Consider the following 123,155-nt stretch of genomic DNA (forward strand, 5'->3'; position numbering starts at 1 on the left):
TAAATTGTTACGCGAGTTGTTTTGCACGAAAGCGATGAGGTCATGAGCCCTGTCAGCGCTGTCTGTGAAGAGAGGAACATGCACGATCACACTGACTGACAACTTCAGCTCTGTAGATGTTTATAAAGGAGGCAGATGGTCTGTGTGTGCATGTGTTGATAAAAATATTCAATGATTTCTTAGTCTTAGGATTAGGTGATCCAAGAAGAAATAACATCGGAATTCAAAGTCGCCCCAAAAAACAAATGTTGGGCGGTTTTTCATCAGCTGTATCTGAACAGAAAGGTATTTCTAAAAATAACAACCATCTTAACAGGTCTTTAAATAAAACTTTGGAGCAGTTTAATCTCAGCGGTAATAAGCGTGTCAAGCACCTCGCGATTGTACATGGTAAAACTTTAATTAGCTGTGTAATAATGAGAAATGATGATTCCGAGTATTGGGAGTTAAACGTCATATTTCACATTCAATCCGTAATTACTTGACATTTCTGAATAAAACAATGCAAATGAGTGTGTGTTTTTTTGACAAAAGGTCAGAATCTATTATTTCCATTCACAAAAAACGCTGATAGATTGGTTGAAACCTCTTTTCATCAATTTCTATTACAGCTGTCCCCATTTAATTGTCTGCAGAGTTTATACGCCTGAGGTTTTTAGTCTCCCCTCATCGGCATGCACAGCACATCATAGCGGGTCTTGTGTTTTTGATCTACTGGCCTCTAACGTAGGTAACGCGCAGAATAATAACATCTTCATCTAATAACATCGTCATCTTCTGTATGTGTGCTTTATGTCAACATGACATGAACAGCTTTATTGATTAACTAACTACACAACGAGACAATGTGTCTGTCCATCTGTAAAGACAGTCAGTACGTTTACATGGACAGTTTAATCGATTTATTGGCCGTGCATGTCCGACTCCGCTTCCGTAGGTGGTGCCGTATCCCTCTGTAAGCTAGTGCATATTGAATCAGTTTCCTGTTGACCTTCCTGTCACAGAAAAACAAACATAAATCTCATCTCTCCGTAGCTTTCACTCTCGCCAACAACCATGTTGTTGGTTCTTTTCTGGCAACAGTGCTTCAGTTTATACGTCGTCTCCTTCTACTTCCGGGGCAAAGGCCGAGGAGGGAATTTTGGTGCATGCACAGAACGCCAAGTCCGACTCCAATCTGACTAAGCATATACATGCAGCCGTAATCAGACTATGATTCACATTATCCAGGTACGTTAGTCCGACTCAGACTAGCTCGACTAACGTGTTTACATGACATTAGGAAAACCAAATGATTGGTCTTTTAACATGCATGTAAATGCACTGAGTGGATGTGATTATGCCTCTTGTCATCATCACATTAACGGCTGTGAAGATGCCAACAATGTCTGCACTGTGATTGGCACTCTACGCCTCTTCACCACTTCACCTCAGCTCTCCATCACTCCCCGTCTCCCTACATCCCTCTATTAGGCCTGATGCTGTCAGCCTTCTTCTCCCCGCCCTCCTCTCTCTAATAGGTTTGGCATTCTCAGCTCCATCCTCCCCTCTTACCATTCCACCTTTCTGTCTCCATCCTGCTGTTCCTCCCTCTGGTATTGCTGACATTCTTTGCTCTCTCCTACCTCCATCTCTCCTGGCTGACTCAAACTAAAGTGCTGCCTGAGGGCCCTTTCGTGGGCAGCAGAATAATAGCGCTCAGGGCCAAGGCCACGGGTTGAGAGCACTCTGAAGAGAGGGAACAGGGCCAAGAGGGCTGAGTTTTACATATGTACACAACAGAGAGAAGTGCGTTTACATAAGAGTGGATTAGTCAAATACATTGAGTCATGATTTAAGACTAAGTTATTTTTTTTAAAATGTTGGTATCATGAGCATTTTATAAGCCAAACTAATGAGGTTGCACGCAGAGGCAGATGATGGATTCTAACAGGAGGTGAAAGAAAATATAGGAAGACAAATTGATGCACAAAATTTTCTGTTGTAGTAAGATATTCATAGATTCTTAAACCTCATATTTTTCCATATTGTAGCTGGTTAATAGCTGTTGTGTATGCCATGTTTTGGTGCAAAAAAAACGTGGATGAAGTCATGGCTGAGAAGACGGAATCAACTTGACTTGTACGAGTTATGGTTCTAAACAAAAGTACGCAACATCTGTTTCCCGGTCAACTCGCTCTCTCTTATTGCGTGGGTTCTGCTCACGCCCCAATCGTTGTTCAGTCATAAATACTGAACATTTTTAATATTCTGTGTCCGACGACGCTCAAATCTCGTCTGTTAATCCCTCACACTACAGAATGATGTGGCCAGATAATCTGTTCAAATTAGCCTCAAATCGGAAGGCACCTACGATTGTCAGAAGGGCCAGATCTGGACAGAAATCTGGACCTCTAGTATGGGGCGGGCTTTAGTTCACAGGACATGACTTTTCCACACTACAAAACATACTCTTACAAGACTGGGAATTATTATCATTTCACAGCATCCACAGGTGGTCACACACTGCACTTTGTTTTTCCAAGAAGAGCCGCGAGTTTCAGCCTTTAATGTGGGCTCACGTACAATCCAAACATTCAACATGATTGTGTTTGTTTCCCAGAACCTTGTTCTGTTTGATAAAAAAGAAAGAAACTATACAGACTACTACACAATTACAAGGACATCGTGTGGAGGAGGTTCAGTGGGATGGTGTGTGTTTATCAAGCTTTAAAATTACAGTGGTGTCTACGTTTCGCCGTCACATTTTTAGATGTATTTAAATTTTTCCTTTTCCCCCCTCCTCTCTCTGATGAACCACCGTTTTCTGTATTCCTCCTCGGTGTTTCACCCACCATCACCCCTGTCCTGGTCGCTAATTGTCTGGGTTGGCGTGATCTGTTGTCGGCTTGGATCAAATTCCAGCGTGCTGCAAATGAGATTTTGAGTCTGCACCAGAGCGCCGAGTCTCTGTGGGCCTCGTCTTTGGGGGATTTCACGCTCGGCGGCTGCCAGCTCAGGGCTATTAGCCACAATTTCCAAAACCCATCGACGAGAAGAATATCGGACTGAAAATCTTGTCGCGTAAACTAGATTTTCTCCGTGGTGTCAGTGTACTGTCGCTTCAGTGAAAGCAATGTCGGCGTATCAAACAATACCGTTGTCTTAGCAGCGCTGGATGGACTGGTCATGAAATTTGGTTCAGACTATTATTCTCTCATCTACCGTGAAGTGTTTCATAAGCTCTGTTTTACAGGAAATAATGTGGCGAGGCGCAGTTACACACATGCACATTCCCGACTGTACAAAGGAACCCACACTGAACCATAGGTCAAAGCCTGCTGGCTCTGCAACTCTGAAGCTACATGAGCTTAACACCCACAAAGCATCATGGGAGCAGGAGGATGGTGGGTGTATTGATTTCTACGAGGGAGTGGGGCAAGAGAGGTGGAGCCAGAACTGGAAATGCAATAGATGACAAAATACTCAGCGAGTGCAGTCTGAATGGACATTTGAGGGTGGAGTGGATGTAACGGAGCAGAGTGGTTATAGAGAATCGCACAGCTGAACCGAGCAAGTGGATGGAGGTGGGAGGGAGGAAGTGGGAGGGTGGGGTCGGTGTTGTGGCAGCCACACCTCACCACGGAAACAGTTGCTAAGTGATACCACCAGGTGGGCCAACAGGGACGCTGTCCCCTGAATTTTTACAACAGCACCTCTTACCTGGTGGCGTTCAATCATAATGAATATATGATGAAGCACTGATCCTTAAGTGACGATGGTGTGAGCTTCCGTCGCACTACGAGACACTGGGAGTGTGATTCCGGAGCTTGGTCTCATGTTCAATGAGCCATTACCACCTAACTACATATACATCCCGCAGCGCTACTCCTGCCCAGCACGACATGAAAACTAAAGGCCCTGTCACATATTTTGTTAGGCTGTTGTTACACTTGCCAACTTGACTGTCATATCGCAATTAATAGCATACCTTGACACACAAAGCTACCCATTAATAAAAATAAAGGAGAAGCTGTCGCACTCGCACACACACACACAGAAAGAGGAAACCCACCTGGCAGAAGACCGGTTTGTAGGTTTCTGAGAAGAGCTGGGTCAGTTCTTCAGAGTCACAGAGGTCCAGTGGCAGTCGGTCCACACACAGACACCTGGAGTGCAGGTTCTCCTCCTGGCTCAGCTGGTTGACGTCCATCCACTGCACCATCAGCGAGCGATCGCCCTGTGGATTTGTGTGGCGCATGATCAATTCACTCACAATACATGACAAACACTCATTTAACTGTTTTAATATGAGTCCCAGATACACCTTTATTTGCTATAACATAATCTTAAACCCTTCACTTATTTTGATTTTTTTTCTCCCCATTTTATACTTTGACAATAAATTGAAAACAATCTCAACTTGCAGACACAATAACTGTACTGATTTACTACGTATTGTCAGGTTTCAACTGAACTTTTATTGTAGTTAATAACATATTGTGAAGGCATGACTATCACTCCTATCTCTGTACATTTACAGTATGTGCAAATCAAAACTGTGGCTGGTTTTAGTTTTTGGGGGCCAAAATAAATTAAAAAAAATAACAACCTGTGTGTGCAGCAGAACAATTATAGCCAGAAGACAGAAGACCTCATTATGATTTATCAACATATTTGGAGTCTTACTGCAGTTTTATTACAACATGCAATAATCACGTTTCCCGTCACGATTATCCCGACCAAGATAATTGCGATGCACGATATTATTGCAATGACTGATAAAATATGATTTAATATTATTTTTGTTTTGTCAGAATAAATGGACAGAATAAAATAAATTCACCACGATTGACTTATTGTGTTTTTTTTTCATGCGTAGCAATAATATCCTATAGTTTCACATCACTACCCATACATAAGACAGGAAAAACGTGTTCATGTTTGTAGTATAATACATATTATCTATTTTACTGAATTTAAAGAAAGGGAAATAAGGAAAACTACACTCATTGGCCACTATATTAGGGACACCTGCTCAACTACTCCTTAAAACAAATATCTAATCAGCAATTTCTGAATGTAGTAATGGTCAAAATGAGCAGGGGAAGTGCAATCCTAATATCAGTATAGTGAACAAATGTGATTTCAGTGACTTCAGTGAATGTAGCATGGTTGTTGGTCTGAATTTGTGTCCTGTGAAATAAATCAAGTGGCCAGTTGTACAGGGCAATAATTATTGTTATGTTTTTATCTCTCAGTCCTAAACCACGTAAACAACTGCACATTAACGTACCATTGGTCGGCCCAGCAGCTCAGAGCGGGCCCGAGAAGCAGAGTCCTTCTTCATGTACTCAACAAACCCATATCCTTTGGACTGGCCCGTGAGTTCGCTGTACACCAGGAAGGAGCGCTCGATGTTTCCGTAGGCGCGCACCAGCTCCTCAAACTGCTGGGACGTGAAGGTGTGGGGCAGGTTGGTGAGGCAGAGCAGCGAGTCTGTGGGCTGCAGAGTGACGTTGATCAAGCGTCCCCGGACAGTGCTGTGATGGAGGGAGCGGATGGCATCCTGAGCCTGGTCCCCGTTCAGCAAAGTCACAAAGGCTGGAGGAGGGGACATTATGGAGACAGCGACGAGGGGGGGGGGGGAAAGACGGACAAGACAAAGACAAGGACGGACACAAAGAAAGAGACACATGCACAGACATAAATGGACAAGGACGTGTGGACATTTAAAGCAGACATTCAAAAACAGGCAGGAAGCGGTTTGGTGTGGAGACAGTCAAAGGACACACATGGAAACAGCTCACACCAAAGAAAATAAAAATAAAGGAGAGTGGAAAGAAAAAAAGACGACAATTTGAGCACAAACAACCAAAGCCACGGACAGACAGTCATAAAGACAGAGATGGACAGATACACAGAGAGAAATACAACACATTAGCTACAAAAGCCACTAGGGAGCCACTGTGTAGGGGAATCCACTGAGACACACACATACACACCTCAATACATCAAGAAACTGTGCAGGCAGCTTTTCAACTAATGAATTGTGATTGTAGATCTTTTCTTTTTTGGTTTTAAATACAACTCCTTGGTGTCAGAATGGCTCTTCTGCATTCTTTAGAAGAGGATCTACCTCTATCTCGTTGAGGATCTATCACCTTGCCTTATTCAGAGAGCTTAATCTTTATAATTCTATAATTCTTATGGATATAAACACTTTGGCTTGTGTGACCTGGTAAATACAGTTGGAATAAGGATGAGGAGCTAAAAATCCGGTAAGTGTGTGTGTGATAAAGAAAAGCTGGTCTTTCAGCTGATCCACTAGACACTTAAAAAACATTCAGCACTCAATTTCAACAAAAAATACCGCTGCACCCTAACCATATCAGATTTAATTTGAATGTTAAACATACAGTGCAACAAAGTTGTTGACCAAGGGCAAAACAAATACACATATAAATAAAAATGCTACTTGATGCGAAGAAACAACCTCTGCGGTCCAGTGTAACGGCGATTTAAAAAACACATTAGATAAAGTAGCCATGGATTAGATAAAGGGTGGTGAATATTTTCATAATCAATGTGAAACTGTGAAAAAGTTTTTCAGTTTTGGAAATATCCATTCAATTTGCACTCTTGTGAAGGATGACCATCGTCCTCAAGACAACGCAGTTCTGTTGTGAGTCATTCAGCTGAAAATACTTGACTACATGACATACTGTTATGATACTGTTGTTGCCGTCCCTCACACGCCCTCACCAGAGTGAATAATCAACACAGGTATGCAAATTTGCTTTTTCAATGCACAAAGTGGGAGTGTTTTTGCGAGCTGTTCCACACTGAGCTCCAAACAACGGGTCACTTTTACGGCCTACATACTTTTCAGTGTGTACATATACTGAGGTCAGACGTGGAGAAAAATCTACAGAAACGGCAGCACCAAAGAGGAGAAAATAGAATAATAAAGAGATTTGTACACTCTGGATATGGCTCCAAGCCTTAAATCAAACCATGAATATTTCAGAGCTCAATTTAACAACAAAAAGGAAACATCACAAAATGTCCCATGTTTTGATACCAAACAAATAGTCCTGTCCTGCAGGAAATGGAAAGCTGAAAGCTAAAGTTTGGGTACGACGGCCACAGATCGCTGAGTGATTGTTCAATTATTCAGATGAAAACACTGGCAGCTGCTGCCTCTGCCACTCAGACAGAGCAACGCCGTCAAAACACACCTTGGTCTGCCCCAAAAAAACTAAAATTGTAAGCCTTTTGTCAATTTTGCAATTCATTGTAGAATTCCAGAAGGTGTAAGAAAGTAGGGAAAAACAAAAATGACATTTTCATGATCCATGTTTATGTGACTTACAAACAAAACATCCTCATTTAAGATGTTGGGAACAATTTCCCTCTAACTGACGTCAACGACTGATCAAGAACGTTAATGTTAAACACTTTGAAAGACTATAGTAAACTATTAGTCGTATCCTTATACCGACAGCTACAGGGTTTCTCATCCAAATGTTTCCAACTGTAAAAAAAGAAAAAAATGCAAAACAGAAAGAAAATCTAGGCAATTAAAAACATCTGTAATACAGGAGGCCTCAACCTATTCATGAACACCAGCTCCTTTATCTGACATCAAAGCTGCAGAAGGTATTTACACATATTTATACATCAACTTCCCCTCAAAATAAAGACACAGCGTATATAGACACGCGTTGGACTGACTTTGCATTGCCATAATTATGAGACCGTAACGTTTTCTGAAAGCTGAAATCACATTCAACATGGTTATTACGGTAATTTCAATTGCTGCAGGAAGCCCGTGAATCAGCTTCTTTGTCAGCAGAGAGGAGAGATTTGGAAAAACTCCTGTACATAGTTTCCATTTGTTGGCTTGTTTTTGGAAACACATTTTATTTTACAAATGTTTTATTCTGTTCAATCTGGTGTTCGTGTACAACTGCAGTGCTTTTGTGCTCAATAAAAACATGTTTCTTCATTTAAAATTGTTAATACACTATTTTAACATGGCAATAAATTGTAAATAACTGCCAGATATTGAAAGATATTCTGGAAAAATGGGCAAAAGCACTTACATACAGCAAAACAAAAGTCGAAACGGACATTTTGAGCCGTTTCGACTAGCACTGCAGTGCCAGATGGAAAATATTAGTAGAAAAAAAGAAAAGTCAAAACGAGCAACACTTGGTACATCTGCTCGACAGTCTTTGTTTGCTCTGAGGACATCACCGGAGGCAGATTTAGCACAAGGTCACAGAGAGAAACACAGAGAATCCATCTAAACCTCGCTGTATCTTTATCTATCAACATGTCTGTACTTGTCTCTCCCTCCGTCCCCCCCGGTGCTTCTGTATCTCTATTGATCTCTTTGTTTGGTCTCTTTGTGCCTCTTCTATCCACTCTGACTCCTGTGTTTCTTCACATCTTCTGCCCGTCTGTCTGTCTGTCTGTCTGTCGGACCCTCTTGCTGCTTCTCTCCACTTCCACTTCCCCGTATCCGTCTTCAGATGCCTCCTCCTCTGCCCAAATCAATTACCTCAAACCCCATATAACACACACACACACACACACACACACACACACACACACTGTAATTGATCTCTCACAGTAAGCCAAGCCTAATCTGGGTTTGACTCGCTAAGTGCGCCACCAAACATTAGGCGGAGATGACAACAATATGGTTTTGCAGCCCGAGAAGTGGGGGCTGATTTTTCCTCCAGCAGAAAAAGACAGAACTCTAAACGAATGACATACAAAATGATGTTGAAATTCCCAGCCTGGTAACTGCTGCGTGGGCAACTAAGTGAACTTTGTCAAATATGAAAAGAAGAAAACATGTGAGGGAAAAATAAGAAAAGTGGTGGCATTCTAATTACGGTTCTTTGCGCCTGAACATGTCGATTATTCCCCGTGTTCCTATGAGGAGTGTGGAAGCGCAGGAAAAGAAAAGAAATCTTCCATTGAAATCAGCTCCAAGGCTGCAATTCTGCTGCCACGTTCCCCCCTTGAAGGAGTTAATTAAAATCTGGGGACTTTGCAAACGTCAAAGCAGACCCATTTAAACTCGAGGGGCTGGTCCTCATGCTGTGTGGAAAAGGTGGGCCTGCTGTTTCATCTCAGCCCTGAGGCCAGGATGAAAGTCTCAGGTGGTGTGGGGAGGAGTCTCGTGGAAATAAATAACTCAGTGGGCAAAACAGGTGGAAAGATATGCTACAGAATCTACAGCTTTCTGCTTTGCAGACACAGGCTGTTCATGTTGTTTCATGCATGTTCCTTCAACTGAACTTAAACGATAGATTTTACTTGGACTAACTTTAAACATGACAATTACGGAAATTGAATTAAAGTCTTAGTCTGACTAAAATCAGACTTTTAACTTTTTAACACTGATCGCAGACAATACGTTTGCCTATAAGGGCACTTTGCATCACAGTAGTTACGCTACGGTTTGTGCTTCGGAAAAACGGCAACAGTCTCTGAAAGCTGAGAGGTTGTGCAACATGTGGTTATTACGGTAATTTCACTCGCGCCGTTGCAAGAAGCCGGCAAATAAGCGTCTTTGTCACCAGAAAGAGAGTTGGAAAAACTAAACTGCCGTTCAAATGTCAAATTGAACACGCAAAATCTGGTGTTCATGTACATGCTTTCTTTTTTTAAATAAAACGTTTTGTTTTCCCTCATTTCAAATTGTTAATACACTATTTTAATGTTCAGTAAATTGTAAATAACTGGCAGATATTGAACTCTTATTCTGAAAAAAATGGGCAAAAGCACTTACTCACAGGACATTTTCTGCCCTTAAAATAACCAAAACAAAAGTCCAGACGAACATTTGAAGGATTAGTAGAGTTTGTATTTGATCAAATTTACTGATCTTAGGCCTTATCCACACAGAAACAGAACTTTCACTATCTTTTTTGTTCTCAAAAGGTTTTTTTTTCATCATTTAAAGAAATGTCTTCATTCACACAAGAACGACTCTTAACACTATAGTACATTATGCCAGGCCTGCACGTGGCCCTGTAACATGGCCACAAAAAACACACCAAAAATAATGATGTTTTATTCCAAAATAGAAAAAATGTATACAACCACAGAGACGGAAGGACCAGGGGGACAAAGGAAAGGACATAAAAGTTCTAATAAAGTGACCAAACACAAGCAGAAGATAACAACGATGAAGATAAGTGGCAGCAAAGAACATCCCGGAGAGATCATCCTTTACCCAAAGACGTGTATTGGTTGTATACACAAAAACGAATAAAACGAAAAGATTTGGTGCTCCAATAATTGCTGGTTCCGCGTAGCTAAAAAGTCAAAAAGATAGTAAACCACTGCAGATTTTCCAAAACGGGCCCTTAAGCTCTGCTGAAGGTGAAAACATGTTTGAGCAATGATGTAAGAGACTTTCAATTTGCTTAAGAGGGGAAATGCAGATAAAAGGCAAACCACAGACCTGTAGGTGCTGTCTAGAGATTACATCATTATTACAATTTCAACGGGAGCTAAGGATATGTGTGTGTGTGTGAGTGAGTGAGTGAGTGAGTGAGTGAGCCACTAGGATAAAAATCTCTCTGATCACACAGTGTGAAAAACCCTCACATCCCATCCAACATCATCTTCAAGGGGACACCAGCTTTGATCTGAACGGTAACCTAAACCAAAAGAGACTCCCTGAGTAAAAGATGAAAAAAAAAAAAAAAACACAACTAACTGTCTCATTTGACAAAACTGTTACCTTCAACTATCCGACAGTCATCAAGCATTGAAACACACAAAACACAACCACTAAAGCAGCTCCAGCTTCATATCACCAAATAAAACCATCCTCCTCCTTTGCATCACAGAATCTACATGAGTAAACACATGAGAGAGGCTGATTCCTCCTCCATCATCATCATCATCATCATCGTCCACCATCTATCCGGCACTTCCTCTCATGCTCGGAGCCCTTTGTCTTCTGACACAGCGGCCCTCCCACACTCTCCCCTCCTCCATCACCACCAACTCCTCTTCACTCCGTCTTCTAACGGAATCAAGACTACATCAAATAAATCCAGACGTTCTGGTGTATTCACTGTCCACTTTATTAGGTACACCTGTTCAACTGCTTGTTAAGGCAGTTGCCATGTAATCTAATCAGCCAATTACATGACAGCAACCCAATGCATTATGGCGTGTAAGCATGGTGATTTAAACGACTTGGATCATGGCTTGTTTTTTTTTTGTTTTGTTTTTTTTAAATGGTGCCAGACAGGCTGGTCTGAGTATTTTAGGACTCCTGTTCTACAGGGATTTTCACACGCGGGGTTCACTGAGACCATACTTGAGGGGGAAAATCCAGTGAGCAGCAGTTCTCTTGCAAAAAAATTAAATAAAATGGCATGTTGATGTCAGAGATGAGAGGAGAATGACCATACTGGTTCAAAATGAGAGTAACCTATGTCAGACGTAGTAGGTGCCACTGTAGTGATGGGACAATATACGCTATTATTGTTTGTCGGGATTCAAAGCATTTAATGATAAGTTAATCGTGGTGAATTCAATATCAGTATTTCACGTGATAGACTTGAAAATCCTGTTGAACTCGCCAGCATGCAGCGCTTGTGATCTATTTCTTAATGTGCCTATGGGGAGCTGCCGCTTTCCTCATGATCTTCTTCAATGATTTTTCACAAAGAAAAAATGTGTATGCTACCTGTGATATCTCTGACCAGTGCAGACAGGCTGCACCTTTTTAAGGATCTAAAGAAAATTATATTAAAACACACTTTTCCAGTCATATTTTGGTCAGGACGTAAAACTTTTATAATTGCCCACTGTACCTATTAAAGTGGCTGTAAGTAACAACCACAAATACAGATGTTTTTTTTATATTCTTCATGGGATGTTCTCATTTTAGCTCCAAAGCTGCAGTCTTTTCGATTCTAGTCACAGGAGCATCTTAGAATTAGATTTTCTGGACTTGAATTATTAGATAAATTAGGTATGAGATCATATTAAAAATATCTATCGGGGTGTCACGATTCTACAAATCCTTGATTGGATTAGATTTTTCAGTTTGAACGTCATGATTCAATTATGAAACGTTTTTTTTCTTTGGCACTAGTTATTATTATCATTATTATTATTATTATTATTATTATTATTATTATTATTGTTGTTGTTGTTGTTATTATGATTATTACAACAATCATTATGGTATTGGTTGCTCTTGTTTCAGCTGTAGAGGTATCTACACTTTCATAGAGCAGAATATGAGGTTGGTGAGTGGGTGTCTGATTGACAGAGAGATGAAGAAATGGATAGATGGACGAGATGAGTGGATCTAACACTCAGCATCTCTTCAACAGGCCGCCCACTCGAGCCGCCTACAGCTTCATTGTTCCAACAGCCGCTCTGTCGCTCTTTAAACATTTCACAAAAAAATGGATTTGATGCACCGTTTTACATATCTGTAACCACAATTGTAAGCCTCGGCACCATTTCGTACAACACGAGTGGAAGCTTGCGTTTTCCTGGTTTACAAGCACAATAATCTCGTATTTTAATGCATTACTTCACTCCATCGATTCATTACATCCCATCACCTCCCACCTCTCAAAATCACCACCTGCATTATCTTATCTTAACCACGACACTTACGCCTTCTGAAGCTTTCTTTCTTCTGAAGATTCTCCAATTAACCAAAAGATTTGTTCTCATATGGTAAAGAGCAGCATTTGAAAGTCATTATTTGAACAGGAGCTGTAAACATGGTTACATATTAAGTACTGATTAGTTCAGAAGATACATTAACAGGCAACTGATGACCCTCTGAAGTAAAAACCCAAATAAAAGAATGTGCTGCTGCTTCTTATTATAAAAAGGAAAAAGCCTTATCTGATGACAAACTGGTAGTTTTGATACTTAAATTATCTCAAAATATCAAACACACACACACACACATCAGAAGAACCAGTAGTCCTCATGGAGACCAAAACCTGCTCCTTATTGGGCAGAACATAATTTCTGAGGAACTGCTTAAGGTTAGGGCTAAGATTTAATGACAATGATTTAATGATGAGGCAACTAATGACCATTTTTCATTTATGATAAATCCTATTGAGATGCTATTTAGATAACAGCAAAAGAAAATGTTCATGATATCCGAATGATTAATTTTTCTTTCAATCAAGTCATTATTGCAGCACAGTCAATCCTTAAAAACAAAGCAAAGCTCACACTTCAGTATTATAATGGAGGACAAATGAAACCTTTACAAAAAAGGAACCTAACAGAATTCTAAATGAAACTTTAGAAAAAAGCCTTTAACTAAAATTCAGGGTCTGGTATTAGTCTGCAGCCCAGGGACTTCCAATCATTGATCTATGGTTTAATATAATAATAATAATATATAATAATCAGTCACACAAATAATTTAATAATTGTTATGTCTCATGTGGGTGAATTATGGAAACATATTTCAGCAGCTTCGTCATCTCAAGTACTTTCACATTTGAGGAGATGTGTCATCATTTCAGCCCCTTTATTGGCAGTCGCTGTGTTATGAGCAAATACAGGCAAAAATAATGCACTTCAGAAGCAGCAGAGAAAAGAGAAACATCACCACCATCATCATCATCATTATCATCATCCTCCTCTCAGCCACTTTAAACAAGCTGAGGTATGCGTGCATGGACTGTTACTTGTCACTTCATCAGCTACCGAGCACACTCGGCCAAATGAAGCTCTAAATAATCTACACCCTAAATGGAAAGCACACACACATGAAACTCCACATATTCACACATGCAGTCGGTCTGACAGAAAGAGCCAGGAGGTAACAGGGGTCCCCGTGTGTGTGTGTGTGACTGTGGGAGTGATCAAAGATAACAGCCGCATCACATTTGCGTGGCCTGCGCTGATTTGCATTTAGTGATTCACCAGGAGACAGATGGACAGATGATGACAGAGAGCGGAGCAGAAGAAGAAGAAGAAGAAGAAGGAGAGCGGAGGAAGTGAGGGAAGGAAAACTGGGAGGCAGTGAGATGCAGAGAGAGAGAGAGAGAAAGAAAAGAAAAGAGAGCAGTGACAAGCTGCTGTCCAGGGAAGCAATTAGAAGGATTCAGCTGCTGTCACTTGAGACAAGATGGAGGGGAAAAAAGTAACAAACGCTAAAAGAAATGCTGAGTATCTTAATGACTGTTAGGTATTGTTGTGCGTGTCTGTTCTCATCTCACACAAGAACAAACAAAGACGCTGCACTCAAGAGCCAAGTGCTCAACTCTACAGCTAATGGGATCATTTAAATAAATGCCCTTAATGTGCAGTAAAGGATCAAACTCTTCAGTGCAAAATCAACTTAAATGTTGATTTCAGCAGATTCACAATCCAATAATGTGGAGAAGAATCCAGATTTTCAATGCTATTTGTGCTGCATAAAGTGTTCCAAGATTAATCTTGTATTAATCTATAATACAAGTATAATATTTTTCTGTGCATTGATTTTAGAAATGGGCAGAAATGTTGATAAACCCCTCAAGAAAGTTAGGAAATCTCCCTTGATTTGATCTATAGATCAAAATTCTTCCATGGCCCACGGCTATATTACATTCCATTAAAATCAGTTGTTTGAATGCAATCCTGTAAACAGACAGCAGCAAAACATATAAAACTTTTTGACTGCAAAAAAATGCCTGAGAAAAGTGATTCTCAGGCATTCATCGTCAGAAAAGGGAAGTATAAAGCGAACCACAGAGCTGCTGGTAATGAGTGTAATGTTTTCAGACATTTGCAGAAACCCCAGGCGGCGAGCCACAGCCATTTCTCCAACTGTCACTTTCACCATTCTCCGTCTCAACTAAAAACGCAGCCTTCCAGACATCACAAATGACTCGCAAAGCTTGTCACGACAAAACCAACAGCAACCCAAAGACACAACATCAATGTGTATAAGACGGCGAGAGAAAAAGACAGAATTGAAAGAGAACAGGAGTAAACAACCAGTAACAAATAACTTTAATCAGTGTTTTAATCACATTAAAAATATTCTAAAAACGATGCCTGGGTCAAAGCACTGATTCTATACTTGTCTCTCAGTTTGTGTATTTTCCTATTGTGCACACAGACACACACAGACACACACAGTGACAGGTCACTGAACCTTTTTGCCAGCATGTGTTTGTCGTCTTCATTACTGGACAGTGCAGAGACAAACACAAAGGCCTCCATTGAAAAGCAGGGATTCCCACGATAACCCCTCGCTATTGTATTTCAGATCCCTGGTTCCGCAACACTGCCGAATGAGCACACACACGCACATGCACACACACAGACACACACACACACACACACACACACACACAGACTGGTGGTCCGTCATGTGGAAGCAGCTCGAGCTCAGTGTGGCTGGTTGTTGGATGGATGGACTGATGCCTGCAGATTCTTAACAGGCAGGCAGACAGTGTCACATGCCTGTCTGTCTGCGCCTGTATGTAAATATGTGCGTCGCTGTGCCTGTCGACTCGCGTGTCTGCCACCAGCAGAGGTTCCACTTCAGATTCAGACCCGAGTTCAGTCACAGCCGAAGAGTCCTGATGCCAGCCACTCAAACCGGTCTCAAACTTTTCAGATAATTCAGGCTCTAAAAAGTAAAGTCTGCCCAAAGGGGCAACTTTCCTTGTGTTGTTCAATTCAATTCCATTTTATTTGTATGGTGCCAAATCACAACACTTTTACAACATTACAGAGAGCAAGCAGTGGAGAGAGAAACAACTCCCTTTAAACCTACAAGCATTTGAATCTCATGCTTGTGAATAACAACTTAAAGACACAGTATGTAATGTTTGGAGTTATTTTGATTTTGAGCGAGTGATTCTTTCTGCCCCTTTTTCCAAGATAACTTTCACTTTCGATATCTAGCAGTTATTCAACCGTTTAGGAATTAGGGAACTGAGAAGCTGACGTCACAAACAAAAGCTAGTGAATCTTGTCTGAGATTGGACTGAGGTTAAAAATCGCATCTTTAAGAACACGTATTGGTAACAAGTAGGGATAACCACATATATCCCTCACTCACTCACTATATCCTGCACATGAGGGTCGCAGGGACCACACATATATCGTTGAACAATTTTCCCATTACAACATATTGATTTTTTTGGCTCGTAGGTTTTCTGTTTTTCCAACATTCCTGCAGCAGCTAAACTCAGTCTTTATCTCTCTGACGTGTTATTACAAGAATGAAGCTTTTTAATTGTGATCATTTTTTGGCCATGTCGCCCAGCGCTATATGAACAAGCTATTTTAATCACAAACAATCTTCATTACTCAAAAGCCTCTTGGGCAAAAGGTGATGTTAATCCAAAACAAGAGATCTGCAATCTGATTATATCTGTTTATAATCTGTATTGATCATGATATTTTATCCAAGGCTGGTAATCCCACCAGAAAGTAGTAATATGAGCAAGAAGACTAATAATAAAGGATGCTGAGCTTCTTGAACACAGACCATTGGACATTGTGTGTTTGCTACTGGTGAGGGAAGGAAACGAGGAAGGGAATAAATAAGGAGGGGGTGGGGGGCCTAAGAAGCCGAAGGCAGTAAGACGTGGAAAGAAGGCAAAGAAAAAAAGGAAGGAACAAAGGCAGTGGATATTCTGCATCTGTGTGTCATAGGGTCGGTGTTTGGGAGGATGAAAAAAAAAGAAGGCATCATTAGCCAAGGAGCTGAAGCAACAGCCACAAATGGAGACACAGAGATCCGTCCACACAAACAACAGCGACACACGCCGACAGACACACAGACATAAACACTCCCCATCATCATGACCGAATAAGTCCAATGGCGGAGGCTGGCTGAGTGAACCCATATGGTCATGAAGTGCTGCTGTATGACAACGCTGCACTGATTAGAGCAGAGCTCTGAGGAGGATCAGTGAGAGACACACCAGAGGACAACAGTTGACCCATGTCATCTCCAAAGACACACCCACTACATTCAAATAAACACAAGTGTAAAAACTGCCATATAATTACACTCTGAAGTGAGATTATGAACACCTTATGAGTCTAAAACCATGACTCTCAAACTGTGGTGCGTGTACCACCAGTGGTACGCAAGATTCCTCTATTGGTACTGGTTGGGCCAGTGTGTTTAGCTGATTTTATTTCCTCTCCATCTGAACAAATCTAACAATTTAACAGAACAAATGATACACACATTTGCTTGTGTCTCACGGTCCGTATCTAAATCTTCATATTATCTCACTTGTATACTGAAAAAAAAGTATTAACTCAATAATAAGTACAGGAAAACATAAACTATCAAATACACATTTGGATTAGCATTTATAGTTTCTGACATATGTAACGTGCAATAGCCAGTGTAGCAATGTAACAGTACAAAAGTACAAATACTTCATATTTATATTTAACTTTTACTCCACTATATTTCCTCTAACTATCTTTGTTACCTGTTACTACCAAATCAAATCAGAAGAAGAGTTAGTAATTGGTCTGTATTTATATGGAGCTTTTCTACTCTTGATGAGTTGCTATCAGTTTTGACAGTCAAACGCTTCAACATGGAGTTAAGTGTCTTACTCAAGGACACATATAGACTTGCAGGGCCAGACATTGAACCCACAACCTTCCAGTTGAAAGACAACTCGCCCTACCACTGAGCCACCATGTGTCAATCCTAACGACCTAACTTTTTTTTTTTTAAATACTTTTACTTCTAAAACTTTAGTACATTTTATATCAGGAAATCACTTTTACGTAACTACAATAAATGTCATATACTTTAAGACTTTTACTTAAGTAATACTTAAGTAATACTATAAAAACAACTTCTACCAATACTCTTATGTGCTTTATACGAGACCTTTATACAGCCTCTGACAATTCTTTAATTATTAATAAATTGCACTGTTTTGCCACAATTTTAACCTATGAAGGATGTAATGGTTAAAGCAAACAACAAACTGCAGCACAGAAATAAAAAGTGCATTAAAAATCGAGACGCTCCACTTTAATGTGTTGGCTCAATATTGGCCCAGACCCTAATAACCTTGATTTATTTGTTCCAATAATTTCCACACAATAAAATGGCTGTAGTTAGAAATAGATTTTACATTTAAAGAAAAAAAACAAAAAGGAAATTCTATTAAAGTGGCACCCTGTATGAGTAGATACATCTGGGTTAAGTTATGAGGGAAAGAAGGGTCAGGTAATCACCGTCAGCTGTCAGACAGAAAGCATGACTATCTTTCAGCTGTTAAATCATAGTGATAATGTTTGGTTTCTTGGTTTCCTAAATACCATATTTACAAATCATAAAAAAAAAGACTGTGTATTAAAATGAAAGAAATGTTCATGAAAAGCAGGATCACACTCTCTGTATACACACAGACACACATCGCACGCATTTCTAACGTGAAAATGAAACGCGTGTAAAAACAAGCGCCCTGTCTGTCCTCTCTGATGTACAATGAACTCACTGATAAAAGGACTTCAAACACACACACACACACACACACACACACACACCAACAAAAGACTCCTCCCAAGAGAGCGACAGAGCAGTGAAACACTGGTTCATGCTCGGCTGTGTTTGTTTGTCTGCATATGTGATACTCTCTCAACTCTGGGAATACGTCTGCATTTCACACCAATTACAGTAATCTCTTAGCACACATATTAAAAATGGTGCAGCCATTTTCTCCTCCCCGGGGGAATGATGCCACTGCTCATCCTCGTCAGCAGAGCCTCACCCACACGGGTGTCTTAAACGCCAGAATTCATGCTTGGAGGCAACGACGAAAATGACTCCAATGTCGATGACCCTGATGAACATGCATATCTAGGTACAACCGTCACTTTAAGTTAAAAGTCTGGCTGTAGCTTAAAACAGATTCTTTGGCCAAACCTATCATTTATGTGTAAAGAAGCAAATGACAAAGTTGACCTCCTTTATGAGAAATGAGTCCAAAATAACTGATATTGTTCATATTGCATTATACGTGTATTAGAGAGCCTGGGGGGGTTGATCTGTAAGATGTAGGAACAGTGTGAAGCCTTCAACTGTACAGGTTGAATTTGTTGGGAGATCGTCAACCACGCTGAATGATTTATGGACAAATGAGTTTCACGTCATCAGAAAATGTCAAACTTTTCCACAATTCAATGTTGTGTAACAAGTGTGGGTAAAACTTGTTGATGGCCTCCGTCGTTAAAGCTGAACAAACGACAATCATAGACAGCCACATTCACCAAGACGGATGAACACATCTCCGCCACGAGCTCGGCAACAAAGTTAACTGAGATGGATTACACTCATTCCGTGTGTCCCCGTCTCTGTTCTCAGCACCTGCTGATACAATGAGCCAAACCTCACCTCACTCTCAGGTAAGTGACGGTTGTTAAGAGTCCGGAATCTTTCTTCATATTAAGGCCACAACTGGACGCTTGTGGATAAGCTGCAGCTATGTTTTACGTATTCAATTACCCTTGAAACTACGCTTTTACACTATACTTTTCTAGCGTGGCGCGGCTCGACTCTACTCTGTTTGGTACGAGGCGCGTCGTTTCCAGGACTGTAGTACCTTCTCAATGTGGGCAACGTGTTATATGAGCAAAGCAGTTGTTCTTGATGTACTGAATCATTAGAATCGGTTAAAGATAAGTTCAGTAGTTCCAGCACAGACTCCATTAGAAATGTACCACGAGTTGTCCGCGATAGAGAGTGAGCTGATTGAAAGATTTTGTTTTTAACTGATCTACAGTTCGGCATTGTTCACTTTAGAGCTGCAACTAACGATTATTTTCATAATCGATTAATCTATGGATTATTTTCTCGATTAATCGATTAATCGTTTGGTGTTCAGAATATCAGAAAACCTTAAAAATGTTGATCGGTGTTCGTCAAACCTGGACATGATGATGTTCTCAAACGTCTTGTTTTGTCCACAAACCAAAATGATTGACTTTTAATGATTTCTTTGTTTTCCAGAGCAAATAAATGAAGAAAATATTCATATTTAAGAAGCTTAAACAATCGGAAATCTTGATTTAATCATGAAAAAAGCTTCAAACCGATTATTCGATTATCAAAATAGTTGTTGATTAATTTAGTAATCGATTAATAATCTATTAATCGTTTCAGCTCTAGTTCACTTTGATTCTTTGTCGGACGTTGATGTGCTCATGACTCTCTGACCAATCAGTGGCTGACAGTCTGTTGACGTCCCATTTCAGCCTCGGCTCAGCTCGCTTTAAACCTCGTCAGAGAAGGGAATTAAAAAAGCAGCAGGCGCTATCCCAGTGAGTTGAGTTGTGCTAGAACTTTATAATGGAAAAGAGCAATAAATAACAAAAACTTCTTTTGGCAGGGGCTTGTTTTTCCTCTGTGAAATATGTTTCAGGGATATTTTCCAGAATCATTTTAATTTTCACTGCCAGGGTTCTCATCAAATCTAATTTTATCATCTTTTTATTACCAACGAGAATGGAATTTAATGACAACCGCACCACCATAACATTTTACATGATATAGTGGAGGGAAATACATGAAAATGTGTCCAGTATTGTCAGATGTTCCGATCTTCCAACCACGAATAATAACATCTTTGACAGCTTTTGTTCAGATGCTGAGGGAGGGCCAGAGCCTGCGACGGGTCCAGTAACATCATCTATTTTGGGGCCTGTTTCTACCTCATTTTGTTTGACTCGAGGTATTTAACATAACAAACCACTCCATGTTGTGTGAGCAGAGCAGCCAGTCACCGCAGCCCTCGGCTTGCTGCCCTGGCAAACATGGAGCAGGAAGGAGAAGAAGTTGTGTGTGTGCTACAGGTGATTAGGTGACACTTTCTGACTCTGGCTTTGCAAACGTTTATTACAGGGGGAAATAAAAGCCACAGTTATTTATATTTCAAGAGCTATTTCAGATATTTCATGGGCATTTATCCCCGAGCCCCTGCTCATTTTCTGATCCCAGTATTAACCTAGTCATTTGTGACTTGTGCACTTCCCAATAAATCTTTGTTGAAAAAGAAACACAGGATGTGCCGTGTCCGAGACAGGTCCAGCAGACTGCACAGATCGTAGCCGTTGAGACTGATTTGAAAGATCTTTTTCCCCCCCGTCTATTCCCAAATTGACGTGGCTCATTCACGTGGGAAGCATCAGAGACAAGTCTTGCACTGGCAAGTGTGGCTGCTCTAATCAATTAATCGTGTGCTCAAATGAGAAGCAAGATGTTCTTCTGTGATGCGGAAGCTCTGCTCGGGAATCCAATGTGGCCCTGGTGTTTGATTTAGGGGATTACAGATGTCAACAGCTGTGGCGCAGAAGAAGAAGAAGAAGAACAAAAAGAAGAAGAAGAAGAAGAAGAAGTAGAAGAAGAAGAAGACACTTATAGAATACAGGCAAGAGCAAAGAATAATTAATAAGTAAAGGATGAATGAATCTGGGAGAAAGCAGTAACAGTACTGTGCACAACATTTCTACATCAAGGTTAATTCAGAACTTCACGTTCACTTAAAATCCGAGTCAAGGAGAGCCACACTTGAAATTTTTGTGTTGCATGGTGGCAGCGACAGGAGTAAACAGAAACCTGTGTTTATTTTCTAAGCCATGAGAGTGAAGAGACAGTGGGAGAGAAGATGCGAGGGTGAGTCACACTGTAAACACTTGGTCGGGGTGATGTTATCCAGCTGCCATGAAAACTGATCCAGTGGCTGGTGAGTTCAAGCTGATTGTCATGTCACACACACACACACACAATGATCAGCGACACCCTTCCTGTAAGAACACACAGGAAACACAGCTGTGCATTTTATATGTGACATGTTTTTAAAACGCGCACAATAAGCATGAATACCTAAGCACAAACAAATGAAATGTAATGGCTTCACATGGTCATGATTTTAAAGTAAAAAATAGAAATACAATGAATTTAAAAATGTTCTCTAGAGTGAAGACAAACAGTGTGACTCTGGCGTCTACAGTTTGGTCAGGTTCTTGTCTTGGCTCCAATGAACATGTTTTTCAGGCTTGATACTGCCACTCTGAAGTCATGCTTGGTTCTGCGCTCAGATCTTAGATCAATACATTAGGATGTAATGAAGGGAAAGGAGATGCTCTCAACCCTCTGTCCTGCGACTGGATGCTCCATCTCCTCAGCAGCAAGAACTCAGACCTGTTCAAACACTGAAATTAATTGCAGTGTGTGATTGGGAAATTGTGCGTAACATCTGGTTGTGAATAACTCACTACCTTGAAAATTCAGCCACGTGTTGGTGCATATTACAACTGAACATCCCTCATCTCACACTTCCCTTAAAAGTAAGTAAGTAAAATGTATTTATATAGCAACTTTCACAGATGTGTAATCACAAAGTGCTTCGCAGGGCAATACAAGTTAAATAACAAAATTAAATAAAACTTTTAATCTTTTGTTTTCCTTCATTAAAAAATGTTAACACACTATTTTAACATACAGTAAATTGTATATAACTGGACGGATATTTTAAGGCTTAGGTGTTAAAGGGTTAACTGCTTTTTAAAAAACCGGAAACAGTGGCTATGCAGTGAAGGGAACAAGGGAGAGCGTTCCACATTCAGTGGGTCATTGGAAAGTAACATCTGACCATGCAACGCTCTAAAAGTAAATGGGTCAAGATTTTTAAATGGATTCAGTGAGACTAAAACAGGCATGACCTGTGACCTTCTGTGAGCTCCACTTAAAAGCTTTGCAGCAGAGTTCTGGAAGACCTGAATGCGGTCAAGTGCCTTCTTATTTAAACAGGTAAAAAGACTGTTCCAAGAGACCACACGTGAGGCCGAAGTGGAGAAGGGTTCCATGTAAACAGCCGTTGAACATGGGTCAGTCGGTCCTAAGTTCAAATGTGTTATTTGGAACAATTCTGGGTTTTAAGTCCTTCATTCTGATTTATTTCAGTGCAGTCCAAAGCTTGAGTGGTCAGTTTGTCCATCGTGGGCTACAAAATGGCAGCCTCTGCAGAGCCAAGCCAGCTCCCATAAAACCCATAACCCAAACAAATCAGGTGGTTTAAAACGGATTAACTGACTTTATCTTCAATTTCTGACAAATGAAAATAATTTTACTTGGACCTTTAATAATAGCACTGACGCAGTTTCCTTGCACCCAACCCCCCTCACGTCTCTGTAGCTCACAACTCAGAATCACTGCTCTAGACTAAAGTGGATTCCTATGCCAGCGGTGGTCTTTTGCTGCACAGATTAAGATGATATAGCACAGGAAATGAAAGGTTCTTTTGAGTTTTTTTACTCAAACATCTCGTCTCTTTCAATGTGATGTAAATTAGGTCGTGGGGACTTTGGTGAGAATGACTGTTTGGCTTTCTAAGCACACTGTCTGATCAACTTATCATTCATCACACAGTCACTATAACATAATACAGCAGACAAAAAGAAAATCTAATTTCCAAAATCCCAATTCTTGGAAAATACTCATCTTCTGCTCATGGAAAGAAAGCAAAAAAGCTTTTTTCCACAAATGCCAAACTATATTCATTCATTTATTTACGATTGTTTGACTGCATATCCACTTCCACTTCACACTCTGTGGATGCACAGCTGAGGACCCAGTAAAGTGCGGTGTCAAGTCTAGAAAAACTGACAGGTAGCGTGTTTCCTCCACTCTGCTAATAAACGGAAGAATGTCTGTCAATGTTTGACAACTGCTCCTCCTATTGACTTCAAACTGGCCGTGGTGTGTAACTGAGGACCCGACGAAGTGCGACACTGAGGCGAGGACTTTTGGGTGAGGAAGTGTTGGAGAAAAACTCCACGGTGAAATTTGATGACGTCTTTGACGACACCATCACCACCACTGTTGTGGTCACTGTCAATATCTCCCTCTCACCTCTCTTTCCGTCTCTCGTTTTCCGGTTTCAATGAATAAAGTTTTTATGAAATAAAACGACTTCAAGGAGTCTCAACATTATTTCTTTGAATTAAGACGGAAAAGGACTTGAATACACAATTGTAAAAGAGTTCCGTCAACGGCCTTGGCTGAAAGCAAGAAATGAAGAGAATTTAGTTAAGGTTATGAGTTTTATTTAAAAAAAAAAAAAGAAAAAAAAGACTGATCACTCCAATACAGATGTGTTTTTGATGTACTTTGTCTGCTTCAAGGTAAGAGCACGAGCTATCAAAGCTTCCCAGCTTTACATTTGAGCTTGAAACTGATGAGTGACCAAAATGTGATGAAACTGACCAGATAGCACAGAGAGAACGAGCAACATTCTCAATTTATATTCTGTCCACCCTCACTGAAGATGAAATGTATGTGCGACCTAGTATGAACAAGTGCAGGCGAGAAGTCCTAACCAGTGAATGAGCCAGCTAACCGGGCCTAATAGAGACAGATGATTCTGATTGGATAACATGTTTCAGGACAGCAACCCTTTCATTGCTGATGGGAACTTGACAGTAAACTTAACTTTAGAACATAGATGAGAGAAAATGTATTAAATGTATTGTATTAAATTAAAGACGTACATTTTTTTAATTTATATATATATATATATATATATATATCCTGGTAGTGTATGTGACCTATACAGGATGGTGTATAGGTCACATATTCAAGCTTTAAAAGAATGTGTGTTTTTTTCATCCTCTTGTGTGTTGCTGAGTCAAAGTCATGATTAATTTTATATCGATATACTGTAAAGTAGCAATAATTGTGCAGAAGTCACGAAACAGACTGTTTTTCTTTTCTTTTTGTGAATAAAAACGAGCAAAAAAGTGAACTTTGAAATGTGACATATTTCCAAATTTTACAAATTTAATCCGATTTTAAACATTGCGAGTACTTTTTGCTCAGGTGTGTTTATAAAGTTGGTGTAAATGAAAAGAAAAACCTTTCATCAGATTGCTTAGGTTGTGCTTACAGAGGCTATAAGACACTCTATAGCCTCTGTATATACTCGCACAGTAATGTGTTCTAAGGGTTAAACGCCAGTGATGTCGAAGACCCTGGATTCTCATCCCACTCCACTAAGTTCACCAGAGCTTAACACCGTCACTACCACAGTGGCCTAATTGGTCGAGTTACATGGCTACTGGTCCGACAGGGGCCCCATGTTTCATCAGGCTCTTATTTGCTCTTAAAACAGCATTAACCTTTTGGACAGGCTGGCGCTTTGATTTCTCCGCTGTTTCCAGCCTCCCCTCGACTTTCTGCGAGTGTTACGTTTCAGGGAGCTCAGCTGACTGCACCGACTAAATATAGGCACTGTGAGATTTCCCTGGAAAGAGAGACACTCGAGGGGCAGGTGGCCTTCTCATTGTGAGTGTTTGTGTTGTTCTGCGTGGAAACAAGGTACTGGACGATATGTTGGGTTTAAAACCGCAATTAAAAAATCATTCAGCATTCAGCATCAGCATCGGTAATTATCAAAATCATCACTAACTAAAATATAATTATTATTGTCCGCCATGAATTTTATAATTTAGTTTTAGTGGTTGAATGTTGTTGCTTGATTCATTTTTCTGACTTCTCATAAAAAGTTGGGGATAAAAAGGTGAATTCAGCTTGTTTGCCAAATAAATAACAATATTTTTTTTAGTTTGAAACAATTTTTTGAAAGATGTCTAAAATGTTTGTGCTTTCCTATTTTTATTACAGTTGAAATTAAAGGTTTAGTAAGCAAAGGGTTGCCGGTTGGAGCCCCTGCCGGGTCTAGGGCTGGGGTAAACTCGATCAAGGTGACAAATCCCATTGCTCATTGTTAACAAGACACTCTAAATTAACGCTAAATTATCTCGGTCCCAAGCCCGGGATAAATGGGAGGGTTGTGTCACGAAGGGCATCCGGTGTAAAAAAAAAATATGCGGATCATCCGCTGTGGCCCCCGGAGAGGGAGAAGCCGAAAGAACACGAATGAGGGTCTGCAAAAACAAACCATCCTTGTTTATCTTTGCTCATTAAAATGATTTGTGCCAAGACTCAAAAAAACATGTCAACAAATATTCATTAGATTCAAATGCTGTGAAGTTTGAGTTCACACAGTGTTGAATAATCCGATTAAATCAAGAAAGTGATTTGCTTTTGAAGACAATGAAGAAAAGTGAAGGACCCCTCAAAAAACCCTTTCAACAGTTTTTTACTGCACTGCTGCTGTATACACACAACCACTCCCTCATTCAGGTCAGCAGTACTGCTTGATAGAGCTTGGGAAAAGGGTCCAAGGAGGAGACAGAAGAAGAAAAATAAAGCTACATTTAACAGACAATATCAGGATTCCTACTTACGTTTTTTTTTTCCTGCTTTCTCTCAACCACAAGGAAAAGTCACTTCAGCACTACTTTCTATGGAACTATGATCACATAAATACTTGTTGTGTTGATAGTTACACTGGGGTTGTGGATTTCAGGATTTACTTGAGAAAACCTGCGTCGGTGTGTATGCGCGTGCTCTTATATGCTCATCGTTATGACGACCAAGGCCACAGAACATCATCTTTACATCCATTCTTCTTCTTTAAGGTAAGGTCTTATGATTAGGATTATGTTGAAGTCAGGAGTGACATAATTCATTTGTTTCATTGTGAGAATGAGGGCGCTCACAAATATACAGAGAGTACAGATTACGTCTGCCAAGTCTTACCTGTTCCTTTATTGCGGTCCACAAAGCAGTACTTCAGCTCATATTCTTTCAGAATTTCGTGGACTTCCTATAATGAGACAGAGCGAGAGAGTCGTCACAAATGTGTTCAACATATTTATTCCATTTATCAAGCAGTCCAACTTTGATTTAAAGTGTTGCCACAGCATATATTTAACAAAATAAGCAAAGTTACCAAAGTGATACTGTATGCCGAAGTGGTCCACTCTCCTGAAGAATTGTTTTTTGTCTTTTCACAGACGGGATATAATGAAGTGCGACAGAAAAAGAGCGAGCAAACACAGATGCAATAGCACTGCAAGAGATCGCTCTTCCTCCCCGCTGTCTGACTGCATTATGAACTCCTCACTGCTCACCACTAACTCCGTTAGCCGCCGATGGATTTCCACCGTTACGTCGGCACTCAAGTCTCACCTGCACGGAAGTCAACTACGGCACAAACAGGCATCAAGGGGATTTTTATTTTCTTAGATATGCTTCTGTGATACGAGGGACCTTGTAGGAGCCAGTCACTGTCAAACCTGTCCAAGAACACAACGGCTCCAGATTGAACGAGAAAACAGCGTAGGTGGAAGGACTGAAGAGTGAGCGCGCACAAAAAAAGAAAGCGAAAAAGAGAAAAATACACCCACAGTGCAAAAACAACCTGTGAGTCTCAGTCGAAACTCTCTGTGACAGTGGAAAGATCACTTCGGCAGAGAGCAATTATTGCTAAGTGCCGCCAGAGACTCAGTGGAACGGCAAGTGTACAGTTCATGATGTACATTTGGAGGGGACTCTTTTTATCCTCCGACGCAAACAATGAATTCACCGCGATCAGAGTGTGCGGCTGCGAGATTCTCCCGTTACTTATTAACACCATGTCTGATCCAACGAACCACAGACAGTGGTCACTGGATCCTATATAGAGTATATACTGCATGCTACACTATGCACAGACTGTAAAAATGGAAATGAAAAATCAGCAAAAGCCAATTAGCCGAGTCATGTTTGGGCTGTTTATTTTCTTCTTCTTAGTAGAACGATATCTGAGACACAGTTGGAGAACTTTGTCTTTGAAATGACTCGTTTCACAGCTTCACACGTTCATAATTGGACACAAAAACGTGGCGTCGTCCCATCCCTAAGAAGTAGACATTCACTTGCACTCGCCACTTTATTAGGTACAGAGAACATTTCATAAAGTGTCAGGAGCGGCCCATCTGCCTTAAGGTTCAGAGATCGACTTCTGCAAACCTTGATGATTTGAGTTAGTGTTGGCTTTGTATCATCTCAAACCTGTCTGCTCATTCTTCTCTGCCCTTTTGGCCCAGAGAACTGACACCCACTGTAAACCCTCTCAGACGGTTGTGCATGGAAAATCCCTGCAGATCAGCAGTTTGAGAAAAATACTCAGCCCAGTACGCGTGGCACCAACAACCGCGCCACAGTCTATGTCACAGAAATCACCGCTCTTCCCCATTGTGATGCTCCGTCACAACTTGATCGGGTGTTTTTGATCATGATCATGCCTATATGCGTAAATGCTGTAAGCTGCTGTAATGTGACTGGCTGATTAGATGTTTGTGTTGAACAGGTGCACCCTGATAAAGTGGCTGGGTTACAAACAAAAGATGTGCTGTTCGAACCATTCTGTTCTTTTTAAAACGGGACAAAACACACACTCATTTGAGTGTCACGCAATGTGTCATCACAATTTCGCTCCATTGTTCACCACAACAATCGCCACAGCCCCGCCAGTTCACTCCGTAGAGTTTTAGATGTCGACTTTATTGCTTTACTTTTGGCTTATAACTTACTTTACACATTCCATTACAATACAGTTTCTCATTCCAGCAGCTGCCTCGGGGTCTTTATGCATTTTTTTTTACCTAGTGTAGACCATAATATTATCTTGTCCAATATCTCAGAGAAAAAGACAAACTGTCACAGCCCCCGGAAAAACCCAGGTGTTAGTCAGGAATCGCTCATAACCAGCCTGACATGGATCATTTGCATGATGGGGGAGAAAAGTTAACAAGCTTTCCTGCAACTGTATTCAGATATTAGAAAACAAACAGTGAATGTAGGAGCAAATAAACTTGTTGGAAAAGTCGTTATCGAGTGCGATCTATTCAGTGATGACAACAAAGACATCATCTTTGCTTCTTTTTTTTAACCCTTTAACACCTAACCCTCAAAATGTCCCTCTCGACGTTTTTTTTTTTTTTTCCTTATTTTAACCATAAAAGCACCAGAATGTAAGTGTTTTTCTACATTTTTCCAGAATAACTTGAAATATCTGGCAGTTATTGACAAAGTTTTTACATTATTATTGACACTATTTTACTGCAGGTTAAAATAGTGCATATACTATTTAATATGAAGGAAAAAAACAAAAAGGTTTACTTTGAAAAACACTGCAGTTGTACATGAACAACAGATTTTGCGTGTTAAATATGGAATTGGAACAGTATAAAACATGACCTGTGGGCCACTGACTGTCTCGTCTGGTCAGTCAGGGGCCAGTCAAGTAAAAAAAAAAGCCTAACTTTTTTGGGAAAGCAACAGTTGCGGTGGACGTTAGGAGCTCAAAATGACATATCAATATGCCGTATTAATTCCTTTTTTTATATGTACCCTTGCCTCGTGTGAGCTGGTCCACTGTGTTTGTTTTGTGCTTTACAAATAAAGTTGGATTGGATCATTTCAAAATATAAGTGCTTGTTTTAATATGCAACAATGATTTACAAATTTATGATGCAAAATGAATCTATTAATTTAAAAATAAAAACATATAGAAATAACTCGTTACAACTTGATATTGTTTGGAGGCCCACATGAAATCGATTGGAGGGCCACATGTGGCCCCCGGGCCGCCAGTTTGAGACCCCTGGTATAAAACATATTTGAGTCTTAATGTCTCAATATCCAAAAACAGGCCCAAAAATGTGAACTGTGTACAGGTGTCCTTCCCACTCTCTCCTCTCTGGTGACAAAGACGCTGATTGGTTGGCTTTCTGAAACAGTAAAATTACCGTAAAAAACAAGTTTTTTTGACGTGCACCTTGTCAGCTGTCAGAAACCGTTGGAATGTTTCTGACAGCACAAACCGCAGCGTAACTACGGCGATGCAAATTGCGCTCGTGCCAACGCGCCGTCTGCGATACACTCGGTGTTAAAGGGTTAACTGCATCACCAAACCAGAAACACGTGGACACATGAAAACCATTATTTCTATTATCAAAAATGCTGCTTCAACATTTGAGGTATTCTACTACATAAACACGTTTTTGTTTTTTTTTCCTCTCTCTTTCACTGGGCCTCAAACCACTCTCCGGCCCACTCACAGACATGTTCTCCATCAGTGAGAGCCACACGACGCAGCCCACACAGGAGGTCAACGTGCTCACCCTTTAAAACAAGTGCAGAGCGAGCCATAGTGGCTGAGATAGACATGGAGAGAAAGAGGAGGAAAAAAAAAAAGGAGAACACATTAGTTTGGGATCTGAGCTACATATTCATCTATTCATGAGTCATCTGTCCTGCTACAGAAAGGGATGACAAGTATGACTAGATGCGGAGGGGTGTTTTTGTACTGAGACAATACACAGTATACTGCATGACGGATTCAAAAGAAATATAAAATCCACTGAGATATTAATGAGAACGGACAAAAAAAAAAAAAGTGAAATCCTTATTTAAAACAAATGTGATTGAAGAGGTAAAATAACGCAAACCAGTGCCTCTGCCGATTTAACCCCTTTTTAACACAGACGACACGTTTGCGCAAGCGCACTTTGCATCACCGCAATTACACAACGCTCTGTGCTATCGGAAAAATACCAACTGTTTCTGAAAGCGGAGAAGTTGCACGTCAAACTCAACACGTGGTTATTACGGTAATTCCGCTCGCACTTTTGCAGGAAGCCGGCGAATCAGCGTCTTTGTCACCAAAGATGAAAAAGTTGGAAAAGAGTTGTTCATGTACAACTACAGTGTTTTGTCTAAATAAAACCTTTGGTAACTTTAAGATACACATATTCACCATTAACTAGATGCTTACTAACATGCATAGCATACTAGCCCTTTATTAGGAATTATTAAGCACGTATTAACACCTTATTCTACCTCTATTACGATGTTAATTAGGATCTTTCCTGCAATTAACTCCTAATTATCACTTATTGACTGTAAATTAATGCATTGTCGCAATAGAGGTAGAATAAGGTTATGTAGAATAAGGTGTCAATACATGCTTAATAATTACTAACAAAGGGCTAGTGTGCTACTTGCATGCATGTACCTTAATATAAAGTGTTACCAAAAATTTTTTCTTCATTTTAAATTGTTAATACACTATTTTAATATGCAGTAAATTGTAAATAACTGCCAGATATTGAAAGTTATTCACACAGTTCTCTCACTAGATTATTCTGTGAAATATTCCCACTACACTATCTCTTTGCTATGTAATTAAGACTGTTGTAAAAGCTAAGTGATGCTTAATCATGTTTCAGCAGCCACTGGCCTCCCTAAAGAGACAGAAAGGCAAATTGTTTGTGTTAACAAAACATCCGTCTTCTTGTACTCAGCACACGAACGGCTGCCAATTTGTTCTTATTTTACAGGCGTCACTGATTGCAGAGCTCAAATACTACTACTATAACTATTACTATATATGATATAGCTACTCATTACTGCGAACGTCGATATTATCCTCATCGCTCGTTTCTGAGTGTCACATGACGAGCAAGAACCAATCCCAGATGGCGTTGGGTCAAGAGGAATGACGTCACACCCTGGACGAGAATGATGAAGATGAGAGTGATGATGCTCATTGTTATTAACCCTTGGAACACAGAGCATTTCAGCTGCTTTTTTCCCATTACTATGTTTAAACATATAGTATATACAGAGGGTATAGGAATGTGCAATATAGAGTGTCTTCTCCCCTTTATTTATAAACACACCAGAGCAAAAAGTACTCAAAATGTTTAAAATTGGGTTGAATTTGTGAAATTTGGAAATACGACACGGTTCAAAGTTCACTTTCGCTCGTTTTTATGAACAAAAAGAAAAGAAAAACAGTCTATTTTGTGACTCTGCACAATTATTTGCTACTTTATACCACGATACAGTATAAAATGAATGATGACTTACACTCAACAACATATGAGAAGACGAATATGTGACACATATATAAACACACCCCCCCAGGATGTCTATATAAGGAGTTGTGTATTATTCCCACTGCAATTTACCATGGATGCACCTGCGGCACACATCTGTGAGCACTAAGGGTTAATGTTATTAATTTTTTTGTTTTTAATGCTCTTGGTCTCCATCTTCTTCTCTTTCCTCTCTTTGTAAATCTGATGTTTTGCTTATTTTTTGCAATTAAAGGTTAAAGGCTATATATCATAGCTTGTAAAAAATAGGAACAACACTACTCTGTTTTAAAGAAAGCCATCTTGTAAAATGCTTTCAGAGACAGCTTCAAACACATGACCTTCACTGAATATACAACGTGCTTTAGTGTTGTTTAAAAGGACATCCTGGATCTTCCAAGGACAATATATTCACATAAACAAGGGATTATTTAGCTGTTAAGTGTTTAGATTATTATTATTATTATTATTATTATTATTATAATAATAATAACTTCTGTACAATGACAAGTCTCTTCAGCAACTGTTCTTTTAATCCTGCAAATGACCTTCTATGTGGTACAGGTTTTCTTTAGACCCTTACACTCTGACAGCAAACGGCTTCCTTTTTTTATTAAATTACTCAAAATCCTTTTACAGGGAATAATAGGTAACATAGAAGGAAATGTACATAGATGTAAGGTGGAAAGGCAAGTGAATATTTTCTCTCTCTCCAGATAAAAAGAGAGTGTTGTGTATTTACCCTGACACTTGTTCATGCATAACCCCACACACACACACACACACACACACACACACACACACACACACACACACACACACACACACACACACACACACACACACACACAGAACCACTGAAAGGAAAAGTATAATAGTGTTCTATCGTTTGGACTTGTGTGCCTGAATGCATGTGTGCACACGTTTATGTGCATGTGGCCACTTCACGGTGTAGAAGTGTAGAAGTGGGGGGGGATTCTCTTTGACACTCTGCATGGCCTCCTTACTGGCAGCAACTGTGTCCTTGACCTACTGATAGAGTGATATATGCTAGAACAAGAGAGGGAGGGAGGGAGGGAGAAAAGAAAGGATAACACTGACATCTGCCAGAAAAACAGACCGCACTGCCCACACTCCACACTGCAATGCTTTGAAATCATCATATAATTACACTAACCACATATATTATCCAGGAGTGGATGAAAATACCATTTTGGTGATATATCGTCGTCCTTCCTCATCCAATAAGATAGTCCATACGACAGGGAAAATATCGACATTTTAATTCATAACTTAAGGCGCTCTAATGTAAACAGTCCCTCATGTCTCCTCGTGGTGGCGCTGCTCCCTGAATGAGAAAAAAAGTTACCTGGCCGGAGAAGATGGAGTTTACAGCGGGATAATAGTGGAGAAAGCTACGTTAAGAGATGTTAACCCTTTACAGGGCTCTCAATAAAATACTTGGAAATTAAACATTTCAACCCTAGAGTGTTATTGGAGAATAGAACATGTAGAAAATCAAGTTCCCTGGTTATCTGTGATAAAAAAAAAAATTTCAAAATCCAAAAGGTGCATATACATTAAATGTAAGCCTCTTTTATCCAAAGCGACTTACAAAATAGGAATAAGCTAAGGTACATAGAAGCAGTCTTGAAAAGAACTCCACTAGATAGGAACAGTGGATCCAAGTGCAGAAGGAGATAGTATAAGAATATACAAGAAAAACATAAATAAAGTGAAAGGAACATTATACTGAAGAACATTTGAGAACAGTGTTTCCCAATCCTGGTCCTCAGAGACTCCTGTCCTGCATTCTTTTAGATGTTTCCCTGCTCCAACACACCTGAGTGATTTCATCTACTTGAGATATTCTATGACTCCATGACCGTACTTTTTGCCTTCCCAGAACTGCACTGACATTCGAGCACTGTAGGCCTCCACTGATGGCTCGTATTTCACGATGACACTTTTCTGTGACGTAGATGGATCTGGATCGTGGCTGATTGGGAATCCACGTGTTTCTAAGATCTCACGGTAACAAGACAGTAACACGGTTTGGGATGTCTGCGGAAGTTACTATAGTTCTTTGCCCGGTAAAGGGCCCCATCCATGTTCAATACATAGACTTTATGCACTTATGGTTCTCGATGTTGTGAATAAATAGAGAAATCCTGCACTTTTAACTTTTCCCAGATGTTTTGTTTTTTGCTTCATTTGCACAGATAGCATGATGTACTGTATCTTGCAATATACTGATTATCAAAGAATCGTTGTTGGACCATGTATCGTATCGTCTGTGATTCCCACCCCTATCATTACCACTCATATTTATTACATTTAGAAAGCTGCAACTTTCATACCAGTGAGGCTTTTGAGCCATGTAACCTACTGCAGTGTTTTAACAAAGTTTCACAATATATGATATATATTAATATGATAATGATACATACAAACAGAACATCTACCGGTGTCAAGAAATCAACACCTCATTATCATTGCCATGCACCCATTTCCAAGTTGAAACCCTTATTTCACTCATATACAACATAAACGCATCAATCCGTGGAACTTTTTGTTTACTCTTGCTTACAAACAAACGTCTATTAACAGCTGCAATTCATTTAGCAGGACAGGTGGCTTTAACTATACATAGCGATACCGATCATTGGTGTATCAAATGCCTGCCAGGGACGCTTCTTAGAAAACACACACACACACACACACAGACACACACACACACACACGCACATATTATTGTAAACAGACAAGCATGAATAAACACAAGAGTCTATTTCCTTTCACTTCTCTTTCACAGCCTGTTCAAGGCAGGAGCGTAGTATCTTCACTCCATCTGGACATTTTATTTTCAAACGCACATGGTGTTGTTATTTCACCTTGACGGCAGCAGCAGCAGAACGATTTTGAATAGATATCTAACTGCGATTATTTTTGACAGGAACCGCGATGGCGATATGATTGATACGATATGCGATATCAGAGAGAAGGGTAACAATTTTTACATTTTTCATTATTTTCATGTTTATTCGAAAAACACATTGAAAATATATTGAGTTTTGCAGTAGGTGTTGTTCGAAACTAGCTACGTCTTCATAAAAGACAGCAGGAATGGTGGGTTACATGCCAACGCTGCAACACATCATGTCTTAGAATCAATTCACACACTGAGATGATGACAGTCTTCATTCATACATCATTTAATGGAGAAATGTTACGTTTTACACCTTTCTATGTAGGACAGCCTGCAAAATCCTCACCAAGTCATTCATTAGAGTAAATTAAAAGAAGATTCTTTGTGTCGGTATGCATGTACATGTGTATATATGTTTTTTAGACGTTTTCATTTTTCTTATTTATTATGTCTGTTTTTTTGTTTCTTGTTCTCAAAAAAATATAAACTCAATAAACACATTGTTCAAAAAAAAAAATAATAATAACTTAAATGAAGATAAAGTACTGGCTTTGAATGTCATGTGGAAATATATGGAGTTAATGCTCTCCTGATTGCAAACTAAATTATTTAACCTGAGTGCTAAACACGGCTGAAAGCCTTCTGTCTAAGACCATCTATTCTAAATTTGCTACAGCACTTTATTGACAGGTTGGATGTGCACAGAAAAGCATCAGCAATAGGAGCAGAAAAAATCACAGCAGTGCAACCGTAGTAATCTGTTCTTTCACACCAACCAGTGTCAGTGAAAGCACCATGCATCTTACACACACACACACACACACACACACCATCAGGCTATCAGGATATGGGCATGTTAATGTCCTCTGTGCATGACTTACGTCAAAACAATCAAAAGCTTCATGTTTCTGGAACTCAAACTCAAACAAAAAATGTCTGATTTGTGAAAATTGTGATGCAACACAATAATAATTTCCTCCTCTAATCCAAACCAGCCAAGGCAGATGGCTGCTCACTGTGAGTCAGGTTGTGTTGAGGTCAAAAAGCATCACACTGAGTTTTAATCTGCGATGCAACTAAATGGACACCGAGGATGTAAAACTGTAGTAAACAAGCTCCAGCAAAAAGCCCCGATCTACAGATCTGTCTCACACCAGGACAGGGGGGAGTCGGGGGCGTCAGCTGGTTTCGAGGGTCACCGCTTCATCGTGCACATGAGCGTCACAGTGGGAGATGGAGCCAATCCCAGCTGACATAGCCCAAAAGGCTGGGTACACTCTGGACAGGGTCACCAGTCCGCCGCAGAACCAACATACAGAGAGTCCAATTATCCTTATCCCTCAATCTGAAACACACACTCTCCCTTACAGGAAGGCCAATGGTAGTGATGTCCAAAGTCTTATCCTACTGTGCGCACAATGCCACTTCCTGTACACCATCATTAAAGACCTCAGCAAGTGCGCTGGTCAATTTTATTATTTTACCAATAAAGTCACGGCTAAACTACACAAAACAGTATTAACCTGTTGATTAGTAATGAACAGTAGTCAGTCTGACAGGTGCATCATTACAAAACCCGTGAGAGAAAACCGCAACAAACACATTTGCATAACTCTGAGGTGAATCACACACACACACACACACACACACACACACAGGCAAATAAATGACGAAGGTGATGAAGGCTGCCCACTGTCAGGAAGGGGCAGCCGTCATGAACATCTGCTAGTGACACGCGCGCACATCACAGCATGTAAAGTGAGATGGAGGAGGCGGGTGGAGAGAGAAAGGCTCTGGCAACCCTGCATTCATGTTTACCTGTACATATGCAAACCCATCTGCACACTCACACACGGCCAAGTGTAGAAGAAGAAAAAACACAGTCACACACAAGTTTGATCTGTTTCTATGAAACTGAATAATTCAAGCACTGAGCAGGAGTCCTCGGAGGACGATCTCGTCCTCACGCACTCTAAACATTTACACTACGTGCTTGGATTCATTTAAACATTTTCATCTTTTTTTTCCAGTATTTGTCATTTCTGAAATTCCAAATGGAGTCTGGTGTGAACAGTTGGGTCAAAATCCTTGCATTTGCAATGTTTTGGGATCTAACTCTGTGTCACTTTATCACTGACAGTTCAAAATCAGAACTCTGAACTTTTTGAATTTCACATAATTTAGGGATCTTATGGTCATTTAAATGTTGTCGTTTGAGCCTAAAACAAAAAGTGATCGAGTTTTATTTATTTATGATTTATGTCAAGGGCCATAGCCTTATTTCATTGTTTCATTTTATTTATTTATGGTGATTCAAACGGATTTAGACCCAAAAGAAGTGTATTTTGAATGAATGAAATGCATCCAACAGCATATTTGTCAATCCGACTCATGTTATATGGCATAAAATGGCACTGATATTTAAGCGGGGTCGGCATAAACATCAGAGAAATAGAAAAATGACTCTGCCTGTTCCACAAACCACCTCTCAAACCCTCTCTCTCTCAAACCCTCTCTCTCTGCTCTTTCCTTTACGTTGTACTTTTGCCAGTCCTTCATTTCCTCTCCTCTCACCCAGCTCCTCTGTTTTCTCTTCCGTGCTCTCCCCTGTTTCTCTCTCTCTCTCTCTCTGAGAAACGAGGACTGTCAACAGAGCCGTATATCTGACAAAGTGCACCACACACACACACACACACAGGTTTGCACAGCTATCCTTTTAAGGACTCCCTCTGACTTCCATTCATTTGGACAGAACTAAACAAAGCCTCGTCCCTACACTGAACCATAACCACAAGTCAAATCTCAGCCCTAACTGGACCAGTTCCTCAAAAGTGTGCCTCTGCCTCATTAGGACCAAGATTTTGGTCTCCAAGACACACAGACACACACAAACACACTCAGTCTATTTAGAGTCCATCAGACAGGTTCAATAACAGTTTAAGTTCTTTCAACACTCCGATTGAAGTCCATCTGTGTTGTGTGTAAAGGTCTCCTGGGCGAGGGTTCATATCAGAGCGAAAAACCCTGTGAGGTCAAAAAAGAAACGGCCTGCAGAGCTCAAAGACATGATTGTGTCCCGCCACAACAACAAACAAAACAAAACCCTTATAGACTTTTCAAAGGATTTTCACACATTCATGTCAGTGGGATATTTCAGATTTCCCTCCCCGCTTGATTCCGTTTGCAAAGATTCCTAACGAACCGAAAAACTGCCACTTTGTGCTGTTGTGTTATGGATGGATGATGGCGTCGCGGAACTATAAATCATTTAAATGATTTTTTTTTATCAGTATCATAACACTCTGAATGTACTGTGAGGCAGTTAGGAGGATCATGATTCACCGTGTACATTTGTATATAGAGAGTGCTATAAGTATAAAAACTGACGGAAATAAATCTTTAACAGAATGAATATGTTTCCAGACTCCTGTGCTGGAGGAAGCAACAATGGCTGTTGGGTTTGAGCTCTTTAGGCACAAAAGAGAAGTTTTATCAGATGCTATGAATAATGGCACTGATTACAGTTAAAACCCTTTAACACCGACACAAGCACACTTTGCATTACTGTAGTTACTTGACGTGTTGTGCTATCGGACAAATTCCAGCGGTTTCTGGAAGCCGAGTTGCACGTCAAAGCCAACGTGTGGTTATTACGGTAATTTCCCTCGCGCCGTTGCAGGAAGCCGAAGAATCGTATTTGTCTCCAGAGAGGAGAGAGTGGGAAGAACACCTGTACATAGTTGTTGCATATTTAGACAAAAACTCAATGTTGTTTTTCTTCATTTTAAATTGTTAAAACAGCATTTTAACATGCAGTAAACTGTAAATAACTGCCAGATATGAGTTATTCTGGAAAATGGGCAAAAGCAGTTAGTGACAGGACATTCTCTGGTCCTTTTATGGTTAAAATAAGCCAAATAAAAGCCCAGAGCCAGATTTTCAGTGGATTTTCATCCAACTTAAAATTAAAAATACAAATCTCTACATCTGTGAAGCTTTATTCTGCAAGAAGAAGAAGAAGCTTTGAAATCCTCTTTAAAACGATATTATCTTCCTATACACACACACACAGGAAACAGGGGCAGACGACCAGCACTTACACCAGAGAGCGTGTAACCATATAACACAGCGTTATTGTGTTATTGAATTCTCTGAGAGTGCAGGGTGGTTTTAAACGTTAACGCCTCATCTCTGTCTGCAAAGCTGCAAGATTGCGGGGTTTATTATCCTACAGTGTGATATGAAGTCACTTTAACAGCATCACTCCAGTCTATACAGTGACTCCTTTAGATGGACACAGACATTGTCTCTAAACTCATCACGCTCGATTGGACACGTGAATAATGTGGAAAAACACGGAGAGAAATTCCACTTGTGTTGCTTCACGCTATCCAACTTACTTGTCCTCGCTCTCTCTCTCTGTTTCATCTCTCACACACACTCTCTTCTTCTCTTCCACATTCCCTCGCTCCTCCCCCTAAACTAAACACACTAATACCAGATGGAGAGCTTCTTCTCCTCCTCCTCCTCCTCCTTCTTCTTCTCCTTTGACAGCCCGTCTCTTTCTAAGAACGCTTAGTGCATCAGCTCTGAGACGCTGCCTCGTGAAGAGTTGCATGCTGACACCAGTGTCAGTGGGAGAAATCTAAAAAGGTCACGGGGTCATGAAACAGCGGAGTCACTCGCTTTCGCCTCTGACAAGAAACATGCTCTTGAATTTTTCCTGCCCGTACAACACACAAACAAAGAAGCCTCCAGTGAAGGAATCTGATTATTATGTTACCGTTCATTCGTTGCTACAAGAATTCATAGACAGAACTTTGGTAAATGAGCGGATTTTGTTGATTATTTTGGCAGGAAACGAAAATGTGGATGAATTATAAGTCTACGTATTTTTTGATGCACATTTCCAGGCATCTATGAATCCACAGTGGGTTTTATCCTCCTGATAGGAATGACTCACAAAAGCATTGAAACGTTTCTGATGTTTTTCTTCATGGTGACGATGGAAGAACAGTCACAGTTGATCTAATTGGAAACAAGTGAATCTACAGACTCAGTCAGAGAGTGACTGTTTCAGAGGGAAGAACAACATGAGCAGCAGGTCACCGGGTTTAAATGTTTGGTGCTGTGGAGTGCGAGCATCAGGTGACTTACTTGTCATTTATATTCCGAGATGAATTGAAATTGAAATGATGAAGCACGTTATATGAAGAACATGAGCACGAGGGCGTGTGAAACACTTTGGAAACTAAGTTCAAAGTCACAGATTAAAGGGTGCAACAAAGTGCGACAGTCGCCGCAAACTAACACCACACGCGCGTCATGTGCGCGAAACCTTCAAACCAACGAACACAAAACACTTTTCTTTCACTTTCCCCTCTTTTCCCTGTAGCTTTCCTGCCCCGTACCTGGTTCGTGGTGTCCGGCGGCAGGTTCTTGATGAGGATTTTCCTCCTGTTGCTCAGCTCCTGCCGAGTTTTGGCCAAACGCTTCTCGATCTCCTCCGGCTCCAAGTCCGGCAGCTCGCGGAGGCAGACGCCCGGCTCAGGAGGCTGCACCGTAGCCGCCGCCGCCGCCACTACCGCCGCCGCCTCCTCCTCCTCCTCCGGCTGCCGGCTCCCCGGACTGTCCATCTCCGGGGAAAGTGCGCTCTCCTCCCGCACTAAAGAAGAGTGGACGCTCGGCGGCTGGATGGATGACGCTGCCGCCATCTTGGGTGTCTGAGGGAAAAGTGTGAGGAGAGAGAGAGAGAGAGAGAGAGAGAGTCAGAGAGTGAGAGAGAGAGTCAGAGAGTGAGAGAGAGAGAGAGCAGGTGGGAGGTGTGTGTCAGTGAGAGAGAGAGAGGGGAGAATCATTTGTAAGTTTAAATAAATGCATTCCCTCTTAAAGTTATTTATTTATGAATAATATTCATGATACATTCTGTTATTTTTAGGATACTTTACTTAATGAAAAACATGATTTACTTTTTTTGTGCAATCATCATTTCCTTGTTTCCTTGTTTAGACGAATAACACATGTTCTCAGATGCAGCATCTCGTGCTTTAAATGTAGGGCTCAGTTCACTTTATGGTTCATAAACAGTAGATCGTTGCACCTCGGACTCCTGGCGACCCCAACTGTCAGCTGAATGAACAGGAGGAGCCATGGTTAGAGCCAATGCCAATGACAGGCTCCTCAGTGATCGGAAATTAATCAATTTAAATGAATTTATCTTTAATAGGACAGTGAATAAATGACCATCAGTAAAGAATTACATTTACTCGTGTTACTGTAATTGAGTAGGTTTTTTTGTGTGTCATTTTTAAACTTTGTAATTTTACTTTTACTTAAGTGTGTTTTTTTTTGGAAGTACTGTACTTTACTGTACTTTTAAATCACATTAAATCACCATTACTGAGTAAAAAAATTAATAAAAATGTATTCATGCACCGGAAACTTTCACTTTCACAAAAAGAAAGGAAAAACGGTCTAATTGTGTGACTTCTGCACAATTGTACTACTTTATATCACTACTTCCAATGCAATTTAAATTGAATCATAACTTTGACTCATAACAACACATAAGAAAACATAAGAAAAAAATCATTTTTTTAAAGCCTGAATGTGTAACCTATAAACACACACCCCCAGGATGTCCATATAAGGAGTTGTGTATTATTCCCACGGCAATTTACCATCTGTGCCCCAGGTGCACTAAGGGTTAATCACATAACTGTCCAACAGGTTGTTTGACAGGTTTCAGAACATGGCAGGTGACTAACTCGGGGCACCAGTGTGTGCAGGGCCAACATTGACGTTGTCTGGATAAGAAATGCAAAAAAAAAGTCCATCCATCCATTTTTATACCACTTTATCCTCCACATGAGGGTTGCAGGGTGGAGCTGGAGTCAATCCCAGCTGAGGTTGGGTACACACTGGACAGATCATCCACACCCACATGTGGGAGGAAGCTGGAATACCTGGAGAGAACATGCAAACTCCACACGGAAAGGCCCACTGCATCTTCTACCGCTTTATCCTCCACATGAGGCTTGCAGACCCTGGACACTTTGCCAGTCCATCACAGGGACACATAAAGACAAACAACCATTCCCTCTCACACTCACACCTATGGTCAATTTAGAGTGTCCAATTTACCTAATCCCCATATTGCATGTTTTTGCACTGTGGGAGGAAACAGAGAGTGCAGAACATGCAAACCAAATGCAGAAAGGCCCTTGTTCAGACTGGGTCACGAACCCAGATCTTCTTGCTGCAATGGCAAGAGCGCTAACCGCTACACCAACCGTGTGCCCACAGTGCCAGCCACTGCAAAAAAAATATCAGGAGAAATCATTTAAATCTGTCCAATCTCACACAGTGCCCTGAAAACTCCGCCCACAAAGCTTTCAACACAATATTGTACATTTGGGTAAAAAGAGAAATTCAGTTCTTATGCTCGTTCTAAAGCCCAATTAACACATTTCTTCTTTGGTCAAAGGAAGAAAGAGAGAGAGAGAGAGAGAGAGAGAGAGAGAGAGAGAACAAAAAGACATTTACTGGAGAGTATCTTTAAACCACCAGAGCTTTTCTGTTCCTCATGTGTATAGTGTGACCATGGCTGTGTGCCTTCCCCTCCTTTCTACCCAAGTCTTTCTGTGAATGCCAGCCTAGCAGCCAGCCGAGCCTGCCTGCCTGCCTGCCTCTCTGCCTGCCTGCCCACCGTGGGTGGAAAGCTGCTCCTGGCAAACACAAGGGGAACCGAGCTCCCCACCGAGTCCTCACAATGCTTCTGTAGCTTCCGCAGGCTGCATTAGACACCGACAGACTGCACACTGTAGACTCACACCTCGGCAATGCATTCACACTCACAGAGGCATGAGCGCGTCGACGGGCTCGCATCAAGCCTTTTCGGAAAAATATTTAGAGCAGCGAGCATGCCGAGGCCTTGTGTAAGAGTCGGTGAAAGCAAACCTCCATGTCTTCTCTCTCTCTGTTGCGCGCACACGCACCATCTGCGTGAAAGCGTTTCTTGGCAGATTGGAGTCCAGACAATCACAGTTGTCAGTGGGTGAAAACGATACTGCCTTGCCAAGCGGCTGAAACAGTCTTGCCGTATACGGACCATTTATACGAATATACAAACGCAGCTCACGCTCAGTCCATTGTTGAATACAAAGGCCAAAGAAAAGAGCAATTTGATTCAACTATGATTAGTCAACAATTGCATGATGATATCAGTTGTTTCTCCAACAAAAGTGTGAAGCGTGATCACATATAGGGACTTTACTGTGTGGTGAGACAAAATATCACATCAGAAAATGTCATTGCATGCTCTGGATCAAAAACTATTCAAGGAATACTTTGCATTTAGCTTTGCATTACTAGAATAGGGGCAATAGGGCAATCAGCGGCAGCTCTAATTGACATTTTGAGCCTCATCTTGATATTTCAGGTGTTCCTGACCAACATTGACTCTCACGTGTCCATCAAATACCGTGTCCAACTGCAACAAAGGCATATTTTAAACGTGAAAATCACTGAGGAGGAGTCACACTGCAGCCGGTGCCTGCTGACAGATTGGGAACATGAATCATTGAGTGGTGCTGGTGGTTCTCTGAAAAAGGCAGAAAGATCTGGCCTGTCACTCGCACGGGCTGATTTTTGGAGACTTGATTCTTGAATCGCACCACTAAGTGCTAAACATCATTTTTCCATGAGAGAGAACAATTCATTTGTTCCCGCCAGCTCCCCTGGTACACGAGCACGTATCACACTGAAGGATTCCTTAACTATATCTTTATCTTCCACACCATTTTTCACCAACATGCAAATCAAACCGCATAATAATAACCTATGCTTCACAAACCGTGGTGGGGGGGGGAGCTGCTCGTCTCTCTCTATTGAAAACACTAGAGCCCTGCTGGTGCTTCAGCATGTCAGCCACTGATTCACAGCCCTCTTTGGAGTGGGTGGGTCTAGAAAAGAGGAGAAGAAAGCAAGGGAATATGTTCACCACTGCTCGCCAGGAATAAATGTGTGAGGGCGTAGGTGGGCTGAGTGGCTGAGTGGGCAAAGCCGGCACCTGGGATGAGCTCAGTGGGCGTGCGGACGGGAGAGGAGGGATGAGAGACGGAGAAAGGGTGAACCCTATACACGGCGAAGAGGTTCACACTGCACGGGAGTGGATAGTGAGAACTTGTGCGCGTCTCACTCTGCAATCCTGTCAGAAACGCAGCAGTGGGTATAAAATATGGACTGTGGGCGCCCTCCTTCTCGCTCTCCATTAATGTGCATGATGTTATGCTCTCATACACTACATGATTACAGTGCAGTGGCGTGACTCATTTTCTCCGATAGCGTACAAGAAATGAAGGGACATGTGACCTACTAAAAAAAACGGCTGACCTGAAACCAGGGGGACAAGAGTTCCCTGCCCAATTCATGTCCTAATTACAGTGGTCATCAGCACACCTCTCCACCGGTGCATCAGGGAAGTGAGTCACAATGAGCATCTTAATACCCAACCCAAGCAGGTTTTTTATTTTTATTTTTATTTTTTTAAACAACTAATAAAGCAATGCTGTGCTTTTCAGCACAACACACACACACACAGGACACACACCACACTTTTCTGTCAGGAGCGATTTTAGAGTTGTGAAAATTCAAGATGACTTAGCTGTGTTTGGGAAAGTGGGACTGTGGACTGCACAAAAATATGCTGCTGGTGCATGTCTGGTGCCGTACTAGTTGGCAAAAGCAAAGAGAGTGACTGACATGACCCGAGGGGGCTTCGACACCCAGCTCAGCGCCCTAATTCACAGAGAGCATTTCTGGCAGGAAGCAGCAGACAGCTTGAGAGAGCGCAGAGGAGGACGAGGTGCAGCGGCAGTGGGAAACGAGACAAAGATGGGGGTCATGTAGGGGAGGTGTGAATGAATGAATGAATGAATGAATGAACAAAATGATGAGGTTTATGGGACACGTACGATGTAAGGCGAACAGACAGAGATTCTCTCTCCACGGTGATGAACTACATCCCTGCTGATGTTCAGTACACTGAGAGCCCAGTGTGCCCCTCTCTATTTTAACTATTCACCTCAAGGAGAGAGAGAGAGAGAGTGAAAAAAACAAAACGGTGTACTCTATGACCTTCACTTAATATAGACCGTATCTGCTTAGAGCATAGATGCTGTTTCCACATGAGAGATGACACTTAAATCTCAGCAAAAACAAAAATGCATCATTCCAATTAAATCCCAGCGATGCATTTGACAGCATGTTCATGTACAAGTTGTTTTGGTTGTATTTCAAAGAAAACTGCCGACTGGTTCCTTTTTTATTTTATGTATATGTCATTAAATTGTAAAGATATGACTGTAATTTCAGTAAAAAACTATTTGCTACATAAGTAATGGGCATTTGTCTTGCGGCACTTAAGTGAATCAACAGACTCGTCCAGTCGTCAGGAGGCAAATGTGTAAAATGAATGTAAATCTGTCTTTTAACGGAAAACGGCATAAGATTTTTCTCTTTATTGGGGCTGCAACCCCTATTAAGCATTGTTTACGGCACGAAATTAAGACATTTTACCATACGTGGACTATATTATCATCCAATCTTTGCTCATTTCCGTAATTTGACAGCATTTTTTCTTATGATGCATAACAAGGTGAAAGTAGCGGTGATGAGGTAGATTGGGAAATGTCAAGCAACAAACTGGAGCTGAAGCCGTTCAGCACCTTAACCCGTAGGTGACGTGATGTTTTCTTCCATTTAAAGAAAAAAAAAAACAGTGAAAAGACATACTTCACTTTGCACTTTCTGCCTCAAACCAAAGCAGCCTTTTTGCTATAAGACATCAGAACCATGTTGCGACCCCCTGGCAGGGAAGTCTGCGTGTACAGAAAGACTCATAAATAACTGATAATTCTTCCAGGCGGCCAGCGTGTACCACTATTCTTCCTTCACCTATGACCAAGAACACACAACATCCTGGTGGAGCCAGGTGCAGATTGTGTCTGCTGAAAAACACCGTTTCACACCATTTCAATGCCCATTTTCTCAAAGTGCGGAGTGAAGAGGTTAAAAATGGATTTATAACGCTCATCCTCCAGAACACAAAGGACAACACATACATCTCCCGAGGCTTTTACTTGATTAATAAACAAACATGACATTTTCATGTTTGTTTGTTTTTTTCTCCATACAAATAAAGCATAATGTGGATGGATTGATCACAGGCAACAATAGTAGCAGCTCTATATATCATTAAAAACACTCCCAACCAAACAAGGCCAGCTCCATCTAAAAAGAGAGTGTTCTGAATGTCCGTGAGAGAACCAGAGGGAATTAAAACAGAGGCTGAAGAGGAATCAGGTAATATGACTCAGTTCAGTGAAGGTACTGAAACAACAAACACTAAAATCCCCGGCAGATAATCCAGCCATGTCTCTCTGTGCAGGGGTTTCTATGTGTGCTCTCTTCCGTGACCTCTTTTCTGAAGTGCGAACCAACGACCCAGCCGACAATAGAGAAACACAATTTGTTTCTCCATAAAGCGAGAGAAAATTGGCAAAAGTGCATTTTGTACTGCAGCTGTTAGTAATTACTCTTTAATCATGCACACACACACACACACACACACACACACACACGTGCTCTCACATCTTTGACCACACTGAGAGGTACAGAAAGCAGGTTTTGAAAGTTGAAATGAAAGTACAGAATAAAACAGAGTATTAATTCTCATCCATGTTATAAAATGTCTTTTCTGTTGACTGTTGTTTAAAAAAAATAAATGAAGCAGTTCTAACTCAACCCGACGTGCGAAAACAAATATTTTAGAAAATACTAAAAAAAAACTAAAAATATGACTGTTATTTACTGGGCAAATCATAAACTGAATTCTCTGGGCTTCTATGATAAGAAAAAAATAAATGAATCAAGCATAACATTCAACCACTGAAACTCATTTTTCTGTTCAGGATCGCAAGTAAATAACTTGAATTTGACATCTTAATCAAGAGCTAATAATGTGCTTTACAACCTTTTTCTGTTTCATAACAATAATAATGATATTTCAGCATTAGAAAATATAATTGTGCGGGTTAAAGAGCTTCTACATACTTCTACAAAGATAAAAAATTATTCGGATAATTACCAATGCTGTTCATTCAGTGTAGTGGTTTTGCAGCAAGAAACACGGTGTGCATGGTCTCTCTCTGGGTTCTCTGGTTTCCTCCCACAGTCCAGATTTGGGGATTAGGTTAATTGGACACTCTAAATTGACTGTAGGTGTGAGAGTGAATGGCTGTTTGTTTCTAGATGTCCAGGGTGTGACCCCGCCTACCCTCATGTGGAGGATAAAGCGGCAGAAGACGGATGGATGGTTGAGCACTTTATACTTCACTGAATATTTAAAAATGTCAACAAACAATAACACACGACACACTATTATTAAGTGTAAAATCAACTTTATCACATTCACATTGCAATAAATCTCAGTTCGATAACTTTATATGATACATGAGGGGGGGTGATGTACACATTCCTTCAGTACATTAATGCAATACAGAGTGTTCTCTACACACACACACACACACACATACACACACAATCACGCACGCACACACGCACACATACTTGTTTACAATGGCTGGTAAATACTGTTCAAGAGCGCTCCAGAAAAATAAAATGCCTTTTTAGACGACAAAAGGGAAATTTGAGAAGATGCAGAGACTGTGCATTGAGATGCTACCAGACGCCACGATTATGTACCATAAAAAGCGATGAGAGCAGGATAATCTTAATCACAAATTAGTGGCGACACTGGAATATCTGACCATGTCGTCGTACTCGCATGGTGTGTTTTAATCTCTCTGCTCCATTAGTAGCGTCGAGTGATGTCGCACTTGTTCAGATAAACCTTTTAACGAGCTCACAATAACAGAAATGAAACCACACTAAAGGAGTTGTGAAAGCGTTTGACAGTGTTGTGTAGCAACAGAACAACGGCACAGCTTACAGCAGTTCACCACCACAGAGCCAGTGTTGTTGTTGTTGTTGGAAAGATGTACGGTGAAAAAGAAGACGTAATAAAACTACCGTATAAGCCTCTCAAACATAAAAAGTGTGTATTTATTTCTTTTTTTTCTCCAAGTACTGACTTCCATCCAATATGGACCTAAATAAATCCAAGAAAAAAAACAAAAAAACAAACAACCCCGCGCGTACAGAGGACGTTAATATCAATTTGTGATTCTGTATTTACACTTCATCGCGAAACACTGAAGAACAATAGACAATTCCTTGAAAAATGTTCCAACGCCATAGCGACGTGTGATGTGTTGAACAATCAAACCCAATCAAACCCATGCCCGCGTGTAGATTGGGTCAAATGACTTCATCAGAATAAAAAATAAGTGATATTTCATTCATAATAATTTCCTATAATTTCTCTAATACTATCTTGAGGAAAAAAAATACACAATACCGCATGACAGAAAGACACACTCACACACTCACACACTCACTCACTCACTCACTCACCATCACACACACACACAAACGCACACTAAACCAGAGACGTATAGAAAAGACATTTTTGAGTGGTTAACCACAGAGGAGTCAACAGATGGATGTGACCTCTGTACAATAACAGCAGCAATTTCTCCCTCTCTTTCAATCTCCTCGACAAGAAGGCGACTCCATCTTGGACATCGATGGGAACTGAACACACACACACACACACACACACACACACGTACGAGATACATACATCAGCTTGGCCACAGAGGCAAAAACAAAACAATTTGTGGTAAAAGCTGCTGTTCCCCCCCCTGACAGTGAAACTCGGAATCTCCCGTCCCCCCAATTATCCTCACACACCAAATCCCCAGCGCTGACTAAAGCCAGGAATGTTAGTTTCTATCTTCCCTTCCTTCTCTTGTCTCGAGGAGGCTTAAAAAGGCCCGGTGAGCATCTGAAGTTCTGTCTCCTGACACAGACGACATGTCCACAGTGAATGCTGTCAGTTTCTGTTAAAAAAAAAAAACCCCAACTAAATGTGCATGTCTACATGTCAAAGACTACATCACTCCAAAGCTCTGGATGAGGTAAAGGCTAAAACTAAGACACTGAGATGTGCTTTTAACTCGTATCAGCTTTACTGCACAGTTAGACATTATGGGTACAGAAGGTGGAAAGAAAAAGGGAAGCAAAAACATTAGCTACTCGTTATTCATCATCAATATCCAGTTCTTCCATGTCTGTCGTTTTATAGCTTCTCAAAGTGTCTAAATTAACAATGAACATTCAGCTTCTTAAGGGAGTTAAAAACAGAGACTAACCCGCCCCAACTGTGATGCACTGATTGGCAGGAAGTCTATATCTCGTGACACTGACTTGCTTGTGTCTGCGGCAGCTGCTTGCTTATCTGTCTACCCCTTTAATAAATAGTAGAAAAATAACATTTTCCTCTTTTTTTAAGTGTTTCTTCCTGTGTTTATGTGAAGCGTTCGCCTACTACGAGTTCACAGAGATTTTGTGAAAATGTTCAAAAATCTTCCCACTTCACCTAAGAGCAGCAGCTACTCCTTTAGGTCAAGGCAACAAAATAAAAATAAAAATGGCATGTTTATCTGGAGAGTAAAGCTACTGTAGAATCCATGATATAATCCCATATTAGATCCAGGGTTAAGTGTTGGAAAGTTAATAATTTCACTCTTCAGGGAGCAATTTTCACAGATGCATGGAGTTTGGATCCATGTTGGCCTTCCATTTTACAGGCGTTCAGGCTTCCAGTTCCTCTTTGAAGGTTGAGATGTTGGCACAAAGCGACCGCGAGCGAAAAATACGCACACAATCTGACACGGAGGTCCCAGTGTCTCAGCTGCAAGTGTGGGTTTAAGTCCAGCTGTGGAATCTCTCTTCCTCCCTTCCATCCTTAACAGTACCCACTGTGTAAACAAGCCCAACGTTCTTTTCTTTTTTAAAAATAGTCTTTTTTTTCTCGTAAAAAAATAAAAGTTCCGCCATTGCCCGGGGGGGGGATCAGCACTCTGCGTCCACACTGTGCACGGTGACTGCCGCCTGTAGGTGGTGCGTGTGCAGTGGGTGGTGGTGCGAGTGTCGGTACGGGTGGAACTTGTGGCTGAGCAACGCAGCCGTTTGGGGGGGCGTGTCCAGGTCCAGGTCGTCATCGTGGTTGCCGACGTCCACGCCGGCCGACAGCGGGTCGTTGTTTCCCGGTGGATTCTCGCTGTCTTCCTGCGGACTCATGGTGCTGTAACCTGGACACACACACAAAAAATATGAATTATTTCTCAGTTCAACTCTGACTCATCAAAGATCACATTGGATGGTTCACATTCTTAACTGCAAGTGTCTGGCATCTGAAAATGACAAGTACCACATTTATATCACAAATATCACATTTACGAAGCCACTTGTTATTAAAGTGGGACATTTATAAGAAGAAGAACGAGATCTAGCTCCAGAGAAAGCAAACTCTCTTCCCCTATAGGGTCAAGTACAACAACGCTCATACATCATCTCTGATCTTGATGCAAATACTGAAGTGACACAGATCTGATTTGAAAATGCAGAAGTGGCGACGGCTCTGAAAGAAAATGAAATCTGAGAACTGAAAACATGGGATATAAGTCACTTCAGCTTTGTAATTGAAACATGACCATGAGATGTTTGACTTACCATCACACAGATAAGACTCATTTGACTCATCATCAACCTTAAATTTTAATATTTATCATTAGGTCATGATATTTTTGAAGCATGAAAGTTAGGACATAAATCTGAGATAGGTTGAGAATTTGTTATATTTATAAATTATTTTAGAAGAGGGACACTGCATATTCAATCAATGAGTCATCATGCCAGGTTGTAAATATAACTATTTTGATAATTGCGTGTTTTTTCAATACTTGAAACAAGTTGATTTCTGATTTTTCAGCGTATTAAATGTGAATATTTTTTGGTTTCTTTGCTCCATTTGACACAGAAATCATTAAAAGTGAAAGACATTTTGAGAAAATTTTCTGACATTTCACGGGACCAAACAAAGAAAAATAATCGACAGATTAATCAATTATGAAAATAATTGTTCGTCGCAGCTCTAATTATCATTTGATCTTGATCATTTGTGACTCTTCTATGGCAAATAAAGCTTCCTAATCCTTGCATTAAACTGTAGCAGTTTTGATGCCGTTTTGTAATCCACTTCCACTTCCTTGTTTTAAAAATATAACACAGTAAATGTCAAACTGAAACATATCACAAATCATATCGCAGTTTCAATATCTGTCAGAAAAATCACAATGAGTTGCTTTCCCTAAATGGGCCTGCACTAGTTAATGGACAACATGACAGAAAAACAAACAGAAGCAACGTAACTTCTATTCCTAGATGGTACATCAGAACAGTTAAGGGATGTAAACCAACAACACCGCGTACCGTAGTAGCTACAAATGTGCCAGTTTGCCCTCAGTGCCAAGAAATGAGAAGCCGCTATGAAAAGGATCTACAACCCTGGAGCCGTAGACGCTCAACACAGAAGCATCTGAATTCAAAGCTCACACAAAGGTACTACAGGAACACTGACAACTAAATATCCCCATTGGGATTATCTTCTCCGTGTTTTCAGCTTCCACGGGACAAATTTGAAAAAAAGAAAGGACGCATACATATTCATGGCACTTCCCAACACATACGTTGAGCCTGGAGGAGGCAGCGCCAGGAGCCAACATGGCTGTTAGTGTCGCCTACATCGGTTTAAGTAGAGCAAAAGCTGCTGTCACACAAAATGACTGGGTCAAAGAATAATTAAATGACAGCTTGAACATAAGGACACTGATATATCATGATTCTGCAGGCTAATTGATACCCTCCGAACTTTTTTTAATGACTGAGGTTACCAACGCTCTCATGCTAACTGCATTCATTAACGAAGTGAGCTAGCTTTCAACAGCCCTGGTAGTTCACATAATGGAGTATTAGAAACGGAGAAATGTGTGGTTAGAAGCTCAGTGGTGAGTGCATTAATGTTTCAGTTCATGACTGAGGCCACAGACGACTTCACTGTCAGTATCACCTAATTGTTACCCAATTAGCCACAAAGCTAATAAGCTAACGCCAGCTGACGACAGGTCACCAGTCGACGCGCTCACATTAAGCTAATGGCTTCAGTTTTCTTCTTCAGCAGAGTCATTTATTGAGTCGGATTCATTACCGTGACACTCAGGACCATGACATCCACATAAGACAGCCTGATTATGAATGATAAGGAGGAGAACTGATTATCATTATTATATATAATAATGATTTGAGTGTGTGTACTTAAACATATTAGTCATAGGAAATGAAGACATTGTTACTGGACCACACAACTTTAAAAGTCCTTTTCAGGGTTAAGACTTGGTTTTGGGGTTCAGGGAAGCACTGGACATTGATTTGTGATTTGCATTATGTCTTTGAATGTTCACACTAAAAATGTGTGTGTGGGGGATAATGAGTGATGGTGAAATGTGCAAATTTGCCCAAACAACAGCGTCTTTTTATCCTCCAGACATTTAAAGCAGGGAGACATATCTGATCCCTCGTTAATCTTTACATTGACATTTTAAAGTCAAAAACGTGGCTTTTTATTGACGGTCCCCAGGCAAATGTTCAGTAATTCCTAACATATAATAATGCTGTTGTTAAAATGTTCTTTTGGCAGATTCTCCAAAGACTAGCCTGGGTTCAAAACAAAAAAAAAGGTGAAACAGAAAAATTTAGAGAAGGGAAACGAGAGGATGTGAGGACGAGGGAGGGATAGAGAAAGGGGGAGTGGAGGATTAAAAGAAAGACAGGGAGACATACTTCAAAGACGTTTCAGACTTGGTAGATGCCAACTTTGGCTAAATGTATCTTTCTTTTTTGTCCCAGAAGCGAGAGCCAAGAGTTCAGGCAGGTCTACGGCTTATTTTTGTCCTGTTGACAACTTTCAGCAGCAGCTAAGACAAGCAAATCCCTCTTAAAGTCAAGAGATAAAGAGACAGACATACAGACCAACGGACAGACTCCAAATGTCTTATTAGGGACTGGACCTTTGAGATTTATGAGCACTAGAAGACTTTTAACTGCTGGAGACAGATATAAGGTCAAAGGTTTCACTGACAACTGAGAGTTATTAGGTGAGTGAAATTTGAAGTTAGTGAAACGCACTTATTTATCTTCTTGCTGAGCTTTAGAAGGGGTAATTTAAAAACACTCCCCTATGTATTTCTATGTTGAGCATGACACCAGCAGCTGGTTGGTTTAGCTTTAACGAAATAACCTAACAATAACAGCTGTCCTGGCTCTGTTGAAATCCACTTCCTAGCTTCTGTAGTTCTCTCGCAGGGTTACAGATACATGCACTCATCTCCTGTTATGTCATTAGGTTTTTGTGTTATCTGACTCCAGATGTGAAAGAAAGGCAGAATTGTGTTCACTCCTTGCGTGGCTTAGATTAGCCATTTTAAAATAAATAGATAGATAATTGTGATAATTGCTATAAAACGGTGCATTTGTATGGCCCCCCCCCTGGGAATCTTCACATGATCAAATTTTAATGTCGAGATTATCTTTGCTTAGAAGTACCAGACCTTTTTTCTACATGATACAAATGATACGTTTGAAATAACATATGTGGCATATGCAGCATGTGACGTGTTCACTGTGAACTGGGCCATCGTCTCCTGGAGGCTGAGGCTGCAGAGCAAACTGAGCACTGTTTTCATGCTCTGATCCTTGAGCTGACTTGTATAATGTATACACCATCGTGCTGTAGGAATGTGTTGATATTGAGTGTGTGGACCTTTGGCTGAGCAGAGAAAAGATTCAACTCGGTTGCATCAAGGTATGAATTGAATTCCTCTCCACCCTTGTCCTCTTGCCCTTCCATTTCTACACGTTTACACTAGTTTTCAAAGTTTTTTGACAAAGTTTATTAGCCTTTGTCACTGATAGAATAAGAGAAACATGAAGAATAATCCAGATACCACACTTTTATTTCACCGACTTCATGCAATAGTTCTTCGATATTTAGGATTAAATTAAATTACTCATTTGCAGGAGAATCTTCAATGAAGCACAGAGAAAATAACACTAACCTCACAAATCAATGTTAAACTATTTTTCCCTCTTTCCTCTTTTTTTTTTTTATCCTCGCCGGTTGAGTCGACGCGCCTTGTGTTCCTCTGTAGCCCACACTCTCCTCTCTTCATATTCATCCTCTCTTGTCATGTGCAGTTACACAACAAGTAACAGAGACACTCGCTGCCAGGAGGTGCAGTGATGCCGTCCACATGTAGGTGGTAAGAGCCCGTGTGGGTGAAAACTACCCGCCCACACTCGCCGAGTGTCAGACCTGCAAGTTCTACACATGAATGTTCTCCAAAAATCATGTCCTGGGCTGTGATGAACGGAACACGCCAGGAGCAGAAACCTGGCAATAATATCCATTTTATACAAGGTGCAAATTTTGTTTTTTTGACAGTGTTTGGTGAGGGATTTATGCCATGATTATTAGTGTATTAAAACCCTGGTTTTATTCATATTGGATAGTGGATGTGGTGTCAAATACAACCTGGTCATTTATACTCTTTTATACAATAATTTCAGCAACCAGGTATCTGAATATACTCACATGTGTCCAACTAACAGAGGATATTCAGAAACCTCAGTCACTCCAGGGAGCATATCAAGGTTTCAAGAAATACAACAATCTGTAATTTTGAAACCAGGAAAAGAACCGTTTACATAAAAAGTGTTTATTGTGATGTCTCTTTCCTGAAATAAATTAAGGTAAAACAGATAAATCCTCTTTATCTCATGACATCCAGCTCTCCTGCAATGAGTCCAGAGGTAACAGGGATCTCCTTTTCCTCCTATTTAGCGTGTTCTTTAAACTTCCTAGTTATATACTGAAATCTTATCTTGCTTCTTTCAACATAAAGGAGCCTCATCCAGGAATTTAATTGCTGCATGCGGAGTGTGCTGCTGATCCCACATTTTAATGTTGTTGTTTTTTTTTTTTTAAATCAGTATTGTAAATTCTAAGCTGCAGGGCTGTTTGTGACATCTCTGGCTTAAGGGAGTGTTTCATGTTTATTTTGTGGCTTTGTGACACAAGAGAAAATAATAATCTGCAAGAATGGAGAGATAATCTTGAATCATGGGTGATTACGTGTAATTGTAATTATGTTCAACCTTCACAGGGTGGAACACTAGTTTCAGGAAAACCTGTAAAAGTAGCTGTCCGTGAATCTCAAGCTCCACAACAACAGCAACTTGGTGAGTGGATATTTTGGTATGCTTCGTCCAGTTGGAGACAAATAGTCCAGAAAGAGACAATTTCACTGACTACCACGTTGCCATGGTTATTGTGGAGAACCGTGGAACTATTGAAGAGGAAAATAGACTCTACAAACAGTTTCTTCTGCCGTGACAGAGCATAACAAAGCATTAGGTGCAAACTACTCATTTCCTGTTTCTATTAAAGACGATGTACAGGTCAGAATGCAGAACCCAACTACAGATTTGGATTGCTGTTTTTTATTCTATTGTTGTTAATCAATAAATGCATGTGGCACAGAAGAAATAAACGTCTTACCATGGTCACTCTCCGTCCCAGATCGTCCCCAGTACCGCCGTCTCCGTTCAGGAGTGTGTGTGTGTCTCTCAATCACCGCAGCTATAAATCTAGTGTTACTGACTGGAAGAGAAAAGAGCACACAGGTCAGAACAGAGTTAAGTGGCACTCAAATATGAAAAAGTCGAGACCTGGCCGACTTGAGAAACACTACTCACTTCAAAAATAACAACAACAATAATAAAACAAAAGCTTTCAAAGCCTCTAAAGCACAACTCACTGATCCCTCTGTCCTCGTGGCTGTCTTCATCCCGCTCGTCTCTTTCGTTATCCAGATTCGACATTCTCACCGACATTTCTGGAGCAATGTGAAGGTTAAGAGAGCATGAGGAGAGAAGCACAGGAGGCTGAGGTGAGATACAGTCGCTGCTACTATTCTGAAAAACTGTGAAGTATTTCACGCATGGTGAGTAGGCAGGACATGTGGACAGGCTTTCTATATCCAAACAAAGCCCAAAAAACAATTGAGAGTTGAATTACAGACACACTGTGAGGCAACATGTTAGCACCTTTGCTCCAGATAATAAACGGTGTATTAAAGGATTAGCCTTAGATTAGAGGAAAGGCTAACTGGTGTATGAATCTGTTATCAGCACTTGCCAGACTCTTTGTTATTCATGCTGCTTTGAAACATCATTTGGTGTAATTGTAATGGTAATAATAATAATAATAATAATAATAATAATGATGATGATAATAATAATTATAATAACAATAACAATAACAATAACAATAACAATAATAATAATAATGATAATATCATCAGGAAGGAAATTTCAGAGTCCTTTTGTTGTTGTTTTTGGGCCAAACAAAAAGAAAAGTGAAGGACAATCCACTACAAACACTTCACGCAGCAGAAATGTGCATTTCACTTAATACATGTTAACAATTTTACATTCATTTCAATGTCACTGACCGATAAACTGCATGGTTCAACATAAATATCTGTATAAATCTGTATATAGCCCCTTTTCCACCACAGGAAGTTTTCTCATTTAGACAGGATCCAAAATGACCCAAACTTTCACCGAAAGAAGAACCTACTCGCGATGTGGGACTTAGATTAACAGATTAACAGGAAATCTAGAGGGGCGAGGCTGTGTGCTGAAGAACGCGGATTGGTGGAACAGCAGCTGTTTTCAGCCAGCGCAGCTGAAACCCACTTTCAAACAAGACCTTTAAAAGACAACGAAGAAAGAAGAATTTGTGGCCGTTTGAGTGTATTCCGGGAACTTTGGGGTGCTGAGGAAACGCAAACCACACAGATTACCATGAATTATTTCCCCCAGGTAAATAAATTCCTGGAAATGTTGGTGAAAAAGGGGGCTAACGTGAGTCCGACTCACTTGCCCTTAGTTATTCTATACGTACCCTGAGCCGCCAGTGGCGACATGTGCTGATGCGACCGCCTGTGGATTTGGTGTCTGTATGCATACACAGCCAGCACCAACACCATGATACATCCCATAATGCCCCCAGCAACTGGACCCACGGGCGCGCTCTTGATCATGTTCAGAGAAGCAACCTCCTCATCTGCAGAAAGGAGACAATGAAAGGGTGAACAAACAAAATATAGAGGGATGGATAAGCAGAGGGTTGTTAAAAAAATTAAACACTATAACGGAAATATTATTCAAGGGCTTAATCTCCGGAAATGAGATTGGATGAGTCAGTCACTTAAAACAAATTCACACAGTTACAAACCTGCATGTTGTGTAATGTTACCCAGGACAAATAACTCAGTGTTTGCTTTTTAAAAGAGTCCCATTTTCACAATAATTGGCCTGCAGATTACTATTTATCAACGTTCACGTGAACTATTCGTTCACGTCTTTTACGAGAGAAAAAAAAAGTATATTCTTATATATGTAGTAGGATAAAAAAATTATAATAAAAGACTCTCACCGACGAGCCCTAGGCCGTCCGCGTATGGACTCTTTGCACCAACGATGCCTCCGAAACACTCTTTCTGCAGGGCACAGTATGGCTTGTCCAGGTGAGTCTTTCCATCGCTGTCCACCATGCACCACTCGCAGTCCAACACACCGAAACAGTCACTGAAACGAGGCGCAGAATACAAAGATCAGAACATTTCTATACAAGCCACCTTGAAGCAGGCAAACGCTCAATGTGTTGTCCTTTTGTTTATTTTGTTGAGTTTAGACAGAAATTAACATAGTATCTGTGATTTTATAGTGGGAAAAAAAGGTGCTTTAGTTTCTTTTTGCCAATCATTCTAAATGTAACAAACATATAAAGCTGTCACACAAATGACAGAAATGTTATATTATGCACAAATCTGCTCTTGTCAGAATTTATACTATAAATTGGATTCAATGAGCAACACTGCCTGGGTTATACACCCAAAGGCAACCCATACACTTCCAATGAATTACCACTGGGTGGCACTCATCTATACCAGTAAGTCATTTTTATATACAGTCAGTGCTCATGGCAGATTTATGCACCACTGGTGTGTGTGTATACGTCTCTGTAGGCATAGACTTCATGCTGACTGTGCACATGTGTAGTATAGTGTGTACCTGCTGGTGTATCTCTGGCTACAGCGCGTGTTGATGCACTGAGGCAGGGTATCATGCAGACTGGGATCAATCACATTCAGACTGACCGGCTCCTGATGCACTTCACAACTGGGATTCCTTTACAACACACACACACAGACAATCGTAAAACAAACAAGAAGCTACTGACTGGCAGAGAGGCAGTGCATATTGATCAAAAATCCTTATATGAAACATGATTAGGTTCAAGAACAAAATAAAAAAATAAATAAAAAGTAAAGGCAATCTTAAAAAAACATCCACTACAGCCTTTGACAGCTCGTCAGCGTATGCAAATCAGCTCGGAGAAAAGGACAAACCTCGGCACTGCCTGACACAAAACATAGAAAAACCTGACAGCCAAACATGATAATTGCACGTTTCCCCTGAAATAAAAACAGGAATTGGCATTTTAAACATTGACATGCTGTCAAAGAAGCTGCTGATGAAGTGGTGAGTGATGGGCAGAACGGCAGGAACAAGCAAACGAGAGAAAACAGCGAATGGAGACGGAAAATGCGAAGAAAATCCCACAAACACTTACAAAGCACTCCCATTCTCGCATTGTTTGACCCCAATTACATGTGACAAGGACACAGACTTACTGTACATTTAAAACATAAAGCTAAATACTGCTTCTAGTAACTTACATAATTCTATATGAGGGTTTATTACACACGGGAAAACAGTTTGTTGATATTTAATGAGACATAACTAAAACGAGCATATTATCCAATAACTACAAATAATCTATCAACATTACTGGTGATATTAAATGAAGCATTCAATTAAAACAGAATGAATATAAGACACTGTAATGTAAAATAGGGCCGAACGATTTTGAAATATTATGTAATTGTGATTATTTTGACATTTTGAAATTGTGATTTCGGTAGGATTCGTAATATTAGAGGTAATAACTCATTTTTATTGTGTAAATGACATCTAAAATGACTCTGTGTGTAACTCTGTGTGAAATACAGCCGCAAACTATCGATTATTTTTGTAATCGGTTCATCTGTCGATCATTTTCTTGATTAATTGAGTGATCGTTTGGCCCATAAAATGTCAGAAACTTGGAAATGATGATGTTCTCGAATGTCTTGTTTTGTCCACAAACCAAAATTATTCAGTTTTAATGATTTCTTTGTTATATGAAGCAAAGTAATAAAGAAAATATTCACATTTTAGAAGCTAAAACAATCAGAAATCTTTTGTTAATAATGACAAAAAACTTCAAACCGATTAATCGATTATCAAAATAGTTGACGATTCATTTAGCAATCGAGTAATAAACGGTTCATCAAGTAATATTATTTCAACACGCATTTTGGTGCAAAAAATTGGATTGACAGATTGGAAAATTGCAGTAGTCTGTGATGTGATTTTATCTAAATAGAATGAATAATCTTTATCTTCCGTTATTATGTAAACTGCTTTTAAATTTTTTTTTTTTTAAAAACAACCACTGAATATTTCCGAACACTTAAGAGACAATGAATAAATAAACTACACCTCACGCAGCCAGTTATGTTACTGCTACGTGATACATTTCCTACTAAAAGGATCAAAATCATCTAAAAACTAAGAGCTCTCTGTATCGACTTGTATGAAATTAGTTTTCCCTTTTGTCTCTATACTGTGTCATCAAATAGAATTAGAATGTGTGGACATAAATGTAGCAGCGTGTGTTCGTGAGGCTCAGACAAAAATGTCCACTGACCTGTTTTCAGCGTTGGTGAGGTTGCCTGTGCACTCGTTGACCTCTAGAGGGCACTCACAGGGACACTCGCACTCATTCTGCTCCATTCTGAAAACCCCCCACAAACAATGACATGTTCAGGGAGAAACACTCATGCGATGGGCTTCATTAAATATGTCCCTGGTTTTATTTTTACTAAACCCTCTAAGTTTTGAAGAGTTGCACGGGTGAAGCATTTACCTGTGGCAGTTGAGGCAGAGTCGGTCCACAGTGCTGCAGGCGCAGAACGCCAGAGAGTCACATGTCTCGTTGACGATGCCAGCGAAAGCGTTGGTGCCGGGGATTCGGATCAGGCGATACTTGGAACAATGGCTACCATGGACCAGGTTAGTGAGATCGCCCTGAAAATAAAACCGTGAGATTTCAGCCCAGTGGGAATCTGGGAGTTTTTAAAATATATTTATATATTCATTAAGGCAAAAACAACCAGTGACACCTTTGAAGCTACAGACTTTAAATAGGAGACACTGAATTCTCAGGGTAAGTAAATATTGTATATACAGAACGGCAACACCAATGATTACCACTAGATGGCAGCTTTGTACTGACAAATATGAATTAGGTGCAGTCTTCAGTAGCAGTGCCTTGTCAGAGAGAAACTTGTTTTCCTGTGCTGCCACTCAAACATCCAGACGGCCTCAGCTCTGTCTCTGAGGTATGCTTACCATGATGCTGGTGTTGAACTTGTAGAAGCGCTGCACAGTGCGGTCACTGAAGCTGTTGCACAGGTTTTTCTTGACAAAATTAGGATGATTCAGGATGTCGTTGGCCACCAGCGGCTCCTGTTGGAAAAAAACAATTATGGAATGAAACACAAAAAGATCAGTTCATGGATGAAAATTAGTGCATTTTGAGTGTTTTCTCTCTGTTGAACACAACAACGAAACACTGTTTGTACCTTGTGTGTGATGTGCTGTTGCTCAGCAGGGGCATGACCCTTTGGGTCAATGAGAGTGGGATGTGCTACCAAGTATCCTCTGTCCTCCATAATGAAACACCTGGAATGTGCAGACACAAATGAAAAGAGGGTTAATAACAAAACGGTTAATAACAGCGAGCTCAATAACATGATTAAACGTCTATTAAAGGAAATTTCAATGTCAGAAGGAGGGTTGATCACAGCCGCTGTGACTGAGCGCGCAGCAAACCGGAGAGCCCGGGGAAAACCCACGCAGACATGGGGAGAACACAGAAAGTGTGGAGTTTGCATGTTCTCCGTCCCAGAACAGGAATCGAACACAGCAACAGCTATTGCTTGATTATGTCCCTCTTTTCACCCCCAGCGCTATGTTCGGCTTCATTCATGTGCATAATAGTGTTCCATTCTGCTTCCCTTAGTTCCTCCACCATTCCTCTGCACCCCACGTCCCCCCCTTTGAGCTAATCCTATATGACCTCCAAAACACCAACAGAGAGATCACGAAGGAAGTGGAGTGATAGAGGACTGGTAGTGGAGCGAGGTGGAAAAGAAAGGGGGTGAAATAAAAGCCGAAGGAAGTACGTAGGACTGAGGCAGCAGCAACGCTACATCTCTAACAGGAATGCTGTGATAATCAGCTTATCTCTTTTCCCTCATTTTTTTCCCCTTCTTGATCTATCTGCATGTTTAATTCCCGCTCAGTACAACAGATAATTAGCTGCAGCAAGGGAAATTCAGGGGAAGAGGGAACAGAATGAAAAAGAGGAAGAAAAAGCAAAAGTGATTTGCATAACGGAAACGGGAAACAAATCACTCTTCACGTCTACTGTTGTCCTGCACTTACCTGAGCTTGTTGCCTTTGTCCTGGTTGCAGACGGGCAACAGGTCGAGCAGGACTTTGTAGAAGTAGCGGAGGGTGAAGTCGATGCCCATCACTGCTACGGCGTAACCAGGCGCCGACAGTGAGCTGCAGAACAGCGAGGACACAGCAGAAGATTAAGAGAGAAAAAAACAAAACAAACCTTCCTGTTTAACAGTTGTTTTTGTGAGTGTGTGTGGTGAGCTTCACGTGTGCACCTACACACACACACACACACACAAATACATCTGTTTACACAACACAGACTGTCTGATGATATGCTCACTGAGCCAGTGTAACACAGCTCACAGGCTCACAGTGAATGTTTGTGTGTACACTGAACGTTTGCATGGACCAAAGTAAACACTTCTTATCACGCTGATTAAACACCGATGCTGTCCCTGTTGCAGTGAGACTCGCATTTGCAGCTCGTTCAACTACATGTCAATCTCACTAACAGTACCAGGCCTTTACTGTTCTCCAACTCTCGCAGGCTGTGACAAAAACATTATGTAATTAAGTGCTATAACAGACCGAGGGCTTTTTATTCCACTCCACTCAGACCATGTGGATTATTATGTCACTCACTACACAGCCCACAACACAGAGCCAAAGCAAAACTGGTCAACGGGTTTTCTTTAGTTTCCCTCAAACTATTTCCTGAAGTGACTCCCAGGCTGAACAGACCACAGTAACGTCTGGGCTTGTAACATAAAGTGAGATTCTTGATGAACGATGGCGGCTAAATGTGAATGATCTGCACGTAATTGACAATCCTGACTCGTCTACTTCTATGGGGCAGAAACTGTACATCTGGAACTTGGGACCTCTGGTAATGTAAGAGCCAGAGTTTGATTATTCAATTTAAATTCAGGCGCTGCAGCCTTGTAGTGTGGTGGACCTTGTTTCTTAATAAACACACATATTTTTATTACGGAAGAGTGTCCACGCATTCTTTTCTTTTTTTTAAGCAAACATGAGCGTCTTTTTTTTTTTTTATCTCAGTCATCCCAAGAGTGACTCACACGACTGGACTAAAACTACACTACACGTGGATTCCAAAAGGTGACTGCAGAGGCTTTACCGAGGTAGAAATATGCATTCTTGTTCTCACCTAGACGCATGGATGGTGTGACTAATTGTGACGACATATCCTGCCCCGCCCACATCCAGGTATGGCCCCGTGAAGGTGATGAGGCCAGGGTTAGCCACGGCGTGCTGGTACCTGCACATCACAACACCGGAAGAGGGTTTTTCTCACAGTTAGGGTCATTTTGAAACAGCAGGACGTGATCTATGTTGAATGAAGGTTAGGGTCACTCACACACACACACACACAGAACTTTCTCTGATGATCAAACCCCAACCTACAGTTTACTGTACTTTGAATAAAGTAATGCACTGTTGGCCAAACTTTTAGTGCACACAATGATGGATCACTTCACAGGGAAACCACGAAGCACATACTCCTTCCCTTTAACAACTACTTCCACTACTGCTGCTGCACACACACACACACACACACACACACACACCTTCCCCTCCCCTCCCCCCCTTTCACTAAGCCTCACCATTGTCTGCGGGTCGGGTCGAAGGCTTTGTCCATCAGTGATCCTGGGTAAATCCTGAGCACCCCACTGGGGGTTGCTATGTAACGGCGCACAATGTAGCAGTTGAGGCTACTCATTTCCATTAGTGTCATCCACTCATCCGTGACATGACTGGTCGCCATAACCTCGTTCCTGACAGAGGACTGCAGAGGAGAGATGGAGGAGAACAGAAGAGACATGTATGATGATGATGAGGTAAAGATGGAGGAAGGAATTGAGAGAATGTTTGGCAAATTTGGCTGAAGGCAAATTTAGAAAAAAAAAACATATCCCTGTGTTCAAGCAGACGGAACCTCAGTACAACTTAATCTGAACCAACTCTGATTGGACTCGATGAGTCCTAAAACCCTGAGAAACATCCTGACAAGCTTCTAAGTTTGAAAGAGGTGATGAAGTGACTAGAGAGGGGGGGCCTTTAAGACGAGCCTGGGAATCAGAGCTGGGACTGAGGCTTAGAGTTCAAATTCTAACCCCATACTCCCCCTAGGACAGTCATGTGCACACAGGCTGCCAACACCATGTGAGGGTTTCTTAAAGATGCAGAACTTGTTTTTTCTTTTTATGTTAGACATGCTTATCAGACCTTGTAAGAAACTGATTTTTTAGGATACCAGATAATTGGACACACTTATTTACTCAGGTAAACAACATTAACAAGTTTTTTTTTCCATAAGTTGCAGGGTTTGTGTGCTTGTGTACCTTGAGGCCTGGGTTGGCTATGAGCCTGGTGTTGTCACTCAGGTAGGCGGTGTAGTGCTCCACCATACGCTTTGTTTCAGGCTGACTGAGGTGCTCATACGGAGAGGAGAAACTACCAGCTGCCAACATCACAGTGGGGGACTCTGGGAAAGACAGAGACGGAGAGAGAAAGAGAGATGGAGACATCAAATATGCTCAGTTGTCAACAAATTAATTCATGTCATTTATTGTACATTAGTGTGCGGATTTGTTGCTTTTCTTACCGACGGTGGCGAGCTGCTTGAAGTGCAGGCAGTTACTGGGCTGACCCAGCAGGTCCAGGCGGTGGTAGAGCAGCTTGGAGCTGGGAGCCGTGTTCAGGTTCTTCAGCTGCTTCACTGGGATCTCAGGCTGCACGTACACGATGCACAGGATGAACGATGTGTCCTGAACCTACATGATGAAACAGGAGCAGAAGAGGAGGCTTCTTTTATATATATATATATATTTATATATATATATATATATAAAAGAATATATATATATACATACATATGTATATGTAGCAGGCAGTGTTGCAATAAATGTGTGGAGTGAAAAGATAAAGGAGAGAAGGAAACTGATGTGTAAATGTTTAAATATATACATTTACATCCCGCTCATAATTACTTATTGAACTTTAAAGACCAGCGTGAGCTCGCAAACACAAACTACAGGGCGTTAATATAATTTACAGACTCCACTCCAAAGTAGACGCCAGGGAGGCATTACGCTCACTCGCTATCCTCATCTGTCTTTTTTTTTTTTTTCTTCACCGTTTAGCGTCAGACATCTCAGTCAGTGTTTTACAAGCTGCGGGCGTCTTCCAGAGAAGATAAATGTCTGGTCCTACATTGGGAGACTCTGTGATTAAATCACAGAAACTGTCTAACAGTAAATGTCTTTAGAGAGCCAGGTGCGTTTGATAAATGAATAGGAAACAGGAGACCTTTATTGCATCGCATGTTTTGTATACAGCCGAAAAACTAAATCAGAAAAGTTAAAGTAAAAGTAAAGCCGCCTGCAGAGCCACGCTTTCACTATTCACCATTCACCAATAAGAAAGCAGTAAACATTATGCATTTAATTATGGTCAAAAATGCACAAATGGGAACAATGTGAAACACTCAGAACAGAATACCGTGATGTAAGTGGCCGATAAAATGACACAACTCTTTTGAATGAATGCTTTTAAGGTCACTCTGCCACTTATTTGGCTTTGGAAAATTCATTTAACAAGAAAAAAACCCAGAATGCTGCAAAACTCATGGCAGAAGTAATGTGTTTTGGTTTGTGTGAAATAAAAGCAACAAAAAACCCAAAAATGTCAAAATCTTAAATGCCCAAAGTGTTATATTTATTTCTCCTGCCAAAGGTTTAATGGTCAGAAATGAAAAAGACTCCATATGGCACGATGTTATTGCTGTTCTAATGCCATCTTTTCTTCCTAAACACATGACACTAGAGGAGGGCCTGTGAGGAAAAGTAGATTGGTGGGATAGACAGACAGAGTTTCTGGGTGTGGGATCACTTGGTTTTTTATTACACTAACTAATGTAAGGTGGGGCAGCCTTGGTGGAGACACAAAGGCAGGGAACATAAATCTCAATATTGCTTTTTGAAAGTAGGTACTGCAATGTTTAAGAGCAATAAGGCAGAAATGAAAGAGTAGGGAGATAGAGTTGTATCGTCATCACTTCTTAATATTGTCATTCAGCCCTCGAGCCAAAAATGTGGTTCTGCAATATGTGTGTGCAAATGTTTGTTCTGCTTAGAGGCTGCATTAACGCTCTGCTCAAATTGACTTAGAAACTACAAATATACTGACTATATCGTTCTTGTTTGTTTTCGTTCGTCACCTACCAGTTTCCAGGCGTAGCTGACATTATACGCGTCTTTGCTGTTGTCTCTGAGTCGGTTGGTGTGCCAGGACAGAGACGAGTTCACTGGAACAGCAATGACCTGACTGCCCAGAGGGAGGCTGCGAGAAACACACACACACAGATTTATAAATCATTACATTATGCACAAGATGCATGCAGCTGCATGTCATTCTGCTGTAGAGGTTTTTAATTTCCCCCTTTCATTCGCACCTGAGGATGTTCTGTCGGACAACAGGGAATCTTGGGATATTCTCGTAGTGGATGATGTCTGTGTGAAGGGGAGGTTCTGTCATCAGGTAGGGTCGAGTCAGCGACGGGTGCATCAGGGTGTAACCTGGGAATCAAAAAAGTGATTCTATGATCACTGGTGCTTATACAGTACATGTTGAGACAGAAACATCAACAACACCAAACCATTTCAAAGACAAACTGGATCTGCAACAACAAATTATTGGGAACCTGCATGAAAATTACAGATGACTGGCTATCAAAAATACAAATCATAGTCTTTTACATAAACCGTCTGTGGAGGAACAGAACTTAAGCCTCTTTTATACTATACATGTCTGAAGCTGAAGGTAAAACTGGTAAAAATTCATGGAAAATGTGTGAATATTCTCACACGAAAGGGAAATGGAGGAAAAAACCCATTACAACTTCCGTATCTTATTTAACTGCCTTACAGATAAGGAACCACACCTAAACTTAACCCCTGATAACCATACTTGCTGTAGTCAAAAAAAAATATATGCATGACAGAATATAGGATCTCTATTTAACTTTTATTGCTCCAGAGGTTTCTTTCTTTCACCGTCGTGCCTTCATTTCCTCTAAGCTAATTCTGTGTTTGTGTAAATAAATGCACATACACAGAATTCTTACGGTTCACATCTTCTCTGTCAATAAAACACTTAATTGGGTCTACTTTTTAATATAAAGCTATTGATGCTACAAGACCACGGCACCACTACTGCTCATTATTTAATGTTGCTCTACTCTTAAAATCTAAAAATCCCCCCAAACTAAACAGCAATATTTGAGGTTCTGCTCGAGAGCGTGTCGTTTTGTGACACAGCAGCGGCAGTAATCGTTTTTGGGAGCCTACAAGAAACTCAAGAAAGAGCCCATCTGTACTGAACGGGGTAAACAAGCAAAGAATTTACACAGTTCTAATACAGAGCATAATATTTAGTTGGGGGGGAGAAAAGGTGCGACTCCCAGCAGGTGTGGTGTGTCACATTCTTTAAGGGAAAGTCTCTCTGTTCCTTTTAAATATACCAAACTACAGCACACACCATACACATACCTTAGTGTGGTTCAGATGCAGATAATGAAATTAAAGTGAAAATACAAATAATAAAACGCCTTGATACTATTTTTATCTTCAGGTCAGCGGCTTATTTACCTAAATATATTTAGCTAAACTCTCATTGGACAATTTAAATACCAGCTAATAACTGCAATGAGTCATTTGTCAATGTTTACCAAGTTGCTGTGCTAATAAGTATGGCGCAGTAATAAGCTATAATTTGATGGCATAATGATTCTAATAACAAACATTTGAGAGGGAGAGAGAGAGAGAGAGGGGGGGGAGGAAAAAAGAGACTCATTGAGCAGAGCAGCAGCCAAACTCACACAGCTGCAAAAATTCACTCGCAATCATAACAAATAATAATTGTGAACAATTCCATTGCTGAACACTTGTTCCCACAATCGGGTGAAGTACGTCACTTATTCTGCTTGTTTTATGACTTTCCTGCACCATACTTTCACCACCATTCCACTCAAATCCTTCCCCTCCAACTTTAAATGTTTCCCACCTGCTCTCCACTCTCCTCTCCTTAAGCTACTTAAAAGTAAGCTTTCATTTAGCCTTCTTCCTACCTTCCTTAGCCTTCCTTTATCCTATTTAATTAGCATATCGCAGACTTTAAACCATATACAAGTGAACCTATAAGGCATGATATCTCACCCTAATTCCCTAGGGTGAGAAAATAAAAGACAACAACAAAGATAAGCGACAGCTAACGCAAGCGCAAGAGAGGGGTGGGCATTATGACATCATTGTTTTCCCAAAGTGGCGTATTAGTTAATTATTCTACATGTTTTTACACTTGTATTTTAGTTGGGAAAAGTGGGAAAGTCAACTTTCATGGTTGACACAAGTGTTCCTCCTCCTCAACCGTTAGCTGTAGGCTACCTGTGTACGATTTAATACTTAATTATGTAAAGATGCTGTTTTTTTTAAATATAGTAACAGTGTGTGATAAACATTTGACTGGGGTACGTACTGTGTGTAATAACGCTAGGTTAGTAAGTGTAGTGGTCGATGCTAGCAACATGACAAGACGTTAGCATTATTAGTCATGACTTGCTAACACTAGCTAAAGGGCTTGAGAACTGCATTTTATTGTGTGACACACGTCCATGTTAAGGGCGCCGAACACATGGGTGCTGTTTTTCTAGATTTTCTCTTTACACATCTGAACACATTACAGTTTTCGAAACCATTTTATTTTAAGGGGCTTCACCTACACTCATTTTGGTTTCCTAAGTTATTTCCACTTTTGTGAAAACAGGCATCAAATAAAAGCTAATTTGAAGAAATTAGTTATGCAGCAACGGTGTGAAAATGAGAAAATATGTCTCTCTACAACATTTATCCTCATATTCCTGACATTCCAACACTGTCCACTTCCTTCTATGTGTTGGCAGCATGAGAGAAAAACACTGCAGCTGAAATATGGGTTACGTTCTGAGAAAATCACAAATTAGCTTGAGGATGCTGTGGTTCTGCTTCTGGCTATTCATCTGTTTATGTTTTAATTAAAAAAAGGTGACATTTGTGTTGCCAGTAAATGCATTAAAACAAGTTTTTCAAGGTTCAAAGTTTATTTCCTCCACTTTTCATCCCTCCTGTCCACCTAACTGGAAGACAGTGGCACCAAAGCGGTGTCATTTTCTTTGCTTTTTTTCATTTTGCAGCTAATGTAACTATCTGTCCATTAATAACACGTGTCCACAGGCCTACAGAGCACACAACTTGATTGTTGTTTGGCACCAGTAGTTTGGTCAAGCCCCCTCTGCTGGAGCCAAGACAAACCAAGCCCGGACATGAGCTCTACCGCCCTGCGCTGGAGCAACGCGCTCACACACAGCCATGGCTCAGCCGAGAATGAAATGCCAAAGAAGTGCCAGCACTACGGAGAAGACATCAATTAAGTCTAATTTGAGATTAATGGCTGTGGAGGAAGACAAAATAAAGAGTAATTCCACTAATTCCAAACAAGAACACGAAAATACACTCTCTTCAAAACATTGAGCGTGTTTCTCTTAGACTTTGACGTATAAAGATTGATGATACTGGAGTAGCACCAGTAGCCTGGAGGAGTTTACTTTAAATTGTTTTGTCGCTGGATTAGCAATCTGTGCTGTAAGGCTGTAGGAATTTATTTCATAATACGCCAAAAAAACATTTGATGCTGCTGAAAACACATTGGTGAAAGGGCACCAGCAGATGGACCAGCTAGTTCTTCTGTGGGAGAACAAGGTACCCAACAAAATCTGTTCTTTCCAGTACTCATGAGACTGACCTTTGTTGTCAATGAGGAAGGTGTATGAAGCCAACGAGTCCTGGTAGTAAGTGACATCCTCTAAGATGTAGGCCAGGTTCACATCCACCCCGACGACGCCCAGCAGCATGTTACCGAAGTAGCACGGCCGACTTACAGTCATAATAAACCCTGAAAAAAAGAAGAGTGGAGAGTTGATACAACAGTATAACAAAAACCAAAACTTTGGTGAGTTTGGTGAGTGAGTAAAAACCCTGCAAAAAGTGCGGAATTCAATCACAGTCAGCTTCTCAAATTGCCTGAATTAGGCCCTGAATAGTCACAAATATTGACTTAGGAGTTGTTCACATGCAAATACTTGAAAAACGTGTGGAAGCCAAAAGCCAGAGCCGTTTCTAACCGAAGCAGTAATGGGAGTGCACTTCTGTTGTAATAATAAAAGACAGCAGATATAACAGAAGCTGCAGCAGCTTCACTCAGCACGTTTACATGCACAGTTAAATCGCACTAAGGCTGTAGTCTGACTAAGAAGTGTCCGGGTTTACATGTGGAGGAGTGAATCGATTTATCGGCCGCCTATGTCTGACTCCGCCTCTGTAGGTGACACTGTATCTCTCCATAAGCTAGTGTGTCACAGAAAAACAAACCACAAGTAGTAATCGAACCATGAATCACATTATCCAGGTCTGTTAGTACGATTCAGACTAGCTCGATTTTAGTCTGACTAACATGTTTACATGACATTTAGGAAACCAAATTATTGTCTTAGCACAACTTAAATTGGACTTTTAACATGCATGCAAACACAATGAATGAATTAGTATCAATAGTGTGTAAAACCTCTGCTTCAACAGCTGATTCAAGAGCTTCATCTGGACGACAGAGGTTAAAAACTTCAGATTCAGATTCAACAAAGACCAGTTTGACTTTGACTTTGCCCCAAGCATCAAAAGACAAGCTGAAAACACTCCCTGCATTCGCAAAATGTCGAGATGCTTTCATGTCGGTGCGTTACGGATATGCTCAGAAAAACAGGCGTCATAGCAGATGCACGTCACAACCATGTTGCTCTCATTTGTGTTTGTTTGTGCCCGCAAAATACAGTCCATGTGATCGGCCCGTTAGAAGTCAAACATCTGCTCTGATTTCGGCATGTTCGGTACAGCCACTGCATGTTCACCACAAGTTATATTGTGTTGCCAACTTCAAAATTAAAACAACTGAGCTGACCTCAATTCTGAACATACACACAGAGTCATGGAGAAGTGGGTCCAGACTACTCACCGTCTCCCATCGGATCAGAGTAGGGCAGACTGAAGCGGGCCAGGTCGATCATGCGGTTGGGAAGGTTGATATAGAAGCGACCAACTGTCGTCTCCAAGTTGCTCAGTTGGTTCAGAACCATCATGCTTCCCTTCACCACGGGAATCGCTGAAGCTCCTGAACCGGACGATGAAGTCATAGAGGAGCGGTCGCGATCTGCTGCTCTGTCGACGCCATACTTGACAGAATTCTGCTCGGCCAGGTCCCTGAGGAACGCCAACTCCTTCAGGCCAGTTACTCCCTCTGAGGTAGGCGAGAAGGAGAGTAGAGAATGAGATTATAACAAAAAGGGGAGAGTTGATAGCAAATGTGTGTAAAAACGAGTAAAAGGCTATTCAGTAGAGAGAACATTACTCAAATTCCTTGTATAGAAGGCAACCAATAGTTTTCTTTCCTCTAAAGGTGTAAAAAAAAAAAAAAAAAACTCTTTAAAGGAGCTGGCGAAGAACAAATCACATTCCTGCTGCCGAATGGGATGAATTCATCGGCGTTGTATTTCAAGGAACAATTGACCTCATACAGTTCACATGCTCAAGCAGCCAGAGGCCTGTAACAACGCACATGGTCACATGTCGCTATGTGGATTCCTCACGTTGATTTGGCATCGGCGGCAGAGATATTTCTTATGAGCAGGCCGTAACCTGTGAGCCTGTGTCATTATTTGTACAATCTCCCTGCATCTGTGGCTCAGAAATCACAACTTAATCCTCCGTGTAGTTGAGGAGTTAATGCACACACCTCAGACTCTATCTTTTCCGAGCCCCATAAGGTCATTTGAGGGAGAGCGGATGGCTATGGTTGGACCTTGCAGCTGTCACCTGGAACATTTGGCATCGTACAACCTATTAGGAAGGATAGGGACACAGAATGTCTGCCAGTATCCAATCATTCACTGGATTAAAGCAGAATCCCCTTTTAATGCCAAGGCTCTTCTTTGCTGATCATCACGCTGGGCGGGTGACGGCCCGTGTCGTCTTGGGTGGCAATGTCAAACAAACACAGAGGAGTGATTCGCTGACAGCACAAGGTTTGGTTCACTATTGATTGCCTAGCAAGTGGCCTTTCCCACTTTCTTTCAATGTGATGGTCCTGACATTCTGAATGTTGAGTCAGTGTAAAGTTATGTGGGCGTCATTGAGCATCATGTGTCATTATCCATCCATCTTCTACCGCTTTATCATCCATAGGATGGTCACGGGGGGTGCCAACCTCAGCTGACATAGGGGGCGATAGACGGTGTACACCCTGGACAGTTCGCCAGTCCATTGCAGGGCCACATATAGAGACCTACGGTCAATTTAGAGTGTCCAATTTGACCTAATCCCCATATTGCATGTGTGTGGACTGTGGGAGGAAGCCGGAGAGACCCGGAGAAAGCCCACACACACACACACACACACACACACACACACAAGGAAAGAACATGCAAACCCCATGCAGAAAGGCCCTTGCTCCAACTGGGGCTCGAAACCAGGTCTTCTTGCTGCAAAAGCAAAGGAGAGCAACCGTGTGGCCCTCATGTGTCATTAAAATATTCATAATATATGAAATATGTGCTGAGAAATTTCTGGAGAGAAATTAATTCCACTGAAACTCACCTCTTTTGAATATTCAAGACAAGTTCTTTAGTTAATCCCAAATCGTGGTGAAACATTTTGATGTGGAGTTATTTAATCCAGATAAATATGTCAAGAGATCATTGCAGTTTTTAATCATAAGCCTTTGATGCTGTTTGAAATTTAGTGACCATATTACATGAACAGAATCTAGTGGAAAACTCACTACAGGTGACAGGGCAGAATTGTAGTTTTTTGGAGAATAAGCGAGTATTTTATTAATATACACAAACATACTCGTGTGCATAAACACATGCACTTCACATTTGGCAGGGGATGCAGGGAATAAGACACACAGTGTGGGCCTTTCAGCTGTGTGAGCAGCATCAGCAGCGACCAAACAAATGTTTTTTTGGATATGCAATTCTAATAAACTCAGAGGATGAGAGATTTCAGCAGCCTTTTCATCACAGAGCTCTTTAAACAGCCACGGCCTCTGTCAGTCGCACACAGTGAGAGGTATGCCCTTTGAAGTCTCACTCTCTCCTCTCTTAGATGTCCCTCATTTCCATTCTCCCATGCAAAAATTATTTGTATTGATGGTGGACTAATGCATGCACAGCAGAGGTGTGTGTGTGTGCGTGTGTTGCAAGGTGGGGAATCAGAGAAAGCAGATGCACGGACAAGGACACAATAAAAAGGAGGGAGAGGAAGCATGTGCACCACACACCGAACGAACAAACACACACACAGATGATGACAACAAAAAGCCTTTGAGGTTTCTGAGCACCTCTCTAAGCTTCAGTTTTCTCTTAAGCAGATTGTACACAAGAGAAAGGATGTCGAGTAAATAGAAGCAGCTCCCAGGAGAACCAGAAAGGAGACATTTGCAGAGCAAGAAATGAATTTGGCAATAACTGTTCAGTATGGGTGAGAGATATGAGCTTTAAATGATAGAACAATAATGTGCCATCATGAAATTGCAATAACATCATTTATTTTATTCTTTTTTATATGTATTTTCTTTTCCACGTGTGAGCTTTTATTTATTATGTGTTTTATTTATGACTCTGTACAGCACTTTGGTTTACTGTGGTTGTTTTGAAATTGCTCTTAAATAGTCTATTAATTAAAGAAAAACACAGGAATGACTCATAATTTTATCTTGGCTGCATGAAATCGAAGGCTGCAAGTTTGAGACCGCTGCATTAAACATTATTTAATGTCGTGCATTTCACTGTGTAAAATCACCCTGATTGTGATGGCAAATGTGAACCGTTTTGTATAAAGTAATGTGATTTGAACAGGAAGCACGCACCGTTCATGAGAGCGTAGGTGAGGATCATGACGGAGTTGTTAAGGTGTCGGTTCTCCTCTCTGACCACGCTGAGCGTCGCCCTCTTCTCCTGCTCCGATGAATCTCGGGACGTGATGCCAGATGACAGGTAGACGATCACCATGTCTGTTGCTGATAAAGAAACAGGAAGCACATATACATATTAGTTACTGCCAGAAAATACGACGATGCCGTTCAAAGGAATGCTTTCCCCACAGGTTCTTACTGGTGCTGTGTTTGCTGAGGCTCGTGGTGTTTCGGAGCAGCTGGAAGGCCTTCTGGAAACCCGCTGCGTGGTGCGTGGCTCCATCGGAAGCCTTGATGTTGGAGACGAAGGTGCTCATCTTCCTCTTGGTCTCACTGGTGGCTGGTGACAGCAGACTCTTATAGCACTGGTCCAGGGAACAGGACCGAACCGTCTCTGCCACCGACAGGATGGAGATCTGGCGAGGAGGGATAACAGCGGTTAACAGTGACGCCAGTTAAGGTCAGTGGCAAACTACCGAGAGTTTAATCCCCCTCGCAGTTACCTTGTCGTGCTCGTCTACGGAGTTAAGGATGACAAGGGCAGAGTCCCTGGCGATCTGAAGCTGCGTGTCAGTTATGGACGCTCCATGGTCGACCATCACCACGATGTGTTTAGACTGGGGTCGCACTGCAGACACATACACGGGCCTGCAGGGAACACACGCCCACACACACACACACACGGCAGATAAATACACAGACTTTTTAAGACTTTTTAAATGTCACTCGGAGTGAAATTTAAGACCAATTTTACTGCCCAAAACACATTTAATAAATTATTTTCTTTAAATAACTGTTACCAATTATTTTGATATTTTCACTTCACAAAATCATCATAAAAGTCTACTTCCTATGTGTCAACATTTTCAAGACTTTTGAAAGAGGGATTTAAGACATTTTACTACTAATTAGGATCGTCTTGTTTTTAGATATATGAATTCAATGCCCTTTAAGACTTTTAAGGATCCGCGGGAACTCGGCAAGACATGATATAAAAACTGTAGAAGCATTGTGAGCATACAGTTGTGATTGAAAAGCTAAAAATAAGAGGTGAACCAAAGGGTTAATGCAGCCTTGAAGGTCTGCGCTCACGGCAAACAAATTAAGTTTTGCAGAATATAAAATGTCATATCTTCATAACGTCATAACTGCATGTGAGTTTTTGAGCTATGGACAAAACCATGTCCTATCAAGCAACCGTGAAGCTTTGACCATTGACCGATAAATCATTTCATCGCCGAGCCACTTTTCTAGCATTCCTCAAGTCACAGCGACTGTGAACTGTGACATCTGACCACTAAATTCTAGTCAGTTCATCTTTGAAACAAGCACCGACAAGAATGATGAACTGAAACATTGTGGCACACGATGAAAACTTGCCTGAAGTACATAGAACTTATGGGGTACAGTGTTTTTAATATGTGTGAATAAACTCTTGAAGAGTCGTCTCTCTGTGTCTGTCCTGCGCTCACCTGCAGCTTTCTCTACTCTCTGCTTTACTGTTGTTTCTGTTTGCGATTCAACAATAAAAAAAACTGACATGTTGGCCAGTTAGCGGCACAACTGAACAACTTAAAGCAGAGATAAGATATGGCAAAGATATGAATTTGGTTAAGTCAAAGTAGGAGTTAGGCATTTACTGCATGTGGTTAACTTTAGGCATAACGCTTTGGTGAGGCTGTCAGAATGAATGGAAGTGAGCCTGTGTGTGTGTGTGTGTGTGTGTGTGTGTGTGTGTGGTCTGCTGGACAAGGAGACACTAACACAGGGTGGAGTGTCTCCAAGGCCAGTGATGTACTCACAAAGCCTCATTCACACTTGACGCAAGCCAGACAGTGTAATTTCTATCATGGCCATGTGCCAGCTCACTCTCTCCAACAATGAGGGGTAAAAAAAAAAAATAATCCCAGTGGACATGATTAAAAAAAAGTAAAAAGGCGAGAGCAGCGCTAAATGCACTCGTGACCAACGGAGAGACAAAGATAGTGAAATTAAAGGCAAGAGAGAAAGAGCCATCTTTAAGCCGTTGCTGTACAAAAAAAAAAAACAAAAAAACAACAACAGTGGAAGTGTGAAATTCCAGTGGGCTTTAGTGGTACATCAGGGCCACATTCCTGCAAGGGGCAGTGTGTGTGTCAGGGTGTGCGATGGCAGCATGCCATCATCATGCCCTCTGGGCCACCCCACAGCAACTGACAGAAGAGGGGGAGGAGGAGGAGGAGGTGGGAAGACGGTGAAGACGAGGCAGGAATGAGTTGCAAGTTTAAAAAGCCTGCTTTGAGATTATTATTACCCGATCAAACAGCTGAGAACAATCAAAAATAAATAAAGGACCTGCTGCGGTGCTCGTAGCTTCCTTTGCATTGGAACTTGTGAGCAGGGAAGACGGTGAAGATGCCCTCCTCTGAGCTGAAGTACTGCCATTTAATCCCGGGGTTGGACTTCAGGTTGTCAGCCAACACTGCAGGAGGAAAACACACCAGAGAACAAGGAAAGTTAGATGACAACCATGAATGGGGAAAAGGGGGAAAAAGGCAGAAGAAGGTGAAGGAGAGAAAACAGATGAGTGAGTGAGGAGTTGTTGGAGGTTTCACTGCCACGATCTCTACCAGTCAGAGAAACCTTTCCTCTAAAGGACCTTTTCTGGTATAAACACTGACCTCATCAGGACAAGTAGTCCTCATGAAGACCAAAACCTGGTCCTAATGAAGCAGAACCTCATTTCTGGTTTTCTTCCTGTTTGACTTTTTTTTTACAAATAAACCTGATTTGTCTACTTTGGAAAACACAATATGCATTGCACTAGTTGTTTTTAAGAAAAGAAAAGTATACTTCACATTCTGAGATGACAGAAATGACTGATGTCCTTGGACATAACGTTGGGTATGTTAGGTTTAAACACCAGGAGTGTGTTGAATGCAAGTACAGACTGTAGGCGTCATTTTGTTTTTCATGCTACGCTGTGATTCCCAGGAACATGTGACTATTTAGAAAAGGGGGGAGGTTTCAAACGTGTAAGAAATCCTTCATTCACTATACTACTACTTATATAGCAGCATTTCATCACGTTTGTTTCTCTCCATTTGGCAGATAAACGTCAGTTTAATTGCAGGCACGTTGCAGAGATGAAAACCTGAATCATGTTTGTGAGCTGCTGCACTTTTCACGCCAGAGAGTGAGTACATTCCACTCTGGTTGGCTTTTTCCCAATTCACAAATAACAACTCGTGAAAAAAAAGAATTTTATAACTATTCAACAACTGGTAAGTACACAACACGTCTCTTTTGTTTGTTTACCAGGTTTGGGTGTGTGCGTCTCAGCAGTGACTGCAGGGACGGCTGAAACAACAGCCTTCTCACACCAACTCTCTGCTGCTGGGACACGGAGCTCAAGTATTTGCTCAAAACTAACAGGCAGTTGTTTTTTTTTGTTTTTTTTTAACTGGGTCACAGAGTAAACAATATCTTTGCAGAGATCTCATCACAAAGCCGGCAACTTCCTTTCCGCTCGCTGCAACACAAAACGGCCTTTGACAAAGAGATTCGGGGGGCGGCAGCGCTGGGGACACACAAATAGAAACTCTGGCTCTTCAACCGGGTTGGAGATCGAGACGTAGCCATCGCTGTAAGCTTCATTAAAACAAACAATGACGCAGCTGTTAAAATAATGTTTTTAAAACACAAGAATGCACACGGGCGATGGAAAATCCAAGTCATCACACTTATACCACTGTAAATAATTAGAACTGTAAGAATATGCCTGTAATACAAGTCTGTTTTATGTCATTAATTAAATCCTTTTAACATTCCAATTTATCCAAAATGAATCACCTCGATGTTTAGTCCAATGTGATCTTTTCTAAAAGAAGGTTCCTTTTGATTTAAGACAGTTATTTCAATGCTGCATGTTTGATAATCTGGAGTAAAAGTCAAATACAGTGTATTTTTTAATAAGGTCTCAGTCTGCATATAATCTCCACCAGAAACCATCCTGAAATGTTGTTTTTGGCTTGTGATCGCACAACATTTACGTGACTAATTATAGTGAGACATATAATCATTTTCTTAAAGTCAGACTATGCCATTGGGAGTTGTAATAATACTGCATGTGCACCTTCAGACTCGAGCTGACCACATTTGCCACTTTCTACCCGCAGCTTGCACACGGAAACAATAGCAGAAGTCGGCACAAAGAAGAATAAAAGCAACAAAAATGGAACAAAATGAACATGTACATTTTTTTGTCTGAAAAGAAGACTGATGTCAAGCTCTCTCAGCTTAAAGATTTGAATAGTTTTACGTTCATGGATGTAGGAAGACTAAGAATGTCTAAGACTTAACTGAGCACTGAAACACACTTCTTTTGACCCATTTATCTACTGTTCAAATACAATAACTTACAGAACAGCGTCCAAAAGCACCTCTACCTGCATGTATTTGGTTAAAAAGGAGAATTGAGATGGCAGGTTCTTGAATACCACACTCCCTAATTATATATTATCCCTAACCCGGTCAGTCCATCCATCTCTGAGGCCGATATAAACAGGAACCACTCAGTTGTGTTGACAATAGAAAGAGGACTCTGTAAACATCTGTCAAGCAGCGCTGCTCCACTCTGCCACCAATGTTTAGATCTTCCCAGAAACAGATGGACAAGCTCAGAAACAGGCGTCACATTTCTGAAAGGCTTTTGCTCCAATCTGTGAAATGACCGACCTGATGCATCTCCATCTACTTCCATTCATAAACATTCATAAACACACGACATGCAGCACTCTCAGTGACGCACGCTCGTACAGAGCGATAAGGATAATACGGAAACATAAGAAGACTGTAGTCAAGGAGGAGGCTACGGCTGTAGCTCAACTACGCCGTCCACTTTGAATCCTCTCCTTCTCCCAGTTTACGTTCAATGTTCTATTCTACGAGCGAGTCGTCTTTCAACTGTGATGCCTCTCGCGATCACCTCTGTTAAATAGAGATTTCTCTGGTAGTTGTTGGAGATTAACCCACATTTTTAGGATTGTTAAGTAGTTTTAAGTGATCTAAAGTTCGGCGCTGTTGGGCTTGATTTGTGTGTGGGACGTCTCTTCGTGTGACGGCAGTCTGACCAGTCAGTGGCCGGCAGTCTGACCAATCATCGCATAGTACCTACGCTTTTGAAACCTCATGTACGGGGTACCATGCTAGTGGAAACGCTACTTAAACCGTGCCGTGGCGCGGCGAGGAGAGTCAGTGGAAATACGCCATTAGTTCAGCTGCTGAAGCGACGCATCCGTCAGGAACCATTCAGGGAAATGTGATGAGTGAAATAAGATTGTACGAGGGAGACGAGACTATGGATTCAACCAGTCCTCTAATCAGGCAACACTCCATCCCAGCCATCTCTCAGTGGCCTGTCTTTCTACTCCCATCTGCTGCTATCACCTTTGATGCTCCGCCACTCTCGTCTTTCCTCTCCTTCCTCTTAGAAACAGCAACACAAATGGAAGATGAGGCGAGGAGATGGACAGAGTACAATGCGGTCTTGATACAATTACTTCAATTTAATCAGCTCTCACCCTTCCCCTTCATTCGTCCCTCTCTCCCTCTCAATTATCCCTCGCTCTTTCACCCGCTCCCTCCCTCTGTTCTGCGGCTGCATGTTTAGACTGGGCTGAGACAAATGGGCGAGAATGAATGCACCGGGAGCATGGGGGTCAAGCAGGGCTGAGTGTGAGAGGCAGGGAGAGGAGAGTGGAGACGAAAGGGGGTAACTTGAACTCACTGTGACTGGCTCGCAAGGAAAACAAGAACCCCACCGACGGTGACGTCCCATGAATGGCAGTCATTATGAATGGTTGTGCAGAGAGACGAGCCGGTCGTGACATTTGGAAAAAAGCTGGAGGTGCGCGGGGGCCGCCACGGGGATGACAGAGGAGCAACAAATTGTAGTAGTGGGGAGGTTTCCCATAAAAAAAAGAAATGGTGAGGGGGAGCGATGACAATGTTCACCATTCAAATGATGATTTAGCTGCAGTTCAGGAGTTTATACACTGTGGCAAAAAAAAGCGTAGAAAAAAGAAGAAGGCCGGTACTCTTTTGCAAAACAAATTGCTGTTTAAAGTTGGCAGAATATTGGATATCAAATAGTCAGAATAAGGTATAAGATTAGATTAAGCATAAATATAGTCTGGGGGAAGTTAGAGGGCCATTTCACCCAAAATATGTACAGTTATTCGATCCTCAGACAGTGGATCTTAGATGCATGTTTCATTCCCACCACAACAGAGGAAGTTGGGTTTGAAAAAAATAAATAAAATTGACAAAAAGTTGATGTCAAAGTCACTTCCTTCTAAGAAAATAAAAGCCCTATAATATATATATATATATATATGTATATCTACTGTGTTTCTATCAAGTTTTATGAGTAAAAGATCTGAAAAACAGGTCAAATTTAATATTCTAATATTCTTCATTTTAAGTGGGGGGGGGGGGGGGGGGGAATGGGTGAAACCGCCCTTTAAGTTGGACCTGTGTTCTCTGCTGTGTGATTAAAAGAGAACGTGATAGTGGAGTTTGGAGCTATTCCTTTATTTGACTTCATGCGGTGCTTAGTAAATTACCATTCTTCCAAACTGACCGTTTTAAATACAAATCATTCAAATATTGAATTCCTTTCACAACACAGATGAAAATTCCCGGAAACAAGTGTACTGGACTCAAACTGTTAAGTTAAGAGTCAGAGGGTTTGAATATTCCATTAAATACACGTCTGCTTATAGTATAGTTTGATGTTTCTGCTCTGCAAGTGAAACACCAGCAGGGGGAAAAGTTGGCCTTTGACTGGTTTTCACTCTTTTTGGTCAATTTTTTTCCCTCTTAATCAAATGCATACCATCATATGCAGTGCAGACACGCGGGGGTTTTACATGGGAACATGCTGGAGTGGCTAATGCAACCTGGAGCCTCAATAAATGTCTCTCCTGCTCTTCTTTTCTTACTGGAACGCTGAGGTTATCTCATGTCTGACGTGATTTTTTACTGGGAGTAAAGTGAGGAGAGAAACAAAGACGTGATGCGGGCATTTATGTCCAAGTGACAAAATAAATATAACACCTGAGCACAGCGGCAGACACGAGTTCAAAGCCGAACCATTTGAACTCGAGCTATAAAAACACTTTAAATTCAAAGGGTGAAAATACAGGAGGGAACAGAAGAGACAGTGAGAGTGACAGAGCACACGGGAGGCTAAAAAAAAAAACACACCTCTCTGAATGTGTTGCAGCTCATTATTTCAACCTTAGATCAAGGCCTTTTTTTTCCTTTTTAACATTAAAGAAGGATAGAACTGGTGGCTGGTTGTCATGGCGATGAAATGACTACCTATTTCACGCAAAAAGGTTTGTTGAATGATTCCATTTCAACGGTCGCGCGTGTGGGTCACAAACCTGAGTTGAGGTCTCGTCCGGGGTTGAAAGCTCGGCTGTTGACAGTGGGCGAAAGTCGATCGCAGCAAATGGTCTTGGAGACGTTGGTGTTGAAGTTCCCGTCAAACCTGAAAACACACACACACACACACAATAGTCAACGTTTGGCAAAGTCACACAGCGTCCAACTCATTTGCCGGTGGAGGCAGCTCTGGTTTTTCTCCACAGATTTATGGTCTCCACGTCTTTATTTCCAATAAAACCAAAGACACATGTTTGTGCATACCTCTGACCTCATGCTAATGTTCATGTTTAAAACCCCCACCAAGCTTTTGGCAGAGACCTGCGCGATTTACGCAAATGGGTGAAGAAATCAAGTTAATCCAATTAGATGAAATGTTTCCTGGGACTAATAGACCGTGCTAGTTTGGGTTGAAACACTGCATCACTGACTATATCATCTGCTGCCCAGACTCATATTAAAGTCAAACTTATGGCTGGTGAATAACATTTTCCATGGAGATTTGCCTGAATTCTGCTCCCAGTGTGATTGCAGGAAAAGCTGCCTGCGTTATTCGGTGATTAAAATCATCTGTCACTGAGCCCCAGCTTGTATTGTCAGAGTTTGTCCCCTCCCTCATTCTGCCAGTGTCATTTTACAACTAAACATTAAACCGACAACAACAGATTATTTGCAGCAGAACAACTGATTTCTGATGAGTCATTGTTTGCCTTGGGTATGGCGACTATTAGTGAAGTTGGCAATCTTGGATTTAAGATTGTTATTCTAGCTTTAGATGTTCCCTGCCGAAAGCACTCAAGAGATGGCAAAACTTCACAGACTGCGTCAAAATCTGCTCTTTTTTGAAGCACGGCTAAAAATGTGATCTTAAGTGGAATCCTTACAGGTCCAGTGTGTATAATGTTGATAAAATAATTATACTCATTGTTTTTTATTAAACCAAAATTAACCTTTGGGTCAGCGGAACTGAGGAAACCATGATTTTACAACAGCTTAGAGCTGCAACTAACGATTATTGTCACAATCGTTTGGTCCATAAAATGTCAGAAAATGTGAAAAGGTGTTTTTCAAACCTGGAAATAATGATGTTTTCAAATGTCTTGTGATTCAGTTTTAATGATTTCTTTGTTACAGGGAGCAAAGCAACCAGAAGATATTCACATTTATGAAGCTGAAACAATCAGAAATCTTGTTTTAATAATGAAAGAACCCTCAAACCGATTCATTATCAAAATAATTTAGTCATCAATTAATAATCGATTCATGGAGTAATTGTTTCAGCTCCACAACAGCTGAACAATGGACAAACTGAACACCATTTGAAATTGTGGCAACTGAAGGAAACCCGGATCTTGTAGCAGCACATCTTTGTGTAGTTATGTAGTATTTAAAAGGCATCATTTATGATATAGGAAGAAACTGTACTATATGAAAATGGAGAAACATGAACAGTTAACTCTAAAGATTAATGTTCAAACCTGACATTTTAATTCTCGACTGAAAAATCATTTCAAAAATAAATGTCTCCATATATGGTTATAGTCTAATAATATTGCAATGTTTAACAAAGGGATTTTTTTGTACTGCCTACATGGTGTAAAGCGGTCTACGGATAATCTGTCATTAATGATTTAACACTATATAGATGATTTTAAGCTAAAACTGACTCACACTGCAATCACACTGTGGTTTGGTAACATAATATCCGTGTCCTATGAAGGATTCTGGGTAATAATATATCGTTTTTGGGGCTGGTCCATGTATAAGATTATGATGAAGGGCCGTGTTATCGGTATCTCAGGCATACAATGTAGAGCACAGAGATTCTCACGTTGCACGTGATTTCCTCTCAAGTGTCAAAATATATGCAAACAGCAGTGTTATTCTAATGTGTGTCACTGCTGCTGATGGTGGAGCACATTCTCCACAGCGTTTATCTTTTTGGATTTAAGAAGAAGTATGCAGAGGACGCAGCCTGTTCGGCACTGCACCAAGTCTGGGTGCTTTGATCCTTCCATTCCTCCCAACCCCACTGCAACACTTCGCACAGACACACACACACACACACACACACACACACACACACTCTTCGGCTCTGTGCGCTTGCAGACCTTGCTCTGGCACGGTTTGATTGACAGGTGCTGTGATGTGCAGGCTGTGTTTGAACTTCACTCATTTAGAGTCCCATAAGGCCAAAGTCATTACTATTCTCCTTCAACCCACTTTGCATAGAAGGAACGGGCAGGGTGCTTGGCAAAAATGTGTGCCAGATAAAAAATACATTTGCAGGGACTTTGAATTCCACATCAAAAAAACAGGGGGGAGACACGGGGAGGGAGGAGGCCTTCTTCCAGTCTGAGCAGAAATCTTAATGAGGGTAGAAAAATCTGTTTTGCAACAAGGTTGGCCTCACTGGACAGAAGAACCGACAGGAACGCAAACAATTAAAATACATTAAGAGTTTGCATCGACCCAGTCGTACGCACTGGAATCCCTTATTCAGTGGTGTTACAAATAATAAATTAAGACACTGTGCTTTGAATAATTCTCCTGTTGAATATGCATATTAATGATGTATTGTGCGAGGGGCTTGCTTGATTATCATATTACCCAGAAGGGGAACGTGTGCAGAGCGGTAATTAGAAATGATCCTCAAATAATGTGAACAGTTAGCGCGCCAGTGACAGACTGGGGGTGTGTCTTTAAGAGATATTTCAATTTATTGATGTTTTTTAAGCTGTTACCTCTCCCAGAATTCAATAACATATGTACGGAGGGGCACGCAAAAAGGTAAAAAAAAATATATATAATTCACCTGAAGTCCTGTGTCTTGTAGCAGAGACATAGTAGACCTATACAGCTTCAGCCATGTCCGGAACTAGACAGATATTAAAGGAATACTTAACTGATTTGCATTTAGCTTTGTATTACTAGAATAGGGCTAGTATTTTTGAAAATTGTGCTTCCCAACCTCAGTTTCCCCTGAGTTGAGAAATATCTTCATTCTTTTCTTTGTTACGTGCCCACCAGTGACACTTGGTCCTGTTAGCGTAACTGTTAGCAAAGATGGCGGACACTGTTTACATCCTAGGAATGAGGTCCCGCCCCCTACGAGTGGGTCTAAAAAGTGTGGAAGTAGCGTTGCAGTTTCAAGCCTCGGACCAAGTGTCACTGGTGGACACGTAACAAAAGAAAAAAAGAATGAAGATATTTCTCGACTCACAACTTTTCAAAAATACTACCTCTATTTTAGTAATACAAAGCTAAATGCTAATCGGTGAAATATTCCTTTAAGCTGCAAACTAGGAATGCTCGATATTATTGACACACAATATACACATTATCAGATGTTGGTAAACACACCAATATCTGCTGATATGACTAATGACAACAACACAGGCTGCTGCTACAACTATTATTTTTTTCACGTTTATTTATTTTGCTCAACTGAGAAAATGTATATCTCCGTCTGCTGTGACATGAGTAGGCAAAAATATTGTGTTCATTTCACTACAGAAGACACTTAATGACCTCTGCAGTTGGGCATATCGGATATCGGCGAAAAGTCAAATATCATGCATCATGCACACTGAAAACTGCTGTGAGGGCAATCACATACAAATCTTGCTTGCTGTGGTTCAAGCTCCCCTGTTAAGAGTAGAAGCATTTCTAGTGTGTTTGTAATCCCTGGGTGAATAGCAACAGCAAGGAGGCTTGTTTATAGATCTGTCTTTGACACTAGCTCCATGAAAAAAATCTTTTTTTAATGTTAAGTCAATATGCAGAAAAGATCTCTAGAAGACTGAGGTCCAACATCCTCTTTTCGAAACGAAAACACGAAATCCTGGCCTCTACCATGTGTGTTTTGATATTTCTCTTGGCCTTTTTACCTTGTGATTCAAAAATGTTCCCGTTCATAAATAAAGTTATTTTACTGCCAAAAAAAAAACATGATGAGGGAGGAATTGTACAGGACTATGGACTGGTGGCGAGACAATAGGCCTTTGAGTACGATAAGTTAAATGAATCATTAACCCTCATAAACACAACAAAGGCTACCGAGTCCGAGAGTCTTTGCTGTGGTTGTTTTGTGTCTCCTTTGGTTTCGTCGCTTCTCTTTACAGCCATTGTTTGTCTCTTTGTGGCAGTTTACAGTCTGTCTCTCTGTGTGTCTGTGTGTGTGCGTGTGTGTGGATGTTTTGTGTCTCTTTGTCAAAGTTGTTATGGTATGTGTGTCGTCTTTGGGTGGTAGGAAAACTTGTGTATAAGAAAGGCAGTTAAAAGATAGTGGAGATCTACAGTCTTAATCTGTCTGAGGAGAAAGTGGGTGCATTGAAAAGAGAGAGAAAAGGAAGAGGTAGAATATCAAGGATGGAATAAATACATGAATGAAAGCATGGAAGGAGAAAAGTTTAACGGAGGCGTGGAGAGAGGAACAAAGAAGAGGAGAGCGAAATAAGAAGAGGCTGACATTAACAGAGGCATGTGGAGAAAGAGAGAGGCAGCAGGGCTTACACCTGTTAAGGTCACTCACACAAAACACCCTCCCAACCTGCACAGTACGTCTCCATGTCCCTCAGTAACATGCAAACAGAGATATCATCATCACGCTGACGACGATGATACCTGCAACACAAGATCAGCTTGATCTGAAGGACCAAGTTTGAGTCACTGGTGCCACTTATACGCTTGATCCCGACTGTAAATCTGCCAGCATCTCAGATGGTGAGAATTCATCTAGGGAAACGGGAGCTTCATGTTAGTGCTGCCACCATATGTTACATGTATGAGTGAAGGTGCTGCAAATCCTTGGCGCAACATCATCCCTTATACACGACGTTACTACTGTACATATTGTGTAGGAACGTTGGGATCGGTGGAGTTGAGTTGTGTGTTGAGAAAAACTTTGATTTGATCACATGCTGCAGCTCAGTGTGTGTGCAGGACTACCTTTAGAGGAGGAACTGCTAGGCTGTGGATTAAAAATGTATGAAATTGACCCAAAACTGAGAGACACTATAAAAGCAGGAAGCTGCTGCAGACAGAACAGGAAAGTAGGAAAAAAAGTCAAGGATTTCTCTGCTAAATATCAAAAATCTTGTTGGTCTCAAACTTAAAAATCCTTAAAAGACATATAAAAGAGGTAAAGAACACAATAATGGTTAAAAACAACACAAACGGAAGGTTTAGTCGCTCCTCCAATAAAAACAAAAACGGAAAAGTCATAATCTATCACAGGTAAGAGCTGTGTAGCAACGTCTTGTAATGACGGTAAAACTTGAACCTTAAGGGTTGTTATGAGTGAACTATCTCCACAACCACAAGATCAATTGTCGGGAAATTTGGTGCCAGGATTTGTGTTTCCCTCAGGATTAAGAGCATATGTTCCAACACTTGTTTTGAGTCATATGTCATCTCTCATTCGCCCTCTTCTTCCACTTCCCCCGATACCTTTATCTCCTATTTTGTCGTGGCAAATGTTTGTTTTGCTCTTAAACAAACTCTTCAGGGTCATATTCGGTATTTTTGTTACTTTGAAGTCCTTGTGCAGCTTATCTTTTCGGGAACGACGGGTGAAATGAGAGCGTCGGACGCCATCTGGGGCTGCTCCCAAGCACACTTCTCACTTTTACAACTGATGAAATCGAAGCACCTTGAGTTTGCATTTTTAAAACCGTAGGCATACAAACACTCGCCGCCATCGCCGTGTTTTCTATGTGTGACACACGTTCGCTATTTTCAGGTGCAGCCTGTTGTTGACACTGACCAGTGATTAAAGCATACCAGCAGACACTTAGCACTGCCCTCCGTGGCCTCTCTGTGAAATGATAGCCTCCTAGCCTGGTGGCTAACGGACATGAACACCCTGTGAATCACCTGATCTGCCTCTAAGCTGGCTGACCTGACTCAGGCTGCTGATGCGTGAGACTAAAGAAGGGCACGGGGAAATGAACTCCACAAAGATTAGTCCCATCTTAATTGAGGGCTCACTCCAATTCTTTCACATGTACACCTACATACAAACATGTGTTCATGTCAAGGCTAATGTGTTTTTGCAAATCAAGTGTGTGTGTGAACAAGCAGGGACGAGGAAGAAGCTAATACATACATCTCTATCTAGCACGACTACTCGGCTTGGTACCAGTCGTGTCATTTTCCAGGTCGTCATAGCACGGCTGCACGAAAGTGCCGTGGCGTCACAGACACACTAGTGACGAGCAAAGCAGTTGTTTTCAGTGAACTGAATCATTAGAATCAGTTCATTAAAAAGATCTGTTCAGTACTTGCTGCATGACCGGAGCACTGAACTAAAATACAGCTGAACGGGTTGTGATTCGGATCACGATTGCCGGCTTTTAGCAGTGCAGTCCCTAAATATGTGACTCCTCTGTTTAATACTGAGATTTTAGAAATTACTTTGATAAATGTTGGAGATGAACGCATGTTTTCAGGGATTCTTCAAGTCTTTTTAACTGATCGCTTGGAACCTCACCAGAGCTGGTACTACAAAAAGCACCAGGTACCATCACTAATGGAAAAGCATGAAAAACAAGAGTCGAGCTGAGTTGAGCCGATTTGGAGGAGTTACCAAAATGGCTGCAAAGTGACCAGATTTAGCTGCATGGACTTTTCACCAAATGACAAATTGAATCTGAACATTTATCACGTTAAATTTCGCAGCTTATCAAAACTTAGTTTCAATGGCAAGACAATCGACATTCCACAAACTTAAAGCCAGAGAGAAACTTTTAGTTCGCTTCCCTGATACAGATTGCAGAGAAAACTAAATAATTGTACTCGCAGTAAAGAACACCACAATCCCTCATAAAGCCAAAAAATGAAACCGAGAGAGTGAGAGAGAGGGAGAGAGAGCTCTGTGCTTTTTCTCCTACTGAGGAAGATCCTTTGAAGTGCAGGGATCTATCAGAGGCTGCTCCAGTTTGGTATGTTCAACCCCACCACCAACTCCCTCTGTGTCATTCCATCTTTCCAACCAAGACCTTATATAATCATTTTCTCTGCAGTTTCTCCCCTCAGTCTCTCTCTCAAAGCTGTAAATCCGTGGATTCCAAACTGCAACATAAACACAGCTTGTTTGCGTGTGAACAAAGCCTCTATGTATGTATGTATGTACAAGTATGTCATGTGCATGGCTTGGCTACAGGTGGACAGTGCCCCCCGCTCCCTTCCTGCACAAGTAAAGGAAAGACAGGTGACCTTGCAGCCTGTGAAGTCTGCGGCACAGAAACTTCAGAGAGCAGTAACTGGTTACATCTGCTGATAAAGGGGAGACAGACAGACAGAAATGGAGAGAGGGGATGACGGGTGGAGACAGCTGCTGCTCTGTAGATTAGAGCTGAAAGCAGCTCTCTCTCTCTCTCTCTCTCCCTCTCCCCCTCAGCTTTGAACTGTGTTTGCCTGCTGGAGTTTGTGACTGGATAAAACGCAAGTCAACTGGGGAAATATTAAAATCCACCCGCACAGGATTTAAATCTGAAATATTAAATTTCACATCCAGGTTAAAAATAAAACAGGCCAGCACCCTTTGGCTAGATCCGGTCCCTAAATGACGTTTGTCAGGAACACGGTGAAATGAATCCCGTGAATTTGGAGCGATGTTTGTTTTGCGCAAGGTGAGGAGGTTTTTACAGGAGAGAGCACAAACCTCAGCCAAAGGACGGTTATTTTCCCAAACTGCACAGTGCCACAGACCTATTACACGATTTGTTTTCAAAACAATACTTTTTTTTTTTAGTGGAGTTTCAAATGCTGCTCGTGAGCAGAAAGAAAAACATGGCAATAAAGATAATCTCCTCGAGGTTTTTTGAATTTCTTTTCCATCCGTCCATTTTCGACCGCTCTTATCCTGCACGCGAGGTTTCGCGGTTTAAATGTAATTTCCTTTGCCAAGTAGGTCGTCTTTTTGACCACGTCTAGACTTTAAGTCATCACCTGTGAAATCCTAATATCTCCTAATCAATATTTAATCAAAGGTCTAACTTTAGCACAATGGAAGGATTTCAACCTTCAAATAATGTCACAAAGATTATTTTGATGGCTGAGCATCCCCTGCACTGGCACTATGTGACCTCTGGTTTATGGCTTATGTTGGAGTTCTGAGGAAGTGCCAACAGTGGGAGGTGGAGTTATTCCCCGTGGAGAAATATTTATAAGAGCATGAAAGAGAAAGTGTAAAAGTACATTATTGGAAAAAGTTACTCACTCCATCATTGAAGCTGGTATGGAGCAGCAGTCCTGTATTGCAGTGAGAGGAGAGGTAAGGTGGGCGGTGTACGAGGCTTCCACCACCTGTTTGTTCCTGTTCACTACATCCAGGTAGCGGTTGAACTTCTCCCGAATCTTCTTGGCCAACTGCACACACAAAAAAAAAACACAGACATTTATTATACACACACAGTTTGACCAAGGAAAACATGCTGTACATATAACCAAGCTATATAAAAAAAGATCTGTCGCACAGTTCAAATAGTGAAACACTAAACCCTGGAGGAACCTAAAAACCATCATAGTCCTCGCACAGTTCTGCACAAACAAGTTATTATTTAAAAGGTGTTAAATGACATCAAAACGTGGCCAGTCTTCAGGCGGCACAGAGTGTGAAATACATCACTTTTGGACCCAGAGCAGGATGATGGATGCCTGAGGCTGGAGAACATTAACTGCTCTATTCCTACCACGCAGCACGCTTCATCATTTAAAAATGTTAAATCTACGCAGAACTACAACACGGGGACACAATACAGAAAAAGCTGGGGAAGGTGGAGCACAAGGAATATTTAAGTGATTCCATGCAGTGTCCTTGTTTGGTGATTGTATCTCACAGAGCACCGTCCACTATCTGTATATGCTTACAGGAAGTGATTTAAACCTTAAATCCAAGACGACACACTTTGGGTCAGATGTCCTGTTTTCGACGTTTATGTGTCTTTAAGAGGCTCAGTGACCAGGCAGCAGGAAGTTTTCTAAACAAATGCAGTTGTGTTTACTGGGACCAGACATGCATTATGCTTTGTCTTTTTCTTGCTGTGAAGAAATAGGTTCTGGTTGAGCACACATCTCACAGTGCTCTTTCAAACTGGGGCTCCAGCCTCTTGGGATAAACCAATAACCAGCGCTGTTGTGGCCTCCTGGAGGACATTATTAACCCGCGCACACGCAACAGAAAACAGATGTGTGATCTTGCACTGTGTGTGAATAAACACCCTGAAAACCATGCTAGATGGGACCGTGGGGAACCCAAATCTAAGACCCAAGCTGAGTTCCCTTCTTTTAACTCTCTTTACTTGAAAGTTTTCACTTGATCCACCATTTTACACAAATTGTGTAGTAATCATTGGCAGTTACACACATACATTTCTTGGTGTTTTTGTAAGTTGTATAATTCCACAATAACTGTTCATACTGTAAATCAAGTGATTTGAGAGTGAATGACACGTGTGCACCTTTAGGCTGCATCTAAAGCCTTTACAAAATCTAGTGTATGATGGGAGGATTTAACCGATCACAGGGGCGTTCAGAGAGTGAGAATTCCTATTGGCTGTTCTATTAAAGTATATTATTAAAGACTGTGTATAGGCCACTTGGGTAGGAAAATCAGTTATCTAACACCTGGAAAAAACTGCCTATGCTGCAAAAAAACCTAATAAATGAAAGAGCTAAAAAAAGAGAGTTGGACACGGAGTGAAAAAATATGTGTAAATATCAACAGTTTCAGAGATGGAGATATTTCCACTGAGTGCTCATCTGGTGTGAGGAACAAAAGGACTGAAGACATTAATATTCCAACCTGCTGATGAAACTCAACAATAGTTCTACTTCTACTGATCCTGCCTACTGCCGCTTATAGTATAGATTAACACTATACGTCTGTCTTAAAACAAATGTCTTAATGAACTCTGACACATTTTCTCAGTGGAAAAACCATAGAGGAATATGTTTTCCAAAGCCATTTAAAGTCACCTACTTTCACCAATGAACGCGGAAAAGCCTTATTTCCACAGTAACTGGACCCCCTTTGTTCACATCCCATAATTACCTATGCCTGTAAAGGGCTGTGATTCAAGCCAGGAGCGGGGAAATGTACCGCGACCCACTGACCGCTTGTGCACCTAATCAACCACTCGCTATTCCTATTAGGGGTTTAACAGGGACCTGAGACACACCCCACAATTACTGCACCACGAGGAACACACACACACACACTCACACATCGAGACACTGACCCGTGCATGCTCTCACACAGACGTACACAAACAAATATTGTACACATCGCCCCGGCACAGTACTCCTCAATGCACAGCAGTATGGCAATTAGCTGCAATGAACGTCGTATTAAAAAAAAAAGGGAGGAAATGGGCCAGTGTTCAGCTGACGAGTGTTTCCACAGCGAGGAGAAAAGACCCAAAACTTTGAACAGAGTGACTTCAGAGAAACCAGAAACCTTGAGCTATGCAAGTTAAAGCTAAGGTTACAGTCTGCCGCAGTGCAGCCAAAGCCAACCTGCACTGTGGAGATTAACCACATACTCTCTCCACTCTCTGACCAATCCAACCAGCATGGAGGGTTTCTAACACCCAGTACCGTCAACTCGGCCGCAGGACTGGAGTGAACAGAATGGGTGGAATGGGAGTTTTTTTTTTTTTTTTTTTTTCTTAAGGTTCGTCAAGTCTTCCACCACAATCACTCGCAGTAATGTTAATGGTACGTCTTAGTTTGGATCGGGGACAAACAACGCTCTGTGCTGCACACTCAAGAATCTCTGGAAACCTGACATACTTTGCTTCTACTCGGATAAATTCATCCATTGACTGAGTTAGAGAAGTTTCAGTATGGACTGGTTTGTTAAGGGCTGTTTTTGGGGTGATGTACTTACTATGTATGATTTCATAAAGCAAGAAAATGTATTTTCCATGGGTTTTCCTTTAGCGTCGTAGGTGTCACCTTGTGGGGAGGACTGAGCTGAAACAGGCTGAAATTCAAGACTGCTGCAAATGTTAGGACCTTTTTGCAACCCAGTTCTGATCTACATACAGTCGGTAACTGGATTCCACTGAAATCTGATGTCATCTGTAGATGGATGTGGATTTATAAACATTATCCATTATATTTTTTCTTCTTTTCTTTTTTTTTTTAAACAAATGTACGTGATGCACTGTAAAAACAAGGAGACAATGCACCGGCATGAATCCATGGATGCAGTCAGCCGTTTTAATTTAAGTTACCCACAGCAGTGACAGCACACACCAGTGAGCGAAACAAGGAGATGACATTCGGGAAACACAAAGGGACTGACTCAGAGAGAGAAAAAGGCAAGGATGCCTGTGTCTGAATTATGAATTTCAAGAGGAGAAACTTGTCAGAGAAGCCAGTACTACTCTACTCAGCAGCTCTCTGGCTGCTCTCCTCTCTCTCTCTTACTCATCCAGCTCTCTCTTCCTCTGCAGATGCACTGGCTTTGGCTCGGGGACACGGCCACTCTGCCCAGAGAAAAAGAGCAAGCCAACTATGCCAGAGCTGTCGTTCGGATTAATTGATGTTTGCCTCAGAAGGGCATTGGACAGAATGTATGGGCTGCCCACTGAGCTGTCTGTGAATATCAAATAATGAATCTCCTTCAAAAAAGGATCCATAATGAATTAAGCCAGTGCTGCACTGGAATCAGGCCTCATTAAAACACATCAAATCCATGCGAGTGCAGTACAACTCTCCAGACTTTATCCTTCTTAGGTTTCTGTGTAGCGGGGGGTTAAATCGACGCCGGACCTCTAAAAATCGAGTCTTGCACGATGAGGACTCCCATTCTATAGCCTGGACGCCCAAGTTAATGCAAGATAGTGAGCAACAATAAGAGCAATACGAGCTCCCTCCATCACATGTGTCACACGCATGCTCTGACTCACACAGTCACAGGAGCCACGCAAACAAACATCGACTTGTCTGTTCTTGCTCGTGGCTGTTTACCAGTCTGTTGTTTACTGTCACACTGCCAATATCCATATTACACAAACACACACACACGGATGCCAATGCGTAAACAAAATCTTGACTGATTCGGCACACGTGATATTTTGGGGATTCGGGGGGTCATTTAAAACAAATCTCACAGTTCTGGCACTGACATGTTTGTTTCCAAAAAAAGGAAACCTTTCTCTCCTTCAAGTCTTATTCTGTCTGACAGACTGCAGCTCTGCAGTGAGTGGAGAGTGAAAAAAACAGAACTTCAAAGCTTATGAGACAGCGGCTCAGAATTTTAATAAACACACATTTTCCTATGATGGCCAATGTCCCCGTGCGTGTGCGGGATTATTAAAACCCACATTCACACACAGTAATACAACCACAACTACTACAGCTACACACACATAGAGAGAGAGAGAGAGAGAGAGAGAGAGAGAGAGAGAGAGCCTTTGTAACTCACCTGCTGCACTTCCGTCTCTCCGTTTGATGTCTTCTCTGTGTACACGAACGAGTTGAAAATCCTCTGTAGAGAGACAGAGATGGGACAAAGCAGAGGCAGTGAGGTTAGATGAAAAGCAACGCTGGGGATTTACATCCTTTTACTGAAACACATCACTGGAGGCACAGGCAGTATTGGCAGTTTTTGCTCCTGCAGGTGGATTCTTTTTCTTTGGTGCATGTCACACACTTGGAACCATAGTTGTCAAATTAGGTGGAAATAAAATGTGGTGTTGCGGACTGTGTATAAAAAGCAATCTCATCCAATCAATTTATCATTGGCGCGACCCACGAATAGTCTTCCAGGGTTATTCCATTATACTGTACTTGGCAGGACGAGGAACAAGCACACTGTGATAAAACTGTGATTGGACTCACCCAAACTCACTGGGACGGCTAAAGCTTACTCGTGCAAATACAAGTATGTGCTTAAAAACTGCAAGTCCTGGATGGAGAGTTATTGTTTTGATTCAGGTTTAACAAGCATTTCAAACCACTGAGAAACTCCAGCGCTCCACCAAGTCAGCAAATCCCTTTTTGTGTAACCTTAGTGAATGCAAAAACAAACAAACAAACAACCAACATGAATAATGAGCAAACCATATTCATGGTATTTTTATGAATCAAGCATCAGGGCACAAGATTAAAAGAACATGTTGCTCTGTTTTGTGGGTGTTAAAATAAGATTATGTACGAGAATTACACAGCAGACACACAGGGATTTGCCTGAATCTAAGTTACTAGAGTAAAGGCAGACGTCGGCATCAGTCCTGGTGCGTTTTACTATTCCTCCTGAGAGAATGATAAAACTGTCCATCTTCTAAAACAACCAAGCCGTGGACCCAGACAGTACCGTTCTGTCGTTTCCATCAGTTTGGGGGAGGGTAATGAGTCACTTGTCTGGAGTCTGGATCAAGATCAGTAATAACAAAAAAAAATAAAAAATGGTTTGCATGAGACTGGATCACAAAGTAATGCCACATTTTTCCCCCCATCCACCTTCCAGACTGAAGCGTTTTATTACCCCTTGATTTATAATATTAAGAGACCAGGAAGCAAAACAGTGCATTATTGAAATATGGAGAAAATTAGTCGTGGTGTGACCTCAGCGCTCTGAGAGCACTAGAAAAAACACACACACACACAAACATGCACACACACCTGCTCAAATGGTCTCTGGGGTCCCATCAGCAAAATATTGTTTCTCTGACACACACACACACACACACACAAACACACTCTTTCCTAAACACAGGCAGCAGAGCCATGTGGCAGCTACAAACAGAGTAAAACTAATGTTTGTTTTGAGGCAGCAGGTAGGCCGCAGGTGTTTCACTTTAAGCCGCCCAACTACACACAAAGCCCTAAATTGCCAGGGTTCCTGCAACAACCGTTTCCTGCCGCCTGTCCTCACCCTTTGTTAGACACATTCCAGAGGTCGCCATTAACCACATCCAAGTAACCCTTGGCTGATTTGTCTCTCAAAGTAGAATCGGTTTCAAATAATCAAAGGGCAACACGAGTGAGTCCTTCAAAAAAACAGCACACAACAGGAGAACCTGAGCTTTCACCAGCTTAGATCTTTGTCTTCTCTAGTCCCAATAGGTTCACATTCATATTAAGACAAACTATTAATGACGATGAATGAATATGACAATAACTGATCATTACTAGAACACCTAGACTGTTTTGTGATATCTAGAAAATTAAAAAACTATGGACTGGCGACCTGTCCAGGGTGAACCCCGCCTTTCGCCCTTTGTCTGCCGGGATTGGCCCCGCCCCCACAACCCTTATGTGGAGGATAAAGCGGTAGATGATGGATGGATAGATACCAGTAAGCAGAGAAATAGAGCTTTGCTCCAATATACTCGTCATTACATAACCCCTCAGGACTTCCGCAGACCGAGCGTCTAATCACAGACAAGATTCACTAGCGTGTCACGCGTTTGTGACGTCAGCTTCTCAGTAACGGTTGAATAACTGCCAGATATTGAAAGTCAAAGTTATCTTGGAAAAAGGGGCAGAAGCACTCACTCATTGAACTTTTTTTTTTTTCCCAACAATTCTACAGCCATAAAATCAAACTACATCCAGGCGGCCTGAACATCATGGTGGTCATAAGAGGGTTAACTTATTAATCTTGGCTGCTCCACTTGAAATAAATGTGTATCTTCAACACAATAAACCCACTGATACATAGAGATAAAAAGTCGGGCAACAACACGACGCAAACAAACATGCAACTGTTTGCAGAAATCTCTTCACAGTGGCCTCTTCTTGGCCACCGTTACACTGTGTGGCCTACATTCTTGTGGATAAAGCATCAAATGTAATGTGATCATGTCTAATAAACACAAACACAGTGCTGACGGCCTCCAACTGAAAGTGCTCAGTTTTAATGCTGCTATTATGGTATGCACTGCTTTTATTTCACTGACTACACAAACAGGTTTGTAATGCTGTTATTGCTCGCACAAACGCACACACACACAGTTGCATATTTCACTGCAGAGTTATTTGCAAAGTGCAAAAGCCAACCTAGACAGTCTACTGTTCCACACCCTTCTTAGTGGAAAAAACAGCAGGTCCAAGCTGTGGAACTGTCAAATAAACATGAACACACACACACACACACACACACACACACACACACATACATACATACACATACAAACAGAGCTGCCACTACTTGCAGGAACCATGTCCTCTCTCCAAACACTGCCCAAACAAAGGAAAGGGAAAAAGTGGGGAGAACTCGGCATGCAAATGAAGAAAGGTCTCGTCTTCAGTCATGCGGCAGCGCTATGGAAAAAGCAGGGAACTAATACTAAAGAGGGAGGGGAAAAAAACTCCTGTTGTTGATTAGCCACAGGTTAGCTGTCTATCCCCCAGTGCCTCAAGTGTTTGTTGTTGGAGCTGCTTTGCGGTTTTCACAGCTATGGAGCAGCCAGGGAGGAATGCTCTGCTCTGAAACCTGAGAGGCCTGAGGCTGCCTGAGCCACTGTGGGCTTGTGGCCTCTCCTGACCCATAATCAAACAGTGAAACGTACACAGACACAAACACAACAGCGCGGAGGCCAGGTAGAGAGCTACGCGGCTTGTGAAAACTACTCCAAACACCACAAGTCTCAAAAACTAAACATTTGAGTTGCTCATTCGATGTCCACCATGACAATCGCAGCACATGGTAAGGAAAAAAAAAAAAAAAAGTTGGTATGATTCACAACTATAAAAGGAGTAGGAAATATGTATATATGTGTATATATATATATATTCCCCAGCTGTATAACTCATGAAAGCAGCAGGAAACTCCCATATTTTCCTGAAGCAATGGCTTTATGAAGCCCTGGCTTCATTCATCATGTTGTAAAATAAAATCATTTTACAGCGACAGCTTGTCGAGGACACTCCTGTTGGATCGCTACACGCAGCTCTTTAATAATATCAAAAGTCTGTTTTGTTCCTGAAGCCAGGTCTGAGGCAGCGCCGTAAAAACACACGTTTAACATACTCTGGGAACAAACAGGCAGCTACGCTCACAAGAGCCGCGTTCAGACTCCTGTCCAACGATCACCGAGCGCAAGCCGTCGTCTCATTGGCTCCCTTTTACACCTGGCATTAGGATCAGATAGCGATCCGATAGCGCTTCACCACGTGCATTTACACGTGGTATTGACGTCTCCGGTTTCCACGTCAAGATGCGAGTGCTGTACGAGCACGGTCACCTCCCCCAGACTACGGCGTCACATCCTGTGTGTTGCCATATCAACAGCAACAACAACGTTAGCTGCACGTGAAGACGCGCTGTTGTACGGACTCCTCTTCAAGGAGAGGAGGGTTAGTCCTTGACCTCAGAGGAATAGTTCATAAGAATTGATCAAACGCAGAGGGAGCACCAACTGTTAAGTGGTTTCTCGGGCCTGTAGTTCACTTGTTGTAATTCAAAGAAGACTCAGGAATCAGACAGATTACTGTTTTTATGTTGTTCAATAATGGTATCAATGGTCGTTATTATTTATGCAAGTTTACACATGTTTGTTCTGTGTTGAAACTATCATTTTTTTATTGGACAAAGTTGATTTTTAGATTACCGTCATCATGCTGCGGCAAATCTACCTGTGGGTACAAATGAACTTATTTGTATTAAATGTTTAGTTTTAACAGTTTTAATTTTTAAAATGTGCAGACACAAAGTGCCGATTGGAAGACAGACCATAGATAAATGTTTACTTGTCTGGATATTGAACCGTTGTATTGTATCACAAAGAAGGGGCCTTGTGTGTCACTATGGACAGCCCCGATATTCAAAGACAAATCAGTCGACTAGTTGCTATTGTTCAAGGTTGTTCTAGGTTAATCTGGCTGTGTATTTTAGAAATGCTTTATAATCTAAACTTTTTCCCAGCATATAACTTCACCATCTCTTCAGTTATAAAAAAAAAGATTAAACTTTAGCGCAAACAGGAGCATCTTTACAAAGCCTTCAGTTTCACCCTGTTGCAGCATCTCTCAGAAATGTCTCCATCAAAGGGAACTCGCCATGCGTATATATGTCCAACCATTTAATTGCGTCTGCCTCTTCAGCTCTTCTGCCAGGCACTCTCTCGCAGATGCCATAAACTACCCCAAGAGTCTCCTTTTTACGAGGCTCTTTTCTCAGTGAAGCATTACATAAAATCCAGAGGGGTAACTGATGATGAGCCCAGAGGCAGAGTTACACGAGTATATTCTGAGGTGACACACATTGGAAAAAAAAAAATGTGAAAAAGAAACAAAAAAAACCATTGAGCACAACTCAGAGATTCAAAATAAGAAGTGAAAAGAAGGAAAAGTGAACAAGCGAAGAAGGGGAGATGAGAGGAAGCGAGAAAACTGCAGCGGAAGAACTGACCTTGGAAATACGCTTATTAGCAATTCACTCATCTTCAAACGGTGGATATGTCAAAATGGGGCTGACATGCATGCACGTGCGCGCACACACACACACACACACACACAAAAACACATTCTCATTGACGATTTATATATTCGTCTTAAACTGAATCAGTTCCTCAGAAATGAGGCTCATTTGGACCAGGTTTTTGCGACTACTGGTCCTGACAACATAGGAGGATCAGTGTTTATGCCAGAATAGGTCCTCAGTAGGCAACACGTACAAGAACGGACAAACAAACACACACACACACACACACACACACACACAGACTAATCCTGTCTTTAGGGCTTGTTGAGCAGTGGTTCAAGGATTTATATGAGAAAACCCTGGAGGGTGTGAAAAGAGCATCACATGGGTGGGGCACATCCTGAAGGTGTGCGTGCGCGCGTGCGTGCGTGCGTGCGTGCGTGCGTGTGTGTGCGCATGTTCACCCAAGTGAATCAAATACATATGTGTACACAAACGTGCCTACCTCGTGTGTGTAGTGTGTAGCTAATACACTGCAAATGTCACTGTAAAAAAATGACAATTAATGTGAAGATCTCTCACACACACACACACACACACAAACACACACACTTCCCATCAACACAGCCCACAGTGTAAATGTGTGCAGCTGTAGGGCCTCAGAGATTGGTTTCAAAACAACTGACAGATAAAAGCATCAAGCCCAAGGGACAGTAACTACTGCATCCTCCATGCTGCTGGTATACAGCTCGGCCTCTCTCCTCCCTTCTATACTCCCCCCCCTCATTGCACTACAAAGGGCTGAAGCTAAGCATATGGTATTAGAGCTACACACTTCTGATGTGTGTGTGTGTGTGTGTGTGTGTGTGTGTGTGTGTGTGTGTGTGTGTGTGTGTGTGTGTGTGTGTGTGTGTGTACCCTTTGCCATGTCTTCATTGCAAACCTTACGCTCCTATTTTCGATTTTACAGAAAGCTACAAAGCAGGAGTGAGGAAACGAGGCACGCGGGAGTGGAAAAAACAAAAGGACACAGAGAGAGAACGAGTATAATGTTTCTGTATTTTTGGTCTGAAATAATTGCACCTGCAGCTTAGAGTTGCCATAACACACAAGCGAGGGGAAGAAGAACAGAAAAGATTGTGCTAATCAATGTTTCTGCGGGGATGAATGTGGTGCATGAACACAGAACAACAAACTGAGGTAACTGAGAGGGTTTCACTGTGTTTTCTATCAATTACAAAAACGAATTGATGTGTGATTCCCTACAGTCTTTTCACAGACTTTTTTTTTTGTTTTATTATCAAATATATTTATGCTTATATCCATGGTGCTGAAATGATCCTCATTAACAGTCGAAGATTGTGCTTCTGCTTCAATATGAGAAACACATTTGTGAGAGCGTATGATAATGTACTAGTGTTGAATAGTTGTCCAAATGGAAGCCAGCTGTGAGGTCGTGTCACAAAATTCAAAAAGATCTGGATTTAAAATCATTTACATGAACCAAATCTAACAAAAAGTACATCGGTGCCAGTTCATTCGGTGTTTTTCACACACAGGACTTGATTTTGATTTTTTGGGCTGTAAACATTCCGTTTAGTACAGGACCTTCTGTAAATGAGGTTCAGTTCATTAAGTCATCATAATACACTCTTTACTAAAAAGCAATGGCAGAAATACAACTCTGCTTTTTAGTTTCTTAGATATAAAACACATGTGTGTTACCGTAACAAATTACAAAGAAAGTCCTCCTTTATGAACTAGGAGTCCCATGAAAGACATACAGCTCCGGTGGGGATCGAGATCACAGAAACTCTCTTCACTTGTTCTTATTTATAAAGATAAGCAAGTCAATGTCTTGAGAATTCGAAAAATCAGCAAAGCCAATCGGTGTAGATTTCCACAGCATACTTTAGCTCGGAGGAATAAATCAAAAGAGGTCGTGACCACAGCTCCGTACAAAGCAGGAGCAGAAGGGAGGTTTGAGCAGGAAGAGGCATTTCAAATCTCAAATGTTAAATGTCCCTATCTTAGTCATAGAGACGTCAAACCATGGTTAATTAAGTGCGTCTCTGTTTCGACCCAGTGGAGCAGAGTTGGCTAATTAAATGACTGACCGTCGCCAGCGTCTGCCAACTGTCTACTGCTGCATTTAGAGGATGATGGGGGTCAATTTAATTTGCTTGAATCTAACTAACAGGCGACCTGAGGCATTGACTCCAAAGCCTCAGCCCACACACTGTGTAGGGGGAGATGTGTGTTTGTCTACAGCCAACTTGTTTCACTGTGCTCCATGTTCAATGTTCCACATTTATGTGTTTGTGGACATTAATACTATTTCTAGCTGCATTGATAATTCAGCTTTTATGTGACTTAACACTGTAATGGATTTAAAAAGTAAAAGTCTGAATCAAAAGGTTCACAGAAAAACAAAAATGATCACAAATTTCAGCCTAATGTTGACCATGTGTCAAACTACAACTGCTTAATATCTATATAATAAAAACATCAGTCATTGTGCCAGTGGACCATGTGTAGGTTATCACATAATCTGGCGTATTAACATCACACTTTAATTGATGTGTAAGAAGATGCTTTGATGCGCTCTCTCTTTGTGTTTGGTACATTCAAAAAAAGAATACAAGTCATACAGACAGACTAAAAACTAAAAACTGGACACAGCTACACTTACAGCGGTTTAGTACTGTAGGACGTGATCCAGGCAGTAAGGGTGTGGTGGTTTTGGTGGTGGTTTCGGCCAGCTGTTATGGCATCCAGCCTCGTGCCATAAAAATCGAGCCCGGGACCCTGTTCAATATCCGACAAGTCCAAGACCAACTGTGTCACACTGACCACATGTGATCGCTTTTCAACGTGGAGCAACTTGAACACATGAAAAAGCAACACTGAACACCACAGTCCCTAAATCCAATTGTCAAGAATCATAACTCATCATTGAGAACGCCATGAAAAGGGAGTCCAGCAGCTTGTGTATTTATGCTGAAGCAAAGACGGAGCAATTATATTTAATTGTAATTTAAAGCAGCGTGCTTGAAAACACAACCAATATTTTTCAGACATAGCGCTTAGTGGTGATCCTCTAAAAAAGCTTCACACAATTTTGATAGTTGACTAGTCATCGATTATCGAAATGATTATTCAGCTAATGGATAACCTTAAAAACGTCATAATATACTAGCCTAGACGTGCAACAGACTGTTTGTAGTCATTTCCAAACTGTCCAGCAACAGAGCAAAACAACGACGTAAGCGGGCAATTATCAACCATTTCATTTGTCTGCAACTAAGTTTGTCATGGAAAAAAAAGAAAGTTGGCTAATCAGGGCCTCGATATCACACAGCTCAAATATGCAATGTAAAGATATAAGAGACAAAAAACAATAGACCAACGCATCTACAGATGCTTTAGATCATCTTTCAGTCAAAATGGGCCTGTACAAAGAGCTTTTTTTAACCGATGTCTGTTTGAGTTTAACGCAGTTAACTATTGATGCTGCGAGTCTGAAAAAAACAAGAACCCCTTTTGTCCCGACAGCATTGGGGAGTGGAGTCACCACCACTCGGATTGTAACGGCCTCCCGACTGCCCCCTACCCCTACCCAAGCGGCCCTCAGTCTCAGCCTGGGATGTTTGCTCTCCCTCTCCACCAGACAGGATATAATGCTTTCCACATGTGGGAGAAATGGTGAGCGTATGGAGGGCGGAGGAGAGACGAAGGGAGCGAAGGCAGCGAAGGCAGGGGGAAACATGGGAAACATGGAAAAGCGGGGAGGGTTCAGATGTGAGCAGTAAAAGAGAAAAAGGGAAGACAGCAGAATTGTGGTTTAATAGTAACTCGAATCCAGGCTTTGTGTTAATTTGAGACTGTGACCTGTGAATAAATATGTTCAACTGGAATATCTTAAGAGTCGGAAACAGAGGAGTCTGCGGTGGAGCTTTCAAATGAACAAACGATCCATTGTGGAATGGAGAACTGATTTATGCAACACAACAACTTTGCTCCAGGAACAAAAAGAGCCACTTTTTTATACCTTTTAGGTTTCATAATTGGTTCCTGTTTCCAAATCGGTTTGCAACCGTAGGTGGAGAACGCCGTTTTGTTCCATCTAGACGCCGGTTAGAAAAACAAGTAAAGCGCAAGAGACAGCGTGACAATGGAAAAGACATTTGGCGAGCAGTCTTTCGTCAGACTCGTATGTTTAGCGTTACCCAATTTAGCCCTCGTGCTGCAAAGGACAAAGGACAGCAATGATCCCTCTGAATCAAAAATGAGGCAAATGAGAAACATAATTCAGCAGCTTAAATAAGTTTCAAACTTTAAAAAAAAAACAAGGTCAGACGTGGCTTTGTGCTCAAAATGAAAGCGTAAGATGCTGTGATGTCACACATCAGTATTATTATCCAGGCTCTGTGCTCCTAGCACATACTAAAAGACGCGAGTTTGCAGGAACGTGGGAAATGAATGCGGTAAAAGGTGTTGGGCCTAAGTCATTACCTCAATACGCAGAGTCCTTTAATGTCAAAGCAGAGTCATTAAAACAAGGCCACAGGCCACAGGAACACGGACTAATCCTTCTTGACTAATAAGACACATACTAACTTCAATTCAGAATAATAATTCTCCATTGGGGCATTCCACCATCCAAACCTTTTTAAGCTGCAAGCAAATGTCATGATCTTAGCGACGGGAAAACCCGCTGAATATATTCAAACAACATAACACAAGTTTAGACTGAGTTTCTTGACGTCTTGGATATGGTTCACACACACACACACACACACACACACACACACACACACACACACACACACACACACACACACACACACACACACACACACACACACACACACACACACACACACACACACACACACACACACACACACACACGGCGTAATGCAAAGGTGCCACAGGGGCAGTGATGCATCTTGGGAATCGCAACTGGCTGTTAAAGTGGAGCCGATGTGAAAACGTTCCAAAGACAGATCAAAGCCGCATACCTGAGCGCCTCCATTAAGCTGATAAAATCTGGGAGTAAGAGAGGACGAAAACAAAACCTCACACAGGGCAGTTAAATTAGTTCAACGGAAGAATGTGGGCTAATGAGCAAATGCTGCACTTTCACTCCATATCAAAAGGGCTAATAAATTATGTTCACATGACTGAGACTGGCCAGAGAATTCATCAACGACGCAAGCATGGCATGCACAAAACACCACTGATGAATAACAGAGCAATAATGAGAAACTAAATCTTTTTAAAAACACACACTACGCAGTCTTTCATCCCGATTCTCAAACTAGTTAGATACAGTAGATGATTGTGCTTCAGAGTCCCACGTCTGACATGAAGTCATATTTTGGCAGCAGGCTTCCACTCACCACACTGCAAGCTCATGTTGGAAGTGTTTTCACATGAAAGACGCGGTGACAGATGCTCAGAATTTAGCCAATCGGCGCAGACATCTATTAAGCAATCACTCTGTTAGTGTGTAAACAACATAGCGTGGAGTTTTGTTATTAGGGGAAGATCAGTGTCATAAAATCCAACCACAAACCTATAATCCAAGTTAGAGCATGTTAATGACTGTATTAAATTGTCCAACCACCCTCGACTGCCGAGTATAGTTCGCTTATTTCACATGAGCAACTTAATGATGGGAATGCTCGTAAATCGTTGTGGGGTATGAGTAAGGGATTTAACTTAACACTTCAAAAAAGCCTCTACTGGCTGGATCATATATGTCAAACATTCACAGACCAGTTGGGCCATAGGCAGTGGATACCCACTGAGAGCGGACTCCAAAAACTTAAGCCGTGTTTTCATTATGAATAGTCCCAAAATAAACGAGTACAGACGCCCACGACACTCGGCTGATTGGGCGACAGAAAAGCGTCGCTCCCTTGCGTCTGGTGTTTCTTCAACGCCCACAATCTGTTCTCATACGATATAAGCAGGAAAAACAACCAGCTGCTGGATGTCCTCCATTGTTGTGTTGCGTTCGATGTCGTCACGCCATGTATCTCAACGACGCCCGCAGCCATCGAGCACACAGCCCAGTCCCCGCCTACCAAGTAAAAGGTACCGTAACCCTAACCCTAAAAATCTTACTACTTCTTACTCAAAGAAAGCAATGACCGACTATAAATTTTAATTGCGGAGCAAAGACAAACAAAAGTGCTTCTTAACATGCTGGGTTATGTTCACTGTCTGCCTGGTTTTACAGCTGGAGTTTATCACAAAATAAAAATAAACTCCCCACGATCCTTTTTAGGACCAAGTGCTTATAGTGGAATGACAAATGGCTCGACTGAAGCACAAAGACCAGCGGTGGAAGTCGGGCAAAATTCTCCAAATCACTTTTAAGTATAGCCCCCCCCCCCTCTCAGTGTGCATATGGCAGCACTGAGGGGGCACAGCAGCCTCTGGCCCCATAACTCTCAGTCACACCGTCGTTTGTACTTCATACTTCTACACGCAGTCTACTTTAGCCCGACTTAGAGATGTCGAAGGGATCAGAGAGAGTGCATGGAAGAACAGAGACTGATCTCTAACTCAAGGTCAAAGAAAAGGCAAAGGAAGAGACTCGCAATGCAGAACGCTCGTCAGTGCGGTGCCAATAAATTTTAAAGTTTGATATACGCTTCCTGCCAAGACAGCCCCTCTCTTAGCCAAGTGAAAAGATGTTGAGATGGGGAGGGAGGGGGGGGGGGGCTCTTCTCTGTCTGCACAAACTATCCTGGATTATCTTCACATTCCTATGCCGTGGACTCATCCGTCAGCCTTTTACTTCGCAGCATTACCAAGTGTCTCTGCGTGTGTATATGAAGGCCACACTATAGATAACTTGTCGCCACAATAAGATAAGCATATTTTAAAGCACTTGAAAAAACAAGTTATTAAAGTGTTAAAAGGAACGAGGGAGAGAGATAGAGATAGAGAGAGGGGGGGTGGGGAGATAAAGATGGTAAAAACATCAGGAGTGCTTTAACAACATCACATGAATGCATATCACGGAGGAGTAAACTTGAGGAAATAGCAACGAAGAAGAACCACAGGCAGACGAACACATCAGAGAGATGAGGAGCAGATAAAGAAGGGAAGGACAAGAGAGGCTGGGGGGGGGGTTGTTCCTGGGGTGGTCTCCTTCTCAAGTTTCTGTGCACCATGTGAGATCATGTCTGGTCACTGTTGTAAAGTTTCTCTCAAGGGTCCTTTGTTCTTCATCTATGGACGTTTACAAGCACTGATTAATCGAGGCATGGGTGGCTGTATGGCTGTATGCTGCACTGGTTCTCATTACCAAGGTAAAACTAACCAGTGCTGGTTCTGGTCACCCTTGTTGACACACGCACAGTTTAGAAATGATGTGGAATGAACAACAACAACACATTTTGGTCTTGTGTTAACACCAGCAAGTTTAAAAAAAAGCTGTAAGAAAGTGGTGAAATTGGGAAACATTTAAGTTTACCACATTAAACATGGCTTCTGTGATAAAGTGACACTAGTTACACTAGATTTTGTTATAGTGATATATTCGGCTTTTGTACAGTAGTAACTGCTTCCTGGGCGTCTGGAGGTTTGTTTGCAGTGCAGTTTATCTGCGTTGTATTAAACTGATTACCTAAATTCTAAAGACATAATATAAAGATTATAAAGACTATCCTTGTCCTATCTTTCAACGTTTTAATCCCGAAAAAAGCACGGACTAGATGATCCAGTCATGATGCGGGACCACGCACTTGGTGTTTAGTCACGCGATTTCAGGGAGGAGTTTTCAGGGAGTTCTCAGAGAAACTCGCGTGATTTAACGTGACTTCAGAATACAAGCAGACATGGAGGCGGACTTTCATCGTCATCATTTAATGGCTGTTCTGTGTGCGATGTTTTATGCTGAGAAACGCAAGAAACTGTGGATGGAGTCATGGCTATCTTTATAAAATTTTAAAATGAGTATCTCCCTGATTGACAACATAACGTGTGTTGGTGTGTGATTTGTTCAGCAAAATTGTGCTTCAATTAGTTAATTCATTAGAGTGCACTGCATTTGCACTCAGGTTATTTCCTCTCGGATCACCTTCTTGAAATAGCGGCATGAGCGGCCAAAGTTGAAAAATATTTAACTGCGAGAACAAAATGGCCTTTGCCACTGTGGCTTCTCCTTTGCTTTTTGAATAAACAAAACATAGAACTTTCCCCAGTTAGGTTTGGCATTGGGTGTCAATGCTGGTCGTTCCCTTCACGTTTTAGGGAAAATGTGAACGGACGTCGGGCTTCAGCTGCCACATCTAAAGAAATACATCCATTCCTCCATCTAAGACACACAATGGAGAATTTCCTGCCTTTAAATCAAAACCATAAGCAAAGGCAGAGTTTTATGATGTCGTCATGAAGTTGATCGCTGTTGTCACAGTGGGCTTTTCTCCCAGTCAGGATTTCTTCAGCGTGAACTGTTATTGCATGTTATTTCAGCAGAGGCTCCAAAACAAACACGTCGGGTGATTAAATTTAGTCAAAAAATAAAAACTAAAACACCAAACAAAGCAGTTCCATGTTTAAAATCGGTGTTTCTCTGAGGAGCTGCGCGCTGAGCTGTCGCAAAAGTTTGCTCAGCTTGTTACTTTATAACTTATGATGCAGACACTGAGGAGGTTTTTAGTGGGAGCGGAGTTATCCACAGAGGTCTCTTTCCCTCCAAAGCAAACGGACCCTCCGATTAAATCCGGGAGCTGTGGTGAGGGCTGAAAACATCAGCCGTTGCAGGCGTTTGCTGAATGATAGAAATACATATACAAGTTCATGAACAGCCATGTGGACTCGCATAAAAATGATGCATGGCACATGGACAGCGCACAAAAATCCACCCAACGCAAACTCATTTAAAAGAAGACACCTTCACCCAAGATGCATCAAGTGTCCAAAGTCAAATAACACAAGCTTAAAGACACCACAATATGAAAACATTTTCCCCAACACCTGAGCCGCTGACATTGCCAGCTTTCTACGACTGCTCTCCGACACAAACACACACACACACACACACACACACACACACAGAGACTCGCTTTCTCACATGAGTAAATTAAAAGGAGGGCAGTTTATGAGTTGTGTGACCCTCACTTGCGGCAGGAAAACCACAATGCCAAAGTACACACATAAAATACACACATAAAAACAAATCTTCCTTTTCTCCGTGCTACAAATGCATCGGGGTTGTGTAACTGACACATACAATCAGTGTCTACAGTTACAGAGAGAAACTCTTCATAAACTTACAGACACCATTTCAACATAAAGAAAGATAAGTTCGGGTTGTGATTCAGCTCATGATCGCCGGCTTTCGGCACCAGACTCCTCTGTTAAATATTGGGATTGAAGAAATGTCCTTGGTAAATGTTGGAGATTGACAATTGTTTTCAGGAGTTTTAAGTCTTTTTAACGGTCGACGTCACATTTTAGTATCAGCTCAGCTCGCGTGGAACCTGGTACTTTCAAAAAAAAGAAAAAGCACCAGGTACCACGTACTATCGCTAATGGAAAAACAAGTACACTTGAGCCGAGTCGAGTTGTGCTAGAACTGTGCAGTGGAGCTTGTAAGCTACTGAAGTCTGCAAAACCCCTTAAATGTGTCCCATTTAAGGGTCTTTCCCTGAGGAAAGGGTGTGGTTTTAAATACATATAGGTCCCCACTTAGACCTGGTATGAACAGAGTGAGCCAATTATGGCCAAATCATTTTTAGTAGGGCTGTTCACACTTGGAATTAAAATCCTGGATGCACCTCCCAGGACCACATACGATTGGATGTGGGCACCCTCGTCAGCTGAGGAAGCGGGTTCTTCCCCGTCCTGTGGACGAAGTGCATTCACGCAGTTCAGGAATGAGCATATCGATCGGACCTGAGGACGTGTTCAGGACACACCGGGGCCGTTCACATCTGTACTGGGTTAGGGTTAGGGTTAGTGAAAGTCGTGAAAGCACTTTTCAGGTCTCCTCAACAGGACGTTTCGGGTGTGAAGTGTCACACGTTTAAAACCAACACCTGGGGGATGGGTGGGGCTGCGTGAGCAAGAAACTGCCTGAAAGGCCTAACCCCATTCAAGGTAAAGAACAGAACAAAGACAGAGAGTTGTTTTCACGGCATTTCAAGATGAGATGAGATGAGATCGCATGCGGCAAAAAAACAACAACGATAAACCAGGTGAAGATCCAATGCTTTGTTCCATAGGCACACAATAAAAATATAGATCATATATACAGTTGACATGTAATTACACCAGAGCAAACCACAAACACTGCTTGTGCTTCAGAGATGTGTCACATTGAGCTCTTAAGACAGCAGGCAGGCCCGTTGGGGATGTCACCTGAATATGCATTAGGCGTTTTTTTTCTTCTTCATATGCTGTCTAAACATCGGAAACGTCTCCCATTCACATTCATGAGTCGATCAGTGCTTTAAGGGCAAGTGCATTCAAACCCAGAGACAAGGGAAGGAGGGGGAGAGAGAGAGGGAGAGAGAGAGAGGGAGTGCGTTCCCCAAGGACATTCAGAAGTTTCTGGTATGTAAATGTTGAGCGGCTCTGCTGTCGTGAATGTGAGGAGAGGAGATCTGATGTATGCAGGAGACACATGACACCTCCGCTCAAAGAGGAAGCCTCCGTTTGGCTTTCCCAGCTACAACGGTCAATCAAAATGCCTACTTTGGGACCTCATTAAAAACCAAAATAATATGCACACACTCGCGGTAGGAGAGGGTGATACGACGACAACATACAAAATACTCGGAGCCCTTATTTTTTGTATCAACTGCGACAACGACTCAGCACAGTTCATTTCCAATTAAATGGCTCGAAAAATCCCGAATACTTTGATGACGACCCAAAGCAATTTACGCCACGGTTCTGTCATTCACATGCGCATTAACCTAATTCACCCTTCATTCACACACTGCCAGCACGGCCATTAGGAGCAACGTGGGGTTAAGTATCTTGCTTGAGGACTCGTCGATAGACTAGAGGAGCCAGGGATCAAACTATACCGACCTTGGGCTCTAATTCCTGAACCACACCCCCTCTGATATAGTTTATATTTAAAAAAAAAAAAAAGATTTATGAATTTTATTGGCAGCCAATCAGGGGCAGCAGGGCATTTACCGCTAGCCTGAGGACTACTTTGGCCTATGCTATGAACGGGTAACCAGCAGGTTTGCCAATATTGAACAAGAAAGGTCATCCAAAACATATTTGTAGCTCACATTCAATTTTAGTGCATTTGCTTATGTTTGAAAGTTTTAATATTCATGATGAGATGCATCGTTAGGACATTTATCTGTATCCTGTTCAATCCCTAACTATATAATAACTTCTGTTATTTCATCACGTACACCACAGTACCATAATATTGCTCAACCCCAATACAAATGTAAATCAGCTCACTTGTACACACACACACACACAACAAAAACATTCACACACTTTCACACAGGTTCATGTTCCCACAGAGCTCAGTAACAGTCTACGAGTCCTTTCACACACAGACCGAGTAACAGTGACGGATTAACGTGTCCAAAAAAGGTAAGAGATCCGCTTTTGTTCTCGCGATCACCAGCTGCACGCCTCAGACTGGCAGTCTTGAAAACAGAGCAGGTTAACAGCGGCGCGCACGCTTCACTTCCAAGGACTGTTCAGAATGTGACAGGGTGTGAAATACCAGCACACTCACAACTTCTGCATCCACACAGCTGAAGTATTCTTAACCCTGCGCCCCAAAAGGGAAATGATTAATGCCTCGTGTGACTTCAATTCAAACATAAGCCATCAACACAGAAATGATATGTTCTGATTCGGTGAAATAAAAAAAAAGTGTTTTATGCAAATCTGACTGTGAAAACATTCACTTTAAGACTGAAAAAAATAAAATCCATAAAATGGGGTTTGAGTTTGTGTCCTGAACGACTGCCAAAAGATGCCAGCAGAAATCCCAGCGGGCAAACAGTGCCAACACCTGAGCTAGACAGACGGAGGAGAGCTGGCCTCGTACCAATCAGCCCAAGATGGCAACAGGAAAGAAAGCCTTGTGGAAAGATAAAGAAAATCAGATATAAGCTTACCGTACCATTGACTCAACTTTAGACCTCTCGCACTGACGACACTACGACAGGTAACATCCATAAATGGCAGTGATTAAATTATTAAATTAAGTTTTTCCACATTTTCAAATAACTTTCGATGTCTTTTTATAAAATGTATTCAAGCGGAGTCTTCGTCCTTTGACCATTTCAACCAGACTTTTTAAAATATGACATGCTTTCTGCCCCAGTTGTCTTATAGTTAATATCAGACATCTGGAACACAAACAAAAACCTTTTTTTAAATGTAAATCTCATTTTAAAATGGCCGTGTGATGCAAGCAAACTCATCGTGATATTTACAACTGGTTTGAGAGAAAGGAAAGAGGCCAGTCTATGAAGTAGCAAAGGCAATCCACACACCGAGTGGCAACATTTAAGATGATCTCAATTTCAATGTGTTTTGGGATCTAATATGAGATACTATACTTAACATTTGGGTAGTGTGCTTGTTTATTGTGTCTGAAATGAAAATGGAGAGGGAATCTCTACTTTAAAGCCCATAAGAAGAAAAACAAAAGAAGTGAAGTGCAGGTAAATCTCTGTGCAGTCGTAATAAGACTTATCTTCTTCATACTCCTTAGTGATCTGGGTTAATGTTGACACACCAGCGGGAGAAACAGTCCATATCCATGTTTAACACAAAGACCGTTTGGTTTCCCTAATGCTCGTCTTCCATTTCTTCCGAGTGTGTCCGGATCAAATAAGCCACTTATTTGGCACAGACACATCGCTGCGCTCAGAGACACCGATAGCTAAACACAGCTGCCGTCGCCCTACGCGTGTAGGTCTATATTGTCCTGTATGTGGAGGCAGGAGTACATAGAGTAGGTAGAGACAGAAATCCATGACAATAAAGAAAACCTTCATCTTCTTTTCATCTTCTGCCCAGCCTCGTCTCGTCTCAGATCAACTCATTAGTCCGGCTCGCTTCCAGAGTCATCATCAAAGGCACAGGATACACATAACCACATAACACCACCAACGCACACAATCACACCGAAGAATAGGTAAAGAACGAAGACGACGAAGATGAGGAACAGAGACAGACGGCAACTCGTTCGAGGCACGAGTAAAAGACCAGCGGTGTCTTTTGATCCCAGTGCTGAAACCCTTACAGCTGCATTTCCACATCATCTCTTCCACTTTGCCAAACCGGATCAAGGCAGCAGTGCTGACTGAGCTTATATTCTGCCATGCTGTTCTATATGAAAAGGTATGAACACTTAATTGAAATCACGGCGGGACAGATACCAATGTTCTTATCTGATACTGTGCAATAGTCTCAAGGGCGACCAGCTACGTTGTTTTTACGTCTGTCGGGTTCTGCGATCGTTGGCATTTGGACTGGAATGATGTGACTTTAGCTCACACGTGTGTACATACACTGCTCAGGAATGTCTCTCATCATAAACCTGGGTTCATAGACTTTTTTCACAGCAGATATTTGTCGACATAAAGTTGCGGGATAAACAAAGGCTTAAGAGAGCGCGGGTCGTGCTATTGTTCAAGGTTAAGTGTAGGTCACACTGAATACTTGAACACGTAGAAACTGGTGGGTTCTCTGATATGTTCGAATGTAGTAATTGAGAAATAATGATACTTTATGGTCATTAAAGCATTGCCAAAGTACAGCAGGTTAAAAAGAAGTCCCAACCCCACAGCCCACGTCTTCACCCAGAGGAACGACACGTACACAATAACAAACAAAACAATTCTGCAAATTTCGGGCAACTTTGGAGACAGCACTTCTCATCATCAACTCAAGTCTGGGTTTACCGCGGGTTTATGTATGCAACGCAGAGCACCGGGGGAGAGGCGTAACAGAGAGCGAGAGTGTGAGCGCGAGAGAGAGAGAGAAAAGAGGGATGAAAAACAGCCTGAGCTACTTCTACACAGTAGGAGCTCCAATGCTCTGCTCATCGAGAATGCAAAGCCTCTTCTGCAAGAGTGTGTGTGCATACTGAGGGGGATGGGGCCTTACAAATTTTTATTGTCTGGGGGAGGGAGTTTGTCCCTCTTCTCTCCTTGCCCTCCCAAAAGGGTTTTCTTGCTCAGTAACCCCTTGCCTACACCACATGTCCCCCACCCCTTCTCTCTTTCTCTTTCAGGGAAAGTTCATTTTGAGTCTTGCCCATTGTGGCGAGTGAAGGGACTGACTTGCTAAGGGGTGGCCTGGGGTCCCTTGGCTCACACCACCAGGTCAACCCAGTTGGAGCCAAGTAACACTGGCAGGAATCCGAAGGGAGGAGAAGAGACAGAACACAAAGCCTGGATCACTGATAAAGATCCTGTTCTCTCTCTCTTTCATTGAGTGCATCTTAGCTGAAGTGACTGTGTGCGAGTGAGTGAGTGAGAGAGAGAGAGCGAGAGGCAGCTTCTCTCTCTCTCTCTCTCTCTTACGCTCTCTACGTGAATAGGAAAGGGAGCTAAAGAGTGAAAGGAGGCAAGGAGAAAAGTGGAGAATCATTTCATAATATGACAATGAGCTGATTAAACACAGCCAGTTAATTGGACTACATCCATACTACTGTGTTTACATTTGAAAGCATTTCGGATCAAAACAATCCGCATTCACACGAGCGCTTGGGCCCGGAATCAGAAGTAAATCAAAATCAAAATCAAAATCCCACCCGTGTTGATGGGGCCTTTTAAGTACCCATAATGTTTTTACTATTCCTCTGCAGGTCGGCAGATTATGGCATTCACCATGGAAGATACTAGGGCCTTATCAAAATGTACATAAATGTTAGCAACTATTCCTATATTTAAGATATCATTATTTCCTTGTAAAGTTTAGTTTGTTTTTAATCTGTTACACAGTGAACTGTGACCTAAAGCTCGACTTAAAGTTACATCACAAATCAAAACAGAAATGAGTACACGTGTGCATCCGTGTGAGTGTCATCCTGATCTTTATCTCAACAATAAGTACAGGATGTTTAAAGAGGGAAAAATGTTATTTTCCCCTAATCAGACCATGTTTAACTATATTGCACTTGGAGTGCGTTGTTGTCTAGATTCTTAACAGGAGCTTGGCATTTCGGGGCAGGTCAGTACGAGAGTACAAGCAGAGAGAGAGTGAGGAAAAGCAGACAGAAAGGTAAAACAAAAAAACTGTAAAAAACATTTTCATTCAAGGTCAAACTGCGAGAAGCCTTGTTGAACCGAGAGATGTGGGAAACGGATCAGAAAGTGGTCAGATAAGTGATCTGGCCATGACAGTACAGACAGAGTTAAACCCACAACAGCTGGTGCAGCAGGAGCAGAACATCAGTTTCATGCTCCATCCTGACCGCAGTCCCGCAGGAGCCAAGAGACGGTGCACTGGGCTGTACTTAACACAGGCAGAGAAATTAAAGGGACGCGAGTGAAATGAATGAGTCATGTTGTCTAAGAGCTCTGAAGAAAAAAAAAAGATGAAAAAGCATCGTTTTTCCTCCTTTCATCTTGCACCAAGTTAACTGACGCAGGAGCTACACTGAAATGAAGATGAAGCGACGATGGAGTGGCAAATGTTAAACACGGACATGTGAAGATCTTTGATTAAAAAAACAGAAATGAGCTGCACGCACATTTCCAACAAACAAAAAACCCACACAAACAACTGGAAGAGACAAATCTTCAAATCTACGTCAAAGGGTTCTTTTGACCATGTTTTCACCGACGACCAGTTTTCTGCAAAGCACTTCTGGTCCATCTGTTTATTCTGGACTTCTAAAGATCACAGCTAGTCAAAAAATAACACCTAGACCTCTAAAAAACAGCTTTACTTTTAATATCTGCCTTATGCACACCTCTGTGTGATGTTCACACAGAGGTTAAGATAATGACCCCACTGCCAGTGTCACTTCCATGCAACTATGGTTGTTCGTACAAAATTTCATGGCAATCCATACGGAATTAGATTTGTGTCAATATTTTCAAACAACACTTTTTAAGAAGAAAAAGAAAATATCGATTAAATCATTCAAAAATATTGTATTCGATTGTTTGGAAATACACTTGTTCTTTGCGCTCCCTGGTTTGTTCTTTGCGCCGTGGTGTTTTGTTTGTGGGCGGGCCTTAGGAAGCTGCCTGCCGATTGGCTGGAGTCGCTGTCCGTCTGGAACTCGTTCCCAAGTTTTCCCCGTCAACATCTGACAAAATAATTGTAAGTATCTAACGTTTATTATCTGACAAACGTTAGATACAATTATTTTGTCAGATGTTGAGGACAACAAATCAGGGAGCACAAAGAACAAGTGTATTTTCTTGTATTTTATAACAATCAAATACAATATGTTTGAATGATTAAATCGGTATTTTTTTTGCTTGCTTGTTTGTAAATATTGACACAAATCTAATTCCATAATCCATACATCCCATACATTCAGTCTGGAACACAGTTGGAACACAACAGAGCACAGTCTTCTCAATGATGATTACCAAGAAAACAGAGCAGCAAGCCTCAATGCAAGAATTTAAAAAAGTGTGTTTAATTCACCATTTCATCCAACAAGTCTGAGGACTTTACCATGTCTGGTGTATGCTTGGTTTGAAGGCTGGAGACACTGCAGTGCGAGGCGGTTGGACGAGAAAGGGGCGCCTGAGCCTCTCGGTGCCTGGACCCGGGCCAAGACATACAAGCGGCCCAACATTTAATAAAAACATGGCTCTTTGCTCCGTTCACTCCTGCATTGTGATGGAAGATAAAGGTAACAGTCGACAGAACTGGGCCGTTTCCCTGGGTTTTTAAGACGGGCCAAGAATTCTGAAGACTGATCGCACATTCAAGCCAAGTTTAAAAATCACTGCAGAGCTCCTTGTGGGACGTTGCAGCTGTTTGGCTGTGAGAGGCCTGTTTTACATAATAAACTTAAAACCCTTCATTTCAAAGAGACACAGTAACTTTAAGAGAGTTCGGTTTAGAAATAAGGTCCTATGTGTACACGGCAGCTTATAGCCTAGTTATCGTGTTCATTTTAAATTCAGCTAGGGATAAATAATTGAAAAAAACTGGAGCACTGCACATAAACTCAGAATAATACATGTATGAATCAGCAGCAACTTGACAGTGAGACTCCAATAACGGAGTGTGAAAAAAAACACCTCTCAGCATCATCAGTGTGGAGAAAAGGATCAGTAAAAATGGGGAAAGGGCAGAGGAGCAAATCTGCCTCAAAGGACTATACAGAACTGAACATTTTGCACAATATTTTTCGTTTAAAATAGTGTTTCCCCTATATTCATATGTGCACCACCACCACTAAATTTCACACGACCATTAATATTAACGCAATCACGAGCAACAAAAGCCGAATATTAAGATATAAAGATAGTCTCCAATGATTATCATGCCATTTAATGTAAAACCTATTATGAGCCATGCAATCGTGGACACTGGCACACATAAATTCTATACACACAAAAGGAAGACCGGAGAAAGCTAATTTTGTGTAGAATTTCCTATTATTAGACCTATATATGTATATGTTGAGGGTAAAATGGACCAATTCTGCAAGGAAGGAGAGCAACACAAAGGAAAATACAGACTCACAATCAAAAAGAGAGAATGAGAAATGTGGAAGAGAGGCCTGCAAGGCTCACAGCAGCCTCTCGACGGTTGGAGAACACAGCCATGTAAGCAACGCAGTGAGAGGCGAGAAGGCTTTGAAGCTGCACTGCAGAGAACGTAGCAGGCATTCTGACGTCCCGCTGCATACCCTCAAACCCTTCTCCACCCTGCTCGCTGCCGTCTGCAAAAGGATCCGGCGAAGAAAGAGGTGAAGAGAAGCGAAGAAAAGAAAAAAAGACGACACACCGCTCAGGGACCGGGTAGGTGAGACAAACCTAATCAAATTGTCGTTTGCAAAGGGAAAAAAAAAAAATCAACACAACAAAGCAGGAGTCTGGGCTCTGCTGCCCTTGGATCAAACCCCAAACCAGAAAATCCCAGCCTAATTAGAATACCAGAGCTACCCCACTTTTCGCTTTTCCTTCACAAACCACCACTGCCCTCAAATTACTATCAATATTCAATTAGGGGGCCGGGGATAGTGGACGAGCCAACCTCAATAACAAACCACACGTCTCATGATTTAAAGCCCTTAAAACTAACAGGGACACTTCCTTCATAAATAATCAGCCAATACGGCGTTAATACCCTCTCAGTAAGAGCAGTTTAGAATTGGACCTGCAACCCAGCGATTGCTGGGGAGCGAGTGCTCTCTTCCTTTCCTCACAAACTCTGCACACCTTCATGTTCAAGTTGTTTTTTTTATACATTACCAAAAAGGGATTAAATGTCATATTGCTGTAGCTGTTGGTGGAAATCGGTACCATGGTCCTGGCACCGGGCTGGTTCCCACATGACGCGAGTGGCACCGAGCCCATGTTTAATAACACGGAAAGGGGAAGTGAGGTCAAATTTCATATTTAGACCAAAGCATGAGCTCCAGATCTACATGTAAGACATTCTGCTTTAAAACCACAGCATGTCAGACCTCAACTGCTCATTAGTAAAACATCAGAGGCGCCCGTGTTCACAGCAACAGCCGAGAGTCGCTATAGAACTGCAAGAGTTTCTCCACAGTAACAAACCATGGATACCACGGCACGTTGCAGCCCCAACGGCAGTGATATTTTTCACATCCGTGGTCCATGTGATGCAAATGTTGCCATTTAAACTCATCCACGGCAGCGCGCGTGGAGCCTTCGACTAACGTGCACTGAAGTCACTAATCCTTGTTTCACAAAACAGAGACAACGAAGAAGATGGTAACCATGGACACTCGCTTCAGGTTGTGCAAGGAGAACCAACGGTACCCAACATCTAAACAGGGACATAAAAAAGGAGTAAACCGAGTGTTTGGGGGATATGAAAAACAGAACACTATACACACACTTAACTGCGCCGCTTCCTCTTTCTCTATCACTCGACCACTCACTCAATATTTTCATGATCGATTAATCTGTCCATTATTTTCCTGTTCGGTCCATAAAATGTTGAAGAACGTTCATAGTTGTTTCCCGGTGATATTCTCACAAATGTCTCGTTCTGTCCACAAACCAAAACGACTCCTTTTAATGACTTCTGTGTTATGTATGGAGCAAAGAAACCAGACAAGTTTTCCCCAGCGGAAATGTGCACCAGCACTCTGCAGACACAGAAATCACAGAACGTGAGACCCAGTTCTAGAATATAAACGCTAGGATTAATGTTTGACAGGAAACATTACATCCTTATAGTTTAGAAGTTGGAGCCAGGAAAAGTGTGGCCTCGTTGAAAATATCCAATATTCATTGATGAATTTAGCTGTAAACTGCAGTGCGATTGCTGTGGGAGGAAATTAATACTCAAGTAGTCAACAGCAGCAGAAAAATCTGTTTTTTCAACATGTGAGAAACTATGCTGAAAAACAGCTTTGAAATTTTGACCCATCAGCCCAAACAAAGTGTCAACTGTAGACACGCCCCCTCCCCCCCCACACGTCCCCAGACAATTGACTAACTCAATGACAGATTGAACAAGGTTGACCCAGTGACTCTGCAGCACAAGCAGGGCAAGCCTCAAATTACACATCTGCCGGAGAATGAGGGGTGGAGTGGAGAGGGTTAGAATTACAGTTTAAATGGCCACGCTGGGACGTTTGCTTGATAACAAAACCCTTCAGATGTCCCCCGGAAAAAAAGAAATGCTTTAACTTTGAACGTTGCCGCCTCGCTGTCGAAAAAAGGAAAACACGAGGAGACGATAAGCGTCTCCTGTCACTCTATAAGAAATTAAAATCTGTGATTTTTTCATTTTTTTTTTAAAATCACTGCTTAGGACAAAAAAAAGAAGGAAACCTCTAATGAGGCAGAAAGATAAAGTGAAATCCAGTTCAACCATCACACCTGCAGACAGAGAGCCAGGCCACATCTGAGCAGCAGAGCAGGTGTCCACACAGCCGCCATGGCTGACAGATTCCTGCAGTTGTTTTCCATGGCAGATGCAGAGTGTTTTTACTGGACGCGCATCTCTTACATCCCATCACAAATTCATGAATGTACCGCTTCAATCAAAACTCCCATTCGCTCCGTGCCAAGTCATATTTTTTCCACAGTTCGTGGAACAGCGCGTTCGCCTCACAACTGGTTTCCCACGATATGGGGGGGGGGGAGGGGGGGCGGATGAACACACAATGAAATGATAAGTGACAAACTGCGAAATCTGCTTTGCAGCAGGTAGAATAATAGTAAAATTAGACGAGTGGAATTTAAAAAGGGGCAGCAATTCATTCTTTGTCTTCGAATGAAGAGAGGGAGAAAAATGAGAATGGGGGGGGGGAGACAAAGTGAAGCTCGGGCAGAGACGCACGGTGACAAAGGCAGATCCGGGGGATCAGAGGAATCCCTCAAAGCCGACTCCCAGAGCTGGGATGAAGGCAGCTCTGTGTGGAAGCAGAAAAGATGAAACACCATTTGGGGCCCGGGGCCCCCCGCTGCCTCGCCACTGTGTTCGGGGCCTGTGAGCTCCTTTGCCTCTGAAGTGCTAAACAACCCCCTCTCACACCCAGCAGCAGCCCAGCACTGCTGCACCCTGCACCTCCTGCCATTTGGTGCAGCTCTGGTCTGCACATATGTACACAGACAGCAACCGAGTGGTTCTCCTGTGTTGCCATTGTGTCTCGGGCTGCAGCAATTAATCTATTCATTCATTAACTAAGTGCCTGTTTAAATACATTTTTAGCTCATTATCTCAAATAAATCATAAACAACTGAATATATTTGATGTGTGGACAACAAAACACATCAGATGGTGCCATTTTATGGGTTGGGAACATCAACATTTGTTTTTTTTAATTCCACATTTTGGATTAAATGAATTGACAGACTAATCCATAAAAGAAAATAATCTTAAATTGCAGCGCACTCCCCCTCTCCTCTCTGACATTTTATGTGTGCACCAACTCATCAGTGAAGCAACTAAATTAGTCAACAGTTATATAATGGCTTACAGGAAGAGACTCCGCTTGTCAAAATCGTGGCATAATGTCTCCACCAATGTCAAAAACCATGTCAGTGAGAGGTGAAACAACTCACCTGTTGTTTGAAAGCAACACTTCTAAAAGAGTGAGTCACGTTTTTATGGCTTATAGCAAGAAAGAAAAGCTCTGGGAAACGTCTGAGGAGCATTTCCACATGTTCTCTGACATTATCTTCACCCCAATAATTGACCAGCATTAGGAAGCATTAGGATCCGACCCCAGCTGACAGAGTCATTCTGATTCCTCTTGTGTATTTGATCATAAACAGTGTCAGGTCTCTTTGTTACTGAAGGCTGTTCTCTAGGTACAGTCAACCCCAATAAAACAGATTCACTGTCCTTCGTTGATGACACACGTGTTTGTATTAAAAAAAGCCAGTTTTCTTGTTAAATGTATAACCAGGCTTTGACTCACAATGACAATCAGCAGCTCTTTGACAGAGAAGGAGAATGAAAGGCAGCTGCATGGCTTCAGTGTGGGTGACAGCTCCTCCTTTTTCATCAAAACACAATCAAATGTGCAGAAAAATAAAATACGTGTGACCTTTGGTGATTTTAGGGAATAATGAGGGTGGAAGAAAAGCTGCAGCATGATGATGATGATGATGATGATGGTGGTGTGTCCCATATTATAAACGCGTCGTAACTTCAAAGGTAGCCTGACTGAGCCAAGAACAACTGGCAACCACACAGCTTATTGTTTCGTAACACAAATATTTCTGATAAAGTTCCCCCCGGTCGGGATCATTTCTCCGTAAAGGCCTTCCTCAGCAGTCATGTGGTGGGTTTTCATGTACTAAAGCCCCGCTGTGGCTCCGAGTGCAGCAGGAATTCCTCACAGTTTGACACACATTTAACACTGATTTAACTTCATTTCTCTCTCTCTCTGTGTGTGTGTGTGTGTGTGTGTGTGTGTGTGTGTGTGTGTGTTACCTGCATGGTGAAGACTCCCAGCTCCTGCGAGGACAGCTTCTTCATTTGATCGGCCAAGACTTGCGCTTCCTCCAGGATGGAAAACTCACTTTCGGCTCCGCAGTATCCACAAGAAAGAGCCGAGCAGATTAAAACCAAGATCCAGGAAAAGGACGACAAGCCTCGGTGAAACTCGAGCCGCCTCTCCCGCAGAGCAGCGCGCGGACTCGGCGTCAGAGCCACGGATCCCCCCGCAGTCCGCCTCGCCATGATGGCTGTGGCTCTGCAGGCTGGAGAAACACGGAGTCCCAACTGGTGGCGGAAAATTAAAAGAGAGAAAAAAAAAGAAAAAAAATCTTCAAGGGGGGAGAAACTACTTTTACAACTTTGCAGCGAAGAGTGCGTTTGCTCTTTCGCTCCCGAGCGAGACTCCGAACTCCCCGGCCGCGCAGATCATCGCAGCTCCGTGAAAAAGCCGAAGAGAAGAAAACAAATCCATGCGGGTGGCAGAATAATATGTTACTGCTTTCCTTTCTTTAACGCTGAACCAGTGCCGTCCTCGAACTCTGTCGCTCCAACTCCTGGAAGTCTGGCAAAGCGTGTGTGAGTGTGTGTGTAAGCCGGAGACTCTCCACAGTGGGGGTGGCAGAGGGAGGCGTGGAAACGCCAGAGTCCTCCCGGCGCCTGGATCTCTGGATCAATGGATCAGGGTTTTATTGTGCCAGCTTCTCCAAAGAGAGAAAAAAAAGAAAACAGAGTAACTTGCAGCCTTTACGTTGCTGTTACGGAAGAGGATAAGGGCCAAATAATAATACAAATGGAAAACAGCCTGACTTAAATTATTAATTCCTACTTTTGACTTGAATTCAGACTTTTTTTTCCCCTCAGAATTTCCCCTTTTTTAAAATCAGAATTCTGACTTTTTTTAAATCAGAATTCTGACTTTTTTAAATCAGAATTCTGACTTTTTCCCCCATACAATTCAGACTATTTTCATGGAATTCTGAATTTCTTTCAATTCTGACTTTTTTATCAGAATTCTGAATTTCTTTCAATTCTGACTTTTTTATCAGAATTCTGAATTTCTGACTCTATTTTTGGGAGACAGGGGCCTCAAACACAATCAAAGTGGGGGCCGAAAACTGTGACATTATTTCACAGAAATGTTTATTGTTTTAATATATTTTATTCTTTTTCTATGGATTTTATTGCCTTGCATGATCTGTGAAACACTGTCCATAAAATAAATGCATTAAAAACATTTACGATTTCTTCAGCTTTCACTCAAGAACAAACAGCATTCTTCATTCACCTGCATTTATGATGACAATTATCAATATTGACTTATTCTAGTTTAAATGTGTATTTACTTTTTATTTGTCCATCACTAACTTTAGGAGAGGGACCTTGTTTTAAAGAATCCACCATCTTGAGCTGACATTTTTCTACAGTAGCCAGAACAAACGCATTTTTAAACTGGAGCTTTCTATGCAAAAGACACCGAACGCCTTCACACCTTTAAACCTGATGCATAAACCAACAAAGAAACAGCAGAGAGAGTTGTGAAAGGGTGTTAACATCCTTTCTGGCACGCAAAGACCACCGTAGTTCTCACCATGACTCTAATTCTCACTAACTCTTACACGTTGGACTTTTAAACCTCAAGTCAGTTCACCTGTATTTATGTCATGTCCTACAGAACCTGGCCATTTTGGTGTCCTGGGCAAGATTTGAGATTTAGTCCCCACACACACACACTGACTGTACATCACACCACAAAAGGATGACCACTCTGGTTTTAACATAAAAAAATACATTTGAAAGGTTATTCTAGCAAAATGATGTTATTTTTCCAAATTTACAAGTCAAATTTTCCCTAAAAATGGTACAAAACAGTGCATGATTAACATAGAGTAATTGTTAATAAAGTCACATATGAAACCTCACAAACCCCAGCATAGGATTTCAAGATGCCACTCCTACAAACACTGCTATTTCTATGGTTAAAGTTTGCCTTATTTGTTTCACGGTAATTCAGTTGTACTCATAGTACTGTTCAACACTTAAATGTTGCTAAACCGTTTGTGTGTGCAAAATACCATGTAGAGCTTTGTAATCGAATGGTATTACTCACAATAACTAGTCCGAAATACGTTTGCGTCCGACATTTTTTTCCCGACTTCTTAACTGGAATGCACTCTAATGGGCTCAGGATCTGTGTAACATATGATGATGTGTTTGTTCAAAACACATCAGAAAAATGCAGAATTCAATTGGTAAAAAGAACCTTTCCTTCATGGTCAGAAGACAGAAGGTCGACATGTGCTTTTCTCACTCTCATGGACACAATTGCTTCTTTGCCTCTCTGCTAAAGGTTGTTTTTATGTGTCGAGAGTGAGTGCATGAGACTCCACTCCTGTGAAAATCCATTTCTTGGTTTCGCCATACCTTCAATTTCCCTACTGCTGAGCAGCTTTGAGAAAAAGCTAAATGCTTGTGTGTATTTGGGCTCATTGAACATCTCTGCCTTGAAAATTAAATAAAAAAAAAAAACAGTAACAGATATTTCATTTGTTTAATTCATGTAGCCTGTGCTGGTGAGGTGAATATTTGCGGTATTGAGGCACTTATAGTCATATAATAGTTCACCTTTAATACTCAGTCGCTCACCCCCTCTCTCCCACCACGGGTGGTGGGTTAAAACCTGAT

General features: G+C 41.5%; 2 protein-coding genes across 2 annotated transcripts in view; both read right to left on the bottom strand.

Annotated features, from left to right (window-relative positions):
* Positions 1-40,505, bottom strand: part of raver2 (ribonucleoprotein, PTB-binding 2) — a 74,342-nt gene extending 33,837 nt beyond the window's left edge. Inside the window, exons 1-4 of the mRNA XM_058638894.1 lie at positions 40,168-40,505; positions 26,660-26,726; positions 5,276-5,583; positions 4,055-4,219 (exon numbers count right to left, since the gene is read on the bottom strand). Coding sequence (XP_058494877.1) covers positions 4,055-4,219; positions 5,276-5,583; positions 26,660-26,726; positions 40,168-40,470 — 843 coding nt within the window. The 5' untranslated portion in view covers positions 40,471-40,505. The remainder of the gene's footprint in view (positions 1-4,054; positions 4,220-5,275; positions 5,584-26,659; positions 26,727-40,167) is intronic.
* A 7,760-nt stretch (positions 40,506-48,265) lies between these two features.
* Positions 48,266-121,146, bottom strand: cachd1 (cache domain containing 1). Its single transcript, XM_058638296.1, has 27 exons — positions 120,468-121,146; positions 93,432-93,494; positions 89,217-89,365; positions 80,992-81,098; positions 75,896-76,022; positions 74,065-74,209; positions 73,761-73,977; positions 73,517-73,666; positions 70,604-70,885; positions 69,341-69,490; positions 65,958-66,081; positions 65,728-65,845; positions 64,110-64,278; positions 63,847-63,989; positions 63,109-63,290; positions 62,652-62,762; positions 61,523-61,645; positions 60,658-60,757; positions 60,425-60,541; positions 59,940-60,100; positions 59,721-59,807; positions 57,980-58,096; positions 57,342-57,493; positions 56,808-56,969; positions 55,657-55,734; positions 55,398-55,499; positions 48,266-50,034 (listed from the first exon to the last, which is right to left on the bottom strand). The coding sequence occupies exons 1-27, from the start codon at positions 120,714-120,716 to the stop codon at positions 49,796-49,798; spliced, it is 3,924 nt and encodes a 1,307-aa protein (XP_058494279.1). The 5' UTR covers positions 120,717-121,146; the 3' UTR covers positions 48,266-49,795.
* Positions 121,147-123,155: the final 2,009 nt, after the last annotated feature.

Source organism: Solea solea, chromosome 9, assembly GCF_958295425.1.
Source record: "Solea solea chromosome 9, fSolSol10.1, whole genome shotgun sequence".
NCBI classification, from domain to species: domain Eukaryota; kingdom Metazoa; phylum Chordata; class Actinopteri; order Pleuronectiformes; family Soleidae; genus Solea; species Solea solea.

Excerpts from the sequence above, each read along its gene's own strand:
- cachd1 (XM_058638296.1), bottom strand. The coding sequence starts at position 120,716 with ATGGCGAGGCGGACTGCGGGGGGATCCGTGGCTCTGACGCCGAGTCCG. Across the intron at positions 60,758-61,522 it reads GACAAAGGCAACAAGCTCAG|GTGTTTCATTATGGAGGACA; the intron begins GTAAGTGCAGGA and ends TGCACATTCCAG. Across the intron at positions 57,494-57,979 it reads AGCCAGAGATACACCAGCAG|TGACTGTTTCGGTGTGTTGG; the intron begins GTACACACTATA and ends GCCTCGTTTCAG.